Source organism: Takifugu rubripes, chromosome 4 (assembly GCF_901000725.2).
Source record: "Takifugu rubripes chromosome 4, fTakRub1.2, whole genome shotgun sequence".
Lineage (NCBI taxonomy): Eukaryota > Metazoa > Chordata > Actinopteri > Tetraodontiformes > Tetraodontidae > Takifugu > Takifugu rubripes.
The window spans coordinates 9,249,016-9,371,515 of record NC_042288.1 but is presented as its reverse complement, the minus strand read 5'-3'; the positions used below and the strand labels follow the sequence as shown (position 1 = coordinate 9,371,515).

Genomic DNA, 122,500 nt, shown 5'->3' with positions numbered 1-122,500 from the left:
ATAAAAGATGATTATTAACTGCAAAAAATTAGGTGTGCTTTAAGAATCATGTATAGTATTTGAAAAATGAGAATATTTTCAGGAGTCGCTTGTCAGGGTTATGACAGTTTACTGTTTGTCAGTTATTATTGGGGCATAAAGGTGCTGGCGCTTTGAAATAGTCAGTGGGAACGTCATTAAATGTTAACCTGAGGCGCTGATGGCTAATTGGATCTTGGAGAAAACTGAAGTCATGGACACAGAACATCCATGTATACACACACACACACACACACACACACACACACACAGAACCACGCACACGCACAAACAGATTTGTGAGGCGGTCAGGACAGCAAAGGCAGAGTTCAGTTAATGCTGGCAGCTCGTCTGTGTGTATATGTATTGGGAGGGTGTGTGTGTGTGTGTGTGTGTGTGTGTGTGAGAGTGTGTGTTGTGTGTGTGTGTGAGAGAGAAAGAGCAAAAGATCAGAGACCCTGAGTTTAGGACAGGACTGCTAACTAGGCCAACAGCTGCTCCTCTGGCAATTCATCTTTGAAGCTTTTTTCCTCTATTGTTGAAACAATTGAGCACACTGGTGCAATACAGGCCATCATCATCATCATCATCATCATCATCATCATCATCATCGTCAACATACACCTGGGCTTATTCTTTTCTTCCTCCATCACTTCCTCTGCCCATCAATCTGTGACACAAACTGAGATGCATCAAACCAAAGCAGAGAACACAGCTGTGAACCAGCCCAGAGGCCGGCTGTTCTGTGTGTGTGTGTGTGTGTGTGTGTGTGTGTGTGTGGAGAACATGAGAATGAAACCAGTGAAGTGCAGACTTACATGGAGGTTGATGCAAGGGGACCGTCTGTGTGTATTTTTTAAAATATTCACCCTCTATACACACACGCGCGTGCACGCTCTGGCTGGTTAATCTGCGTTTGAGGGTTGATAAATGACCATGCGATGGTCAGCGTCTTTCCCTCACACCAGCTGCTCGGCCACATGCTCAGGCAGCCGTCCTCGGTGCAGTTCCGGGGCTGCTGCGGCCCTGCAGGCCTCTTGTCTGCTCCGCCACACACTCACACACACTCTGTTCATTTTGAAAAAAGACACCGTGAAACCTCAGTCATCAGAATTAATTTGAGTGTTCGCCTCCGGGGATCATACACGGTAACTTCCTTGTGATTGTGGGACAAAACTTTACAAAATAACACACAAAAGCGCCAGAACACAGCGAAGACTCGAGGTGAGGTTGAAATGCAGGTGAAATTTCCTGTTACAGAAGTAGCGTAATATTTATATTTTTGGCTTCTTTCGGAGTGACGTGTTCCTGTGGATCCTGTGGAAACCTTTGAATCATTTTTAAATCCAGGGACAGCAGTTTGGGTCAGTTTAAATCGGATAATCAGTGCGGAGAGAGAGAGCAGACATCCCTCGCAGAAGGCCCGTGGTTGGTGCAGATGGTTGGATGAACGGAGCTCAGACCAACAACAGTGACAGCAGCAATCAGGCGGGTCGGATCACATCTGTGGATCGATTCTCAATGTTCAATACTGAACATTTTTACTACGTTCAAACAAGTTGCTTTGTCCAAAACAGTTCTCAAAGTTGTCTTGACTAAGATCTGTTGGACAATAACTGGACTGAACTTACCAAGACGATGGTACAGCGTTGACAATCCAAATCCAGGTGTTCCATTGTCCGCATACAGTTGACGGCAACTTCCTTTGATCTGATGAGTAATTACTCTGTTTCCTTTCTTTTACAGCTTTGATCTCAGCTGGTTGCTGCAGCAACACTTGCAGGAGTGTAAACCTTTGGGACAGGTGAGGATTCTGAACCGTCCAGATTAAAAACAAAACGCAAATAGATTAAAGTCTCTTTGACACTATGATGAATTATCTGCAAGAAAAGTTGAAAAGGAAACTATATTAAGATCTAATCATACTCAGGTCATTAAAGTTTCTAGGAAGTAAAAGGTCAGTTCAGTGTGTGTGCGCATGTGTGTGTGTAAAGGTCACCCTGGTGTGATGCTTAAATGCAATGGCTTTGTTAATATTTAATGATGCAACGGTACTTAATAAATCAGTCTCTTTACCTGGAGAGGCAGCGTCCTTACATTCTGCTGACACACACACACACACACACACACACACACACACACACACACACACACACACATGGTAATTGTACTCTTCCCTTCTTGTCTTTCAGCTTTGATTCCTCTTGACCCTGACATGCCTCTCAATCAGATGCTGCTTTGACAAGCCACGCCCCCAGAGAGAAGAAGGGACATTGAGGAAACACCAGAGGACTGATAGAAAATGGTCACACACGGAGCCGTGAAGGGTGAGAGAGCAGATGAATGACAGAGAGGCCAAAACACTGGAAACACTTGAAACGCTCTGTCTGCTGCTGCTATGCATTTCCCATGGATCCCAGGGAAGGACTGGATGAGCAGAGGCTAATTCAAATGTTGCCAAATGGAGAGTGGAAGACAAATGTGATACCTGAAAATTCCTTGTTGCCAATAAAATAGTCCTACCTCTTTGGAAAGCCAGAAACTTTGAGGACCAAGAACGAATATCTTCTCATGCTAACCCTGGACAATCACACCATGGTGGTACCTCCAGCCACGTCCCCCCACAGGATGGGGAGGACAAATACATATTGTTGCTCCAAATGTTGCATTCAAGTAAGAATAGACAAATTCTGATGATTTCCACCACAAACCCACAACTCAAAAGCAACATGACTATAAATGGCTTAGCTCACTCCTAACGTTATGAAGGTATCATGGTTTTGACCTCACATTTAAAGGATTTGTGAGCCCTCATTTAGCTCCTCGTGGTTCCTCGTGCTAGTTGCATTAGGCCATGGTGAGCTCCCAAGCACACTTAACTTATTTTCATGCTAATTCTGCCGGCTATTTCAATACAATAGAAGCTTTGGGCATATCAACAGTGTATTTTAATGTTTTTAAAACGAAATCAGCCGGAGCTCACAAATCGCCCTTCAAGACCTTATTTTGATTAGAAAAGTTGCCATATTCATGACTGCACATAGCTTGTCAGTGTTTGTAGTAATGAGGCTTCTTTCCCAGATTCACATGTATTTTCCCCCCCAGAAACGTCCTAAATGGTGTTTGTGTGGTTTAATGGTGACTTTAACCAGAAAATCTAGTCAATTTATTGTTGGATCGATATTGAATTAATTACCTTTGTGAAGGAGCGCTGCCCTCGCCTGCACATCATCGACTGGCTTTTTAGGGTTTTTATCATCTTCGTGCTGCAGAAACAGGAGTCAGTCCACGTTATTGAAATATTTAAATCATAGAAAAAGTGCACTGTTTAATTTATGCCACAGTGTTTCTTTGCTCTTTAAAACAGCAGAGGAAGAAATGAGCCAAACATGTCCTGAGGAAAGTGGCTGTGGGGCTGCAGAAACCCCAGAATCTGATGGCGTCCCCTCACCGGCGGACAATAAACCACACAAACAAGCATACGCACATGTACCCTGAATCCTGATTATATAACCTCTTTACTCTGTTTCTTTTTGGTGATTAATAAAGCATCACAATAATATTATCAAAGATTACGTAGGTTTTTAAATATATCTGCTTACTTTTATAAATGCATAATATAACTATTATTTTTGACTTCTTGGTATTATGAAACTATTATAACCAGAAATGTATGTATAAGCCAATAAAGATCCTTTAAAATTGCTTGCTTCGCTAAGAATTTGCTCTGTTTCCAAAACTGTTTTCAACGTGTTAAATATAGACTCAGGGATGAATGATGCTGCTTAGTTTAGCTTAGGAAATAATCCATAGATTCTTGTTCCTCCTGGCTGACCTGATGGCTGAGAACTAATCAGATGCAGAGGACACAAGCAGAAGTTGGGCTGTGCGGGGAAGGAGAAATCACATTACAATGACCCCACAAAAAGAAGTTATTTAAAGCCAAGATGATTCTAATCCCCCAGGTAGACGTGATCCACACAATAATTAGATACAACTGTGGCTGAGGGTTCTGTATTTCTCCTGCCCAGTCTCCTGTTACTACTCCTTCACCCAGCCAGCCAGTAAAGCTGAACATTTTAGAGAAAGCTGGAAAACAGAAACAGCTACATATATGTATGTAAATCACAAAAGGTAATAGATGAACAGAAGTACAGTTACACTCTGGCAATATGTCTTCACTTTAACAGCAAAGTAAATCTAAATTTGCATAATGAATGAGAGATTTAAGGAAATGGGGGATGGCCAATGTTATTAGCTGCTATTTACCTCTTTTTATCCACGTCACATTGCTGTGATGCTGCTCCAGACATGGCGTTAATGCAGCTGTCACCTTCGGTTGTTCACACATCCACACTAGAAATGTTCCTGTGGGTTGAAGAGAAGAGGAACGATTACTTAAACTTTATATATCAGTTCTGTTCTGCCTGTGTCTGCTGACTCCTTCAGGAGTCGTTTCCAACTACTGATAGGAGGGTCGTGCATCATCTGACCTTGTTGATGTAACAAATTAGAGCGCTGATCTTTAAGTCATGGCCACCTCGGACCTACAACTCCCAGAGCTCGTTATTTGATTTGGTTCTGCAGGAACAGGCTGTTTAATGTAACCTGAAATGCTGTTTTTGTGCCTATTTGTTCTAAATGGGCAGTCATAAGTGAACAATGAGCGGTGAGGCAGACACTCAAGACGAATGTAGCCATAAACACACACAGGCTTCCTTCTGCCTCATTGACTGAGCTTGTTGTTACATAAATGTTTTTAGAGATATGAACAACTGCACAACTGCTAGCTAACGTGGACCCGTCACCATGGCAACAGGCCGAAACTCTGTCCAGGTCATGCCATGATTATCACTTTCATTTGCTGGGCATCACTAATCCTGGATTTGGAAGAATGGTTTGTTTTTGTTTTTTTACCCAGGAGTCTTTGCAGGCACTCAACAAACAAATATGATTAATTTTTATTATTATTTTTTTAAACCAGGAAACATCACGATGCTGTGAGATCATTCAGAGACAGTGTCCTCCCACACAGGCGTGTGCTAGCTGTGTACCAGTAGCATCAGAACAGACTGTAGTTCTGGGGGCCATTTCTGAGGCTTTTAACTACATTTTTTAATTTGAATACGACAATAGTATAATATTAAATGTGATGATGAAAAATTCACTTGCCATTTCGCTTCTGCCGTGCCTCCTCACCCGGGTATTCGCCACCGTGTTCGGTTCGTGTTGGCTTTGAATATTAAAGAGAAAATTCACACTGCAGGATCCTCGCCTGGGTTTTGTGTATTCATCTGCTCGAGGAGGTTCATGAGCACGGATATATTTGGATACAGAACATTTGGAAATGTTGAAATATTTGATTTTAATGATTCATGGTGGGAGAATGAAGAAGGGCAAGATACTCATTAAAGTTTCAAGAAGAAGGAGGCAGTTCGAGGAAATTTAGGAGCCTTTGTGGTTGTGTTTGTTGTATTTTTTGAATAATGTCTGCAGATTTAATCTGTTGGGAACATTTTTTTATGAAACTTGCTCTAAAAGGTGAAGATGAATTTTTGTTGAGGTCCAGTTCTTGCCTGCAGGCTCATCCTTGCTTTGCCAATCCAATATGACAAATGAATATTTTCAATATTGTTGATCATCTGTAGAGACATATGATCAATGTGTGAGGAAGCTGAGACAAAATAAAACACAATAGATTCTCTCTCTCTTTCTCGCTCGCTCCGTTCTGTTTCATCTTCTGTTTTCTTTAGCAGAGAACAGAGGATGAGAAAGTGGTCCGGTATCTTTATTGCTTTCTCATCCATCAATGTCAGCTGGGCCGTCGCCGTGTGGCAATTTTCTGGTCTACATTCCTCAGCAGCGTGCTTTAACCCCTGAGTGAGGATATGCGAGAAACGCACGGTTTGAGAAGATCTCAAAGCTACGACCAACAGATCTGCTGCGAGGTAAAATCCCAGACTGGTTAGAATATCTTTACGCAGCTATATTTAGCAGCTTTCCTCAATGTGAGGAAGAACGATCCCACCTGCTTCTCTGCCTTTATTGGCAAAACAACAGGTTCCTGATTGCAAAACCTCATTTGCATTGGACGCATGGAGAAAATGAGATTTTGCCAATGATGGATGAGCTCAGTCTCATTGCGGGTTAAACACAGTTGATTCAAACATTCCGAGGTTCTCCAGCAACCCTCACCCCGCAATAGCATCTTGAGCCACCTGACTCTGGGTGGTAGTTTGGTCCCACAGATCCAGTTTGGTCCCAGAGTTGGCCCATCCTTCTTGCTGGTTTAACACAGCCTCACTACTTTAAACTCAGTTCCGTCTTACCTGTAGCATCAACACATATTGTGCACGGTCAGAGCCTCACTGAAGGCGCTGGAATTAGCATGCTAACATGCTGCAACACGGAGAAGAAATGACAGAACAACCGGTTTTCTTGCCACAGAAGAGCAATATTGAACCAATTGATCATGTACAGCACTCTCTCCTTCCACATCGATCCCCTGGGTGCTGATATTATCAGGTTTTGTGCTGACCGCATATCTCACTACCTGATACGCTTACACTCATTTATCCCCCCTCGCCTCCTTCTGTTGCAGCTGCGGCATTAGTTTCATTTAAACAGACAGAAATTGCTGTCAATGGTCCTGTAATGAGGAAATCCATTTAACTCAAGCTGTAATCAATAGATGTCAGCAGAATGGCTGCAGGCCACGTGCATAAATACTCTCTGCCAGCGCGTTGTTGTCAGAGTGAGGAGTGCACATCGGTTTTACAGTTTTAGCATGTGTGCTTTGTTAACTGACACGTATTCTTGGTGAGGGTGGTGGGTGGCAGGAATAGACCCCACCCACAACCACAACATTTGTTAAGTTTGCATCACTTTATACCAAATGTCAGAACAGACTAGGAAGACAAGGTAAGATAGTTTCATATAATCGCCAGTTAAAGCTGTTTTTGAGCCAGGAAGTCCCAGTAAAGCCAGCATTTGGATCAGTAACTGTCTGAGTCAGTCACACTCATATAAATGATGAAGCAAAGTGGCGCTGTGACACCACCAGTGTGTAGCTCAGCATGACTCTGCAGTTTCAGGCCTGATTGGTAGTCTTGTGAGAGACCCGTCTGAGCTGAGGGAGACACCCCAAACAGACAGTTAGGTCTGTTTTATTGCTGCAGGGAGCTGCTTAAATGGGCTTTGGAGGGTTTGAGAGAATATGACAGAAGAATCTGGAGAATTCTACAGTATGGAGATCTCGAACAGACTGCCTTAAGGGTTCCAGTTTATTATGTGAGAGCAAGTCAGTCGAAAATGTCAGAGTTGGTGAACTTTTTAATGAACATCAGAAGGTTCCATAATACTCATATGAATCATAAAGGTGGAAAAAAGCCTGAAGGAAATAAGAGCTCCGCTGAAGAACTCACAGTAAATGACCACAGCGTCGTGCATGAGTGTGGACCGTAGTCCCTTCAGAGGGGGACATACAGCGGGGTCCCCACCCAGGTCACAGTCGTGCCGTATTGGTGGTATTGATTTGACAACAGTGGAAATAAAGCCGTTATTTTGTGCAGCTTATAAACTGCTGTGTGTGTCCCCATCCACCACACATGCTAGCTGGACATTTCTGATGCTAGTTCTTGTCCAGACCGCACTGATTGGCCTGGATGCACGTTGACCTTGAGTTTTTGTCAATCATCAGATCAAATCACCAATCCATCCGACAAGGATGACATCACCTCCAAAGGATTCTGAACATCAAACTAGATTTAAGGTTGGGTCCACACGATGGACGGTATTTCACCCGTCACGGGGCACTCTGCAGCGGTGGAGCCTTATTGACACGCAGCCAGCAGGGTCATGGATCCCAAATCATTCATTCTCTGAAATTTCTGTTTAAGATGTAAGTGACGACCTTGTGTGACTCAGAGAGCCCCATACTGAATTCAAATTCCATATTAGGACTCTCCAAATGACACCGCTCCAGCAGAACCTGACAGCGAGTCCCGGGCGGAACATATCTCAGCTCCTCTAACGTAATTTGACTTGAGCGTTTTTGTAGTCCACAGTTTCCGGTGTGAGAGAGAGAAATCTTTCTTGTGCTTCATGCCGGCAGAGCTGTTCACACCTCTGCGGAAAAAGGGGAGGGGGTAACACATAAGGTGAGACATGATGCAGAAGCCAACAGACTGAATTTAAGACACAAAGGAGCAGGAGAACTTCCCCATCACTGAGGTGTTGCTGTAAATCCGGGTTTGTCCTGATAAGGTCTGACTTAAATATATCATGAAAGGGTCTATTCTGAAATAAATGTTTAATAGTTTTGTCTCACACCGGGGGAACAACTCCAATGTTCCCACATCAATTGTGCCAGAAGTTGACGCCATTAAAAGCAGGAAGTGTCTTGTCACCAAACCTTTCACGCTCACGGCTTCTTAAAGGTGGCTAACACAGATTCACAGCTCCTCCATAAGCAGAATGGGTCAGAATGGGTCCTCCAACCTGCCAGAAAAAAAAGACAACCTCATAACTGAGAACAATAAAAACACATTCAGACAGTCTCGGAGGAAACATCCCAGCCACCATTGAAGGAATCACACCAACAGTATAACAGCATCAAGTTCTGCAGGCGCTTCTCTGTCTGTATTTAGAGAGGACAAACATAATAAAGTCCATATTTTAAGGTTCTGTAAAGATGCTCTCATTGCAACATTTGCTCATTTATAGTAGAATGGAGATACACCTGTGTCGATGACAATATGTCTGATTGATTTCCCTCCTTCTGAAAGGACACCAGGAGATTTATTGCCTTTGCTTTGGTAATGAAAGGGCGAATCTCTGAGGAATGCACCCATACATCTTTCTTTCACCGGTGTCCACCTAAAGACTGGCTGGATGAGGCGGGGGGGCAGTGCTTGCTGGCTGGTTGGTTTCCATGACAACCAAATCTCCATACCTTCCCAAAGCACAGTGGAGGTGAGTGGTCCTGTCTGGATTAGGTTTTGTTGTTTTTTTTATTCTTGTTGATTCTTCTTCTCTGACTATCTGGCATCTGCTTTGTCTTCCCCCCTGTTTTGGTCTTCACCCATAGTTCCTTTCTTCCCTCCTATAGGCCGTTTCCATCCTCACTCTGACTTTGTCACCTCCGGCAAGCGTAGCGAGGTGCTAACAGCTACTGCCTTCGACCTGTTAGTGTCAGAGAAGACTGTCACAACAACCGTGTAATTACTGAGGTGACTGCAGGGAAGAACCACCCCTAATAGAAGCTTAAAACATTTTTATCTCAAATATTATTCAGATTCATTTCATGTTGTGTTTTTATCACATTTGGGTTTCTTTTTGTTTTTGACCTGTCCAAAATGTGATCTAAACCGGACCAAGTCCCACATCTAGACGTGTTCGTGCACGACTTTACGCCGGCATCACAGAGGCTGTCGTGAGATCTGGGTGATCTGGTGTTTTATTCACGGATAAAGCTTAAGGATTCTTTAAAAGGCAGAGCAGAGCTCCAGATACATCATCATCACCCTGGAAACAAACAGCATGTCAACAACAACTCGATTACAAAGCAAACACCATCGAGTCGCTCCTGTCTCGCCAGTTGTTCTGCAATATTTGAGGGACCCATAGCTCCAACCGAGTACCGACACACCTCAGGGGAGACTTTCTGCTCCTGAACGCCTCCTTTTCTCTGAGATTCTTCGGACATCATCACTGCTATTGATCTGTTGCTCTTTAACCTCTGCCCTCATTGTTCGGTATTGATCATTTTCAAGACAATTTAAAGCATTGCCAATATATACTGAGATTAACTCTGGTGATTCATAAAAGTGCTGTAACGAGCCTCTGGTTGCTAATCAACTGTCAATACTGATGCCAAAACCTCTCTCTTTGATTTCCTCACAGAGGAAATTGATTTAATTCTTTTAAAGGAGCAGCCATGCTGCTGATAGTAGCAGGAAGTCACCTTTAAGAGTCCACACGACGATCTACAGTTATGGTCAGAACCAAAGTGCTGACATGAATTTCCTTATTTAGAGACATAAGAAATAGTTCTGTGTAGTTCTGATGTCTTCCGCTCTCAGCCTGATAATTCCTGAATGCCATTGCAGCTCGTCAGCTGAGTCGTCTTCTCGGAGCAAAGGCCACCACAGTGGATTGTCCGATATTGATGTTTGCTGTTTTTTCAAGACTTTCTTCCTCTTATTCGCCTCCGACGTGGCAGAACTGTTGTGTTCTGAGGTCAAATGCTTCGGTACATCTTTGTGTTAATAAAACTGGATTGTTGATCGGAGATTTGGATTTCAGAGAGTGAAAGATTTGATGAGTTTATTCTAATGAATAACTAATGCTGATTAACTATTTCAAAGTCAATATATGATCACATCTTGTTAAAGAATTTTAAATGACATAAATCCATATTTGACTGATGTGACGGTCAAATATGGATCTTTGAATTCCAAACTGTTTTAGGCTCATTAAACAGGATTAAATATGAAAGAGTTTATTTATGAATACAGAGGCAGACAGATTAGGGAGAAACCCACATAAATCCAAGTAAACAATTCAAGCAAACCAGCAATGACAACAGTTGTAAGTTAAAGATAAACTGACAAACACAAATGTTAAGCCAGCTAAGATTTTTGTTCTGTGTTTCATTAAAATCCCATTTAAAACTGCAATAGCAACATGCATCGTACCTGCCGGCTCTTCAGGGGTAACGCTGGGGGGGTGAGAAAGGGGTAACGCTGAGGGGGTGAGAAAGGGGTAACGCTGAAGGGGTGAGAAAGGGGTAATGCTGGGGGGGTGAGAAAGGGGTAACGCTGAGGGGGTGAGAAAGGGGAGGAGCCAGTGTTGTAGTTCACATCAGGAAATTTACTGCAAAATGGGTTTTGTTGGTCTAAGGAAAATGTCGTGTTCCATGTGTTTTTTCAACCAAAAAATTGTAAATTTATCCCTTAAAAAGTGAAATATGACAGTCAGTAATAAAGGAGATTCACAGGGGAAGATAATGTGTTTTATATGCTGACTGAGGGAGACCACATCTCCTCCATCCTTGCGGAACACGTCTGCTGAAAGGTCACCGCCTCCCAAATGTTTCACGGCACATTACTCGTCCAAACATGGATTCATAAACAAGTCACTAACTCATAAACAAGACACCACAAGAACAAGTAATAGGCTTGGTTAAAAAAAGTCAAACCCAAAACCGTTTCTTTGAATTTTTCTGTCTGTTTTCTGACTTTCAGGATTTCAGAACCGGAATGTCACCGATGTTTTCCTGAACCTACCGAGTCTGAACACATGCAGCACACAGAAGCCTTTAAAGGTTGCTCATGTTAAAAGGATCTCGCACCTGTGATATGACACCAGGAACTCTGGTGAGAAGCTTGAGGTATACCAGGAGCAAGACACGTTTAACACGAATCGGCAAAATAATCTGTAAAGTTATTTACAAATAGCAGATCCAGTTATTTCTCTGTTAACATCTGGTCTTCACGCCACCAAGTTGATTCAAAGGGACGTTTGTTGGATACATGATGGAAATGTGGTGTCATGTGATGTTGATCTTCAACATTTTCATCCATCCATCACTGTGGAAGTCACAGCATTCCTTCTCCATCAATAAAACAACACGAGGCCATAAAAGATAATCCGATTACATCATGTAGTAAACAAAACAATGAGATCACGCGTGTAAAAGCCAGATGAGCTTGGCGCTGTGAGTGCAGTCACCCAAACGTTGTTGCCATGGAGGTCAGAGAACACGCAGAGGTGATGCTCCTCTCCTCTGATTCCCTGGAACGATGCTGCCCTGAAGAATGCTTTTGCTTCTTGCATCTGCTGCAACAATCAAATTAAATATGATCTGCAGTCAGCGCGGTCACGTGTGACCTTTAGAAAATACCACACCCGCTGCACCTTCCCCACTTTACGAGCATCGACACTGATTAGTGATTGGAGCTCATTACTGGAGGTAGATAGATGATTGATAAGTGGGCCAGATCAGAATGAAACCAGCTCAAAGCTGCACAGGATTGTGGGTGAAATGAGAGCCAGTGATGCTTGTGAAAGGTTACCAGCGATGTAAGCTTCGACAGCACATCTGAAGGTTAAAGTGCGTGTGTGGGAGTGTGTGTGTGTGTCTGGGTACGTGTGTGTGCAGGCACGTGCCTGTTCCGGGATGACTGTGTAATAGACTTGTAAGTAAGCCGATGCCATTCAGCCAATTTATGCTAACAGAAAATGACTTTGGTGACAAGGTCCAATCCACTGAAGGGTCCCATTATTGATCTGGGCTCGTGGACGGCGCCGGTTGTCAACGCGTCAGTGCGCTCAGAATTAACAGGATGACACCAAGAAGGCATCTCACATGGAAGGAAGTGAAGGGAGAGGGAGGGTTAAAGAATTAATGCTGCATGCACATCAAGTTGTCTTTCACTTCCCGAGTACATTAAAAACCTATTTCACTTTCAGGGGGATTGAGATAAACCAACTTCCTCATAAATATAAACATGCTGCTTTTTTAAACTCAATTTATAATCATCATATTCAGTCAAGCTTTATGGTTTTATATATAATCTCTGTGGAAACCTGTAGAATAACCAAACCAGACTAATGGACCTCAGTTTAATACCGAAACACGACTTCACCACTCCACCCTCACTTCCTGGTTGATTTAAAGTGTAATTAAAGTGTCATTAAATGGTCATCAAGGCCGATAATGAACAGATTGTTTTCATCTGAAACATGTCTGCACACGGCTGTGGTGGGAGTTGATCAACTCGATTGATCAAAACCTGATTTTGCTCTTTTCCTGTTATCGGCAGCATGTGTTACGTCCTGATAGAAACTGTTCACGTTTGTTCGGGTTGCTAAAAGGCCAGGCATGAATAATTCAGAAAAGTGCTAGTTTCAGCCATACCCAACCGCCACATCTGGACCAGCTCCATGCGACATGAAGAGAAACTGTCAGTCCATCAGCTGCTCTCTGACTTTGATAGTGACGCACTGAAGTTCTGAGTTTCCCCATCACACGCCCTCGCTGTCACGCCAGGATGCCTCCCTTTGATGAAAAATGAAGTCATGCCGCCTGATGAAGGCAGCCTTGAGGGTCCGGGAAAGCAAGAGAGATGAGGGAGAATTCTGGGAGTATTTTCCTTCAGCAGTGTCGTCCAAACAAATTGAGATTAATTTTTAACATTGGGGAGAAAATGGGGCTGAGCAACATTTCAAAGGCTTGACTTCCACATCTCATCTCTTCTTTCCTTCGCCACCTCTTTTTATTACTTCAACTCTTATTTGCTTTCATGTCTTCTGTCTGATATCTCAGTCTGTTCCATGTCATCTGTCCCGCATTCGGATTGGTGCATGTTTTTATCAGTTGGGAACACAGAGACCAATGACGCAGGAGGACAACCTCCCGGTCCAATTATCATATCAGAGTGTTTCTACACACACACACACACACACACACACGCAGAGAACACCAAGTTCCTCTCATGCAGAAATCTACTGCCTGTCACACGGAACAGTTCAGATCTAACTTTAGAACACGCAAAGATCCCTGAGGTCAGCGCAGAATGAGGAAGCCCCAGATGGTAAAAACATTCCGGAGCCTCAAGATTTCTTCTCCACTGAAACTAAAACAGCTGTGGCGTAACATCTCCCATTTTTACATCTCTCATGTTCCTAAATGTTCCCATTTGTCTCTTTCCAACTTTGTTTCCCGCCTGTTTTCTATGTGAGAACGGCTGATTCACAGTATGGAACAGAGGTATGGACCATCAGGGTCTAAAGGCAGGAAGTGTTGAACCTTAACTCCTCCCACATTTCTCTATTTTATAGGAAGTCTCCTCCCCCCTCCTGGGAAATCATTATAATGTTACTGCAGCATCTTCTGCAGGTTCAGACCAATTAGGCTTGATGGATGTGGCTGGAATTAGCACCCAAACTACAGAGAATGAGACCTCAACCCCCTCCACTGTCTTTGGACCTGTCTGTCTGTCTGTCTGTCTGTCTGTCTGTCTGTCTGTCTGTCTGTCTGTCTGTCTGTCTGTCTGTCTGTCTGTCCGTCTGTCCGTCTGTCCGTCCGTCTGTCTGTATTAGGGACTCCTACGGTGGCTACATCACTGGTATTTTACCTTTAAAAAGCAACATTTACAGTGGTGATAACAGACACAGACTAATATTACGACTAATATAACACGTTGATTCCAATCAAACTGAATTGAGAACTTGACTCTGTGACTGTAACTGCAGATGTGTTTGAGTGGCCTTTCAGCATCTAACACTATTTCTTAACACTTTTCCTTCAATTCTTTTTAAAATTTTACCCACATTTTCTATTTTTTGATGATTCTGATAATCAGAAAGATGTCAAATTCTAGATCTGATAACCGTGGGAGTGAAATTCTAAATGCTGGTTTTGCTTTCACAATCCATTTTCACACTTTTTCTGCAGAAACTTTTGATTCTATAGAAAGTAGTTTGGGCCAATCACTGTCTCATCCGGCAGGTCAAAAGGTGTTGAGGAACACGCTGTCTTGTCATGACCTCCAGGTAGCCTCAGATACTTTAGAGATGATTCTTCAAAGCATTTCTGCCTCACTTCACAGCAGCGACACTCAGGAATAAGACAGTGTGGAGATGACATGTGACAAACGCCAGTGTTCTTTTTCTATACTTTGTGATGGAACAGAAGTGGCAGCATGGACTGAAGGAAGGTATAGTTAGCAGATGGGTGTCCAGACGGAGGGAAAAAAGGTATTTCATTCCTTAAAGTTTCATCAAAACAACAGAAAATGTTAAACGTGTCAATAAGACGTGGGCGGTGCCACAATCTTGCACCCTGACCCTCAGAATACGGAGGGTCAAGGACAGCGCAGAGTTGCATAACCACGAACACACCAATATTTTGACTAAATCACGTACTGTACGCCATCCTGCTGCCCCAAATACGCAGCAGAGCATCAGTGCGGAAACAGAAACGTGCTTGCAGGGCTGCAGCTCCACAGCGGTGGCTGACAGGAGCTGACCCGCTGGAGCTCGTCCACGCGTCGGCGAACCGCTCAGCTTTAAACTCGTGTTTGTTAAATATATGCGAATATTTCCGCTGTTGTTGAGAAACAAACATCTTAAATCCTCTGACATGTTGGCAGAAATGTTCAGGATGGATTTAAGTTCTAGTTCCTGTGATGGATCATCCTAGAGGCTTCCTCTCACCTGACGTTGGTGTCTCAGAACGACTGCCTGCAGCTCCTGGTGTTATTTGGCATTGGGTCAACTCAGGTTTTCACAGATCAGGATGAACTCTTCTCACGGATGTACAGGACATGAAGCGGATTTGACCAGATAATTGAATAAAACCTGGAATCAAATTGGCTTAACAAAGATAATTGAAGAGGACGACTAATCAGCTCTCCTTTCTTCTCTCGGTTCTCTGCGGTTCAGTCAGCATGGCCTCCGCTCCACACACACACGGAGGAAATAATTGGCCTGTTGACCATGTAAAGGAGGATGAAACATCTCAAATGTTACAGAAATTCGTTTTTAATGGAGTTCCATTGTTGTGCGACGGTCTGGGTGTTATTAACGTGCGCCACCTCTTTAACCTTTAATTCAGGTGCTGGATGAGGTGGCGAGGAGGCCCTGACAGAGTGATGTAGTGGACACTGAGGAGCCAGAGGAGCTGTGTTAATTAGCAAGGAAGTGGCGTCCTCACTGTTTGCTCGGCTTAAAGCGATGGCCATATCACACATTCAGCTCTTAGCTGAGCATTTGTGATTTGCATTCTCATCACTAGATGCTGACAAAAATAATCTGCATAAGACCTTCAGTCTCATATTGTTGCTTCTGGTTTTTATGAAATCTTTTTAAAGGATTTCACTTGGTTCAGCCTAACAACAATGACTCCACGAAGCAAAAGAATCAGTTTTATAAGAAGTTATTACAAAGGGTTGTTGATATGTAAAGAGATGCCACAGGTATGAAGTTCAAGCTCCACTGCTGGTTTTTTAGGATCATGCTCCAACGTTTTCATCCTGTAGGGAAACGGGCCGACGCGTCACCTCTGTTGGCATCCAAGCACATGATCCCAGCAGCTGTCTGCCAAAGGAAAACTGTGTCTGGGTAGGGAGTTTCCATGGTGACCAGGCTCAACTTCTGATTTCACACACACACACACACACACACACACACACACACACACACACACACACACACACACCACACACACACACACACACACACACACACACACACACACACACACACACAAATTAGTCATCCAAGATTTGCAACATACTTAAATGCAATTGCAACATGAAAACAATAAAGACAAACCACGTTAGAAGTGGCGTTTTCCACACATCACCTTCCCATCACTGCCTTCTCCACTGGGATACTGGGATTATGTCATCAGCAGAATGGAAACAATTCTGAAGTCAAGGTGTATTTAACCTTTGCGCGTTTGCCGCCATCTAGCGGTAAACTCTGGGAAATACAAGAGCTGCACGGTCCTGGGATGGACGCTGTTCTTTTATTCATTTTCAGCGGATCCGTATCAAGAACACATGTTTAGGTCGAGAAAACCAACGCACAGCAGCATGTGAGCTTTGATCATGTTACTGACCTCAGATAGAGGAGTCTGGTTCGGCACAAGTGATACACAGGTAAGGAGGCACTGTGGTCATGCACATGCACTACTCAAGTTTCCATATCAGGACATTGTGATATCAAAGGACGATTGTTTTTCAGTCAACCAACTTTGGTTTCAAAATACTTCAAGAAATTAGAATAAACTAATTTGAATAAACCTATTTGGGGAACACAAATAAAGTGCACAACAATGATTCTTGTGACTATATTTCTAAAACACAACATTAATACTGTAGTCATTAACAATGCCACTCCCTCACGAACACAGGTGCGTTTCTGTGCGGTGACAGTGAAGGTAACAAAATGGCGGCGGCCATCGCTCGAATTAACGCTAGAATTAATCACACGAACGCATTAAATCTACTCAAAACATCATTAAACATTCACACATCGTCCATATTAGTTATAAACCACATTCAGAGAGTTGGAGTAATGTTATAATGGTTATATGCCACGTTACTTCTGCCAGCACTGCGTTAATATTGAGCTGCGCATGCGTGAAGCTGAGTAACGTGTTCCTTGATCAACCACAGCAGCGCCATCTAGTGACGAGCACGTTAAAAAAAATCCTGGTCAGACGAAACATTTTAGGCAAACACCATTGAAAGAAGAGCCCCAACTGGTCAATGCTGACCTTCGGCCACCCTTATGGGTACAAAATCCAAACGTTTTGTGTCTCCACCCGCAGACACGCACGTTTCTCCTGATCAATAACTCTTTTCCCCGGATCTGGTCATCCAGCAGTGGTTTGTCTCCCTCTGGTGGCGATCAATGTAACTACATACGCCTGGAACGTCACGCGCATCTCCACATCTTGATGGAGAACATGTGTCTGCCAGAACAGGAAGGTTATTGAAACGTGCTACTCTGTGACATCATGTAATTTACTCTGCATTAAGAGTCTAAACCATTTTTAAGTTTGTAATTTCGTTGGTCTAATGTTTCTGAGAACACGCCTGCTAAATTTTACAGGCTTTTCTTCTTAGTGGGAATCATTTTATCACCTTTATTGCATTCAAATTTTAACCAGAGACTCCCTTACAGACTAAAAAATAAAGTCAGTATAAACTGTTAACAGTTGAGTGCTGTTTCATACTTTGAACTCAGATGAAGTCCGACGAGGCGGATTTACTCAGAACAACCTTTTTGATGGTTGAAATATACTGTTTTCACCTCTCCTCTATTATCCACTCTCCATTTCTGTCCATCCAGTTGTTCCTCTGTCCCTGCCTTGATTGATGTTGATGAGCGCCAGACTCCAGTTATTACACCGTAACTATACAACGAAGCTAATTTATGTAGCCAATCTTGTGTTCATTTGTCAAGCATCAGTCATCGTTTGCGGCGCCTGTGCGTCGCGTTGCTGTGGCGTCCGACAGGCTGACATATGTTGTTTTGTTTGCAATTAAGGGATGTGTCTGCATATTAAAGAGGTGTTTGAACATTATGGCTGCAGCAGGGAGAAGAAACAGTGCATGAGGACGTTTGTCCTCCAGGATTTCCTAATTATCATCTTTATAACTGCGTCTTCTACAGCCGTGTATGAGTTCGTGTGTTGTGGTATAGAGTTAGTATGTAGAAAAACACAGGGACCTAGATGGGGTTGGGGGTCCTGGGTCTTCCATTTGAAGCTAATGTAAAGATCAGCATGCTAAAGTGCTCAGAATTTTATGTGTTAACACGCTGGCATGAGCTAATTTATGCAAAGCATTAAATAGTGATGATTTCATCAATTTTGTTTTAGAACGAGCAATAAACTTTAGAGGTGGGCTCCGAGGAGCATGTTCGAGTTAGCAGACCACCTGTCTCAGAATGGTTTTGTTCATCTTTATTCATCAATTCCTTGGTTTTACTCGCAACATTTTGGGGGCTTTGTTTGCTTGTGAGACGAATTGAAATGAAAATCCAAACTATGTTGTTGAACAAACCCCATTCTTCTTAAATGTCTTTGAATATAGCATTCAGGATACTAATTCCTGATTATCTCTTAAGTATTATAAAACAATGTATTTATCTGGCAATGAAAAATTCAGTTATTTTTTTATATGAATGAATTCTTAACTAGTTCAAAGACAAAATAATTCAGACTCCCATAGATTCCACTGGCAGCCATCACTGACAGCCCCCCCCCCATGACTCTGTGGTTCACCTGTGCAGCTGCCACATCCAGCACTGGAAATGAATCCATCAGGACTCCGGACAGATTGGCCATCCTGCAGGACCCCCCCCCCCCCCCCCCCAAAGGAGACTCATTGTGATTAAAACATGATTGGCAGCGATGGTTATTAATTCTAATCTTGGGCACATGTGTGAGGTGGCGTCCAGAGGGCAGGCAGCAGTGTGTGCCAGGCGGACGCCGCACAGAGGCTAATTCACTGTGACACACCATCAGAACCCCCCAACACACACACACACACACACACACACACACACACACACTCCTTTTAATGCACAGCACAGCAGCGAGGGCTACCCTTAAAGAGAGTTCACTCCTCTGCAGATTCCACAGCACTCTAACACAAAAGTGGCATTTCTTGCAACCCATTAAGCAGGTCTGTACCTTCAAGAGTGTCCTTTTAAAAGCAGAAGCGTCGTGCATTAAGCAAATCAAAGGTCCTATGTTTCCCACTTAAAAGCAGAAACCTAAAGTGATGTGTTATTTGGAAGGTATGTTGTATATTTGTTCCTCCGGATAAAAGCCTTGAACTAAACGGTGCCTTGTCTCTCCTGCAGCTGAGAAAGCCTGGAGCAGAACAAAGATGTGGAAGTCTACATCTCTTCTACTAATTTGTGCTGAATAATTCCAGGTCATGTGATGTTGGGAGCCTAGACTGCTCCTGGACCTGCAGGCTGGGATGCCGAGATGGTTGCCGGAAGCCTGAAGTACCCCGCTTTGGCCTCTAGGGGGCATTGCAATATCATGCAAATGAGCTCAATATTCTTTAAGACCGGAGTGAGAGTGCAAACATGGTGGACTAAAAGGACAGGAGGACTGGACACTGGAACGTCCCTGAAACGTCCTTATCTACCCGAATCTTCACTTTTGTGAAACAAAATGGCAAACAGGGCCTTGAAGTTGCTGCGTCAGGGTTGCTCACAGACCTGGACTTCCCTGGAAACGTCTGTGCTGGGGGCTGTGCTGGCTGAGAATCTATAGGGGACGGTGATTCTAATTAATGCCTGACAGTTGACTCTGGCTGCTCATGAGCAGCGTGGAGTCGCGGAGTGGTGAGAGCGCTTTAACAGGCCTCCACCATCTGCACATCAACTTTAATGACAGTAACCCCATTAAAGCCACACACACACACACACACACAGGCTGATTTCATTAACTCAGATATCATTTACATAACCGATCATCTTTCTCTTCCCGGGGGGCTTCAATTAGAAAAAAGAGCAATTTTCATCATCATTTCCTGTTCTTTTATTGCTCATACCTCCATTTGGTCATTTTCTTTCCTCCTCCCTCTCTCCTCTCCTCCTCACTCCCTTTAATCCTTCACTTTCTCCTCCACTCTGTCCATCATCGCACCTGGAGGCGCCGTGGAAACGGTTATTGCTTTAAGATTCGACACCTAATCGCACACATCGCCGTGCACGCCGGGCGCCGCCACTCTAATGTTGTTTCAGTGAACGTGTGAGGAAGCTGATGATAGAAAGGAACATTGGGAAGAATAAACTCAAAGCCAGAAGGATGCACGAAGCCCAAGGAGCTGAAAGCAATCTTTCATTTATTCAATTAGCTAACGAGGCGAGGGAGCCAGACACCAACGGAGGATTGATGGAGGGGAAAAACCTCCCCCAGCAGGCGATGCTTACTCAGGGCTTCCCCTTGCACCGCTCCCGTCCCCCCTTTATTCTGGAGGAAGCTTCTCCTCCAGAGACGGCCAAGAGACCTTGATCTTGACCTTGAGCGACATCCTCAGCAGGAGAGGACGGAGTGAGACGAGCTGGACCGACAGCTTCGTTTTTAGATACAAGATTCTATAGACTTTGAGTGGAGATGGGCTATGCTAACATAAGCTATGCTAATCGTTTCTTGACCTGCAGCTGGCAAACAGAAATATGTCAAACTGGTTCCATATTTACCAGTCAGCAGGCAGAGGTAGTGGCGGTGGTGGCGGTGGCACCGGCGGACTGTCTGACGGAGGCGTGGACGTCTCCCTGGCTGACAAATGTCACAATCCAGCGCTGGAGGGTGAAGTGACGACCCGATAGCCTGAGGTGAAGCTTTGACATTTGAGAGAAACGTCACCAGTAAAGGTCATTGTTGCTGTCCTGTCAGCAGGGGGTCGTGACCCCTGACCTCGAGGTGACAGGAAATTACAAAAAGTCTCAGCAGCGTCGCAGCAACAGCAGCGGGGAGATTTTGACGTGAAACAGAGATCATAAGAAGAAAGGAAACCTTCGATGGATCTAATCGGTGCTACGCAGTCACGCTAAAACGTGCTAACTTCCTGTTTCAGCTTTAACGCTCAACACATTTCTGCTTGTTGTATTTTTCCTGTTTCATTTCCAGTTTCCCAAACTTTCAACCATCTCACATCCTCCTCCCACGTCTGCCTCCGTATCCTCCCTCCGTCGTCCTATTCATTTCGTATTCCTCCTGCGACTGGCTCCACTTTCCCCCCTTCTCTGCCTCCTGCCGCGCGCTCGTCTTTATTTACCACTGGAGCCGCTGTGTTTTCCAGCAGGCCCCGACACTCCGGGCTCTGATGGATCGGCCTGTCAGCGGACGAGTGTGATAAACAGCGATGTGATGGATCGATGTGGTGCCGCAGCCGAGACATCGCGGAGCCGTTCTGCACTTCCCTGCCAGACAGCGGGAGGGCCTGAGGGTGGCCATTTTGTGCCAAGCTGCAGGCCCCTAACAGAGGGGTCCACGACTAATGAGGCCAGATGATTAGACAGCAGAAAGATGAAGGGTGTGTGTGTGTGTGTGTGTGTGTGTGTGTACGTGAGACTTCAGTGCGAATATACAGGTCCATCATCAATATTGTCCATCTCTGTGTGGAAATACACAACTTATGCAACATTACTGATTATTACATATCTGTGATCGTTCAGTTTTCTGTTTTTGGCTGCGTCAGACATTTTCCTGTCTCATCCTCCATCATCTCTCTGGATCAGGATTATCAGGATTTGATGAGTCATCCGGTCATTGATCGTCCAGATCCAGAGAGTCAGATCCAGAGAGTTGGATCCAGATCCAGGTGTGGACGGGATGTTGTGGGTCTCTGTCGGCTGTAATGACCGTGTTCGTCCAGAAGAGTTCTCTCTTGTCCTGCGTGTTCCTGCTGAGGTTCCGCAGCGTCCTTCAGCTCCGTTTTGGTATTTTATGGAAAACAGATGAGTTTGATGATTCTTTGTCCAGCTGCTGCCCGATCCAGACGATTAAAACCGGACTCCCACTGTTTGTAAATCATGTTACGACAAGATGACATCACACTCAACGAAACAATCAAATTATATTTCAACCTTTATGATGATCTGTAAAGGTCCATCTGTGAGGCATCACCAGTGTCCTCAAATCATTGGATATGACCAAAACGCTGATAATGACACTGAAATGAGGGGCGTTTCCATTCAAAAGTCATGCTAGGAGTAAGCTAATGCTCATCAAATCTGTGCTCTTGACTGTGGTGCTGAGACATGAACATTTTTATGAACTCTGAGGACCCGAGAGCCCAGATTCTATAAAAGTCACTCCTCCAAACAGGAAGCTGAGCTCATCCCTGCCTCTGTGGATCACTTATGGGATTGAATGTTGCTAATATCTAACGGCATTATCACGCGGCGGGCGTAAACCCGCCCATCTCTGGACGGTTCCCGCTGCGATAGACCTTCAGCCCGACAACCACTCCTGACACAATGTCTTGGGTTCCCGGAGTCTGAGGAGGTCAGAAGGTCGAGCCTGGCCTCCATCTCCAAATCTTTCCCCCCCTCTGAAAGCTTTGATGAGGCGCTAACTTTTTTTGCGGCTGCTGGCTGAGAAGAAAGCCACCTAATTAAAAGAGCGTCATGAATATTCATCAGACTCCTGCTGTTAATTACATGTTGGGTGAGGTTGCTCACAGCGCCGGAGTGAGCGGTCAACTTTAACATCAGCGGCTGGGTACGAAGGTGATTATCTGGTTCCGTGGCCATGAACACTAATGCCTGCATGGATGCACGAGAGACGGCGCGAGAAAGCAAAAACACACACGGGCAAAGATGACAGAGCGAACTGGTCCGACTCCATTTTCCCGATCCGCGTATTTATACTCAGTATCACCACACAAGGCAGAATTAGCAGAACTGTGAAATAATAAAGTGGTGATGGGAATTACAGCGCGCAGGCTGACGGGTCGGCTAATCACCGCTTTGGCCTGCCTAATGTGGAGCCCCCGTGGCAACAGAACATGTTTTATTCAGCAATTTATTACAACCCAGTCCGCGCTGGATGATCGTTAGCGGTTAGCAGTTAGCGGCAGACAGCACTGCTGCCGGGCAGCGATGGCTTTACAGGCTGATGGCGGAGTACAAAACGGATGAACTTTTGATAATATGACAATTATTGCACCCAAAACTGGCATCTTTCTTGTTTCACGTTCTACTGACAAAGTTTCCCATTAATAATGAAGAAGCAGAGACTTCTGGGTAAACGGTTTTTGTGCAGAGCAATAGATGCTTTTTTAAGCTAACGCTTCACCACGAGGAAGGGGGCACAGCTGCTGATGTGGGTGGGGGGCAGACCAGACGAGGCAAAGGTGTGCTGTCGCAGCCCGGCCCATTTTCATCAAACACAAAATAACTTATTTGACAAATTAGCTTTTAAGAGATGAATCAATCAACGCGGATCAGGTTTAATTAATCGCCGCGCTGGCTGATCAGCTCTGCTCAGCTCGTCGTTCCAAGTTTTCACGCTCAAACTTCAACAGATTCTTATTTTGTTTTGGGATTTTCACACAAACGACAGAGAAAATACGACAGGAGCAGATTTCAGCGTGCGAAGCCTAATTATTTTAGCCGTTAGTGCTGATGTGTCGGTGAGTCGCCTGTGTGCTCACTGGGCATTTGGTGGGTGGGGGTGGGGGGGGGGGTCCACGCTGGCCATATGGAAAAGACAATGAAGCAGAGTAATTAAAACAGAACAAAGAAGAGAAGCGCCGGCGCCATAATTAGAACACTGATTAATCAGCTGATAATTTTATCTTGATTAATGTGACTGATTTTCTCTCCATTTTGACCCCAGCCAGTCAGGCCCGGTCCAATTAAATTTAAATTATGCGTCGGAATCTGTCCAGTAAACCCCCCCCCCCTCCTGACTACACCGCAAACACACATGCAACACACACCGCCCGAGCAACAGCACACACACACACACACACACACACACACACACACACACAAGCATCTACCAGTTTTTTTTCTACTGTATTCACTAAAATTTTAGACATTCTCACTTTTCCTGAACCCAAAGAACTACCAGTCCAGAACTACCAGACCAGAACTACCAGACCAGAACTACCAGACCAGAACTACCAGTAGGCATGAAGGTATCCAGTAATATAACCAGTAAAGTGAGCAACTGCTGCTGGATTTCCAATAACAGGAAGTGTGTTAGCATCTTAGCTGGAACAGGTGATATGATTGGCTGGATCCTGGAGGTGAACATGAAGCGTGACCTTTGACCCCCTCTCCCCTCCAGCTCTGTGTGTAGGTGCCAGGACTCATTTCTGCGATGCCCCACAGTGGCGGCTGCATTTAGTCTGTCAATTAGAAGAAGAGGGGCAAAACAGTTGGATGGCTGGATGAACAGAGAAAAAGCCCGTCTCCTCTTCCCTCTCTTCCTCCGTCCCTCCCCTCCTCTCTAGCTGTCTTTTTTATTTCTGGCCTTGGCTCAACTGTCTGGCTCCATTCCAGGGCCGACTGAGTGACTTTGGGCACGGTTGCCAACCCGTGATGAGCCAGAGCTGAGCGCTGCCTCACCACCTCGGCCGCTGGGTGCCAGCGGGGAGGGTGTGGCGCGTTGGAGGGCATTGATGTCGCCGTTCCTTGGGTCCCAGAAGAGAGGGGCTGAGGGTGGAGGGGCATTAAGGCTTTCAGATCTGGTTATGAGTGGGGTGACAGCTTTGTTACCTGAGCGGGAGGTGGGGCGGGGGAGAAGAGGGGCATCTGCTTCTGACATTTATGATAACAGGCCAGGAGACCATATTAATCGCTCCTCAACTGATAGAAAATAGGGTAATATTCTTGTCCCTTTGATCCAAAGCTTGTGTATTTTGTATTGTTTGCTTCGCCTTCTGCAAATGCTCCCGTCAAACATCCAATAATGAGCGGTCTTAGTGCCACCGAATCAAATTAGCATCACGATATCAGAGAATTTTTGCGTTTGCTAAAATAAGAAACTGCGTAGATATCATTGCTGGCGATGCCTTCACGGCCCGTGGGATTTTCCTGCGCCGCCGCGCTGCTCTTGTCCGAGGTCCCGATGTTGCGGCGCCGCCGATGAATAAGTGATGAAATGTGAAATGGATGAAAACGCGGAGGACTGTGGCGATGACACCGTGTGACAGCCCGGAGATGGGAATTAGGAGCCAAAGCAGCGCTAAAGCTGGGTTATTGGGCAGGAGCCCCCCGCTAACGAGCCGTGAGATTGAGTTTGACGTGTCGAAGAACAGGTGCTCGTTTATTTCCCCCCAAATAAAAGTACTGCGCCACGACTCGCCTGTCCAAAATAACAAAGCAGAGCCTCCCACCGCCGCGTAGATTACCGAGCAAGCTAATTAAAACGTTTTTCTTGAGGAGCGTTCGCATCTCTGGACGGACTAATCCAGCTTGGTGCTGTACTTGACACCCTTCAGATGTTGTCGGACGCCTTCCGGCGCTGCGCAGGCATTTTGGCGGGCGCAGGTGTGGCGGCATGGGCAATAACAAGCGCTGAGTAATTACCACGGCCATATCCGTAACAGCCCTAAAGCCCCAAAGTGTGCTCTGGGTACCCTTCTAGCCCCATCCCTCCATCCTACCCTCTCTCCATCACGCTCGTTCTCCAGCTAAATCATAGAACTGGGCTCTGGTCCAGGGGCCTCGCCGCCGCTGCCCGCTAGCTGGCGGGGAGGGAAATAAAGCTGGACGGCCTCTCGGGACGCTCTAATGTCAGCGTTAATTGTGAGTTATGGCGAAACACGGAGCGGGGGCACAGGTCAGGCCTGTCAGCAATCACACTCTTCAGGCGGAATTTAGCGCAACGCTTCCTGTTTATCTCCCCATCAGTGAGAAAGAATGCGCGGAAATTAGCATTAGCATAGCGATCGGTATCAACCCCCCTCCCGTCCTTTTTTTTTTTTACAGCGATCATCTCAATTCATGCTTCAGCCTCTTGGTTGTAGAATGATCTTGGGTGGACCAAAATTTGATACGCTTTTATTTCAGCAGCTTTGGGAAATATAAGACTTCATAATTCCTCTGAACGGAGCGATGCTGCGATGCCGTTCATTTAATGAGATCATCTAAACTCTGGCTCAAAGGTGGAATCAGAGCTGTAACGACATTCACGATAGCCCGTTTTCCTCTACGAGTCACCGCGCGACGTGAACCCAGCGTCGATGTCCCAAACACTCATTAGTGGGAGAGTTAAATTAGCTAAAACAGACGGCGTCAAAACGGAGACGGATCCAGCTACCGATGTGGCTGAAAAGATCTGCACTGCTTGATGTTAATTCTGACACATGCATAGTCCTTGTAATTTGTTTGCAGGACTGGTACAAAAATACCTTATATATCTTAAATTATGTATCGTCAGTAAAGACGTACCGGATCCGAGTCTGTGTTAGCATGCTAATGTCCTGCCCTTTCCTGCCATATTTGTCCAGGCAGGGCAAAGCTAACCCCATTCAAGGCTCCTAGAACTGAAGAGAGGGGGCAGTTTTTGATTGGTTGCGGAGATCTAACATGCTAACACTGACTAGCTAGCTGAGCATCATCAACAACTAGCGTATAAATGTAGACGCTGGTCCAGCAGATCCAGCAGCAGCACTGGGTGAAGCCAAAGCTTTGAGGTTCTGTATGTTAATCATTCATGAATAATACACAAAGGACATCTCCGCCCCCCCCCCCCCCACACACACACACACACACCCGCTCCCCCCTCCACCTCTCTTGTCCTGTTGTCCATAAATAATGCATTAAAAGGTGGAAGAGCCTGTTTACTTGCAGGTTAGCTGAGCCTTCCTGTGTGTGCGGACAAACGGGGAGGAGATGCTTCGTTTCCAGCCTCGCTCCACTCTTCTGGGCCCGTCCGGCTACGAGCACGTCGACGCTCGCCCTGGTCCCTCCGCCACCGTTCTGACGTGTGACATTGCTGAAGGTTCAGAATGTGCTAACGCCACCACATTGGACTAGCCGTGTAACCACCAGCAGGCTGCCAATTGTTCGTTCTAAAGAGGAGCTCCCGCGGTTTGTTTACCTCAGCAGATGCCGCGCCGGCGAGCGAGAAAAGTCCTTGGCGGTGCAGAAGACTTTTTCAAATGAATTCCTCCGTTTTGTTGTGTCAACGCAAAGCAAAACACGACTCCGCCAGAAATGCAATATGTGTAACGCGCGCGGCGACAATTAAAACCTCCATCTATAATGAAGGAAATAGTGGGCTAATGAAGAGGCTCAGACAGAGCTTCGCCGACCCCCCCGACCCCCACATGAAAAGACGAGCGGTCGACAGAATGCCTACAAAGCGCCGTCCCCGATCCTTTGAAGTGACGCGAAAAAACTCGCCATCTGCTGCGCTCGTCACGTTTTCACTTTGACAATCCTCGAATTCGCGCGGCTGCGGCGACGCCTCGGTGGCTGAGAGACGCGGGGGCCCGCCGGCAGGTTCCAGCCTGCTTCACGCAAGCACTCGAGGAAAATATGCGAGGAGCGATTTTCTTGGGACGCCGCGGACAGCTGTTCTCTGAAAACCCGTCCAGGTACTAAATAAACCAGCCAGAACTTTCTCATTGTAGCAGACAGAGACGCTAACTGGGGTGGGCTAAATCAACATTAGCTCTTCAGGGTAAACTCTGAGGGGAAGGACTGTTTGGGGGGGTGACGGGGAGCTCTACGAAGGTCCCTTATGTAGAAGATACAGGACAACGGGGAAGGGGGGGGGGGTGGGGTGTTTCTGCCATTTTCCTGCAAAAATGATGATAGCAGCTCATTTCAGGTGGGCGCGATGCTGCACCTTTGAGCGTCTAAATCTGGCCTGAAGTGGTGTTAAATATGCACAGAGAATCACAACATTCACCTGCAAAAAAACCTGCAAAGAGGGCTGTGATGCTTGTTTTGGGCTCTGATAATGATTCACACCACACCATGAGAAACATGCCAAACCTCTGTGGCCGGTGTATTCTGGGTGATTCTAACACACACACACACACACACACACACACACACACACACACACACACACACACACACACACACACACACACACACACAGAGGGAGGAGAGGTAGCCCCCTTGACTTTATCTTCCTCTCTTTTTTCTTTTTGGGCCAACTTCTTCCATCCTCAGTTTCCCAGTTTCCTCCGTCCACCCCTCCCTCTCCTGCTGCACCCCTCCCTCTCCTGCTGCACCCCTCCCTCTCCCGCTGCACCCCTCCCTCTCTCATTACCTTAATTAGATCCAGCAGATGAACATCGTCTTGTCTGCTGGGGGGGGGCTCGGCCTCGGTGATGCAATAAGGCTCATTTGCATTTGCCAAGTTAATTGCAGGAGCGGAGCAGGTGTATGGCAATAATGATCATCACACATGACACTCACCTGTGACCAGCGGCGTACGTCACACACACACGTGCGCGCACGCGTTGAGCCACGTGCACCCATGTGCACGGTGGAACATCATCTGATGTCACCTCCTTTTTTAAAATACTTCCTGTCTCTGGTCAGCGAGTTCCTTCTGCCAACATCTGCTGGAAGCTGGTCTGCGTGTTGTGTGTGTGTGTGTGTGTGTGTGTGAGAGGTGTTTGGTAAAGGCGGGTGTGCACTCAGAGGGTCTAACCCGACGTTAAAACAAACGTTCCGTCTCGTCTTTTGCCGACTTTTGTGTTTTGTCACTTTTGTTTCAGATAAAAACTGGAATCTGTTGCAGCTTTTCAAAGTTGACTGTTGCTTATGCAACATTTCTCTGTCAGTGCGGAGAGAACGCAGCCGCCGTTTGTTCTATTTTTAATGGAACATCAAAGGTAACCTTATTAAAAGGCTCACCTATTCAAAATCTGCACGGAGAAGAGAAAACAACGGGAAAGTCTGTGACATTGAGCAGAAAACGTGAACATGTAAACAAAAGACAGGTCAGAAAATCCGACTGACAGTGAACGAGTGATACAGCTAAAAGAGGGAGCTCACTGAAAAGGTTCTCAGAAGAAACGGATTCCTTCAGTCATTTTGTAGCACTTATGAGAACAAAAGGCCCAGAAGAACCTCCAGAGCCGCAGATCAAATGTAAACAGTCTGTTGTTGTTTACCAGAGAACAATAGTTGCCCGTTACTAAGAAAAAGGTCCTTTTCTTTCATCTATAAAACATATTTATAAAACATGTAAAGTCGGGAGACATTTAGGTCGGATTCATTACAGGAAGTCCTGGTTGATGCGTGTGTTAGCTAACGTTTGTGTGTTAGCTAACGTTTGTGTGTTAGCTAACATCAGCCCATGTTGCTCCTGTTGTTTTGCTAGTTCCCTCACCAGCATCAGGGCTGAGCGAGAGTTCTGGTCTGAGACACGTTCGGCTAAATTTGGACCGAGGGCGAATAAAGAGGTCCGACAAAGGTTGGACACGGAGCGCCTAACACGCCGCAGGGGCCCGCGGCGGAACCTCAGCCTTGTGATGAGGGAGCGTCACGTCCTGCCTCCTCCTGGCACAGCGGATAACAGTGGGTTGTTTCCACACAAACATCTGAGAGCGTTCAGGACGGTTCACAAACACGGCACCGTAACACATTTAAATTTCTTGATGTGAAAGAGTCTGATTTTCCAGGTGCTCCCATCTCACACGTTGGGTTTTATTGTCTTTGTTTTCTTCGCTACTGCTCTCCTCTGAACATCTTCCCCCTCCGGTTTTCCTTCTTTCCGCCAGCTTCTGCTGAGTTTAATCTGACTAGCCGCTGTGGTGACTGATTGACCAGTGAATGAGCTGTTTATTGGATGCAAGGGAAACAAATTGCAGCTTGACGTGTTTCCTGAGTTGTCTAATGAGAGCCAGGATGAAGTATATTGCTCTCTGCTTCTGTGCTCCTCACTCAGCATGAGCTAAACCCGAAACAAGGTTTGGACCTCTGCCAAGCTAATCTCAATCATCCGGATGCACCAACGATAGGCTGAAACAGACTGGGGCGCGCCAGTGCGTGTGTGCGTGTGTGTCTGTGCGTGTGTGTGTGTGTGTCTGTGCGTGTGTGTGTGTGTGTGTGGAGTTAGCGTTATAACCCGCACTAGAGTTTTTATTTATCTGCTACAATAACTCAGTGCATCAAGCATCTTCCCAGAGTAACTTCATGAAAGCTAACTAGCTAACTAACCTAATTATCATCGCATCCTTCTAGATGTTACGTCTCGGACACCACCTGGTAGTACAGGTGTAGCCTACGGCAGGGCTACGGTTCTAATAAAAGCCCAAACTCAACTCAAATAGCTGTAGCATAAATAGTACCTTATAGGACTCGTTAGCATGTATATCTGCTCTTAAGTGCCTGTAAGGAAAGGAGAGCACACTTACCCAGCAAGCTAAAAGCTAATGTTTAGTCAGTTTAACGCCAATGTTTAGTCAGCTCTGAAACACTGTGATGCAGATAACAGAAACAAAGTGAGTCAGGTTCCGCGCATCCATTTTGGTCACCACGACCACATCCAGATATTTGTGATGGCGGCGTGTAAAATGATTGGACTCTTGTCTTCTCCGCCGTCCTCTTAATCTTTCTTTATTGTCTCTTCCCTCCTTCTCCTTCGGTGTAACAGTGTGTGTGCGTGTGTGTGTGTGTGTGTGTGCGCTCTCCACGTCCCCCAACCCAAACATGACAAGTGAGCGCGTGTGCGAGCGTGCCACATAACGCCCTTAATGACAATCTGTCTGCAATCTCGCATTTCTCCCCTTTAGCTTCTCCTGTTGATCAAGCGTGATGCTTTTCTTTTGTTGCTCTTAATGGAGGCTCAACGTCTCCGCGCACAGATCAATATGACTTTATGAAGCATTTGCTGGGCGGCGCTTTCTTCTATTTTTACAGTTTCTCATTAGCATGCTGTCTTTATTAGCCAGGGCCACCCATGTCTCCTTGTGTGTGTGTGCGTGAGTGTGTGTGTGAGTGTGTGTGTGTGCGTGTGTGTGTGAGTGTGTGTGTGTCCGTGTGTGTGTGTGTGTGCGGTATAATTAATCTGCTTGTCCTCAGCTCTGATTAAGCTCAGATTCTTCCACACAGCTGAACACTCTCCACCTCTGCACTTCTTTGGCTTCTGCTCATCACCGCCATCAAAAAGGATGATTTGGGTTGTTGTTCTAGCCCAAACCCACAAAATAGGAAACAAACAGATTTCAGAGCAACTCTTGTTGTTTCCTGTTGAAATTGAGTCATTTTTGTTTGTTTACAATTACAACAACTGAACATACATCTAATCTCCCTTTTTCTTGTGTGTTGCCCTTTAGAGAATATGAAAGGAGGAGAGGAGAGAAGAGGAGAGGAGAGGAGAGGAGAGAAGGAGGTAGAGGAGAGGAGAGGAAAGGAGAGGAGAGGAGAGGAGAGGAGAGGAGAGGAGAGGAGAAGAGGAGAGGAGAGGAGGAGAGGAGGGGGAGGAGAGGAGAGGAGAGGAGAGGAGAGGAGAGGAGAGGAGAGGAGAGGAGAGGAGAGGAGAGGAGAGGAGAGGAGGGGAGTGGAGAGCAGAGGAGAGCAGAGGAGAGGAGAGGAGAGGAGAGGAGGGGAGAGGAGAGGAGGAGAGGAGAGGAGGAGAGGAGGGGGAGGAGAGGAGAGGAGAGGAGAGGAGAGGAGGGGAGAGGAGAGGAGAGGAGGGAAGGAAAGGAGGGAGAGGAGAGGAGAGGAGAGGAGGGAAGGAAAGGAGGGAGAGGAGAGGAGAGGAGAGGAGGGAAGGAAAGGAGGGAGAGGAGAGGAGAGGAGAGGAGAGGAGAGGAGAGGAGAGGAGAGGAGGGAAGGAAAGGAGGGAGAGGAGAGGAGAGGAGAGGAGAGCAGCTCTTCCCCTCCGCCACCACTAGTCTTTGCTGTTGCATCATGGATGAGTGACGTGCATCAGCTCTCCCGATTCACACGGACGTTTTCCAGGATTTTCCAGGCATCCTTGAACCCTCCGTTCCACATACATTATCTGCTGTTACGTAACGTTTATATTGTCGTTAAACTCGCCATCGGTGTATGCTTGCAAAGACTTATGGGTATTTTATAGAAGGTATTGCAATGAACAGAACTCTTTATTGTTGATTTGTATTGACGTGTGCCCCCCTCCTCCCCCTGATTATTGATTATTGATCAAAGGAATGTGATAAATCACCTGGTTAAAAGAGAGGGGGCGCTGTTTTCAAGGGTTGTATTAAATGTCAGATAACAAGCAAATAAAAACCTTTATCTTCCACAATTTTGACTCTCATCCTGTGCAGAGTTGAAGGTAAAATAACTGGAATCAACAGATTTGTTATTATACGATATGAATCCGACCTGGTCACGCTGTGTCCCCCCCCATACAGTCAAACACTTTCTCCTTTAGTTTCCCCGAAACGTCCAACGTTTAAAGTTTCTTCCAAAGTTCCTCATGAAAAGTGCAGGAGGAGGCAGCGGCGGCAGGCCCGTCTCACACGGCGCCGATTCACCGTGTGACCAAACGAGCTGTGCTGCCACGAAACTAATGAAGTCTTTAATTTGGTTATAGTTTATTAATGTCAGAGACACCCCATCATTAATCATATTATAACACCCCTGAGTGTGCGTGCGCTCTGCATGTTTGCACATACGTGTTTCTATGGGTGTTGCTCTGTGTGTGTGTGTGTGTGCATGACTGACAGACAGAAAAGTGCACATATTTCCAGAAGCAATAATATCTCATATATTTTAAAGGACTGTCATTATCGCCGCGGGTTACCCCACGGCCCCCCATCACCAACCTCACAAACCATTTTCATTCCAAACTCATTAATATGCAAACGTATTCAAATGAGATTGTAATTAAGCATCTACTGAGTGGGAACCCTTTTCATGATAATTTATGATAAACTCCTCGGCACCTTTGATTGAGATTGATTTTTGGCGCCGGCGAGACGACCTGAATACAAAGCTACACCTGAGAGACTCGCGGGCAGAATAACACTTTAAAAACAGCAAACTTATTTCATGGCTGATTGTGCCACAATCATCTTGGAGGAGTAACAAAGATCTATTTGAATAATGCATTCCCACTGTGCTGCTGATATGCTCGGCCTAAAAAAACAACTGGAGCTCTCAGGATGTCTGTTGGAGGCACCGGGGTGACGGAGTGAGCTGTGTGATTTATAATGGAGGGGAAACCGAGCATAACTCACTTTACTCAGCATTTTATTGGAAGGCAAATGGATAACATTTCTTTAAAAGCACCTGCCTTCCCTCCTTATTCTCTACAAAGTTTAAAGAGCGTGGCAGGCGGCGCCGATCTCATTAATAAAGACGGATGATGCGTTGGTGTTTATCGGTGTTGCTGCAGCTCGCCACCAGGGGGCAGACAGGAGCAACGTGGGCTCTTGTCCAGCGGGCGTAGAAGTTGACCAGAATCTGGTTTCAGCTCCATTTGTTGTGTTTCTCCAGTATTCAGGACCAATGACGTGGGTTTGGACACGGCCGCTGCTGGGACGGAGGGGGAGTCCAGACTGGACGTGTCAGCGTGGTGCCGGATCAGAGGGCAAAGGTCAGAATCTAACAGTTATCAGTCATTGATAATCGAAGGATCGCTCCATTTCCTGTCATACCTTGTCTCCAATACGTTCATCATCTGCTTCCACCGTGACGCCCGCCTCAGAAACCTGTTTGTCATAGGTCACATGACTCAGGCTGGCAACACGCCGGCGTTTGAAAACACAAGGCGTCAAATATGACGGATGTCTTCAGAGGCTACGGTCTAATTTTTCTGAAATGGGCTGTTTTTTTTGGGCCATTAAGAACCGTGTGGTCCACATCTGGATCCTCCAGCCTGCTGGAGCGGTTTGGACGGTAATCGTCTTTGTAATTAAGTCTGCGCCGCCACCGGAGGAAAGGCATTGTTGTTTTGAAGAGCAACATCAAAGACGAAGGTAGTCTGGCAAAAGATAGCGGCGCAGCAGCCCTGCAGTACCCGCGAGCCGTATGACCGCACTCCCCGAGCTGGGGAGGAGTCCCACGGAGAGAACGGTGGGCCCCCCCCCCCATCTAAACACACACCTGCATCACTTGGACCCAAAGTTTGGAATGAACATCACAGGTATTGTTTATTAAGGTCAAAGTGATTTAGAGGCGGGACTTGGGTGGCAACAAAAGAGAAGCAAGGTGCTGTTTATTTAGCATCTCGTTAGCATGCGGACTAAATCAATACGCCTGAGTCTGCCAGCGGCGCCGCTTTGTTGTTGCTGTGTTGGATGATCGGACCGTGATGCTTGAATCTGGTCAGCGGGACCAACTTCTGCTTGTTTTTGTGCCGGCTGAACTAGAGCAGATGTCAAAATAGGTAGAAAAACAAACCAAGAAATGTTTTTTTCCCCCCAGTTTTGTGTTGTTTTTACAGTGATCTATAAAAGGTTCTGCTTTCAGAAACAGAACTATTTGATGGTGCCAACGCTTCTGTGTCCTGGACTCGCTGGATTTTCCAGCTGCAGCCTGGATTTAAACACAAGCTCCTGGAATGTGGAGCTGCAGGTGACGGTTGGCCCATCAGCAATGCTCAGAAAGTCCATAGAACTCAATAATAATTTGGGATTAGATCCACTCCCATAAAAATAAAATGAAGGAAACGAGATCACAAATTCCTCAACCAGTGAGGAAACACAGGGAACTACAGCTCCAGTGGCAGCCTCTTCAGTGCTGTGGGTGTTTGCACAAAACAGCACAAATTACAGTTAAACCATTGGTCTCTCCCATTTCCAGTTGCTGGGCACCATCAGGAAATGTAAAGCACTGAATGATGTTTGGTTTGGGATTTTACATTTCAATTTAGCCTCAGGTCTGGAAGCCATTAAGGCCTAATCTGAATCCTGGTCAGTGCTTGCTTCCTGGAGCAGAAAGTATGGTTTTATTAGCATCAAATCATACACAGCAGTGAGAAATCACGCCACACACACACACACACACACACACACACACACACACACACACACACACACACACACACACACACACACACACACACACACAGGCGCATGCTGGCAGCCCACGTCCAATAATGGTGAAACAGCATCTCATTATTGGCCATTAGATTTGTATTATGTTCATTTGAACTGGCAATACATCTCGTATTCATAAATGGAACAAAGTCGCAGCATGAATGTGACACAGCTGCATGATGGGAGCTGAGAGACAGGGCCGGGAACAAATGACACGTAAAATGAAACACTTGAAGAATGCCACTGGTGATATGTGGGCAGAACGTTTCAGAAGAAACCCGCTAACACGCCGACAGGTACGACTACTGTACGCAATTAAGCATATTTAGGCACATGGGGGCTTTGAGCAAATCTATTATTATTATGATTGGAGTTAAAATGAAAATGTGTGTGAGTGTAAAGAGGTTAAAAGGTGGAACCCCCCCCTGCATCTCTCTGGCACAGCATCTGTATTGAGTATCTTTTACTGATGGACACAGCATATTAACCGAGTCATTATCAGCCTCCCACCATATGGACTCGGGTCACAGCGGGTCAGAGCCACGGCCATCCGGTCCGCACCCCTCTAATTAGGCCAATTATGGCATCTCCATCACAAGGGCCAGTTACACAAAATGGTGTCACGCCCTCGCTGAGATTGGTGTCGCCAAACCCAAAGTGAATGGCGAGAGAACGGGGGTAACTGCAGAGCTCAGGCAGGCAATTACCCCGGGTGAGAGGGGGCAGCGGGGAGGAGCGGCCGAGTGGGGCAGAGGGCAAGTGAGGGGAGGGAAGGACGGCAGAGAGAGCGGCGCGGTGGAGAGGTGAGGGTTGAAACCCGGTCCGCGGAGAGAGCGACAGTGGAGTGGACACGGCTGACTTGAAGAGGATGAAGAGGAACAACGGTGCCCTGTTCAAGAAAATGACACAGTTTATTAATCAGGCGCTTCCCTCAGTTGCAACGTTTGGGAACCACAGCTGAGGGACAGTTAATAAAAGCCCTAGAGGTGCTGAGAGGGCGTTGTGTCCCCTGCCTGTCAAGGCCACACTGGGCCGGTGTTGTGGCTAATCTCCGGACAAACATGACAGGTGACTCAGAACGCAGCCTTAATCCTCACACACAATGTTCTCGTGGCTGCTTGATGCTTCACCAAAGGATGCTTTAACGTCTTTAACAGTGGAATCCTTCAGCCTTCAAATTGGAACTCAAGGATGACTGCAGATCGATGCGACCACTGCAGGACCACTCTGGAACAGAACAGCAGGAGGGCGTGTGTGTGTGTGTGTGTGTGTGTGGGGGGGGGGGGGGGGGGGGGTTCTGCCTCCTTTTATCAGAATAAAATAAGTCTGGGTGGAAAGAAACATGGGAATTTCCATCCAATGTGCCGCGTTACATATGTTCCAGCGGCCTGCGTTCATTTGCCACACAGCCGGGGTATCGACCACGGTGTTGGAAAAACTGGGGCTCAAGCTGGGACACAACAAGGAGGAATGAATTAGTGAAAACAAACTGTTATTGATCTGTGATTGGTTGGAATAAGCCACATGCCAGAAATCCAGTTTCAACTCATTCACCACCGACCAAATAAAAATGCAAGGAAAAATTGCATTTCACTTGGATTTACTTTTACATACCATAGTTTGTCTCGTGGAATGTGTGTTCTACGTATTGATCTTTGATCATCAGGCGTGCATCACTGTGCTGATGTTCTCAACGTTGTCTCAGAGGCATTTTTGTCATGCAAAAGTGGTTTTTCTCAGTAGGACTGAAGGTTGGTCTGTTAAATTTCACACACACACACACACACACACACACACACACACACACACACACACACACACACACACACACACACACACACACACACACACATCCTTTACCGTACTATACCAGCGTCTCTCTATATGCAGAGGAATTTTTGGTGACTGACAGCTATTTAATAAGAGACACACATGCAATCTGTTAATTTAAATTCAATTCCAAGCAATACTGAATGCTTAAATGAATGAATCAAATAATAACATGTTCTTTTATATCGCATTATATTACAAGTGAAGGACGCAGGGTAACTGTAAACAGTTTCTTGAATTGAGAGAACAAGATGTCATTGATCTATAGAGGTGCACAGCCTCGGTGTAAGTCACTTTATTTTATGTCTGGGTGAAATCATCAGTGAATTTTTTTTTGGCATCAACATAATTTATCATAACTATTCAGAGATGCATTTTCAGGGTGATAATAGATATGTCATGATGTGTTTCTCTGATAACAATTTTTTCTTTTCTTTAACTCTGTGCTGACACTGGCCACATGCAATTTATGTCCAATTTGAATCCATTTTACAGTGTCTCCCATCCTGAATTTTTCTTTCATTGAGTAAGTTAACATGGGTTTTTTGAGGAAATTAGCAGTGACCCTGATGAGAAATAAATGGTGTGTTTAAGACTCGGTTCTTTCAATAACTACTGCTATTGGGTTCCATAGAAACAGTAGAGGCTCTAATTTGTTAAGGACCTTTGTGCGAAAGACATTTTGAAAAATAAATGAGTGAAGTTAATTAATGAAGGTATTGATTAGTGATACTACGTAGCCCCACCTCTTCTTGCTCTCTATTGGACACTTGGTATCGGTGTATATGAATCCTCTCTTCCTATTGGCTGAGAAGCCGGAACTGAAACTTTTCCGGAAGTGTTTCTGTTTAGTTTTCAGTGCTGTGAGTGAGAGGCAAGAGGAGTGTTTGTGGTCAAAAATGTTTAAATGCTGAGCTTTGATTGTATGTATCCTACTGTATTTATGTAAAAAAAAAAAACATCGGACGTTTCGTTTTCGATTCCTTTATTATTCGAATATTTCTGCCCGTAAGTATTTTTAAGACCAGTATCTAAATTATCTTGCAGATGTGTCCTAACTGGCTCAATTAAGTTAGTTTTTCGATCGTTTGTTTTTGAGTTCGGCGTTGATTTCACCTTTGTTCTAAGCATTTCCCCCCATTTTAACCGTTCTAATTTTTATAACTATTAGTCTTTCACAATATTGCCTGAGAAATACTGATGGATTTGAAATATTTGAAATGGGCTGTTGTAACATACGTTAACGATCAATCCAAGTAAGACTTAATTCACTTTAAAAAAAAAAGAAAGTATTTTAGCAACAGTCAAAATCCCCGTTTGAATACAATATCCTAATTTATCTACTAAATCTAAAATAACCTTTAAAATAATGTTAAAATATTTGAAAATAAAATGACTCAAAGAACCTCGAAGCAGTAAGTTTTGAACTGTAATTTGCTTTATTTACATCTGCTGACACGGAGGCCCTAAACTGCTCCTGTGTCAATGTGAGTCGATAACGTGGCCTGTGATGATGGTTGCATGTCCAGGTCGTATTCCTCCCTGGTGCACGCTGACCACAGATAGGCTCCAAAACAGTCATTTGTCCTCAAGTTACTGTTTTCTTCCACACAGTTGGAATGGCTCCCCCAAAGAAAGGGTCGCTTCCCAAACCGCTGCCAGAGGGCTTCATTTTGAGCGACAGCCAGAAGAAGAAATGGCGTCTGGGGAAGGTCATCGGCCAAGGAGGGTTTGGCCTGATCTATCTGGGTACTGGCTTGTTTTTAGACTACCGGTGACCAGTATTCCATCCTGGGATTACAGTGTTCACCGTCTCTCATTGTGTTACAGCCTCCGAGGACGTGGGCAGACCCGTCGCATCAGATACTGCCTTTGTCATAAAAATGGTATACACGGACCCCATTCTGCCACAGATCGTGTGTTATCCTTTAAGATATTGTGTTAGGTTAATCAAAGCCAGATAACTTGAAAGGTATTCCAGGTGTTTTGAGCAGCTCTTTTGAAACCGTCGGCTTCACTTCTGCTTTTTTGACTTGTTAGACCCTGTGGTTGTCGTTGTCTGCTGTACACTGGCTGGTGAGGAGCCGTGGATGATTTATGCATGATTTCATACATGAATAACCATGAGATCAGAGTCATGAGCTGCAGACTGAATCACGCTTTGCTTGTCACGTTAGTTCAGATTTCAGTTTTGATTAGATTTTAATTAATTGTTCAGCCCTACTTAATGTATTAAAATCCCTGAGATGTTTATCTGGGAGTGGTGACCTGTTTAATTTTTTTTGGATCTCCCACCCTTTTTGCTCCTCTGGAATTTTTGATCCTGCATCCTTGTACATGCAGGAGTACCTGGAGAATGGACCCCTGTTTACAGAGCTCAAGTTCTACCAGAGGGCAGCCAAACCAGACAAGAGTGAGTACCTCCGCCTTCCAGTTGTCCTGGCAGTGTTTCGCCTAAAGCGGCCGCAGACGCAGGTGCTTTGCCACACAGTAATTAATAATAAGCCAAAGCAAAGAAGCACCTCTGTGGCTGTTAGCATTCCCAGCTCTCTGTGCTCATCTGAAGCCTCTGATGCCTTCGTTTTTATACCAGAGTGAGACAGGAAGCACTTAATGATGCCTGGGCCTCTGCTGAGCCCCTGAAGTCGTGCCAGTCAGGCCAGTCGCCGTCAAGCCCCGAGCCAGGGCCGCCACTTTGTGTTGGCCCTGCGTGCGCTCTGCAGGATGGATGTTTGAACAGCTGCATGTTTCAAGGATAAGCTGGAGACGTGACTTGAACATTTTTATGTAGATGTGGAGGCTGTGGATCAATAGTTTTTGGACCTATGAGCCTCTCTGACTGCCGTCAGTCCAACCAACTGCCTGAGATTCTGCATATTCTGGTCTCACTAGGTGGTCTCCAAGGAACCCCAGAAATTTGACGACCTCATATTTTGCAGAAGTGATCTCTTACATCAAGTAGGCTCAACATCGGACACTTACCCAGATTTACGTGATGCTTTTCTAAACTTGTTGCAGTTAAATCATGGAAGAGAAGCAGGAGACTGGACTTCCTGGGCATCCCAACATACTGGGGAGCTGGGCTGGCTGAATACGATAATGGGAGGTTGTACTGATCAAATCAGATCTTTTTAGGTGTTAATGACACAATTTTGATTGTAAAAGACGCTATATAAATAAAGATTGATTTGATTAATCCAGATAATTTTTATATTTCCTATAAACATTGTTCATTTTCCATTTCTTTAGTTGAGACAAAAATAATTTGACCTTTAATTCAGTTATCGTTTTATGGTCATCGACCGTCTGGGAAGTGACCTCCAGAAAGTCTGTGAGCGCAGCGGAGGTCGAATGAAAAAGGCCACTGTGCTCCAGCTCGGACAAAGATTGGTGAGATGAGACTTTCACGTTCACTCACGTCATGTAAAGATGCAAGCTCAGCGTTTTTGTTGACCCTTTGGTCGAGGTCACTGACACGGTGCTTTATGTGTGACCCATAGGTGAGCGTGCTGGAGTACATCCATGAGAACGAGTACGTCCACGCCGACATCAAAGCTGCCAACCTTCTGCTGGGCTACAGAAACCCTGAACAGGTCAAACTGGACCCTGCAATGAACATGATGTGCTATATATATCTATTAGAAGGGGAATTAAGATGATTATTAATGATCTGTGTGCTGCAGGTTTACCTGGCTGATTATGGGCTGTCATACAGATACTGTCCTGCTGGGGTCCACAAAGAATATAAGGAATGCCCAAAGAAGGGCCACAATGGAACCATTGAATACACCAGCCTTGATGCTCACAGAGGCCTTGGTAAGAACCCTACGAGTTCATAGAGTTTTATTATTCATCAGTTCATCAGTAGAAATGTGGTGCGCGTCAGTGCATGAGTCCAGGCTGCACCTGGTTTGACTGTGGGCCAGACCGGGCCAGGGTGAGGCTCCCCACCCAAAGCGCTTTAGCCCGTCAACTCAGGTGAGTCATTAGAGAGGCCAAAAGGTTTTGTGGGTGTAGGAAAGAATTCCAGCTGCTGCCAATATGAGAATGGGCTTCTACGCTGGAACAGTTACAGCTTCTCCTCCCAACTGTGCCTCTGTTGTGTGGCGCTGGAGCAGTGCTCTCACGGGTCAGGCCCACCGACGGATGGTGGATAACATTCCAGGGAGATCTCTGCCATGTCAGGAAGATGCTGGGGAACACGCGCTGAAGACCTCAGTTCAATTAACATGTGAAAATTAATTCCTGATCTCTTTTTCATGAGTCAGAGCACTTAAGCAACTTTTATCCTTCTTCACGTTCGCACCTTCAGTCAGGATTATTGTGATTATGCGCTGATTTAAATACAAAGTGAACAGCAGCAGAGAATGAAGTCTCTGGATAATGCTGGTGTATTTCTACAGTACAAGGGCAAGAAGAAGGCGACAGTTTCCTTAAGATCTGTCAGACATGATGGCTGCAGGCTTTTAGCTGCAACAAATGGCTTTTTAATACTTCTGTTTACTGGTTCAAAACTGTTTCCTCTAAAATCCCCTTTCTGTCTCTCTCTCTCACACACTCACACACGCCTTTTCCTGTTCCTATTTTGGGATTTCTGAATGTGGAAACGTGTGCTGGTTCTGTAACGAACCTCAGAATTGCACCATTGTGTGTTTGAGAGACTCTTACTTTACTTTTGCCTGATTAATATAATTGCAGTTGTGAAGTTGCTGAGTTTGTCATCAGCCCGACCTGAATCTCTCTCCCATCATGTTTACGTGATGGGGGGTGAACCTGAGCAGGTGGGCTCTGCAGGTTATCTTAGCCACCAGCGTCTGATGTGTGTGACTGAAAGGTCAAAGGTGACTATAAGGCTATAAATACAGGCCATTTGAATGACCTGGGAACGAACAGCCTGTGTGTGAAGCTTTGTGGCCTCTTCCTCCGCGTTTTCCACCCACCAAACCCAGCATTTCTGATAACATCTGTACATCTTCGTTTGCTCTTCTCACCAATCATTTTCAGAGATTTACCAATGTTTAAATAGTCTGTATTGTAAATGAGGCCAAATCGCCCAAAAGCCACATGGCAGAAGCACAGGTCTCTAAACTCCCCCCAGCTAATATTGGAAACGCATCAACTGGTGGTTATCTATGCGCTCCCTCTCTTCAGTGACCATTGATGTGGCATCCTTGGGCCCTGCTGCAGCTTCTGTTTCACCAGTTCCAGTTTCCATCCCACGGTAGTGTGGAAAGTCTGATGTTTGGCAAAAGTGAGGCCTGGACTGCAGATAAGCTCCATTTCAACAAGATCCTTGTTGCCTCCAGTCTGGTGTTCAGAGTCTTTTATGGCAGAAGGGTAAAGTTAGATGGAAAAGATCCTATCAGGACTGTTTTAGTCTTCCTGGGGTCCTGGGCCCTATGTGACCATTTGTGAGGTTGGTGCTTTGCTCAGGTATCTGAGGGTGTTGTGGAATGTTTTGTCTGCACTGGGTCTTGAACCCAGGACCCTCTGCTTCCCAGCCCAGTCATTAACAGACTGAGCTACCCTCCCAACCACCCCCCAATGTTATGTTTTACTTCAGTTGTACTTCTGTAAGTAACCAGACGTTCTCCTGCGCGGCATCAAAGATGAAACCAATGTTAAAAGGTGCGTGCATGGAGATGATCATTGTTTTAAAGGCAAATACATACTGATATACCTCTGATTTAAAGACCTGAACACCCTCAAACATGCAAACTTTCCCCTTCAGCACCTGCTTACAAACACACAAGTGTTGGATAATTCTGGACAATTACCTCCCCTTCCTTGACCCACGGCACAAATTGTGGCAAAAATGTGGATGGGTTGCCATGGTGAGCTTTGGTGAACGCAGCAGCCTTTGAACCTACAACCAGACGATGTAATTACCAGCATTCAGTGGGCGTGTGGCGGACAGAAGACCGTCTCCAGATGACAAGGCTGTGAATCGGGAGGGTTAAGAGCGCCACTGCGGCACGCTGTAGGGAATATGAATGACAATGGGAGATAATTAACATGGCCACCACCTCACCCCTGTCTAAACCATGTAGACAACATGGGAGTGATGTGTGTCCTGTATTCACGTGTGCAGTTTTCAAGCATCCTCGTCCCCCCTCACGCCTGTGTCCCTCTGCGCCGTCCCCGTGCGTGTCACAAAAACCCCACATCTGTCATTGAAAGGTGCCCAGAGCACGTCCAGAGGGCAGTGATGCTGAATACAGCTGAGAGGCACCGAGGGAATTGCTGCTCTTTTGGTGTCTCTAAGTAGCCGGTGGAGCAACCGAGTGTTGCGTAATAACAGGATGTTGATGCCAAACAGACCTAAATGTAACAGTGTGGGGCTGTTGGGTTAAAAACAATGAAAAGGTGCCATCACTTCATCCAGGTCCTTCTGTTTTTTTATAGATGGATATTAAAGCCTCAGGCTCAGGCTGATAAAATGTTGTTGTTGATGATGTTGTGAAACATCATGAAGCAGACTGTGAATGAGGGCGTCTACATAAAAGTTACAGGAGATGATGTCATGGCATCGCCTGACGACCCCTTTATTGGAAGTGTCTTCGTGGAACTGATTAAGCCCACGGCTCCATAAAATGGATCGACAGTGAGGAGGTCATTTCTTAAGGCATGTCTCCTTGTGTTGGACCGAGTTTCTAGAAGTCCTGTGTGGAATATTTCAGATCGGTTTGGGAATATTGTTCCACTGTCTGGTTGCATGGTTTGACCTGCAACAGGGATCTCTCACGGCCTTTCTTGTCCCTCTTCAGCTCCATCCAGACGTGGAGACCTACAAATTTTGGGCTTTTGTCTTCTTCACTGGTTGTGTGGCACTCTCCCCTGGGACAATGTCCTCAAAGACCCGATTCAGGTCCAGAAGGCCAAGGAGAGGTGAGGTTCTCCAGTTGGCCTGTGATGGACCTGAATTGTTTATGTCAGTATTGACAGACGAGTGTGTGCTCCGATGAAGCCCCTCCCCTCCCCTCCTCTGCCCTCCCCTCCCCTCCCCTCCCCTCCCCTCCTCTGCCCTCCCTCCCCTCCCCTCCCTCCCCTCCCCTCCCCTCCTCTGGCCCCTCCCTCTCCCCTCCCTCCCTCCCCTCCCCTAACTCCTCCCTACCTCCCCTCCCCTCCCCTCCTCTACCCTCCCCTCCCTGCCCTCCCTCCCCTGCCCTCCCCTCCCCTCCCCTGCCCTCCTCTCCTCTCCTCCCCTCACCCTCCTCTCCTGCTCCTACCTCCCCTCCCCTCCCCTGCCCTCCCCCCTGCCCTCCCCTCCCCTGCCCTGCCCTCCCCTCCCCTCCCCTCCCCTCCCCTCCCCTGCCCTCCCCTCCCCTGCCCTGCCCTCCCCTCCCTGCCCTCCCCTCCCCTCCCCTCCCTCCCCTCCCCTCCTCTCCTCTCTTCTCTTCTCTTCTCCCCTCCCCCTCTTCTCTTCTCTTCTCTTCTCTTCTCTTCTCTTCTCTTCTCTTCTCTTCTCTTCTCTTCTCTTCTCTTCTCTTCTCTTCTCTTCTCTTCTCTTCTCCCCTCCCCTCCCCTCCTCCCCGTATGTCTTCATTGCTTTTTTCCTCTTTCAGTCTGATGGATCATCTGCCACACTCGGTAAAGCACTTGTCTGCAAACACAGGTAAGATAAGCCCCCGCTCACCCGCTGTGTCCATTACTATCGAAACTACGAGACTTGGAGCTCACTTTCCTTCTGTCTTTCAGAGGAGGTGGCCAAATTCCTCCTTCATGTGAAAACGCTGGCCTACCAAGAAAAGCCAGACTACCAGCATCTACAAGACCTGCTGTCCAGTGGTGCCAGTGAGGGACTTGATTTCTCCCTGTCCACGGGGCCCACAGCTGGGCCCCTAAACGAGTCCCCAGAGATGTCCAGCAGCGATGAGGTTGGAACGCCAGAGCATCGGAGCTGATAAATAATGTTCACATTTCTATTGTGGCCTCAACATTCTCCAGCGGCGGTTGCACAGATTCTAGTCTCAACTGTTGCGTCCCTCCCACCACAGCCCTCAGCAGCGAGGGCTCGGCAGGTCTGCAGCTGAAGGAGAAATGCAATTCTCCACCAATTCACCACAATCACTTCTTGACCCCCCTCTGGCCTGGCGAGTGCCCTCTCGATGGCCCAATTTGAAGAAATTGATGCCAATGGCACGTGGCCGATGTCTCCAATTATGCTCTGATTTCATCTCCTCCTGATATTTAATTTCCATGCTAAAGTGCTGGCCAGTTTAATAAACACAAGTGGCCATTTACTGGCAGTTTAGTGGAGAGAGTAAATGTCAGCAGAGATAAAGGCCACTCGGTGGACATATTCACCCCATCATTTGCCACTAGTGATGGTTTTATGGGTTATTACAGTTATGGAGTGGGGAGTTTTATTGAGGAGAAAGTAAATGTAAAGTTGCAATGTTCACTTTAGTGCAAACACAGTCAGCTGAACTCTGTGTTTGGGTCTAGATGGTCCAGCAAAGACCCAAATATTTAGTCCACACTCAACAATGATCTCAAGGTGTATACACAAACCATCCAAGAACCTACACAGTTTATCAATTTCAAGGCATGACCCCCCCCCAAAAACTAGCTTGTGCTTAAGATCTTTTTCATTTTAGCACTGGAACAACAGAACCGGCTTTAGCTGCGATATTATCAGCAGGAAAGCAAAAACAAGTGAGAACCTCCAATTGTGTGAACAGGGACCAGAACAACCCACCACCTCCCCTAAAGCTGAGCCCGTGGACACAGAGGAGAAAGACGAGATGAGGACTCGACCAGTGCCAGCGCGTTACATCAGAGGACCTCCCCTCAGTAAACCTCAGGGGGCAAAGGTGAGTTGTGAAGCCACACCCACCAACTCTTACAGTAGCGTCCTGTTAGCATAATGCTAGTATCCTAACGTGGCAACAGGAATATAACCACATAATGAAGATCAGCTTCAAAACGAGCTTATATTACATGAAACGTAAGATGTTATAATAATTTAGGATGAATACGGCTGAGAATACACAAGGATGTTTAGCCTACGAGAAGAAATGTAAAATGGAATAATGGTATTTAGAAAGATCAACTTGCCGATGATGGAACTGATAGATTCCTATTGATGAGCAATTATTGAAGAACTGTCCCTGTTTGTTCAGAGAGCAGATTCAGCTTTACCTACAAGCAGCAGATCACTGAGGCCACGAGCTAGGATCACTTATAAAGAGCATACCAGTGAGGAGGCGGAGGCGGAGGAGGAGGAGGAGGAGGCGGAGGAGGAGGAGGAGAGCGAGGATGAAGCCAGGCCACAGCCCATCTCTGCTCGTTATTTGAGGGGTCCTCCGATAGGACCCAGGCCCGAACAGGTGTGACTCCACCTGTCACACATTTACCTTTTAAGGTAAAAATTGTGTTGATGCTTTTTTATAAGAGATTCATGCTAGAGATAAACTGAAGAGTTTTATTGATGCGGCGCTTTAGAAAAATCCAGAATGTCTGGAAATTTGAACCTTGTGCATGAGACTTAAGTACTGAAATAATAAAGATATAAATCCAACCTAACATTGATCAAACCCACAGATCAGCAGGATGAAGAGTGCAGTCATGTGACCAGAGTGGGACCTTGACAACATGAGGCAGATGGTCAGGGAAACGGACTCTTCCTGGTTGTGTTGCTCTTGTCATGACTTTTGAGGCGCCATTTTCACAGTGATTGGCTGTAAAACATAAAGAATCCTCGCGTTATTCGGAACGATAGGGAAGCAACCTGCTTCCTCAGGTGAAATGAGTGGAAAACCACTCCTGGACACGGACACACCGACCTTGCTGCAGTAAGGACAATCTCCAAAAATGACACTGAAGCTCTGCCTGCTGGAGGGGAGCCCTCGAAGCCACTGCGGGAAGAAGACAAGAAGTTCCTTTCAAAATGATGTCAAGGACATCTGAGGAACTTTTTAAATTATAAAAGCTTCATACAAACAAAAGTGGAAAGTTCCCTTTATTCAAAATAAAATAAAAGATCAGACTGGTGATAAAAAGAGAACTTTTTGTTAATCTCCCTTAAATGATTCCTACTTAAACCTTTTTAAATGTTCCCTTCAAAAATAAACCACCAAAAAAAAGGGATAACAACTCTTCTCTTAAAACCAGATCTTTATCAGATATGAGTAATTCCACTATCACACTAAAACTGAGCCTGCTCCTGTGTGTGTGTGTCCGTACCTCGTACAGGCAGGCCTGGTGAAAAGGCTGGCCACAGCGGGGGTCATTACACACCTGGTCAGGGATGGAATCTTCCAGACGATACGAGTAACAGATCCCACACTCAGTGCTGAAGCTCTGCGCAAACACACGTGTACAGATGTGGAAGGTCAGCGCTTCTGAGCAAAAACCTGTTGACTTACGGCAGCTCTGTCCTCACTCTTCCTGTCCCACGAGAGGACGGGAAGAACTTTCCGGCTCCCCAAATGATCAGAGCGAGGAAACTCTGTTAGAACTTTCAACTCAACAACACAGTAGTCGATGCAGCCAAACCATGCAGGCCAGTATCGCCACGACCACCTGTGTGTGTGTGTGTGTGTGTGTGTGTGAAAAACACGCCAACACGTCTGAAGTTGACTGTTTTCAAGCGTCACCGTAGTAACAACAAAAGTACTGCTCAAAAAAACTGCCACAAAACAAAGCTCAATACATCAAAGCTTTAATGCTTCCACATGCACGCACATGTAACAGCACTTAGTCACAAAAATTGAAATGACATCTCAACAAATGGCAAAGACCATGAGACCTGAGAAAGTTTTAGAATACCTTGTGCAAGAAAATGACATTCACTATCAGCACTATTGTGCCATGAGAGAGCTCCTATTGAGCTACAAGCTGCCAGTTTCCATGCTGAAGACCACAGATGAGCCACAGGCTTTCTTCAATAAACTGTATCTCTCTTACACGAACCCACCTTCCACAGTGGGCAGCAGAATCGTCGAGGACACCTCTGAGCTCATCGAGGAGGTTATCAAAAACAACCAAGAGATCCGAGGTTTTAATGCTCGAATGTCTAAGGAAGTGGTTGGCTTTGTAAACATTTACAATGACTGGATAATGGACAAGCTGTGTAAAGATGAAAGCAGCTCTCCAGCATGCTGGAACAGCATGAACCAGACAATGAAGCGTCTCGTGCAAGAGGAGGAGGAGCGGAAAGCTGAGAATGCTAATCTGGAGGGCGAACTGTTCATACTCAATGAAAAGCGTGAGACCAGAGAGAGGGAGTTATCTGCTCTACGGACTAAAGTCAAGCTGCAGAAAGACCTGCGGAGTGCAAATGAAATGATTAGTAATCATGGAAAAATACATAGCTGTTGTGAGGAGAAGCTAAAGAAGAGAAAGGAAAAGTCTCTGCCAAAGAAGATCCTCGAGTTCTTCTATAAACAACTCCGGAGAAAGAGGCAGAGCTGGGAGGAGAATGTCCGAAAGAAGAAGGTCACTCGAGACATGGCTCAAGATGTGGAGAACAGTGATGACGATACAGAGAACAGTGATGAAGATGTGGAGAACAGTGATGACGATACAGAGAACAGTGATGAAGATGTGGAGAACAGTGATGACGATACAGAGAACAGTGATGACGATGTGGGGAACAGTGATGACGATGTGGGGAACAGTGATGAAGAGGTGGAGAACAGTGATGACGATGTGGAGAACAGCTACAAGCTGATGGAGAACAGTGATGAAGATGTGGGGAACAGCTGATGAAGATGTGGGAGAACAGTGATGAAGATGTGGGGAACAGTGAAGATGACACAGACCAGACTGAAGACATGTCTGAGCTCAGCTTTCTCCAGAAACAGAAGTCTGACATAAACCAGTGGTATAAAGAGGTGGAGAAGCAGCTGGAAGAGGCTCGAGACTTCGAAAGAAGCTATAAACACTGCATTAAGGTTCTTAGAAAGGAGGCCAAAGCCATTAAAAAGCATCCGTGAGACCAGAAAAAGCACCTTAAACTTAAAAAATAAAAGCCTTTTGGAGGAAATTTCTCCCCCAAAATCTCGTCCAAATTTGTGTTCAGTTTAAGATCCTTGTGACGGGGGCAGACAAGCGAGCCGAAAGGACACACTAGCAATTCATAAAAACTCCCATCAAGTGGGAAAAGGTTTCGTTCTTCACGTTCTTCTACTGTTTCATTCTTAATCGAAGCACTTTCATGCAACATCGTGATTCCAGTAAAACAGGCGAATCATAAACACCAAGAAAAGTGGGTCTCCTTTGATACATTTATTGACTAATTTGATACTTTGTTAGCTCATAGCTCTTAAGTTATCAACTAAAGAAGAATTTTTTGAGCTGGCTGCTTCTCTTGGTGTTGTTAACATAAAGCTAAAGATGAATAGTAGCATTAGCAAACAGCACAGTACAGTCAGGGATTTCTTGGATATTTAATTCCATTTCCCCCAGAGGAGCAGGGTCTTTGGGTGTGGCCTCACTTATTCGCTGCTTGTTGCACAAGTCACCTTTTTTCTGAGGGTACCAACGTACAGGATGGGAGGATAAACTCAATATCTGGCCATCTCGGTTTTTTGCTACTTTCTACAGAATGTTAATGAAGCTGCAGCATTAATCACCACGGCGATGGTGAATAAACACATTGGCCTCCTGACCCAAGCATGGAGTAAAGAGGGGGAAGGAATGAGCAATTTTTGTGTGATTAAAGCAATTTGATAGTGCAGAGAATTTTACCATCTTTGTAATTCTAATGATCTTTTCTGTAAACAACCCAATTAAAGGAGAATTTGTGCCCACGTTGTGGAAAAAACCAAACGGAGACGCAGAAAAATAAGGAAAAATGGACAGAAGCGTATGTCCGCCCCCTTATAACTTCAAGCTCAAAAACGCATTTAGTGTGAATGCACGGCTCACACACACACACACACACACACACACACACACACACACACACACACACACACACGCGCGCGCGCGCGCCCGCGGAGCTCCTGAGGTAATAAGGATGTTAGAGATGGAAACGGGAAACAAAAAACAGTGACATACAGATTTTTCGTGGGAGGCAGGTGATGGGAATTCGATCTCCAAAACATCCTGGAGGTTGTGCAAGACGTCGGACTCCGGGTTCCTGCCAGCAGACCACAGACAGCTCCTTCACTCACACTAATTAACCACATGCAAATGAGCCTGCGAAAACACTAGGGGACGATTAGGAGACTTTCACCAGTGGTGTTTAAAAACATCTACGCTGCTCCACATGGAACTGAGATTCATCTGAAGTCCAACATTCATTTTCAAACGAGGCTAGTGTGTTGGGAACACTGTAGTGTGATGGGAATATTGATAAGATTTTTATTATATGTTTCAAATAAGGAGACACAAAGATAATTATGCTACAGTTGTCATTGTTTACTCTTTAGAGAGGCTTTCTAGAGTTCATCTGAGTTATCTGCAGATGACAAATTCTGTTGCAATTATGCACAGATATTATTTAGTTAGCTGGTTTTAGCTGGTGAGGACTAATCTATTCGTTAGGCTAGTCTTAAGAAATGACCAGGAACCCACCTACCCCTGAGTAAAAAGGGTACTGTAAAGGAAATGATGGAGAACATATGAATAAAATGTACAGATACAAAACAAATTGAACGGCAAAATGACATTTACTACATTTACTAACAGCAGAAGTAGGAGGAAAGAAATTTGATGCCAAAGTTGTTGTATATGCTAATTTATAATTATGCCAAAACTGAAAGTGTGGTTGGTGAATTTGTTAATATGGGATTTTATAATGAAATAAAGTATAATTGTCTATTGCTAAATACACATTCACTGCCCCCTGCTGGAGGTAGTAGATAACTACAAGCCACACCTGTATGGACCTTCTATTGCAAATATTCATACTTCTGTGCTGAATATTTCACTCGTAACTGTGCCAACATCTTTTAGTTGAGAAGCTTATTTACTGTAGCAGCATTGTTGGTTTATGCAATGTTGACGATATTGTCAAAATGAAGTTAAAACAGTGCAGAGTGATCAATCTAACACACTGAATTACAGCTTCAGTTAAGAACCAACATGAGTCTTACCACAAGTGCATATTGGTGTTGAGCTTATTCCTTAAAGGCGTCACCACTGCAACAGCAGAAGAGATGTGGTTATTATACCGAGGAACACTAATAAAAAACCTCCAATCTGATTCTTGCATCTGAAAAGATCGGCAGGGACATCATTGTACATAAGCCCCAAATAAAAAAACCCAAAACAGTCTGCATATGAGCTAATTAGCTGTGGTGTTATTCTGTCCACCACAGAAACGCAGAGAGAAGCCGTCACATCCTCTGTTCCACAGGAGACTTCATTCACTATTTATTAGACTTGCATGCAAAAAAAGCAATATCACTGAGCAACCCATCATGTCTGGAGGTGTGCTGCCCATCTGGGTGACTGAAGTGTGCGCGTGTTTAATATCTTACAAGTTGTATTGCTAGGCAACAAGCTAGGAGTTGCCGACCTTGCATATACAAAAACGATGGCTGACAACTGTAATAGTGAGCTGATGAGGGAAAATGTCATTCTGGAAGTCCTCAGAACAGATGTTGTCATCTGGGCTGATCTGGCTCAGCTTGACAGTCTACCCACCGTGCTCGGCCCCCAGCAGGCAACAGTCCGGCAGCATCTCCGGATGTCTGGGATCCACCTCAACTTTGATGGACACGTTGTTTCCTGGAAATAGACATGGTGGTTTCATCAAAAACAGGCTTCACGCCTCAAATCACTTGGGCCATTTTCATATGCGCCAAAAACAAAAGTAGGGTACCAATGGCAATGCGCCTCATGGTGTCGGACCTGCAGGGCTTCTCCGGCTCCAAAATCCAGGTGTTTCTGTCAATTTCATCCAGAACATCCCAGAACCTGGTCAAAGACTCCAGAACCAGCAGGAACTGGCCATAAAGCTGGTCCAGAGTAGTCTGAGGAACAAATCAAGTCCAGTTTGAGGAACACCACAGACTTGCAGGCATACATGTGTTTGCCTTTGACCTGACACAGTACAGAGCGGTGCAAGGTGCAGCAATGCATTATGGGTACAGTTAAAAAGGTTCAGTGAGGTATGATGTTGGTTGAGGGGTGGAAAAACATGTGAAAATTGTTTTGACTCATTTCTGCTTCCCCTATTTTCCCACAATCCTCTCTTGATGCTAAAAAAAAATCTTCAAATCATCCAAACCTGCAGATCTAAAAAAAAAAAAAAAAACCAGCCCAAGTTAGGGCACCTACACAGCATGTTGGTGAAAGGGAGGCTGATAGAGGTGTTGGAGTGCAATACGGATGGAATGAGAGGGGAAAAAAATTACGGGTCATTGTGCCAGCACAGTGCACACAATTAAGCATCGTCCAGGTGCTGAGAGCCTCAGCAATTACAGCCCAATTAATGCCAGTGGCATGATTACGGTTACAGCTCAGGATAACGACGCTCGGCCCAGAACAGGGAGGGGAAAAGAAAAAAAGAGCTGATAATTGAATTCCAGCTGTATCTGTGAGAACATGAAGATGGAAAGAAGAACACTGCAGGAAAGCATAAAAGAGACCACACAGTATCTATTTATGCCATCAGCCGACGGCCCCGATTTAGTCCTTAAAAGCGGCGGGCAGCGAGTGGCCCCTCCCCTGACTGACAGCTGCTAACAGAGCTGGTGTGCGTCTCCTGTGTCGGACAGTAACGCGCTTCATCTCGCGCCTCTGACTGTGCCGGATGTTGATTTTCATTTTTGGCTCCGCAGGCTCCCATCGGATTTTTTCCCCCCGTCCATCCGTTTTCTGTAAACCGCCATTTATTTCTAATCAGGGTGGGGGGGGGGTCTGTGCTGGAGTCTATCCCAACAGTCACTGGGTGAGAGAGGGGATTAACCCTGGGGGCCAGATCATCACAGGACACAAATGCTCGCGCACACACACACACACGCACGCACACACACACACACACACACACACACACACACACACACACACACACACACACACACACACACACACACACACACACACACACACAGAGAATTCTTCCACTGTGTTTGACCCTTGAGTTTGTTGCTCTGACCACTCAGGTGATACTTGTCTGTACTGCTGCCCACCAATAGGGGCAGTGGGGGCAACTTGGTTTTCAACTTGATTTTATAAGTTGTTTGATTTGGTGCTGGCAAATTATTAAGAAATATAGCTTAAAATAGCTTTTTTCATGACTGAACTTAATACATGACAAAGCCTTTATAATGAAAATGTCTACTCTGAAGGATAAACATTAATGTTAATATGTTCTAAATTAAATAACACAATAGAATTTATTGGCGTGACCTAAACCAATGGGAAAACAGGGTTTGGTGACCGCTGCATCTATGCCAACCTTTACGTTTTTAATTCAGACGGAGAAAGCTCCTCCCTCTTTAAATCGTGCAGGGTTAGATTGTTAAAATTCACCTCTGCGTTGTCTACGAGTACAAAGGACAGCAATGACACACACACACACACACACACACACACACACACACACACACACACACACACACACGCGCACACACTTGTTTCTCTTCCCATTCCAGTTCCACACCAGTGCGCAGACTGGCATGTCTTGGCCCTGCAACAGAGCAGGCAATAATTACTCATTCAAATGAACATGTCAGTACGGCCGACAGACAGGCTCTCACCCACCTCCAGACACACACGCACATACACAGACTCGCATACACACACTTCATGTTGCAGCGTACTGGAGATCCATCAGCGACCCAGCAGGTCGACAGGCTCCATACGGCAGCGCTGTTCTAGGCGGGTCCTCACTGTACACCTGCCATGTATCAGCTCGCCAGTGCTCGCGTATACACACATATATGCACTGGCACATCTATCTCTGTGAGGACTTGACCAGACATAATACACTCCACAACCCCTTACCCTTGTCCTAACAGCTAAATGCCTAACCTTTACCCTCCACTCAACCTAAACCTTAAAACCAGCTCTTAAGCCTCAAACAGACCTGTGACACTGTGACCATACAGAACACCCTCTCTTCCAAAATGATCTCACACACTCTGTGGTGGATACAGTGAACGAGCGGTCGAATCAGCATATTTGTGTGTTAGCTGAAGTGGACAAGATGAATGTCCTTCAAAGAGTGTGCCCGGAGGAACGTCTGGGGACCGAAAAAGCAGACAAGCTGAGTTTCTGGTAGAGGACTCAGTGTCACCGAGGCTGTTAAGGTCAGTCAGTCAAACTAAGTAACTAAGTAAGTAACTAACTAAGTAACTCCTCTAAGATTAAAAAACAGTACAGCAAATGTGTCCCTGAGCTGTCCTGTAGGCGTCCATCCACAATGACCTTTCAAACAACGGTGACTTTATGTTCGTTAACACAAGACACGGAGCACGCGGATGATAAAGGTCAAAGAGGGAGATCATCAGCAAGTCAATCACTAAGCAGATTACAGTTATGGCTTATGACACTGGTGCAAGGGCATCATGCACGGCCTTCTTCTATGTAGGGATGATAGTGGTGGTGTGTGTGTGTGTGTGTGTGTGTGTTTGGGAGGGTCAGGTGCTGATGGCTGTGTTAAAGCTCACAGAGGATGTGATGCAGAGGACAAAGCAACTCCTATCACCAGCCTCAGGTTCACCATATTTATCACTTCTAAATAATCAATGAGTGCAAATAAACTGAGCAGTATTGATCCTTTCAGCTGTAGAAGGCGTGGCAGTGCTAGTCGTTACTGACCCCAGCATATTATGGAATGGCTTTCCACACTTTCAAACTTCTCAAAATGTGCAGTTCTTCCCGGGTCTTTACCTACCTGTGGTGTCCAGTTTATGAGCAGAGGCAGAGGCAGGTCAGCGGAGCAGTCAGGCGCTTCGGCAGGATGCTGCAGATGTAAGAACAGGATCATTAGATTACATCATTTCAAAGAAATCTTGACAACGACCTTCACAGCGACCACACTGTGGCGGTACACCTTCAACGCCAACATTTTGAGGCTGTCCAGCTTTACAACAATCTTCTTCACTCCTCGTGCGAGTGTTTTCCGGCGTGACAGTGACAATGACCTTCAGAAAGTTGCTTTTCAGATTCCCTCCTCTCTCCTCCAACACCCAGCTAGCTTTGCATCATTTCCCTCGCGCTCTGTCTCGCTCCATTGCGTTCCCGGCGATGCCTTCTGACTGCGCCTGGCAGCGGATGACCCCGTGGTTGGATCGGGTGGAGGCAGCTGGAAGGTGAGGAAGACTCCCAGCTTTTTTTTTGTGTGCCAAAGGTGTGAACAGGGCCAGGTGGGCAGGTGGGCACCGAGTGGGGTCCTACCACCCACCCTCGTCCCCTGATGGATGTCATCTGGATTTACGGAAGAACCCACAAATGATTTCTGGAACGCGCCACCTCACTGTGAGATTTATTGCTCAAGTAAAATATTAAATATATATTTCCTCTTGTAGCATTTAGCTAAACACCTAAAATATCAGCAGAAATGAAAGCACTATAAATGTAATCGATAGCCTGAAGGTTAACACTGAGCCCTAACGTCCTGCTGGACGGTAATTTCAGATTAGAGGTTTACTCTAATGGAAGATTTGCTTTAATGTCGCAACATTTAAATACAAATCGAGCATTTTGAGACAGAGGATGCAAAAGTGCGGTGTGTTCTGCCACGCTCCGCATCGAAAGAGCGCCGCCTGACTGTATCCACAATTCAAGAGTGAAATCAGCCCAAATTGTGGTGCGCTCCTGGAACATCTCATCAAACACAGTCCTCACCTCTCATCTGACAATTTGGAGAAGTGTGACACGCAAACATTTCCAACTCTGTGTGTGGTGCCAACATTCCCCCAGCCTGCGTTTACCTTTACCTCAGCAGTTAAAGGTTCCACGGCTGCACTCGGCGGCAGCTATGCAGATGAACGTGGGCGTACCGGCTTCCTCCTAACGCGCGGAGGTCTGTGTGGAGAAGTTTTATCTGTGCTGCATCTCAGTCACAGTGGGTTATCATGTCTCTCCACACCCTCTCCAGTCTGACCCAGATTTGAGGGCGCAGATGCAAATCACTGATTTGCTATCGGCAAATTGAACATTCCGCTTGCGTTTGGGGAAAGTCGGCCTGTTTGGATTGAGACTGGTGACGGGTCAACATCGAGCTGCAGCGTACTCCACTCGGCGATGCTCAATTTTTGCGGTGACAATGAGCTGCGCGTGGGTTCCTTTGTGTGTGTGTGTGTGTGTGTGTGTGTGTGAGTGTGTGTGTCTCACCTTTGGCTTGAGTTTAACGGTGAGGAGGTGCTGCCGTCCTGAGGAGTCCTCTGCGTTCAGTTGTAACGTTTGGAACGCCGTGTCGATAAAAAGCAGCCTGAAAATGCACACATGCACCCACACACACACACACACACACACCCACACACACACACACAGAGCAGTAAATCAACATCTATTCACAGAGAAGGGAAAGCATAACTCTGTAAAGCGACAACAGCCATCAGTCGTTGTTAATCACGCCTGCACGCAGCAATATTGAGACATCGGCTCTGCATTCAGATTTATCACTGCAGGTACAAGCGTGGTGACATTATATCAGGCTGCAGCTTCACAATCACGCCCCAAAACATACAACGCATAACTCCACGCCATTCTCCTCGCCTTGTCTAATTAGCATTCTTCTTCAGCAGTGCTTTTTATTTAAATGTCCAAACAGAAATACGAACAAATTGCACTCAACTAATCCAGCCGTGCACTGGCTGCAAAACTGGAGAAGCATTCAGGACTTCACACTCTCTATTGAAAGAGTGCATTTGCATCCCTGATTTTGACACTTACTAATCTACCATTTCAAACAATATTAAGATTTTCTCTGGGCAGGCTCATTTTGTTAAACCTGATGTATTTGAGTGAGTTCACACTGCAGCATCAATGCCAAAATTAATCATTATGAAGCAAGGACTGGAAAATAATGCAGGTTTTAGATTAGCCTTAGATTAACCTCAAATTAAGTTTGGTGAAAAATATGGAGAATTCATGGATTTAGCCTAAATTAGAACACCGTCATATCATTTTCCTGTGGGAGCCTTATGTTTACAGGTTGAAACGGCACCCTCCCTCTTCCATGAGGTGGGCAAAAAAGCAAAGAACGGAGCACCACAAGGACTGCAGCGGCTGCAGGAGTTGGATTCAAGCCCTCATAAAGTGATGCGTCTCCCTGTGACCTTAGGATAGGCCCATATTTCCACGCTTGAGTCAACCCGTAAATCAGAACCACTCCGCCCTGATCTAATTATAACCCATTGAAACTGAGGACAAAAAGCTGTCAGATTTACGGCTGCTCCAGCACACAATGAGGAAGCGTCACCACCTCCTCCTCCTCCTCCCGTGGTCTACTGAGACCCGAGGAGTGACGACCGATCCAAGACAAAGGATTCGGACGGTCCTCTTCTGGATTTATAGTGTTCTGATGGACACTCTGTACTGAGGCTGACATGGCTGTATATCTGCAGAGGATTTATGGAGCGTGTTAGCAAGGACTGATGTGCGCGCTGCGCTCAGGGAAGTGATAGAATGATGAAAGAGACGTGTCGGATGTGCCCAATTCATAAAAGTGTCTGCTCGCTCAAACGCTTGCAATCAAACACGGGCGAAGGGCACCTGTGCTGCAGAGCTGTGTGCATACTAACACACACATACACGCACGCCAACTCAATACTGTCTTTTGTGCTGATTAATGTGGGCTTTCACTCTTCTCTCACTCCTCAGTTGACCATCTCTAAACCACATCTGCATATTAAAATCTCCATCTGCTTACATGACTTCATCACATGACTTCATAAGCAACTCAAATCAACATCAGCACAGGAAGTAAAGAGCCTGGATGGCTCCATTACACTGACTTAATTTAATTCGGTATCGCTGCAGGGACTCAAATCAGGACTTTGATTCGGACACCCCAGATCCTCCAAACCCTTGGAAAGGAGACGTCGGTATTCGCCCGTGATGGAAAGAGTGTGACGTCCTGCTGGGAGGGCTGATGAGAGCATCCCATTTGCAACTCTGCAACTGAATGAGCTGCTCTCAGACGTGCGGATATGCACGGTATGTGTGCGCATCTCTGATATCTTTTCCACACACGTCTGTAGAGTGATTAATGAACAGTCAGATAAACACATATGCAGCGCTCACATTTGCTGCAGAAAAAAATCCTTTTGAAAACAAAAACATGAAGAGGACAATGTGGATGACGTGCGCAGATGAGATGGATGGTTTTCCACGATGATTCTAAAAGATTTTGCTTTTTTTGGATATTATAAATGTAAAAATGTATAAATTAAAACACTTAATATTCATGGGCAGAGGCCTCAGCTATTCAATATAACCGCCGTCAGGGAGCAGGAATACTGTGTGACAGGCTGATAATGCTGTGAGGAGATGATGATGATTTGTGCGTACACAAAGAAGGCGGGAACGTGCATGGCCAGCTGTGGCCCGATGAGCCTTCCAGGGCATTTTGAGGCGCCAGAGTGACAGCAGATGACCTTCTTGACTTCATTTTCCATTCATTACTGCACAGTATGCCAGCTCCAGCCAATTAAGATGACCATACACCGAAATGCAGAAATGGAGACAAACTGGGGGTAGTGGTCGCACAAGCGCACTTACCTGGCCCAATCTGCAGCTGAAAACCCCTGGTGGCTATTAGCATGGCCCATCCCAATTAAGACGCTAAGCAAATCTCGAGTGCTTTGGAGATTGAGGTCCACTGTGTATAATGCTTTCTAACCGTAACACGACACTGGAAATTATGTGGTCCCACTTCCGACGTACGGCATATGCCCCCCCCTCCCTTTTCTTTCTCCTATTACAACCTGAGAGTCTTCAATTAGATCCATTTGCATTTTGCTAATATCATAATTGTAGCCACGGTCATTAATAGGAAAGTGGAAAATGAGTGTGGTAGTCAAGGCTTAATCCGAGCTGGGGGAGAAGAGATATCTCCACCCTCCCCCTCCCTCAGAAAAGACTTGCGTGTGCTGCACACAGGGCTGAACATTATTAACTGTGACCTAAATTTAGCCATAACTTAATAACTAAAAATAAGGCCGTCATTAAGAAGCATCCCTAAAGGTGGAGCTGTGACGTCGCCGCCTCTTAAATCACTTCACAAACAAAAACAAGGCAGATAAATATCACCTCTAGGTAAAAGCAGTCATGTACGTATATCATGAACCGCTTCACTGCTTTCTCCTCTCTCTGGTCGCTTACAAGTGTCTACTCATGTTTACGATAGAGCAAAATCTAACGCTGCCCAACTTTCTGAGACAAAGAAGCAGAAACAAGGCCGATCCCTGGCACATCACTGTCCGAGTCCCCTGGGACTGCGTAGGCGGGGGCGGATTCACTACTGTGTCATTCATTAGGAGTTAATTGTCGTCTGATTACCACCTGACTCGCACCGTAAGGCAACTAAAAAGAAGCAAGGATACTCGCACTTGTCCTCATCAGGAGAGGACAGGTGTGACGTTTAGACTGACCACAAATGGAATTATACGTTGTAAATACTGGCCATTCAGGGATAACAAGCGTCAGACTAATCATTTATAAGGCGCACAAAGAAGACGGATGCGTCAGGTGACTGCTGAGGGTGGGCCGTAATGAAAACAAACAGGTATATCATTTTTGTGACATTAAGTCACCACCTGCGGCGAGAGCATCACATCTCTAAGTCATCACTTACTTGGACCACCCGAGGGTCTCCATCTCAGAGATGAGCTGAGAGTAATACTGCGGAGGCGGGATGGACTGGTGCTCGGGGAAGCTCTTCAGACCCACTTCCTGCATTGACAGATTGAATGCTTCTTAGCTACTGTTTTCATGGTGCCACATTGTCTTTCTGGTAAAAATAAACACTATCCAGGAAAAAGTGAATCGGGTCCAACAACAGACACGATCAGACGCTGATGCGCTTGACATCAATCAAAGTTTAATATGCACGTGTGCTTCACAGCCGGGGTTATTGATAATGCTTGGAGGCTCTCATTGACTTCCTGTAAATGAAGCAACAGTGTCAAAGTGACCGTGCTAACAACCTGCTCACCAGGATGGTCTTCAGCTCCAGAATAAAAGTGACAAGATTGTCCGACTGCTGCAGCCTCTGTGAGGAGTCAAATGAGAGAGAAAAGACATCTTTGAATTGGAGGATAATGAAGTGACACTGTCTATTTTTTCTTCTAGTCAGCCATTCAAATCAAACACAGAGTTTGTGATTAATGGAGGCTGCCACAAGCTTTAATAATTAATGATAGCTTAGAGGCTGTGAAAATAATGAACTTTGCAGCCGGAGGTGAAATATCAATCTCATCCAAATAACCCTGAGGGGCCACATAACAAATAGGGACATTTTCCAGGCGATGTTAATTAAACAGTGTAAAATATTTTTTTTTCTCAGCTTGAGTGAGCCGAGCCTGATGGCTTACAGAGGGCACGGGAAGGATGCCACATTACCCACAAAGGGAAAATGACATGGCAAAAAAGGTAAAATATCTGGAAGAGCCAGAGGTGGCAGACGCGATGCAGCATATACTGGTGCCCTGCCTAACAGAACCATGGTTCTGAGTCTTTATCTGCCTAACAGAACCATGGTTCTGAGTCTTTATCTGCCTAACAGAACCATGGTTCTGAGTCTTTACCTGCATAACAGAACCATGAGTCTTTACCTGCCTAACAGAACTATGGGTCTGAGTCTTTACCTGCCTAACAGAACTATGGGTCTGAGTCTTTACCTGCCTAACAGAACTATGAGTCTGAGTCTTTACCTGCCTAACAGAACTATGGGTCTGAGTCTTTACCTGCCTAACAGAACTATGGGTCTGAGTCTTTACCTGCCTAACAGAACTATGGGTCTGAGTCTTTACCTGCTTCACTGTTTGCTCGTAGCCCCGCAACAGGTGTTTTAACTGCCAGCAGCAGTGCAGCCTGTAAAATCATGTTATGCAGTTAAAAAAAAGACAAATTACAGATTTACTGATGTCATAACCACCTGTTTCTTCTCAAGAAAGGAGGGAATCGAGTCCTACCTGCCACCAGTAATCTTGCGGTCTGGCGGAAGCGTGATTCTGACCCTGAAGTCTCGTTCCTGTAGGAATTTAAATACAAGTATGTAACTAGCATTGAAATCACTAGGTGTGCAGAACAAAAAAATTCCCGTTAAAGCAACTAATTCAATTAGTAATGTAGTTGTTCAACTATAAGTATAGTTGTTTACTTTAGCCATTCTACTAGCGTGCTAAATGCTAAGGAAACGAAACACGAATATGACACATCTAACTGTCGGCAGAATTTCACGACAGTACATATTTTGATGTAGTTTGTCAAAGTGACGTCTAGAATACAAGTGCATCCCCGACATGATAACTCGCCTGGACTGTGATGAAGCCGCCATAGATAGTTTTCTCCTTGTTCAGAGGTAAAAGTACAGGATTGTCGTTTATCATCGACGCCTCCATCGCTTTAACATCCATGTTTTTCTCGGTTGATCTGGCAAATGAACGTTGGAAAGAAGATAGAAGTCTGTCTGTTCGAGGGCTTTTCAAGCTATAAAAAAATACATTTTAGTAAAGCAGTTAAGTCGCAGAATCGATCAGAAACTCTGTTAAAGGAGACACGAAGAAAACAAACGGAACTTTCCCGCGCTGTGAAAACCAAAACAACGACGTCATCCCGCTGCCTTCACTGACTTGCCAGAAACGTCGGAAATCCCTAACTCGACGTTATTGTTTAAACACAACATAACAAACCTAAATGTTTATACATAAACAATATAAATGGTTAAATCTAAGCCGTTGCCGATCTCAATAATAATCAATGAAGAACACAGGATGCAATTACCTTTCATTTATGATAAATGACAATATGTACATGTCAAAAGTACATGGAATTATTATCAGTAGTGCAAAATGGTGCAAAGTAAAATTCAAGATAAGCTTTGCTGCTGCTGCTGCGGATACTACTATTAATAATAATATACATTGATCAATAGATGCCCAGTTGCTATGTGTAATTATTTTACACTGGTAAAATGATGCCAAAGCAGCCAGGAAACGGTAGCTATAATACAGTCAGCATTTAGGCACCCTTGAGCTCAGCTCCACTGTCAATTCTTTGCTTAATAAGTTTTACCTGTGAAACCTTGAGCTTGCTCAGTGTCATTTTGAGCTAACAGCACTCTTCGGTGAATAGAGACAGGTTTGACAAAGTAGATTTTTAAATAAAAATGTGTTGTGAGGACAGGGATTAGGCCGAGTAAGAAAAGGAAGGCCTTGTTATCTGTTCACTGTATTCTCAAAAATTATCCCTTAACTGTACTACACTTAAAAAAAAGAATAAAAAGCTTCCAGGTCTGATGCAACAATGTGCAGAGGTCACCTAACCATTATTGGGAGTCTGTCCTGTTCTTTTTGAGTTTTGTCAGTTGCATAAAACTCTGGTGTGTCTGTTTGTAGTTCAGACGCTCTGCAAAAACAACCAGGTAAAGAATGGGCTAAGAAAGGGATTACATATAGGTACAGAGCCAAGAATTTAGGGTTGTGGGTTGACATGGACACATTTTACATGGTAGCATAAGCAAATTATAACGACAACAGTAGAAATGCTTGACGTGTGATTTTGATCTTGACTCACACATCCATATTGTATTATTATTATTTAAAGCTGTGATTATGGCTCACACTTAATGCTAATATGCCTCATCCTTCTTTTAACTACTGTTCCTAAAATTGGCTCAACGTGCAGGAAAAGCAACTCAAGGGAAACAGCAAAATTTCCCCCCATTCTAATCCAATCAAAACATGATTACAACAAAAGCGCACAGCAACAATGCGCACTTGTCCTTCAGCTCCCTTTTGAGCCTGTATTCATTCGTGCAGCATCAGGGAGAGAATAGGAATGTGTGATTATACTGTATAGAGCCTGCGAGGGGAGTGTGTCAAAGTATGCATGCCACACAATGAGCCTGGAGAGATTGATGTTTTTGTCATCCACCTGCTTCAAAGCTGTGAAAAAAAGAAAAAGCAGCCGGCTGATGCAAGTAGAGAAACCTAGCCAGGCAGGCTCACAAACAAAAGAGGGAGAACCTCACTGCTCCTCGTTTTGCTCATTTTTTTTTATTTAAAAAAAACATATTTTAATCTGAGGTTTGTCTTGTGGTTCACACTGGGCTCAAATCATCTCTGAGTCTTGTGTCCGGACTGGGTAAGTGTTTTCTCTTTTCTTAAAAAGAAGAAACGGTAACAATTTAATTTATGCTTCTTTTTTTTTTTGCTGCTCTATTGCGAAAGAAGCAGCAGCAGCCTCCCTTCCCTCCCTTGTCTTCCTTTCTCTTTCTTTGCATTCTCCCTCTTGTGCATGGCGAGCAAATGTGTGGGGCGTTTAATGACATTCCAGGTTATAAAAGAAAAGAAAAGAAAGGGATAAGGGCGTCAAAATGTAGCGTGAGAGGATAGTGGAGGGGTATGCAGTCGGCTCTGTCGTCTCCTGTCTTCCGCTGCCTCCAGCGCCGAGCCTCCGTCTGGGAGAGGAATGATCTATGGTGCTTTGTTTATCACTGGCCATGGTCACTTCTCTGGAATGCAATTGGCTGGAACTCCACCGTGTGGGTCCTGCACCCCACGTCTCTCTCTCCCCCTCTCTCTCCTTCTCTCTCTTCCTCTCTGTGAAACAAGACAGGAGCAGGGTTGCCTTGTCCGACATGCCTTTCTATCGCTTTTTTTTTTCCTGGTGTTTTGCATGTATCTGAATGATAATGGCACATATTGTTCCTGCGCGAGTGACTGATTGAACAGCTTGACAGTGCAAATGCATTCAGGATTCAGTGTGTTGCAGATTACTTTATGTTTTGTCCCCGTTTGAGCACAATTTTGGACGCATTTGTGTGCGTTTATTTTCTGAAGTGAAGGAAGGTGTTGTTGAATTTCTAACCTCAGCGCGAATTGGCTGCTTTTATCCTGATTTGATGGGAATTGAGTCAGATTTTTGTTTTGATTTATGGGGAAATCTGTAGGTTGTTTCCGTCCTAGAAATGTTTTAGCTGCTTCTTTTTCTGACGTATGAAGACAATAGAACGGTTTTCTTCTTTTGTCTCACAGCTGCCAGAGTGTAAATTATCCACATTAGCAGTTAATATTTTTAGGCTTCATCAGTGTCTTTGTGTGTTTCACTTGAGCTGACACCATAAACCATGTCCTATTACCACGCACACGCACACACACGCACACACACACACACACACACACACACACACACACACACACACACACACACTCACACACACACCAAGCATGGCTACCGACCATCACTTTTCTCTTCAAGTATATTTTGGAACGTATACGTGTGCGAGAGAGTGTGTGTGTCCAGATAAGTGGGAGCAGAGTGTGTGAAGTCTTAGCTGTGGATTACACGCCTCACACACGGGCTTGTATCCAGGCCGCTGTCTGACATGACTTGATGGGATTACAGTAGCAGGGTTCTGTGTGTCGCCATTCTCACCCTATCCCGTCACAGAGGTGCAGCTGGAGGTCACTTCAAACTCACATGTGTGTGTTTGCGGCTTATAATTTAACACCACAAGTTTATTTTTTCCCATATTCAGGTTGTAAATGTTTCAACATTTGCCAAATTTTGCTAAAATTCAAACACAAAACAAACTAAAATTTGTGGCATTTTAAGTTCAATTTGGTTTAGTCTAAGTTTTAAAAGCTACTATATACAATTCTTAAAGAGGTTCATTTGAATTCTTGACAAAAGTGACATTTGTTCTGCAGTTCCCAGCTGTCTTGATTATAGAACGTTAAATTCATTATTTAGGACAAAATGTCTAATGTGACCTCTTTGACCTCTTTTTGCAGCCTCTTATTTCAGAGACTGACCTGAAATCAACTACTGACAGGAGACAGGTTTTTTTTTTACACTTGCCTGAACATAATCTGTGTTTTTCAGGGTTTTTACAGCAAAGCGTTCAGAGGAAGATTAGAGGAAAGAACACACAGTCTGCCGTTTGTGTTGGAGGAATTTTGCTTTATTACTAAACACCAAAGGAAGCGTTCCGGCACCTAATCACAGCTAACCTTATCTATTGATACGTCCAGATAAATTTCAATAATCTGATCGAGGGCCAGTGTCTCTGAGCCAAAGACATGGACGTGATGTAAAGTCCACTCGAAGTGATTAGTCTGTGAAGTGCGCTTGTTACACATTCAGCCATCACGCTCGATTACTGATGGCGTTTTCCTTCTAATGCTGCCACCAGGGTAGCGTGGAGGGACACGGCAAGACCGCGACGTGTTTGGTGACTGATGGAAATCCAGTTGGAAAATTAGAGATCCTTTTATTGCCTTAACAAATCCGGCGGCAGTGATTTATTATTGTCCTGCAGTAACAGTGGAGTGTTAAAGTTATTCTTTTTCTTACACACCTCCTGGTTCTTTTCACACCCCTTTGTACTTGGCAGAGCTTAAGTAGTGCCAATTAAATATGTTATTCCATATGCTGCATTATTGGACATGTTCTTCCGTAATACACTCATTTCCATCTGAATCCCTCGGTAATGAGTCTAATACAGGAATCAAATCTAATGTGAATATTTGAGGCGTGTGTGTGAGTGTGTGTGTGTGACTGTACGTGTGTATGTGTGTGCATGTGTGTGAGTGTGTGTTTGTGTGAGAGTGAAATATCCTGCTGTGATTCTCCATCTGGACCATGCAGTATTGGAATGGACCGTCCTCCTTTACCATGCCATCCCAGAATAAGCTTCACTTTAAAGGATCAATGCTTTTATTATTGAAGTCGGTCTCAGTAGTGCAGGCTAATACATTCTGCATTGATCCCCCCTTTCTTTTTCACCGTCTACCCCCCCCCAAAAAGCTTTATTGCCATTCCTTCCAGCGAGGCTCGCCTTTAAAATAAAAAAGAAGATATCTTCAGCTGAATAAAGATTTTACAAAGTGACTGCAGGACAAATAAGCCTATAAACTGGGGTATTCACTTCTTGGTGGGGAGGAAAGACGGGGGAGAAAAAGAAGCCGGAGTTTGCCAGCAGGCATTTTGAATATCATTACCAGCTTTGCAGGGAGAAATTGAAATCCTAAGCATAAGGAAAGTACCTGGTAATTAAAACTGTCTTGCTGCGCCGAGGCTTTGATACCTGCTCGGGGAAGCAAAGGCGAGGGTGTTTCTGTCTGGATGTGGCTTTTTGCAGCTGCACAAATTTGCAGCGAGGCTCAACACCAAGCTCTCTGTGGCGAGGAAGGTGTGCGTGGATGTACGGCGAGACTGGCCGGGCGGGCGGGAGCAACATTTAGCTCCATTAATCATTTTTGGGAGTGAGACACGCCACTGTCGCGTTCATGTGGGTCTGCGGCCTGCATCAAAATTAAACCCCTGAAAGCATGCGTGCCCAAGCCTTATTGAACATATTTGCACCAGTGAAGCCAGCGGTTGAGGACATTAATGATTTGGACCCACTGGGGTCTGCTGCTCCGCGCCTACAGGCTAGCAGCTCGATCCCCAATCAATAGCTTTTTATTAAAATTGTTTGCAAGGCAACACAAATCCATAATGTTTTGGCTCGGGACGGGAGGGGGGAGGAGAGGGTCTGTGTGAAATATGTCAGAACATATTTATATAGTTTTTCCAGATGAATGCAGAAAATGAATGGCTGATATGCATGAGGAAAAAAAGAGAGGGTCAGTGGTTTGGCTTTATTGGAATATCCATTTCAGCATTGATTTTCATAAGAGATGCATTTGTGATGATCTTATTTTCTCCCCTCTCAACAGGGTTGAATTACATATCATGTTATCCCTGGTATTAGGGCAAAATTAATAACACAAGTAATTATAATACTTACATCTAATGATATGCTGCGAGGGCCCTATTGATTCAGGCAAAATGCAGCTTGGAGCCTTGCCTGACGACAGGCGATGATCCAGCTCTCCGCAAAATAAGATCAGCAGGGGAAAAAAAAGCAAATCTCCAATCTGCATCGTTTCACGCTGCAAATCTAATCTGCGGCCGATGATTGGGCTATCTGCTTTCACCTGCTCCAGACGTGGACCGCCTGATGCTGGTTAGTCAGGCCGCTGATTGGTTTTGAAGTTTGGGTTTGTTCAACGGCATCTTTATGTTATTGTTCCTGTCATAAGATGCGTTGGAAGGCAGGACATGTGTTTATTTTGGGATGCTGCAGACAGAAGACTCACAATAAATCCTGTGTCATGCACACGCCTCTTAAATGATCTGAGTTCTCTGGAAAGTGTTTGAAGACCTGAGTTTCAGTGTGTTCTGCAGACCCAGAAAACGGCAGCAGCTGTAAAGACACGCATGCAGAGGATCCTTTAAATGCAGATTATCTTTAGCGCTCTGAAAAATTAAAACATTTGCCTCAATTTTCATCTGCAGCATATAGTGTGTATTTTCTTCTCTCATCACATTTGTCTTTTTATCTGTTCACAGGAATCTAAAAATAAAATATGAGTTCATTTTTTTTATTCATGCATTAGTTTGACCATGTTTATTCATGTTTATAGAACATCTATTTACCAAAGAAATCTGAGAAAATTAAATCAAATGGTGCAACTTATTCACAACATTAAATTAATCATAACTGCTTTAGATACGTTAGTTAAAATAACTGGACCTGTTTATCTTTATTGGAAAGTCCAAATGATTTTTTACCTCTCAGGTGGGTGAACGGTGGGGCGCAGTTACAAATATCCACCAAAAGAGGGCAACATGATGTCAGATTTCTGCCCCCCCCTTAAAACCCGAGCACACTTCCACAGCCGAACGCGAGCCAGCGAGCGGGGAAGAGGGTGGGGGTGAGGCGTGTGCACGTGGTGGAGTTGTAGGCGCTGGGTTAAACGTGTAAGTAATAGTAATTTACATTTATGCCTGGAACAACTTCCCCTTCGCTGTCAGTCTGCAGTTCAAAGCTGTCTTCCACTCCCCTGGAAACAAAGTCGGCCGTCTTGCTGCTGGCCCTGGACGGTGGCGGCATCAGCGGAGGGGATGGAGATCTTCACAAACGCGGAGGGCCCTCCTCAGCTGAGAGGCTGGCATCATCGGAAAAGTGACAGAAGTGCAGCAGGTGTAGGTGGAGGGGGGTAACTCAAAGTGGCTTTTCCCTCCAGATCCACCCCCCCCCCCCCTTTTTTACTCCCACTCTCAAAATAAAAAACAAAACAAAACAAAAACCAGTGGAGTCCAAACCATCCAGTTAATCTTGATGCTCGGTTTGAATTTCTCAGCTTTGACGACTGACCTGTTGACCTCTCGGAGACCTGAGGGGCGGCGGACAGCATTGAAAAGGGGACGCGTCACATGCTTACGTGGGGTGAATTCTTTTGTATATTTGCACTCATGTACCTGGACATTGCTTTATCTTTATGTCAGCGTCTGACAGCAGACAGGGATGAGAGGATGACAGCAAAGCTTCTCGGTTCCAACAACCACCCAAATCCAACCGCAAGTCCCAGCACACACAGACACAAAACGTTTGCCTCCGTTTATCTGGGAGGTGACTGCAGAGCGTAGCTGCTTTGGCCCCTTCCCCGCTGAGCTCTCCTCTCTGCATTTTCTTTAGCAGAAGGAGTGGTAGGCCCCTTTGGCACAGCACGACCTCTTTGTTTCCCACCAGGTCGCCCGCAGGAGGCAGGGTCAGCCGTAATTCTCCCCATGACCAGTAGAGGGGGCAAACCCTACAAGGCAAAGACCTGCAGGAGAAGCAGGAGGGCCTCAGAGCTGACATTCATTATTAACACCAGCTGCTTATATCTAACACCATAGCTGTTATTAATAGGCGCGGGGCCTAATTAAATGTATTGTAATGAGTTTCACATGCTTTCATAACAGCAGTTACAACTGCAGTTCTTAATGCTGCAGCGGCGCCTGCGGAACAATTCAATTACCGCGGACATGCAGCACGTCTGTGGACTCCAGCAGGAAATGATGTCTGCAGAGGTCCAGAGCCGAAGCAATCAGCTGAATAATCGATTGATGGAAAGTCAATCAGCAGCTATTACAGGCTTGTTTTATGCTCCTCACATGTGCGGCTCCACATGTTTCAAGTCATTATAAATTGAATATCGTTGCGTTTTTCTGTGCTCAGCCCACATAAAACATGCGCTTTGAAGATGCCACTTTGGGATTTTGGGGAAAACAAGAACACTACAGGCATTATTCATTCAACTTAAACGCAACCTTGAATCCTCAGGCATCAATATGTACCCTGAAAAGTTACATCATATTAATTATATGAAAATAGGGACATTTTAGGCAAATGGTTTTGTTGTAGATTTGTCTCAAAGCCGTCGACAACCATCTGCCCAGTGCAAATGGTTGTGTGTTTGTGTCCCCTGCTTGCAGTTTCTGCTGGTATTGAGATCACGTGCAGATGTTTTCTCTTTATCATACAAGATTTTGCTGGTTTTGCTGTGCTGGAGTTTCTGCCGGTTGGCTCACATCAGTTCGGTGTATCTGCTCCGGCAGACAGATGGTAAAAACATCGACATGGCCTTTGTTTCAGTTTTTATGATTTCACTCTAACACATTTGTGATAAACCGTCTGTTTTGTCTACACTTGGAAAGGCCTTGCCTCTGTTGGCCGTAGCAAAAAAAGACCATTCTGTGGAACATAAATATGCCATCAGGATCAGGAACATGCCAGACATTTAGGGAATTCCATCTCTGTAATGAATCCTCCAGACTAAAGCTCTTGAACATGTTAAACCTCCGATGAGACGAGGTGACGGAATACAAAAGGGAACCATTTTAGGCCGTTCTGCTGTGTGTGATATATGTTTGAGTCCTTTTGGAGTTCCAACATGTATCAACCTGGAAAAACATTCAGCTTCAATTTGGGTCCTAGAAAAGCAACTGGACTCAGCACAAGACACAAGCACCCTCCTGACAGGCTGCCCTTCCAGCGGACACACACCCACACACCCTTGGACTTCTAGCTTTGTGAGGACTTTTGTAGACATAATGCATTCCCCACTACCCTACCCTTAACCATCACAACTGGATCAGTACCTAACCCTAACCTAAACCCAATACTAACCTCAACCAGGTCTTAAACACTTCTTTGAAGTTTTGAGGACCAGTCAAAATGTCCTCACTTTGCCGGTGGAATCTGTAATATGTACCAAGAACCCACATACGCACACACACACGCGCGCGCACACAGGTGTCTACAGCTTCTGCTGGAACGTTCTTAATTCCAAACATTGGTGGAACACTTGAGAAGAACTTATCCTTCATGATATTTTGTTGAACACAGCCGAGGATTTTTCCTCTTCACACATATTTATTATCATCAGGGTTTTGTAGAACGTTTAACTAATTGATTATCACATACCTCTGCCTTATCTGCAAAACACTTATTTTGTAAAATGAATATTCAAGAGGGGCCTCGCCTCTCATTTGCCTTTGTGGTTACATTATTTGTGGAGAAAATATGCAAACGCAGGAGAAAGGCGGCTGGTTCCTCTGCTCTCTCTGCCTAATTACATTTTGCACATGCACCTATACGGAGCTGTGGCGCGTATTTATAGCGGAGGAGAATGAATTCACACACTCCCCCGGCTGCAGTCTGATGCCAGGCATCTGCTTATGAAGTGGCTCTTTCTCTTTCAATGCCTACGCCACCACCTCAACAGGAAGAGAGATGTGGAACAGGAAAGAAAGGAAGGAGCTTAATCACTCCTGTCCGTCCCCAGTCCATCCCCTCCTCAAACTGGTTCTTCCTCTGTGGGATCGTTTTGACTTGTTTATGTTTACGCACCGTCGTTCCTGTCGTCGACGCCATCTTTGTGAGGCGCCTCGGCGTGATGGAGGGAGGGGAGGAACAGGATGGCAGCGGCAGAGAGCGAGAGGAGAAAGAGGGAAGGGCTGGGATGACAGGTGGAGAAGTGTGTGGAGTGGATTTGACAAAGGGACGGAGCTGTGCGGTTTATCTGCCACATCCCTTGTCATCATATATGTAGATTTTTTTTTTTAAGTTTGCCGTCTGCACCCTGTATGAGATTGACAAAAAGCCCCGAGCACCTCGCTGTGCCCGGTTAGGCTGCAGCAGCTAATCGTTCCTGGCAGAACACAGTCTGCTTTAATTTTAGCCGTAATGACGATGAGAGGGGCGAGATGATACTTTAAGGAGCAGGAGAGGCAGAGGCAAAAAGACAGAAAGAGAGGGGGATAAAGAGAGAGGGAGAAAGGGACGAGGAGAGTCGTCAGAGAAGAAGCTGTGAAGGTGATTAGTTGTTCTGGCGGATCTTGGCGGTGGAGGAGGTTGGAACACTAATCCTCGCTTTGGTTGGAGACATTTTCACGCAGTAGGTCCCTTCTTCCCGCCCCCTCTCAATTTTAAGCCCCGTGTCAAGCTCAAGCCCTTCTTCTCCAGCACTCACTTGCTCTCATTTCCTCTGCCTTCTGGCAAGCCCTGCTATTTATAAGGGAGAAAAAAAAATCATTTTTCTTTCTCTCTTTTCTGCTTAATTCTTTCCTGGTGTGTTTGATTTTCTGCCCTGCTTAGAGGAAGGTGCCCAGATGAGTGGCAGCCTGCCAGGGATCCTTTCCCCTCCTCTTCCTCCTCCACACTGCAGCTTTGTAACGGGAGTCGCCACAAGCGCCACTGCTGTACGTGGACGACTCGCCTGTGTTCCTGTCGGCGTAGTGATATGAGCTGGCGCTGTGCCCAGACAGTAGGCATAGATTTTTAAGGATGACATCATTTATCCAGGGTGTTATTTCGAAATCGATGGGTCTCTTAAAATCTACAGCGGGGTCACAGATTTGATGTAAACTCCCTCAGAAATAGGAAGGTGCATAAAAAGGAGCCCAGGCCAGAGAGGCTGCAAAATAAAAATGAATGACTGACCGAATATGCAGAATGTGCAATAATACTTTTAATGTGTCAGAAAGATAATAGTTTACCTGCAGAAAAGGGGGAAGTAAAAAACACCTAACTGGTCATTGAGCAGGGAGGAGAGCTACTTAAAACTAAAGGAGCTCATGAGTTAGGAAGTAAAATTCAGAATAGGGAATGGAGCTGGAGCTATATGGGTCTAAGTAGAAAGATAAATAATTCAAATTGAACAAAAAGCATTTTAATTACTAAAACCTCTTAATGACCTCCATTCTCACAGGTGCATTTATATTCGTAGTATGCGCTCTGTCAGGTTTGACAACCACTGAACTAAACTGCTATAAATCCTCCATGAAAGGAACTGCCGGGCCACGGGAAAGGCCTTTAGAAAGATGAAATGCATCTGATTATTTACTTAAAGCAATATGAATATAAATGCCCATGACAATGATTATCGTGAGTGTGATAGATATCCTGCTGTTGGTTTTCTCTGATGTTGCAGATGAAAACAGAAACGTCCTGGTGGCTAATGCAGCCTGCTTTGACAAGAAAATATTTAGCAACACTTCCTGTCATTGGTTTGGAACTCCTCTGTCTGCAAAATCTGGAGCGTTTTAATGATACATTGCAAACAATACACGAGAAAACTCTCTAACACAGTGATTACTTGAAACAGTCTCATAGTGATTTTACTGATTAACACAGTTAGCCGCTAACGGAATGTGCTTTGCAGTTCCTGACTCTGGCCACTGGGGGCAGAAATAGGTCCAATTGCTCTTAGTAGAACAAATTCCTTATGATCAAACCTGTTTTTTTTGCAGTGTCTCTCTAGTTGTTTCTTGATCAAATGCTGCGGCCTACCCACATCTAGTTAATGCTTCTGCAGTAGAAGAACATGCTTCAGATGCAAACGCAGCAGTTGCACTTTTCATATTTTCTTTAATGTTTGACACCTGGGGGCCAGTCAATGCTTACAGCCGGATATCGTCCAAACTGCCATTGATTTGTTTGTCCTTTGGCCCTTCTTTCATGGTTTGGGAAATGATTCATGCCTTCTCCTCCTTTTTCTTGTCTTGGCATCATCTCTTTAATCCATACACTCCTCGGTTTTCCATAAATAACGGTGAAACTGGACCAGCTTGTAATGCAGACTGTTTCTGCTCTTAAAAGGATGGCAGAAGCGCTCAGGGTGCTTCGCCTCCACGCATGCATGCACGCACACTATAGGAGGTAATCTGAATTAAACAATAGACTTCTTTTTGTGATGCTGCATTCAAATGTCAAAGTGAACACATGAAAATAAGGATTCGATTCTTAAAATCAGGTCATCAGCTGTCGAATAATTCTACTTCCTGTACCATTGTCCTCTTTGTGTCCTCTATGTGAGCGGATGAAATTAATTTGAGTGACCTTTGCATGGCAAGAGGTCAAATTCCATATATATATATTTTAAACTAAAACATTATGTGAAACATGATAATGAAGGCTCCAGGAAGCCAAGTTTAAATCATTTTTCCACACTAGATTGGATAGATTTTGGACAATAAACAATTCACAAGATGGAGGGAAGGGCGAGAGGAAGGGAAAAAAGTCTGCGTAAATACATTTTTTTTCTTTAATGTGAGTGGGTGGATATGAGAGATGTAACATATGGGTTTGTGTGATGGCGGTTGTCATTAAATGTGTTTTTTCTGCGTACATGCTTGAATATAAATGTGGAGTCATGCATTTTTCTTTTTAAATCGTATTACCTGCAGGCTTTGAGGCTGTTTCAGCAGTGGGATTTAAATGTTCCTACTGTAATCTCTTTTTAATTTGGAGCTAGCTGCAGCGTACACGTGAATTGTTCCTTTGCATTTTCCAGTCAGACGGGGTTGGGGCCCTTAATGCTTTTTCTTGTGGTTTGTTTTAGACGCTAATGTGCACCAAGGCAATCGTGCCAGGTGTGTGCCACAGAGGTAAACAGTGTGTAAGTGTGGTAATTGTGCCACTTAGCGAGCGAGGCTGTGTGGATTTACCTCAAAATAACCTTCCCCCGACCGAGGAACCCGCGGCCAACAGCTGCATCGTTGGAGAGTCGGGAGTCCGAAGGTCAGGAAATGACATCCCTTATTGCTTTCAGACTCTGATCCATTTTTTCCAAGGAAATGTTCAAGCAGATCTTTAAATTCTGCTGTAATAACGCTAACATCAACCGGCCAGACTCACATGGGCAAATAGGTAGTTCACAGCAGAGATGAACATCAGATAAAATGGTGGTTCTCTTTCTAAAAGGAAAGAGTTCTTAAGTCATCCTGAGGAAACCTGATCTGTTCCTGTTTGAAGGCCAAACTGATCAGCTGAACTGAGCTAAAAATGCTACAATTGAAGATCAGAGCGGTTTAAAGCAACAGGACAATCGTCTTTCTGGTGGAAATTCCGCTATGATTGCTTTCCTGGTGTCATTTTGTGGTCACAATCTTCAGTTTTGTGGGTTCAAGGAGAAGAATTTGGCTGGATTAACTGATGAATGCCACCTCATTTCATTACATTCTGGTTGTTTGAGCTTATGGGGGGGGGGGGGGGGGGGGGGGGGGGGGGGCATTCCACTCTTGGTTGTAGTTAATACAGCATTGAGTTTAAATTCAAATTTAAACCAAGCCTGCAACTCCAGGGCGTGTGACCACAATTCAAGCTCACAAAGACCAGAACTATTAAATAAAAATTCCAGCTTTCAGTCAACCTTTGAAATGATAATTTTTTAGTTTTTATAAAGTCTGCTGCAATATCAAGGGCATTATAGAATCAAGTCATTATTGACAGAGCACAAACCTGGTCGTTTTCACTCAGGAAAATATGCGGCAAGTTTATAGAAGTGCCATTCAAGTCCTAATGATGATTTAGTTTCTTTACAAATCACAAACCTTGCACTAAATCGGTGTTTAAAAGACCCGAATAAGGACAGCTATTCAGATTTGTCAGTGTCAGCCTTGCCAGCTGGTAATGAACTCTGCTCTCGGGAGGCGCTTGGGTTGATGAACCCAACTTCACCTGAAAAGCCTAAAAAAAGAGGAGCAAATCTCCTTTAATCCTCTCAGCTTCGCATGTGTGGTAATGGCCAGAAGAGAAAAAAAGCCCACCCTGCCACCCCAGAGCAGGATCGATTTTCCCTGCTTTCTGTTTTTCTTTTGGGAGTGACCACTGGACCTCTTAAAGCTGGCGTCCTCAGTGGGACAGCCTCGGACACCTGAGTCCAGTGTCACAAGGTGCAGGGAGAGGAGGGGAGGGAGACTAAGGGGGGAGTCGGTCTTCATCTTTTAATGGCAGCAAGCGAGTGAGGAGCGAAAGAGGGGGAGCGGTTAGTTCTGATAGATATTGATAGAGATTGTAATGAATGTGGTGAGGGCACGGCACCCTAAAGCGCTGCAGTGGTAATGCAGGGTGACAGTGTATTTGTACTAATAACCCTTAAAAGTGGTGATAAAATACTCCCCTCCCCTCCTGGAGTCCCTGATGGATGTGCTGGGAGTGATTAAACTGCATTAGGCTGTGGGTCCACTTACCCTGCGTCTATATGTGTGCGAATGCCTTAAAACACTTTTCTCCTCAGGGATCAGACTGTTCGAGGTTCAGGGCCAAGTGTCTGTGTGTGTGTGTGTGGCTAGCATGTGTTAATATGGCTGCAGACCGACACATACTGTACCCCACGTGTCTGTCTGATGCCGTATTCCCGAAGGTCGTGGGAGCGGTGTCAGTGTCAGTGTCAGTGTCATCCAGCACGCTGTTGTGTTTTGCCGTTGACAGCGATGTGCACCTCTTTTTGCCACAGGAGATGTTTTGCCTCAACATTGAGGGGGGAAGCCTGCGGCGAGACCAGCGCACGAGGCTCACTGGGAATAACATCGTTCCCGCCGTCATGTTTTTGTTGCCTGGCACTCACAGACACACGGAGGAGCTGGTTGTTGCGCAACTGTGGAAGAAGATTAGGTGAAAAGATACACTGCAGCTCATTATGCTGTATGTTTGATATACAAACGCAGGCGGACGCACTCTTCCATCTTTACCATGACATCTCAGCCATTTCACCAGAGTGGCCGCAAAGGCTAACGTAGATCACGGCAAACTACCAACCAGGGACGGAACTGCAAGTTGGAAGAAACTGCTAATTTTGGTGTCAACTTGCAGATTGACTCCAAAACGATGTGGAGATCAGACGGGAACTGAATTGTAATGGGGGAGTGTAGACATGTAGGGGATTTCAGACGCGTCTAAGTGGGCACTGGTGACCTCTAGTGGACGGATCTGTCTGATCAACTTGTGAAATAGTAGCTAAGTGTGTGGTGTAGTGAATGATTAGCACACGGCCGTGATACAACAAAACCAGTTCTGGTTCTCTCTCTTCACATTTTTCAGGCGCTGTGCATATTCGTGCAAAAGTTGGAATATTTATGATAAACATATGATATACATTACACACACACACACACACACACACACACACACACAGATACTTTTTTTTCTCTCATAAAAATGTTTCTTAAAAAAAATCCCACGATGCATTAGAAATAGAAAAATCATTCTAATATTCACAGAATCGTATGCAGAATATCTTTTTTGGTGACCTCATGTCTACATCTGAAATTAATACAAGGATTAAGAAGAAATCTGTTAAAAAAAATCTTTGAAAATCCCATGTGTTAGTTTAAAAGTTTGGAAAAAAAAAATCCAAAAAGCCAGATCCTTTAAAAATATAAAAATTCTACTGGATTTAGTCGGGAATAAAAAAAAAGAAAAAAAAGAAACCCTTCCTCCTCTTCTTCCTTCTCCAGAAATTTTAAATGCTGCATCACTAATAACACCAAATCAATTTGATTTTCAAAATCCGCCCGAACGTTCTCGTTCCGTTCTGGTAGCCATCTTTTGATCCTGGAGGCCTCCTCTCCGTGGCTGGCACTCAGGCAGACTCGAGCCGCGTGTTTAATGACCCTCCTGGGATCCTGTACCTGATGGGCCGAGCTCAGCCAAGGCGTCCAGGTGCAGCAACATAAGCATTTCATTAAAAATTGAAGCCAACGTTTTGTAGCGAGGCCCTTTAAAAAAAAAAGACGGTCTGGCACCGATCCAGAACTAGATGTATGCGAGCTTTTCATTCTTCTCATCTGTCTTGTTTTTTTCCTTCCCCTCCACATCCCACCTTCCCTCCACACCCTCCCTTCTTTCTCTAATCATACGCTGACTTTACGTGACCTTTCTGCTGCTAATTAGTGCGCTTGTGGAGGGAAGATTGTGTAGTTTACGTCCACAGACGACGACGGTGACGGCGATGATGCAAATGTGGCGCTGATGAATTGTGGGCTGCCATTTTTTAAACACTAAACCAAGGAGGAGTGATGGTTTTCTCTCAGAAATGTTTTTAAGAGCACCCAGGATGGTCAGATATTTGCCTAAATGGGATTTTTTTGGGGTTGTGATCGCTCTCTGTTGAGTAATTCCAGTAATTTGGTGTCAGTTCGGCAGCTCTGTTAAAACTGTTGTTTAGACTCAGAAATAATCAAACTAATGTCGCTTATTAGTCTCATGGGGGAAATCACAGTTGTAGTTAGTAATGAGTGGGAGGTATGTGTGTGTGTGTGTGTGTGTGTGTGTGTGTGATCAGCTGAATATGACTCAAGTTCTGAGATGAGGTGTTTATATTGTTCCCAATTTTACGCTTAAACGATAAGAGTTGTCTCTCTCTCTCTCTCTTTCTCTCTCTCTCTCTCTCTCTCTCTCTCTCACACACACACACACACACACATGTTTGTTGCTCAGAGTTAGTCCTGTACGTGTGTTTTGCTGTCAGTGTTGCAACTGTGTCGCTTTAGCAAATAGATTAATTGTTGTTTCTGATAATCAGCTCAGGTGATCAGAGCTGATCCAGTTAATAGCAACGTTAATAACAACACTGTTAAAGATGGCAGTTGGGGCAGTCAGGGTTCGCTTTGATGCGTCAGGAACGGCACGAAACAGTCGTTTTCATTTTCAACTCTGGAGGTTTCAGCAGCCTCGGGGGAAAGTTACACGCTACAATTAAAAACATACATAATAAAATGCCAGTCCAGTTGGTGGATTCCATAAATATCTAAATTACTCCCAGATACATTTTTCTTTTCACATTTTTTTTAAAACATTAATAATCTTTCCAGCAGTTGGACTGAGAATGTCTGCTAAACAAAAGCATCGGCATGTATATTTAATGTTTGCAGGGCAAAGCTGATAATCATGTTAATTTATGAAGGTTTTCTTTTATTCCCAGAAAGAAATTCTAGTTACAAAAATCAAGCACAAAAAACCCAAACCTTTCATTTCTTTTTTTTCCCCAAGCGTTATTTCCCCCTTTGGTATTTCTGAGAAGTGAAAGCTGAGTGATTACAGGGAGGTCAAAAACAATGCAGATAATTCAGAATAATTTTATCAATGTGCTTTTAAACCCCCCCCCCCCCCCCATCCCTCAGGGCAGCGCGTTGAGCTGTGTCGATGTTTCAGCTGCAGCGTCTGAAACTGCCAACCTGATCACTCACACTCGTGCAAACACTCTGCTCAATCAAATCCCAATTCATCCCCGCCACAAAGAAAAGCACTCTCTTGCATTTTCATCCTGCCACTGCAGGAAATACCTGCGCCCTTCTCCATCAAACATGCATCAATTAAGTCTCGGCGTGAGGAGGAGGAAGGCCATTTCTATAGTTTAGAGGATTTATTCAATTTGCATCTGTAATTGCGTGCAATTTACAAACTCATTATTTTACAATTTGGGGTGTTTAACAGCAGCTGGAGGGCAGATAACAGTGGGGGCTGAAGGGGTCTAACACAGGGGCCTCGCAGATGGACCCCGAACATGATGCAAAATGATGCTTCTCATTTCTCAGACTGGAACATTTGAATTCAGGTTGAATAAAAATAAAAGTCTGAAAGGTGGAAATGACGTGCAGCAAGGATGCAGGCAGGTGGGGGCATCGTACAGATTCTCTTGAGATCATTTTATTCATCTCAAATGATTTTAGCTGATAGATTTCCTGTTCTTATTTCACAACAGTAAGTGTAATTTAGTTAGCTTACATGCTTCTCCAGCTACGTGTCATCGAGAAGGTTTTTATTTAAATGTAAACCTAAAATGTAACAGTCTTCTCTTCCTCCTCACATTTATCTTGCAACATCGACCTCCTGGCTGCACCTCACCCTCCTCTGCATCTGCTAAACACCCGAAGTGCAGCGCCAGGCATGGCCATGTGCGGCTTTTTTGGCGGCTGTTTCCCGCCTGGGTCGTAGGAACGTTCCTGCTGGTTGGAACTTCTATCGTTTGTGTGGAGCTGCTCGACTCGCCGATACCTCTGAAGGTGACATGGATGCGCGGCGCTTGTGCTTTAATTATCTCTGTGTGTCCACAGAGCTTTTTTTCTCTCTCCTTTGGAACCGAGGTAGGTGGCTCGCCTACCTTTTGGGTGTTTGATCTGCGGGCGCGGTGGCCTTGTTAGGCTCTATTAGAGTCCACCGATTGTCAATGCGTGATGCCGTACTTAAAAATTGGATCGCCTGAGTGTGTCACACCGTGCGATGGCCTCTCCCTTCCCCTCCTCTCACAAACTGATGTCTACTGAGAGGCTTTCCACCTTTTTTTCTCGCCTCCCTCCCTTCCGTGAGCCTTTAAGTATAAAATTTTAATTAGGAACACTGACAGGTCTGGCGCATGATCCACAGCCTTGCATCCATCACAGGGAAAAGTAAGAAAGGAGAAGAGCGAGAGACACTTTCTTTCTCATCTCTCTGCTCTGCGCATCTCCGCCTCCCCCCTTTTCTCTCTGAGCGCCGGACTTGAGCAGCAGGTGCCATATTACTGTGTACAGAAAAGCAATTAGGCAGCATATTGGATGAATGAGGAGTGCATTAATATTAGCAAGTGCATTTGTCAGCGGCGTTTGATGCGAGTCCTTTTCTTTTCTTTCTGCAACATTAAGATTGTGGCGCTCATAAATTCACTGCTTAAACCACCATCTGCTGCACTGTCAGCCCACACTGAGGCGAGAGCAGAGGAGAGGGGAGCCATTTATTCCCGTCTGTCGCTCTCTGGGGGGAAAAGAGAGTGAAAGACAGATAGATAAGCAGAAAATGCATTCCTCCCTTTGCTTTTTTTCTTTTTAAGTTCCACAGGGAATGACTGTGTATTAGGATTTATGGAGATGCTCGACAGGCGACGAGCTCCTAAATCTGGCTCAAATAATTGTTCACAATTCCTTTTTACTATGGAACACAAAGAAAAATTCCCTTTGATTTTAAATTTTTTAAACAATGCAAGCAAAAGTTATTGTCACCTCCACGGAAACATGTAAACAGGAGTATTGGTCTCCATGACTGAAATGGTTCCCATGGAAACCTTTTGCCCTGTTTTTGTTAAAGTTTCCTCGTGTGTCCTCATTGGTTTTCCCACATTTGTCGCCTCTAACCCATTAAGTCTGTTGCATGATGAGTGCGTCCCGTGATGGCTGGTGACGGTGGCGTGGACGCGCCGCCAAACATGGTTGCTAGGAACATAACGCTAAAAGATAGAAAAGAATCCATGTTCTCCAGCATGCCCTCTGGGACACAACTGTCCCCTCCGTTGTTAGAGTGTTGTGCGTGGACAGGTGGGAGGGTGGGCGTTTGAATGGGTGTTGACAATGCCCCAAAACAGTCGTTCCACCCCCCCCATTAAAAGCTAGAAAAAGAAAGGAAAAACAGAAAAGTGTCACTGGAAGATTACTGTCACTGTGATGGTGCCCCGCAGGCAGAACAGGGGGAGGGATTGGTGGGGGTCGGGTGGCTGGGAGCGGAGGCAGGGAGGGGACGCTTACCTCCCTCTTTCCTTTCTTTTCTTGGTGATTAGCTAAGCCTGCAGTGAACGCTAAGCAGCCTAACCTGCAACAGACAGACAGACAGACAGACAGACAGGCAGGCAGGCAGACAGGCAGGCAGGCAGGCAGACAGGCAGGCAGGCAGGCAGGCAGGCAGGCAGACAGACAGACAGACAGACAGGCAGGCAGGCAGGCAGGCAGACAGGCAGGCAGGCAGGCAGGCAGACAGACAGACAGACAGGCAGGCAGGCAGACAGGCAGGCAGGCAGGCAGGCAGGCAGGCAGACAGACAGACAGACAGACAGACAGGCAGGCAGGCAGGCAGGCAGACAGGCAGGCAGGCAGGCAGGCAGACAGACAGACAGACAGACAGACAGGCAGGCAGGCAGGCAGACTGACTCCTACTGTACACAAGCTGATTCATATGACATTTAGTCTAAATTTTACCGATGTGGTTGATGATTGTATAACCTTTATTATTTTGCGTGTGCTGGCTATTTTGGAACTCTGCCCTCGGCAGCTCTGTGTGGGGTTGTTGCTCCAGTGAGATGATGAACGGGGACAAATCAAATCCATCTGTGTCGTGGATCTTTCTGTATCATTAATAGCCCAACGATACACCCCGAATTTCATGCCGTGAACTCCAAAAACTGCACATTCTTTTATTACGCAGTCACACAGACTGAAGCAAACCCTAAAAAAATCAGATCTGACATCAAACTGGTGATTTTAAACCCAACTCAGCCCGGTGGGTGCCCTTTTAACCTAAACTTGGGCCAGATTGCAATTTTATGTCAATAAAAACCACATGGAGCGCCCTCTGCTGGTAGGCTACAGCATGTCTGTACACACACACACACACACACACACACACACACACACACACACACACACACACACATTTCCATTTCCCGACCCAGCTCCTCATCTGTTATTATTCAAAGCTCTTTGCTGTCTTTCTCTCCCTCTCTTTTTGAAAGTCCATCCTTGCTCAGTAGCACTGCCAGGTTCATCAGTAGATTTAGCCGCCTCGTCGGCAGCGCTGCTTGTCCTAATCTCTATCACAGCCTCAACTGTGGCCTCGAGGAAGGATCAGACCGAGAATGAGAGAGGGAGAGAAAAAGAGGGTAAAAACAGATTCTGTGCCAGATTAGTTTTTTCTCACCCCTCCAATAAGTGAATGTGTAACATGGCAAAGACTCAACGCAGACCTACCCACGAGTGTTGAGGGGAGTGGGCGGGAGGAGAGGCAGATTTGGCACAGCGCTAACCCTCACCCCCGCTCCCATCCTTCCTCCTAATAGCTGGAAGATTGTCATAAAGTAGGTTAATTTATGAAAGCTCCACTCTTCTGGCCTGTGATTTCAACCATTACACACGGTGTCTTTTTGATGTGGATGTGTTCATGACTTTACTTCCACAGCTTCAGGTTTCTCGCTTTGAATCCTTTCCATTCGGTTGCCCCCCCCATATGAACGTGAATGCCCTTTATGAACCTGGTTATGCTCGATGATTCTTTCTGTTAAATAGGAGCTTTTTTTCCTCGCCACTGTTGCTCAGGGCTCTGGGTTCCTGCAAAGTGCCTCGAGGCATTCTTTTCTTCTCCTGCAGGACTCCTCCAACTTCCCCCCAAACTCACGAGGAGTGACCCTGAATAATGAAATTACTTCTGCCACATTTTCCCATCCTAATTAAAACAAACATGAGATTTTGGATTCATGCAATTCAGTTGGATCCAACAGCATCAGCCACAAAGTGGTGGAAATCTGGTGGCTGCTGAGCAGGGATCAGGGATCCAGTCCTCCTCAGGTCGGGGATACAACACCAGCACCGGTCCAACTCTGGGCCGTCTCTTCTTGTGTCAGCTGTCCGGTGCTTTCTACCATCACATCAGTCCAATCTTACATTATTCCTGAGTCATGTTTGCTGCTCTTGGACTGTAGGAAATTTCAGGAACACTCTGTGTCAGATTTTCATTTCAATCCGTGATAGAAAGAGTGCAGATCACCAGTGGGACATCAGGCTGGACCTCAAAGAGACTGTGCAAATACTGCAGTGATGTTCCAGGAGCAGAGAGCAGCGCTGTCTTTCGAGTGTGTTGGATGTGGGTCATCTTCCAGGTTTCAACGAGGACTGCTGCGCAGGACAGCTCAGTTTAGGTCAGTCGAATTAATTCAGGTAGCCTACTGCTTGTATCCACCTCTCAAAGTCTCCTTGTGGGTGCCCGTGACGGGGCGCGCACGATGCAAATCCTCGCCGTCCGCCATGCAGCAAGGTCATTGCTAAAAACACATCTCAAATATCTCTAATCTCACTCAGACACAGTAGTCGTGCGTAAGAGCAGCTCATCCACACCTCAGTGGCCTGTGAGCCCTGAGATATATAATTTTCTCTAAATTCACCTTTTTTTTCCCTAAGCTTGCCTCCATCCCTGCTGCCCTTTTTCAGTCAACCTCTTCCCGTCGCGTCTTTTTCAAAAATCATGGCGTTGTCCCTCTCCCTGATCGGAGGGGGACAATTTGTCAGCTGTATGCATGAGCGAGCAACAACAGATTCACCATCCATTACACTGACCAGAGCAGAGAAAGACAGATTGTGTGTGTGTGTGTGTGTGAGAGAGTGTGTGAGAGACAATATTTTGGTTGCACATATTTCAGGTAGAAACTTAGATTCAAATTTTTGAGAATAATTTGTCAACATCCTTCATCCATCCATTAAATGATAGGCTGTTGCATATCTGAGCGGAGGAATTCTTGCTTTGTCTTGCAGGAGGGCTGCACACTTTAATATGACAATATAAAAGGACACCTTGCCAGTGGGCCACATGCGCAGAATTCAACCTTCAGATCTTTTGTCTCTTTATGCCTGAACATTCCTTCTACTGCCTCCAACTGTTGCTCCAGAAAAGGATGAAATATGCTCTCTTCATATCAAAAATTGGACATTTTGTCCACCCAAAGGTGCAGTTGTTCCATGCTGTAGCTGACAGGACAACTCTGTCTTTGCGACCAAAGTAACTTCATTTGTAGCAAATGTGAGGAAATGATGCCGCCAACAGTTGACGTACAATGAAATTATTGGGTGCCAAACAAGCAAAATGTGCATCTACCCTCTGCTTTTGAAAAAGGAAAAGAGGAGACGTGTGGCATCAACCGTTCAGGTGCTACATTGTTAGCGCCGTTGTGAAAACACATTACAGCGAAAGCTTTTCAACCACTACTGAGATAACTGCAGTCTTGTTCTAAAGAATGTGCATGTTGGAAGAGGAAGTTGACCTCACAGAGAACTTTAGGTCACTCTGGTAAACAGAGGTCAAACTGACTAGAGAGCTGTTTTGTAACAAATGGGATCAGTTTGACCTTTAAGCTCGAGGTCAACATCACTTCTGTACTTTTATTTAATCACTTTTAAGCATTTATCCACACTGCCCACCCCCAAGATCAACATCTTAACTGAATTTTTATATAGAGGCTAGTTATTCCTTTTAAATCCACTCAAAGTGGCCAGAGTAGAAAAGATGCTGCTTTTTGTGTATAATATGCTTATGCATTAAAATGCATGTAAACACTTGGGCAGCGGCGTGTAAGAAAGACAAAGAAAAGATAAAGTGCAGGAAGAGGGCACAGCTTCATGCGCTTTGACATCTCTCCGCTGGTTTCTGAATAAAATCCGCCTGCATACATACATACATACATACATGCATCCATACATGCTGCTGGCTTCCCTCTGAAGGAGGTGCATGCGTATGTATGAGGCTGTCTGTTCACCCTCTATACGCATGCAGCCGGTTTTGAACGCTATCATTCCAAAACTTCGGCTCCAGTGTGGCACATGCACATGTATCAAGGCGTGAGTTGGTGTGGAACCCCTGCATATAGTGCTTTTGATGGAAGGACTGGGAGAGGTACCGTAAACATCTACCGTACGTGTGTGTGTACTCACACTGAGCACACAGCGGCCTCACACTCGTGCTGCAGCGGCCGCTGCGAGCGAGCAGTCGAGGACAAGTGCGTCAACTTCGCCCTGCGGACACAAATGTCCGCAGCTGAGTTTGTGATGGCTGAGCAGGTCTGTGTTTAGTTGCATTTTGTCAGTTAATAGACAGGAGTTGTGGTTTATAGTCTGGTTTGGGGTCGGCAGTAGCTCAGGCTGTAGGGGACAAAAGTTGAAAGGTCTCTTGGTAGCAGGAGAGGTGCCAGGACAGCGTTATATCACTGCTGAGGTACCCTTGAGCAAGGTACTGAACCCCCAAATGCTGAGATAGGGCCCCACGATGACTCGTCCAGGATTGTCCCGCCTCTACCCATATGCAGCTGGGATAGGTTTCAGCACCCTATCCATGCTGCTGTGAGGGACATGGAAATGAAGCTGGTTTTATGCAGACTATCGCTTCAGGAATCACCAATAACATCTCTGAGAAGATGAGGAAGTTTTCTGAAAGCTTTATTTTGACAGCGACGGGTGAAACGTAAATTGATGATCTAATCAGTAGCAAGACAAAAAGTGCCTGGTAGGACCAGGGGCAGCCTGCCTGGCACTGGTGGACGGGAATATGTACGTTTTTGTGCACTGATGAACTTCCCAGTCTCATATCGGTTGTCATGTTCATGTGTATTGATTATTCTGAAAAATCCTGCATAAACTCAGTCATGAGAAAAAGAAAAGTACTGTTTAAAAATAGAAGACACACACACACACACACACACACACACACACACACACACACACACACACACACACACCCTTGGCCACAGGCAGAGTTTTCACAGTAAACTAACCTTGATCAATAACCTGCTACGGACCTCAGCAAAACCCACTGTTCTCCTGACTGCTGGATTTCAATATCATGCCTGTTTGAACACTGTAGCCACAGGCCAACACTATGAGTGTGTCTGTGTGTGTGTGTGTGTGTGTTAGTGTGAGTGAGTGTGTATGAACCTATAACTGCTGCCGCTGCATGTGTGTGAGAGAGCCCCTGAGCGTCAGCGCGAATGTGTTTTTGGCCTTGTGTATCTGCACTCAAAGACGTCTTCCTGCATGAATTTTAGTGTGTGTGTGAGTGTGTGTGTGAGGAAGAGAGAGAGAAAGAGAGAGAGTGTCTGTGAGTGAGCGAGAGAGAGAGAGAAGCCTCGGGGTCTGCTGTGAACGGTGCTAACTGGCCCTCTGAACTCTTCCCTGTGAAGAGAAAGAGAGAGCCACCGGGCATGTGAAAAGGACAGCATGCCATTTACCTGGGCTACGGATGGTTTTTAAAACTGGCATCAGGGAGCCTCTCTCTCTCTCTCTTCCCCTCACACACACTAGACACTCCTGCCATTCGCCTCAAACTCTAAAGCACACCTTTGCTCTACTCGCCTAAAACACAAACACACTTCAAAAGTTTTTATTTCAGCATTTTTTTTACTTTTTATTTTTGGAAGTGGTACAGCCAGTGCTAGCCCTGCATTTAAAGAGCCTAACCGCTCCCTTCATGTGCCCTTTTCCTGCTTCCTGCCTCTGCAAAGAGGCCCCACCGCCTTGAAAGAGACAAAAAACTCGTCCACAGATTTCGTCCACTAATAAAGCTGCTGAGACAACCTTTTGGCTCTCTGAAGTGTGTGTGTGTGTGTTTGTACGTGTGCATGTAAGAGTAAGAGCTTTTAAAGGTATCTCAGTGAGGATAAATTCTCACTGCTGAACTTGTGATCACAGAAGAACCTGAAGCTACACTTGTGTGTGTGTGTGTTTGTGCGTGCGTGCGTGTGTGTGTGTGTGTGTGTCTGTGTGTGTGTGTGCGCGCATGCATTAAAGCACCTGCTTGTGTTTGAGTTGATGGTTGCATACAGCTGACCCAGATGTGTTAAGTGGGTCATGGGAACACCACCGCCCACACACAGGGGGTTATGGGTAGGCAGAAGGGTGTGTGTGTGTGTGTGTGTGTGTGTGTGCGTGCGTGTAGATGGGGTTAGGACACTGGGGCAGTGCCCTGATTATACTCAGATTAGTTTTGGGAATTCATTGCTCCTCCTCTTGAGCTTTTACCCCCCTTCCTCCTGTTCCTCTTCGTCCTCCTCTTCCTCCCTCAATCCCTCCTTCTAAGCTCATTATCATTCATGTGTAAAATGATTTGATCACAATAAAGTTTAGCACTTTAATAAGATGATTTAATCCCACTCACTTATATCACGGATGAGCAGCTCAGGATGTAGCTGCAGATTTTCAGGTATATTATTACTTCTTGTCCTGCAGGTTTTCAATACGTCTTTAAGCATTTTAAATGATGAAAAAAATGCTGAATACCCGTTTCCATAATGATTAAGTACTTGTTTTGCTCAGCATTTAGCTACATCTGTTTTTTTTTTTGTTGGTCAGTTTACGTTAGAATGATTCTTTCTGATTCATCTGCATAATTTAACAGTGTTGGCAAAATGTGTTTGTCTGTTCTGAAATGATGATTTTTTTTCTTTACCTATTAATAATTTACCACTGTTATAGTGTGTATGAAGTCATGTCAGCACACTCTCCATCTTCCTCTTTTATTAATACAGTAAACGCTGATAAAAGCGCCACCAGCACACAGGAAGTGACTATGATGCGTCATTTTCAGCCGCCTTGAAATGCATTGTTCCTGCAACACTGTTCAGGTTCTGTCTTATAATGGTGGACGTGCTTGTTGTCTTTTTACTTCCAGCAGTCCTACAAATCATCTTAATACCGTTTGTTCTCCAAGCTGCATCACTCGCGTCACATGTTTGGGTAGGAAAGAGGCGAGGCCATTTTTAAATCACCAGAAGTCGCCGCTCCCGATGGCATTTTTGCTGAAGTGGAAACACGACACATCAGACATTGTGCGGGAAGCATAAATAACCTTCTGACTGGTCCCCCTCGCAGCTCCCTCGTGTCTCCGGCACATTTGGAAGTGGGGCACGGTGCCTGGGCGGGACAGCTGGGAGGCGAGGCGGCAGCCAGGGTGGCGCGGTGGCTGGAGGAACGCCAACTGCTCTCAAACAGGTAGGGAGCCACGCCAACTCCTCTGTCTGTGTCTGTGAGGCAGTGGCCGTCACGCTCGCTGACATTCAGAAGTTTGTTACCTGCAGATGAAGAAACTTTCTGCTCAAGGGCCTCTGATGCGCCTGTTTGGACCAGAAGCGCTCCTGCCCATCCTTTCTGACCTTTCTTTAGCCTATATAACCTTGACCTTCTCATCACAGAGCCATGTGAACTTCCACTAATATTGTTGTTTCAGCTCTCTTCAGTCACTTGAACTGAGATTTCGGTCTAAACTTTGGCGTAATTGCGTTCGTTTCCTCTTCTGGTCAGAGGCAGAATTCTTCCTACTGTCATCTTAATCATCCTCCCATGGAAATGGGATGTTTGTGGAACTTCCACAATGTAGGCTGCGGAGAAAAAAACTGCAGCTGACATTTCACTGGCTGAACGGCTGTCGTTTTTCATTCTCCTTGATGCTTCAATCAGCTACAAATCCTTCTGCAGGAGACGTCTTCATTCTCCTGAGACCTCCATCACAGTCAGCCACAGACACACAGATGACATTTCCCACTCCGAAGAAAGTCCAGTGCCGTTTTTCTATCAAAAGAATGTAAAACTCAGTGATTAACTAAATATATCATGCCATCAAAGGTGCTAAAGAGTCCTCATGTACCCAACGTTAAAACACACTGGGGATACTAAAAATAACTTTGTGGTCAGATAATCGAAAGTATCATTTTCCCGTTTTCCTAGATGGGCTCTCTGTGTGGCCAGACGGCCACCGTGGTTGTATGTGGCTCTGAAGCAGATTGAGAACATCAGGTGCTTTAATTCAGCCGTGGCTCGCCGGCAGGACAGCGGCCAAACTGGCCCTCGGCTACACGCTCACATAATGTTTATGTGGAAGGTACGAGCCAAACTCATCGGCTCAACATGCAGGTCAAAAGCTATGATCTCAGAGATGGAATGAGCCAGACATGTGGCGTCTCTGCCAACTGCTACAAGCCCGTGGCCAGACGGCGAGTAGGCAGAGGTCAGAAGCAGCCAAGTGGAGTCCGGTGAGGGATGCCCCGGTTTACTGTTGGCCAAACAACGGCCCCAGGCTGGCTGGACGGATCCAACATGGCTGCCATGTCTGCGGAGACAGACAGCAAAGGCTGGCCTCTGTTGGTCTGATTCACTGTCTACTGGCCAGACTGGGAAATGGGGGTCTCAGATCATATCTGCTGTTTGGTTCTGGTCCGTTTCATTTTGGCGATGAACCTGGAGATAATGGATTTTGCACTGGTCGTCCAACTCGCTTGAACATCTCTGTTTGAGAGTCAGAATCTTATAAGAGCTTTTAGGTGTTTGATTTTGATCCTGTGATACTAAGAACATAATAAGGGACTGAAGGCCAAAATGACCTCAACCTTTGACCTCATAAATTAAAATTCTAAACTGTGAGATTTAGGCAGTCAGTATGGTGTGAAACAATGTAAAGTTTAAAATCTAATTTAGGTAATTTAGGATCTAAGTAAATGACATTCACAATCAGATTGCATCTACAGCTACCTCACATATTTTGAACTAGATACATCTTTATTTGTTAGCCTGCACTTGTGACGTCAGCTCGCCTTCACCCAGCATGCTCGGAGGCATCCTCGGTTAAGATAGATCCGTTCTGAAAAAGTTTTAGCGCGCTACACAGTGCTGGAAACAACGACCCCGATATTTTACATAATCACAAACAAACATGAGTAAGCGCTCTTCTTTTCGAGACAATATATCCTTTTCCTAAAGACAGCCTCTACCCCCTTCTGGGTGGTCAGAGCTTCCATTTGGCACAGCACGGCTTGGTTTAAGTCCAGAGTCCTTGAGGTGCGATGGCACAGGCGGCTTCTTGGCACACTGGCAGCTAGCATCTACATTAGCCTTTGTACGAGGTACAGGTGCTACAATGCATAAATACACAGGCACAGGACGGCCAAAGCCCAATCCACCGCCAAGTCCACTTGCAGACCATGGGAGGACAAACATGCACACAGTCATGCACGTGCGCGCACACGCACGCAGCCAAAACCAACCTCGACCACTCTGTGGCCAAAGGCATTTGCAGCATGCTCAGCGGGGAATCACAACGTTTGGCTTGCCGCCTCTTTCTCTCTTGTTCTCTCTCTCTCTCTCTCCCGGGGAAAATCCATCTCACAGTGAAGAAATGAAGGGAAGGAGGGGGAACGCGGTTTGTGGTAAGAAAAGCTGGACAGTCAGACATTACACAGTGTTTAACACTTCATTTTCAGTCCCAGCCGAGTCCACTCCCCGCCACTGTTAATTGCCGCTGTGCTACCTGCCACCAGTGGTCCTTTATGAAATGACTTCTGAATTGAAGCATATGGACGAGGAACCACAACGGGAGGCAGGATGACTTGAGGAAGGGTCCCATTAAATAAGAGCTAGCTAATTACTTTGTCCTCCCTTTTGTCCTGCGCTATCTGTGCTCTCGCCGCAGTTCATATATCTCTCTGTAATGAGAAAAACCAGCACCTGCGCACAGTAATTAAACATATAAATTCTCTCCACATAGAAATATGTGCGCTCACCAGGATGGATTCCTAAGGCTTCCTAAACTGCGCCTTTGAGCATTCCTAATCCAGTCAGGGGCATTTTTTAACTTTTGTCATCACACAGTCAATCCTGCTGTTTTATTTTGACCGCTTGCCTGATGCTAGGGGGCGCTATAGAACACACTGCTCAAATAAAAACACTTTCTCTCTGGAGTAAATAATGAAGAGGGGTTCTTCCTGTGTTTGGTTTGGACCATTTCTATTTCAATGAAATACATTTTTAAAAAAAAAAGAAAAGTCAGAGAGGAAGCACAGGGAGTGTTCTTCCGCCGTGCCAATGTGGCGTTTCTCTGATTTTTAAATTCTGCAGGGGAGGCAGGATGTAAAAGTGTATGAGCCTCATTCTCTTCCATGGCTGATGGAATTCCCTATTAGCCGACCGGAGAATGTTTCCCAGCTGGGAGTCTCGATTTGAATGTGCTGTGTTAAAACCTAATGAATGTCATAATTAACTGGATATACTTTACATGTGGAATGGGATCAGCTGTTATAAAACTGTCTACCTTTATCACACCCCCCCAACTCCCCCACCCTCCCTCTTAGTGGCTGTTTGAAGGTGACATTTCTATATTTGAGTTGCATTTTTTTCTGTTTCTTGTTCAATTTCTTTTTTTTTCTACTTTTGGCAGAGGGCCTGCAGCTTTCATAACATTCCAGACATTTTTGTTAATAAATCATTGTGGAGTTAATGAAAATGGCATTCAGGCATATCCAAAATGATTGTGTTCTTTGTCATGCTAATAAAGTGAAAGATGTTCGTCCAATGGGTGAATGCCTGCACATTACCGGCAACTTCTGATTATGTGTGCGCCTGTTGCACCTCCTTCCTCTTCTCTCGCCCTCTCTCTACCTCACAGACGGATGTTTTAGCATATTTATCTCATAGGTTATCAACATAAGTCCAATAGGTTTGCGAAGCAGACATTTATGTCACCCCAAATTGCTTGGAGGGAAATAAAAGGAGATGGTCGCCTTGACTTGCTGATGACCTCTTCTTTCTCTCCTCTACGCCTCCCCTCCACCAGCTCAGGTCTCTATTTACCCCCCCATGTCTGGCCTTTACATACACAACTTAATTTACCTCTCAAAGTGGAAATGGATCCAGAGTTGGTGGCCTGTGCCAACAGATCTGAAGGGCAGTGGCACATGGGAGGTGGTCAGGTTAAACACAGATTCAGAGTATATGCTAGAGCATTATGGGGGGAATTTCAATAATATTAATCTCTTAATAAAGAAACAAAGCCTTAATCTGAAGAGTATAAATCACTCTTGGAATAAACATTTGAAAATGAACAATAAAATCAGTCTTTTATTGCTTTACTTTAATGGTCTTTCGCCCCCTGACAGTCAGAAAAATACATCTGAAATGAAGTGATTTGCAGTAATTGTCTCCTGCAGCATGAATATACATAATGGCGTATGCATTTAAGCAGGGGTGAAATTAGTTTTTAATTCTTCAATCTAATGTTTCAGATGGAAGTTTTAACAGACTTATACTCTAATAACTCTAAAATCGCTCAATTAAACACCTGAACGAATCAAATATACCACAGAACGATTAGCATTTCAAAAAATACCACATTGTTTGGATGACTTCAAGATTACTTTGTTCTAACAAGCATGAAAAAAGACCTGTAGGTTTGTTGTGGAAGAACTTCTCATCACAAATTAAGTGCATCCCGGCCATCGGATGGAATATCGTTCACCTCTGGTTCTTCCCCAAACATCTGGCTACCGGAACTCCACGACAGAGATCAGCCAGCTGTAGTAACTAGCTCTGTCCAGCAGGGCAGCTTAACAGCCAATCACAAAGAATCTCCAAACTGACTCCCTAAGGTACCTTTGGACTGCCGGAGTTCCTGGTTAATACTGTGCACAGGAACTTTATAGGAACTGTTCCTCTCACTTGGCCCTCTCAAAGGTCGCGTTTACCGAAGGACGTCAGGAGTTCCGACCTGTAATCATTGTACGATGGTTTTGAAAGAAAACAACAAATAGGTAGGGGGTGAACATGGAAGCAGCTGAGGTGGTAGCCAAGTTTCTGGTTCGTGTGTTCAGGCACGTGGATGCTATGACCAAGAGGAGGAGGCATCATAAAGAAGAATTTGAGAAAGCGTGATTGGTTTTTTTTGGCGTCACGTTGTGCTCCCAATCTGAGTAAACCCAAAGTCCTGCCCAGGAGTTTTTTGGGGCCGATCTATGAAACTACCATGGAGCAGGGACTCGGTTGGGCCCCATAAAAGATCCCCTTAATGGATCTTTGGGGGAGGATCCTGCAGTGAAGACACACACCAATGGCCGCGGTCTCATAAAATTAAGTTCCTACAGTGGAAACACCCCTTTTATTTTTATTAAAGGAATGAATCCAGACATTTGACTTGATTATCTTGATTTAGGATAAAGGGTAAAAAAGCTAGCATTCCAACATGCAGAAGTCATAAACAGCATCTCATGTAGCATGCTAATGAAACATCTGTATCTAATTAGGCATGCTTGCATCAAGTAATTGGCTAATGCATCAAGTTTATCAGAGCATTTGAACATATACGTGATAATCATTAAATTGTGATTATTAGTGCATCTTGAGAGAATCGGGTCATTGTCAAAACACGAGACGGCGTCTGATTTCCTAAAAATAAGAGTTTATTCAGGAAGTCATCCATCCATTTGCATTCTTCTCCCTGGCTAAAGTTTAACTTAAAAACAAAAACATTCTACTGGAAATATCTTTAAAAAACGACTTAGTTCAATTAAAAAGCTAAAAAAAAGAAAATAATTTTGTGAGTATTTTCTGATATTTACGAAGGCTTCGCTTCACATGGCAGCTCCGGGTACATCACCGACTATTCTTTCCAAAACCCTGAAAAAGGTAGTGGAATATTTGATGGGGACGGGTTCCCATCAGGGCTGGAACGTCTGTCATTATCCCGTATCAGCCGGTCCCTTTTAAAAACGCAGCTCCGCTTTACGCTGTTTTACATGAATTTTGGGGCTCGACCGTGTTGCTGGGAGCCGAATACATTTGTCAGGTCGAGCTTTAATCACACACACACACACACACACACACACACACACACACACACACACACACACACACACACACACACACACACACACACACACACACACACACACACACACACTTCCATTATGGCAAACTGGGAATGAAAAAAGGTGAGCTGAACAAGGCTGATTCCCTCTTTGAATATAAAAATATACACGTTGCAATCAACAAATAAATGTGTTGGCAAAACAGTCAAGCTCATTTCAGCAAACATATTCCATAAAATTAGTTTCCAAACTCTAAAAAGGATTGGTTTCATCTTTATTTATGCATTTATGTATTTCAGTCTTTCATATTTCACCTGTAATTCTAATCACGCTCTTTAATTTATCCTTTTATTTTGGACCAATTTTTTTTAAATAAAAACTATCCACCTGCATTTTGGTTTTTCTTAAGTTTACGTGAAACATTTAAGGTTCGTCTAATGAAAAAAACCAAAACAGTCCCTCTTGGTTTGGAATTTGACTGCGCAGAGTTGTTCAAGGTGGTGATCTTCCCATCAGAAGCTGTCAGGGATGGAGAATTATTGCAAATTGCTTCTGCAGGTGCCAATAGTTTTAACCCTTTCCTCACAGGCAGACTTTGGGAAGCTGTAGATTCTTACCTGTAGCAAAAACAAAGAGGTGCTTTGAAGATGGATCCCAGGCTGCAGCAGGCAAATCAAGGGAAGAAACATAAACAGCATCAAACACAAGTCACGTGAGCAGAGGCTGCGCTCTTGTCCTGGGGCGTGATTTCCTGTGTGCACCTTGGACCACACTCTGAAAGTTGTGTGCCAAGATCTCCCCCCCCCCCTCCTGCACATACTCCTCCAGCCTGCCTTGACCACCCCGCTGCCTGAGAGGTGAGGTCAAGGCGGCTGAGATGGAGGTTGGGGTTGCCCCTGAGCGCTGCGGTTCAGGCCAGTGTTCTTCAGCTTCTTCGCCCTGCATCGCTTCAAAGTTCAAGCCGAGGGTGGGTAAAGTGGTGAAGGGGGGGGGGTTGATGTCACTCCCCAGGCAGTTCGAGCATCCCGAGACACCTCCACATAGTCAGACGCCAGGGCAAGGCTGTAGCCGGCCAACCTTTAGCTTCCTGCTGTGGTGAAAGAAGTGGGAAAAGGTCCGAGAAAAGTTCCAGCAGAGGAGGCTGACGTCGCCCCGAACAACTTGGAGGAGGTCAGCTATTCTCTTTTTCTTCCTCCTCCTTTTGGTTGCAGTGTGGAAAAGGTGAGGCTGGGGAGGGCAGCCCTCACCTCGAGCATCAGGCTACATCCCAGAGTGCAGCTGCGATGAAAGGCGTTCGGAGGGGAGCGAACTGCACAGAGCGCCGCGGTATTGATGTCGTAGAAAATGAACCCATCGATCTGCGGAGGGAAAATGTAGAAATAGAAACTGTAAATCTGACTGTCTTGACTAACAGCTTAACGGCAGCCAACCTCCACAACATCATCTCCATCCTCTCTTTTGTTCTTTTCCCCCATTGCCTTCAATGCAAACCAGGCGCGCATTGATGTTTTCTAGAGGGCAGTAAAGCATTGGAAAAGTGATATCGGCTTGTTTTGTTCTCCTTGATGACGGATGCTGTGTTTCCATGATCAATAGTGCGGGGCCTGTCTGACTGCAGCTCCAGTCGTTGTTGTCCAGGCCTGCAGCAGTCACACAGGTCCTCCATGTGTAACTGTCAGCTGATCAACCATCTGAGGAGAAGAAGCTGACGGTCCAGCAGCAGGCCCTATACGGAAACATATGGCGAGTAGAGATAATTCAAAGTGATGTGATGCCTCCATATGCTTGCCGCTGTATATCATTGACGTGGTAGGACACAAAAAGTAAAACTAGGGTAAAACTTCGACCTCAGTTTGTCAGTTTGTAGATGCACAATACAATCTGGAAGTACAGGAGTAGCACAAACGTCTGGCTCCAACCCTCTCCTGAGGGGTGTCCCTGAAGTTGAGCACTTTAACATCAGGATTGGCCGCTACCTTATCTCCAATCTACATCACATGAGCCCATCGGGGGATCCTTTTAAGGCGACACCCTGATGTTTGCATGGGTAAAATACGTTAAATCCAAGAGTTAATGTTGCTGCAACAAAAACTACACCTACTTTCCCCCCCTCTGTAACATAGATCACACTCAGTATTTTCATCTCACACATCAGGTTTTAATTATGGGGACATATTGCGCAGCGTGTCCAATGCACAATACTAATGCTGGAATATTCATGTCCAAAGTTGGAGGAAAGTGGAAAGGGGAGGGAAGTGAGATGTAATTGTAATTAGCGAAGAACCTGGTGCTCCCAACTCTCAAAGGGATTTCTGAGTCACCTGCTGTGTGTGCGTGCAAGTGTGTGTATCCGTGTGTGCGCGCATGCATCTGTCCTGCTGGCTGAGTGTACCTGGACACACTGGGGAGTGTGATGAGCTCTTCTGGCTTAACTAGGAGATGTACCTGTCTGTCTCCTCGCTCCGGGCTGAAGTGGCTAGTTAGCATATGTGCCACCATGCGTGCGTGTTTACCCTTTACCATGTGTGTGTGGGCACACGGTGTGCAAAAGTACCCATGCGTCAGGCCTCATCTCGAGTCTCACCGGAGTCTTGTTGTCTAAGATTAATGAAGGTCACCAGAATCCTCCAAAGTATTCCGATAATTAAGGCTTTGTTTATCAAAAACAAGTTATATTAAGAGCAAAAAAGATTCATGGTAATTATTCATAATCTTAACAATTCAAGTGTAGCCACCTCATTTGTGCCTTTAATTCTTCTTGTTAATGTTTTGCATAAATCTGCATAATTACTTGAGATGCCTGTTGTATTTTTGACAGCTACTCAGTTCGTGTGCACTAAAGGGTATCGAGCACGCCGCACACTGAATGCTTAAAAGCTCCTGCCCGAGCATATTTGAGCCATCGAACCAGCTGTGCGGGGCAGCGACGCGCGCAGAGAGCGACCTGTTTTCGATCAAATGCTCAGAATGAATGCTTGTGGTAGAGCCGACGTAGCCTAAATGCTACCTGAGTGTTGCTACCTGTTAATTTATATGAATAAGTCACAGTTTAACCCACACGAAGTATTTAGGGGACTTATGCTCTTTAGCATAAAGGGTTCTTGCTTTGAATCCAGCTGGAGGACGGGGGTACTGCCTGACTGCGTGTGTGTCCTGTGATGGACTGATTGGATAAATTGGAAACCCCGAGAACAAAAGAAAAGAAGTCTTTGTGTATTTTAATAAATAATTTGGTGTGATATCATGGAATTTATCATGAATTATTATAAAGTAGTGAAAATTGAGGTAAAATACCTAAAATCTGCCCTCAAGTAGGACTTCCATGTAATGCATAATTCAGTGTGGGAGTGCCCGCCACGCCATGTATGATACAGTAATCATATGTAAATGACCACTGCGGGGAAATGTTCTCTCTTGGTTTACATGATCTTGTAATGACCTCTTAACACACTGTGATATCGGCTCTAATAGATTGTTTCTACTTTTTTTTTTTAAACCCAACTCGTTTCTGCTGCGTCGGTCTGTGGAAGAACACGCTGACTGAGGCTGGCCTGTTATCACCAGTAAATGACTGAATCCATTTACCTTCCCTCTCTCCCTCCCTCCATCTCTCTCTTATTTAGCATGCGACTGGCGTGGACAGTGATGTGTTTGTGATCAGGCTGCGCTGGCTGATGATTTTAATAAACACACGTGTCAAAGAAGTGGGGCCACAGGTCAACGTAGCTCTCTGCCCCACTGGTAGGACACAGCTGCCTCTTGCACGTGCGCACACACACGTTCTGCATGTATCCAAGTACTTTTATTCCGGCACTTTTTGGCCAGTTTCACCAGCTCCTGCAGCCCCCGTCGTCCCTCCCCTGCAGCTCTGGTGTCATCAAGGAAACAGGAGGAGAGACGGGGAGGAAGACTTAGAACTTAGAGAAGAAAAACAACAAAGAAGAGAGCCTCAACTTTCTTTAATTACGTTTACCCAACAGGCTTTGCTTCCTCATTTAAATAGCATAAACATCTGGCCGTGGCGCGCCACTAGCTTGACGGCAGTAGTCAAGCAAATCTTGTGGAAAATAATGAAATTAGATCCCTGGTGCTGTGACAGTGGAAGGGCAGAAGACATCCGCTCCATGTTAATAAAATTGCCATGAATGAGTGAATACAATTAGGAAATTGTCAGTGGTGGCGCTGAACTTTTGTAACTCGCCGGTGTTTGCATCATTCGATTAAGGCGGCAATTTGGAGTTATTATTTGTGGCTGTTGTGGCTTTTATTAATCGTGACCCGGCAGAGATTGGCCCGCGATTAAAGCAGTCAGATGTGATGTGGCAGAGCGCGGGGGATGGATCGGTGGGCAGGCCCATGGAAGACATTTTATTGTTGTTTATCTTGTCAGCGCACGCGTGTTTGTGTGTGGATGCGTGTTCAGTCGCTCGCTCTTGAAGATTTAATTATTGATTTTGACTGTATTTTTCCCCCAGTTAAGACAGATTTAGATGACATATTTGGAACCTAAAATTAATGTTTTCGGTTGGGAGCAAAACAATGTGAAAAACACGCGACTCTCCGTCATTATTGCTCGTTTTGTAGAACGATCTGAGGCTTTTGGTGACGCTCGCAGCTTCTCTTTCTCTCTTTCTGAAGTTTAGGATGATTCCTTTAATTTTTTTTTTGCTGTATTGATGATGGATATTTAATCAATTTCATGTTAACCACTGGAGTCAAATCTCTCAATGATTATTTCATTTCAAACAGTGTATTTTCTGAATTTATTGTTGTAGTTTCAGTTTTTGATATAAAACCTTCATTAGGTACTTGTTTATTTAAATTATTGAATCCATTATTGAGGATAAATGTAGCAGTTAAAAATGCCAAGAAAGGACAACGTAACAGTAAAACTAGCAGAGATTTACTTTAACGTATGTGGGAGATGATAAAGGTAAAGCTGTGACTTTATCAAGGGCCACATGTTTGACATGGCTAGTTTAGACTGGTTTTAGCCCAAATACCCAGTTATCCTGCCAACTTAATGCACAGTTCCATTAAGCTGGTGCAGGATCAGGATGGATTCGAGAGCTCTGATGACATCTATTCCTGACGAAGTCTTTGACCGTGAGAGGCAGATACGCTCCCAAACTAAGTCAATATTTACAACTATTGCTGTTATTGACAACCATTATCAGTCTCAGACTCTGGAGCATTTGTGCATTCCAAATATTTCCCAGAAACGTCGTTACTGACTCTGGTGCTTCTGAATAAATCCCTTCAAATGCTCTCCAGCTTTATCATCTTTACTCCTCGGGTCTGACGTTCACCACTCCGAACTCCCTTTGCAAATTTGAAGTAGTCCCTTCCCTCGGTGCCGTGTGCTTCTTCAAGAGACGAGACTGTGTTTACTTTAGAGCCTCACGCAGGCAAAAAGGAAGGGATTACATTTGTGGAAATGAGTTGTCATTTCAGGAGGTAATAATGGATTTAGGACTGAGAGCTCGACAAACAACATGGGGAGAGCAGAGAGGAGGAAACACGGGCGCTGAGGTGCAGAATGTGTGTACACAATGGATCGGCGCACACACACACACACACACACACACACACACATACACACACACACACACGGTTTGGCTGGACATCTGTACATTTCAGAGCACTGGTGGGCTGCTGGGATGGGAGGTGCGTATCCCACCACAAGATTCCTCCAATCTTCAAAGCCCCAGTCCTGTTGGAAGTAATGGTTTCCATCCCGCGCTGCCAGATTGGGTCCGTCCTGTCATCACCGCTGTATTTGCTGTCAACCACGTTTTATCTTTTGTCTTGGCTGCCCTCAGAATTGCCTCTGTAGCGTTTTAGGCTGCCTTGAAATGTCTTGGCTGTCTTTGGCCACAGTTCTGGAGCTTCCATCCTCTCCTGCCAGTGAAAATGGGAGCTCTTGATTATTAAACTGCCGGCTCAAATGCTGACCTGTTACCTGAAGTCCATCATCATCATCATCATGCAACATTCCTTCAGGTGGACCTCGTGCAGCCAGGCCCATCACTCTCTGCTGCCAGGACTCCAACGCTGATCATGTGCCAATTATTTATGTATTAATCAGAATCATTGGGGGAGGAGCTAAAGTTCAGGCTCCACCTTTTAGGAGTGGGTCCATATTACATCTGCCCCATCAGAGTGCTGTGTTGCATTTATGTACCCTTCAAGATACGGCCGCTGAAGGGTTGGCCTGCCACCATGGTGATGCTAGGGACTTGTTAAAGATGGAACCTTTTGCAATTGGGAACTGAGTTAGTTATGACACCAGGTAATACTGAATTCAGAGAAGAGAACTCGGTTATTTCCATTTTTATGTTATCTAAACATGCCAACAGTAAATGCTAACATTCTTCCTAATGCATTCATGTCATATTTCATATTTCTACACTCAAATACTCATATGGGGGCCTCTATAGGTCAGGTGATATTTACTTATTTATGTACATTTTGAATGCATATTTGCATCTGGAAGGAAAATGAATTTGTGTACAAGCAGCAACGTGTGTGCATGTGCGCGCTTGTCTGTGTGTGTCATGAGACAGATGGGTAATAGCCCCTGTGCTGAAAGCAGGGCCCTGTGTAACGTGCAGCCCTGATTGCAGCCCTGATTACCTGCCATATGCTAGCTGAAGGGTTGAGGGCCGCACCAAATGAGAACAGTATGCAAACGTTAAGGCACCGTTTTTATAGCGCAGTCATTATGCCCCCTTGCTGGCAAATGAAAACGAGCATGGCGGGGAGGGAAAATAATGAAGTCGTAAAAAAAAAAAAAAAAAAAAAAACCGGACGGGTCATGGTGCGTGATCACCTGCTCTCGCCACCTTTCAGCTGTAATCCCATTGGCTGGATGAGCTGGGGGTGGAGAGGTGCCCCCAGATGAGGGTAAAGCTTAAGTCCAGCTGCAGGGTGGCCCTTTTCAGAGCCTTCCAGAGAGGGAAGGTGGCAGTTAAAGTTGCAACAGTGTCTTTATTCCTGGGTGCAACCCGTTTAGCCTGACATCGAAGCACAACTTTGAGTGTGTGTGATGTGATTATGTTCCCATTAGCCTTTGCATTCCCCATTATGCATGCAGGGTACAGGGCCAAACTGACCTTGTAAGATGAACATTGACTCTCCTCAGAAAACACTTGTTATCCCAGGATTAACACATGCACACCAATTACTGCCTACTTGCCACATGAGTTCAGGAAATAAAATGTTTCCTGCTTGTGCCTTTGACAGACTGGCTTTTGGTGAATACACACCTGTGTTCAGGCATCTGTACTCATCCCTATTTTAATGTGAATCTTTTTTCTCTCTGAAAGGGCTTCAGTTCTGAAAGGATTTTTAAAATGCTTCTTAAATGCTTCATGCTTCTTTTTAGGTTTTGAACAAAACCCAGACACAGAGAAAGTGGCTTAGCAACATGCAAAATACCAAAGTAAAAATCAACGTTAGACCAGGAGCTAGTGTTCCACCCATCATTGTGTCGATGCATGCTGTGTGTACATACACACACACACACACACACACACATGCATGGCTAACAGGCTAGTCTGGCTAAATAGTCCATCCACTGATTTGCAGGTGGATTCAGGTGTTGAAGGGGTGGACAGAACACACCTATGGATTTGGAGAGCATACAGGTGCCATTCATTTTCCAAATGAAGGTTGAAAGCCTTCACCGTGTGTTTCTCTTTTTATAAATGGGTCCGTAGCACTGCTTTTGTTTTAGCACACTCATGCATTGTTTGATTTAAGGTACTTGAAAAAAGGAAATGTAAATTAATAGTAATAAATAGTAATAAAAGACAAAACATGGCTTTCTATTACAGGCCTTTTTAGTTTTACTTCGTTGAGTTTTATAGGAAGAAAAATTTCTTAAAATATGACAATTTGCCTACAGTTGTAGTTTTTGACATTGACAGAGCTAATTTGTGATATTTAACCCTGCTTATTTGTATATTTATTCATAATATTAAACGACAAATGGAAACTAAGCAAGCACCGAGCTCCATTATCATCAGATTTTTCCCAGTGCAAGATGGCTGTCTGAGCCATCCTCTGTGCCTGTGCCCTTTTGACTTTGACATTTGCTTTCTTATGAAACTGCGTTTATCTTTTCTTGCTCTGATTCACGGATGCTGAACAGCCAATCTGAATAATCTCGTAATCACCCTCTTCGTGAGCGGTTTATTGATGAACAAACAAAATTTGGCTCTGCGGAACCAAAGTAATATAATGTGTCAACCTTCAGAGGAGTTAAGGCAGGCACGCAAACTGCCACAGGAAGTCCTACTTTAGCCCCGACGGTCTGTTCTTTGACCATTAAAAGTGGGCGGGACCCCGGCCTGGGAATGGAAACATACTCAGGCAGAATTTTTTAAAGTTTTGACAGCATTAGATTGCAAAGATCTCACAGAACAACTGCTAAATGTTGAAAGATGTTCACATAGAAATGCTAATGTCATTAGCGTCCGTCTATTCCCTTTGATGTTGCTACACGAGGAGGCTCTTCTCCTCTAATAACATTCCTGGAACATTAGCCTGCCTGTAACATTGTGACATCTCGTGTTGTCCACGTCTTTCCTGCTCTGCTGAAGAGAGCTCATTCCCATTTAACAAGCTGTGACTGTCGCCTTGCTACAAACCTGTTAACTTTGTGTAAGGAATGACTCCTGTTGCCAGGGGCTCCCCATCACTTTCCCCATTTCCATCCATCGGGAGAAAAGGAGGAACTTGTGCATAATCCTGAAGCCCATTGTGGCCTACTTAGTAGGAAGGGAACATGTCTTTCCGACTGGTTGTGCCTTTGTATGTGGGTCAGCTTCATTCAAATTCTCTTTCATTCCAGCTCTTCTTCCGACACTGTGGCCCATCATTAGCTGTAATATAGGTCACCCCAGGCTTTGTGAGGCTCCAGCCCCATTTGCATTCTTAATTCAGATAGAGCACTCGTGGAGGGACCGTAGGTACGGAGGTGGGAAGCCAGGAGAAGGCGGGGGGAGGTGGCATCAGAAGTAAAGGCGAAGCTTTTATCACTTTTGATGAAAGGACGGGGTCAGTCTGGATACATGCTTAAAAGGATCGGGGTCTTTTCCCAACGGTAGGACGATGAAACTACTATGGATTCAGGTTGAAAAGTACAGTAGGTCCCTGCTTCTCTGCATGGCTGACAAAAAGGGAGAAGTTTAATAACTGCATTTATACTTACCGTTCCAAGTCAAATTCCCTGAAATAATTATAATGTCAAGGTGAATATCATGAGATTATTTAATGAATTCTAAGGCTATTTAACACAAAAGGATCAGCCCTTGCCTGTCCAATTCTATTACGAGAAGATGTCGCACTCCACTCATCTCCTGCATTCACATCTTAAAAGCCTTTGTTTTAATTGAGGATTGGAAGGATGTTCCTACCTTACCGGCCTGTGCAGACCAGCACAGGTGAGCCAGCAGTTTAACTTTTAAGTGCTTTTCAAATAAAGACAATTTAGCACTGAGGAAATGAGAAATTGAAGGTGGTGTTTTAATGTGTACAGGACCAAAGAAGACTACTCACTGTACGTTCCTCTGGGGACAACAGAGTTTAGGTCTTTGCTGTTTAATCATTGCAGCTCCAAACTGTATTTAGTACGCAAAAGCAACAGAGACTATTGACTGATTCCTCTTTTTTCTCCTTGGCAAATTACACGTTTCCAATCTAATTGTTATTGGAGATGTTATCAACAAGCGGAAGCAGCCTCTGAACCCTCAGCGGCATGAAGGGGGGCAGAGGAGAGACGTTATGCAAAATATGGCCTGAGTATAATTAATTACCCCACGCCAATGCACACATCCTCGCACACCTTTTTGGTCTGCTATACGATGGACAGCTGGTGCCAGGAAGTGTTTGTGACCTCTGAGGGCTGAGGATGGAATGAGAATAGGTAAAAGGGTGAGGACAAGAGAGGTAAATGGGGAAATGCAGGAACAAAGTGTACAACTCTTGGTGTCCTGAAGGGGTCTTGTTTATCAAAAACAACACAGCTGCCTTTTGGTCACATAGTGCAGCCTTGTTCAAAGGGAGACGCTGTTAGCTTTGGCTCAGCACAAGGGTGACTGCTGACCGAGCATTTAAAGATTTGGGGAATGATAAATATGGGCTGCTGCCTTTCTAAAATATACTTTCCTGGTGAGAATTGAGTGCTGAGACTTCAAACGAGTGGATTTTCATTTATTTTCTTGACCAATGGAAAGTTTCCTATATATATATTTAAAAATTGTAGTGGGAAGGATTCTGACACCTAATGGTCAGCTCCCAGAATGCAACAATGTGAGCAGCAGTTGTTGACGGCTGGATTTGGGTTATAAAAGAGAAAAAAAAAACACTTGTCTGGAGCAAAGGTCACCGAACTGATGATCTACATGACGAGACAAGCATGATACAAATACATTTAATATATGAATGTGAAAAAATAAACCAAAACCTTGAAGGAACTAATAAATATATCTTATTTATTCTTCGCCTTTTCTTTTTAACACACACACACACACACACACACACACACACACACGCACACACACACACACACACACACCCATCGTTGAGCCAAAGATACAATTTGAATTTTGCGACTCTCATCTTTGCGAGGACGTTTGTTTAGAACAGAAATAGCAGGTTCACCCTCGCCACACTCCCATAAACACCCATCTGACTTGTGCGCGCTCCTGTCACTTCGCTTGCGCTCACTATCTCCTCGTTAATTGATCTAAACAGGCTCAGATTATCTCTGCTCTTATGCAAAAAAGCCAGAGTCACTGGCAGCTCTTTAAAGATAGCGCAAGGCGAGACGAAGGCAAAACTTTGTCTGAAACTCCTCCTGCGTCTTAATTCCTGATGGGAAACACGTTAAAGCCCCCCTCCCTCCCCTCCCCTCCCCGGCGCCACCGTCACCCCTCACCCCACAACCCCTCCTTGTCTTATCTCTACCCTGAGCTTCTTTTGATGTCCCAACTCTAATCAACTCGTCCGGGAGCCGGCGGATGCGCGGCTGACACGGGACAATCATCGGGATCTAAATCGTTACATCTCTCCTGACATTACCGTGGCATTTTTGTCGTGGCAGAGGTAAGGGGAGCGAGGATCGGTTCACGGTGGACCAGAATTCTTTCAGCAGGAGGGAGGGGCCACTGGCATATTCATGTTAGCGTGGAATTAGGCTGACTTTTTTGTAGCTGTGTGGGAAATCCAGTGTTGAGTACGAGTCTGTGCGCGTCCTTATCGGGGACGGCGTAGGCCCCTATTCATAGCGACTGCTATCAGCATAATTCTCTTTGACATTTCAGATAAGCATCTTAAATGGAAAACACGGCAGATGGGGGAGTTGTCAAATAATGAAGGAATCCTACATATTTACTACTAAAATATCAACCTTTTAAATAGGTGTCTGGATTTGACTGTTATCTATGGACCTACTGCTTCCTGTATCTCTGCCAGGTTCAGGGGTGAGTGTGTGCGCGCGTGCACACGTGTGTGTGTTGATGATTTACATCATTCCGCACAGCCCGTGAGCTCCTCTGTATCAGAGCATGCCGAAACGCCCTACATTAATCCTATCAGCTCCTAATCTGCTAATATTTCCTGGAGAATTATCTGAGGACACTGTTTCATATGCAAATACACCAGAGCAGTGGGGTAAACACGCCGCCCCGGCGCCTGCTGGTCCCGCACAACCCCGTGTGCGGGTGGACAGATTAGGGATCTGCCGCCCGGCTTGTTTGTGTTAGGTTGTGACTGCAAGTAAACACAAATTATCCCTGGATTAAGGATAAAACCCGATCGTTGGTCAGCAAGGACGCAAACTCAAACTTTGGGTTAGCCGACTGCTGGCGCCGTCCACGCCTGCCAGCTCCTGCGAGATTATTAGAAATGGACTCTCTCATCGTGATCTTATGAGAGAGCTGCGGGATCCAGCAGCCTTCCCGTCCCTTTGATTTCCATGTGGACAGAAGACGTCTCATACGTTGTGTTTACACCGTCTTTGCATTATCCCCTTCTACAAGTTTTGCAAACTAGATTTTCCAGCCTGCCTGGGAGGGCAGGAAAGCAGTGCTAATCACATTCATCACAGTGAACAGGTTCTGTTCCGAAGACTTTTTCCATCATCTTGAGCGTCGCACGGCGACTTGTTTCCTGTGACCATGTGAAATGTGACACTTGCAATTTGCAAACAAACCGTTATTTTTTTCGCCTGGTGTGAATAAAGCTGATTTTGGCCCGTTCACCGTACCTTTTCCAGGGCTCAGGTGTGTATGTGTAATTATCCCCAAAGATAATTGTTCTGAATTTTTATTCCGGATCTGTTCAAGCAAAAGAGTGAATGAGAAGTGAGAGAAGAAGAAAAATCACATCAGAAAACAAAAACTCCTGATCGCAACAGCCACAAAACAAAGTCATGGTATGAAATTAAGACAGTGACAAAACGAGTAATAATAGAATCAGATGAAACGCAGTCAGAATGGCACGTTGAGGAAGTGTCAGGCGTATTTCTGTTTTTTCATTCCTCATGAAACAATGAGATGTGTGAAGAAAGACAATGTTGTGTCAAGTAAAAGTGTGTTTTTGCTGCGAGAAAGAATGACTGAAGGAGAATGTCACTTAATCAAACAGAAATAATCAACAGCAGCCCGAGAAGAAAGCTGCCACATGTGCACGCTCACGTGTTAGAGGGCTGTGACCAGTCATCCACATAATAGAACAATCACTCCGTCAGTCATCCTCTGCTTCTCCGGTGGCCGTTTCTCTATTTAAAATTGACAAAAAAAATTCCTGTGTTTTATCCTCTTTTGTCCCTTTTCTCCTGCTGTCAATTTCGTCTTCCTCCTCTGTCCCGCTCTTTGTTTGTTCTTTTCCTCCTCAAAGATCTGTCCTTGGTCACCGTCTGCCATTAGTCCTTCATCGTGATGCATTGTGCATCAATGGCAACCAAATATTCAAATGCGTCTTCCTCGCTGATGAGCACATTTTTGTACCGCGAACACTTAATAAAAAGACTCCTTTGACATGTCAAGATGAATCCTGCATCCGAGAAAAAGAAAAATCCACTATTGTGTCTTTGTGGAATTATTTCTGTAGCTATGAAAGAGGCTTTTTTAATGTTTGAGGACATAACACTTCCAAGCGTGTCAAGAAATGTCAGATTTCAGTGTTTCAGACAAAAGTAAGAATAATTAAATGGGTAAAAGCAGATGTACTGCTGCACATCTGGTCTCGGAGGTAACGTTGCCACAGAGACAGGGTTTTATAGAGGGTTTATACATACAGGGTTTTCCCTCTGATCATCTTTGCTCCACACTGGCTGGAACCACGCCCCGACTCCAGGTCTGGTTCAGGATGCGGGGCGGCTTTGACTCATACACGGCGGTGACAGAAGATGTCTCGCTTTAACGATTTCTGTTGATTTTTAATTCTTCAGCTTGTGCTGCATTTCGGTGAGCTGGGGAGAAACCACCTCATAGCTGTAATACCGAAAACATTGACCTTTATTTGTAGGGTCACAACTGCATCAAAAAACAGGATGAGTGCGACTATTAGGAGACAGCGCCATGATGTAGATGCCCACTTTCATCCTTCTGAAGAGAAGGACCAGTCGATTAACCTCTGCCTACAGCCACAGAAAAGCAAATTCTGAAATTCATCATTTCTAAAACTTTGATATAAAAAACGAAAAATACTGCAAAGGTCCTGACAAGTATGGGATGGCGCTTTTTTCCTGGCTCTCATTATGAGGAAAATGTAACTGACAAGAGGAACCGTCAGTTTTTATTAACGAAAACAAACATCCGAATGTCACTTGAAAATAAATGAAACATGCAAACATTCCCCCACAGATCAGACAACCCCCCAAATTAAAAAAAGCCACCCCTCCTCTCTTCCTTTATTCATACCTTTCCCACTCTGATGGCATATTTTCAATCATTATTAGAATACCAGCGGCTCGAGGCTCACAGACTTTAACCTCTGGCATGTTTGGTGCGCGATAAAAGGCGAGAGCACTATCAATCTTTATTGTCTGGCCTGTGCACTGTAATTGCATTCAATCGTCCACTGATTCTCTTGTCTGCACTAGTGTTGGGGAGGAGAGAGGAGCCAGAGGACGCCGCACACGCACACACACACACACACGCACGCACACACACAGGGTTCAGTTCAGGCTTTCATTATTAAAAATGAAAATAAAAGACGCAGGAAAAGTCAAAAACACCAACGGGACCAGTTGGCAGCCGCGAGAGGTTCCCTGTGAGGACGCGTGGACTCATGTGGGTGATGTCACTGCTCGGCCGAGTTATGTATTATTCAAATTGAAGCAGAGCAGCAGAGGGGTGGGGTGGGGTGGGGTGGGGGAATGGGGGAGTGCCAACACTCAATTGGATCTCAATGAATAGTAAAAAGGCTGACTGAGGGACGGAGAGAGCGAAAGAGAAAAGAATATAAGATATAGTGGAAAGACTTCTGTGGATGGCCTCTTGTAATACTTCAGCCACTCTGATGAAATCCAGCCGCCGCCTCCTGCTTTTGTTATTGTCGGTGAGCCGGCGGCGTTTACCTGATGCCGCGCCTGCGAGAGGTCTGATGGGATATCACAGGTGCCGTCACAGAGACTCTCCCGACAGGGCGGCCTCCGCAAGGAGGACGTGGCGAGCTCCAGGTAATGAATTCAGGCTTGTAGTCATATCCACGCTGAGTGCACGGAGCAACCCCCACGTGCACGGTCCCACCCTGGACATCAAACCAGATTTAACGCCAGCCTTTGATATCAGTCTGAACATGATTTCTGTTAAAATCAGGAGGAGGTGCCAACACGTGTTGATTTATTGAACATTTCTCTTTCACCATTATTGTTGTTTTTTTATGGACACCCCCCTCACCACACGCTCCACCACCACACCACCACCACCACCCTGTACCCCCAGCAGTGGTGGGGGGAGCATTTTTTGTGAACTTGGTATCATTGCGCACTTACAATGCACTCCCGGGTTATATTTATGTGGCGCTAATTAATGCGTCAGTGGAACTGTTTTTGTTGCACTTTTAAGTGGGCCAAGGCTAACAGGCTAACTAACGTCAAATCCCGGCGGGAGCGGATAGAACGGATCCTCCGGTCTCTCCTCCCAAGCTGCAACGATGCAAACACACTTGGCACAGATTTTAACCACGTGAACATGACCGCTGCGGCTCTCCGTCCACTCTCCATGATGTTGTTTACTGCTCCTCCTCTGTGCGCGCATACATTTGCATATTACACACGCGGGTACATCTCCACACATGCACCGGGAGAGCCAGCGGGGCATGCTGCATGCACACTACATACAGTAATGCATTGCTGAATATCAAAGGAAATTACCCTTCACCTTGGTGCACGGATCTTAGCGAGTTCCTTAACCAGAGGAATGGGCTTTGAACCAGGCAGATTCCCTCAGGGCTCGTATCTCGGCCCCTCCCCGGAACAGTGCGCCGGATAAGGGCCGTAATTCCCACTTTTAGGTTTCCATTAATCTGATCCTGACACAGGGGAGACGGGCTACTTTGCATATCGCCTTCCCAAGATGGAGGGCTATTTACATGATCGCCTCCAGATTGAATATGATCAGTAGCCCACCTCCTCTGCCGTCCTCCACAGCCGAGACAGAAAAATGCAGATTTTTTTCCCTTTCACTGGGTACATGCTGCATTATCACGGGTGAAATATTATTCACTGAGGTATGTTCACGACGGTGTTCCGATATGTCTCAAGTTAGACTTGATGGATACATGTTGCGGATATTACGGCGTCTTGCTTGATTCCCCTGACGAAGGCCAAATTTCTTTTATGAATGTGACAGTGGAGATGGATAGATCGGCCCATTTATCATCGCTCACTGATAGCACTAATGTGACGACGACTACCCCGACCCGCTGCACCCCGTCTCGGCAGATGTGAGAAATGCCGGCAAACAGCGCTCCATTTGAAACCGCGGCGGCAAACCCCCCATGTAAATGTATCTGTAATGAACGGCGCGTACGGGAGGTGCATTATTCTCTTTCTGCTACATTTATTTCTGAATATCAAATGAATGTGATAAATGTGGAGCGAGGGGGCGGCGGGGGAAGCAAAGTAAGCCGAGGATATGAGATGAGTGATATTGTTATTACACCGCCGACGATGAGCAGCAGAAGTTGAGATGGTGTGAGACTGCAGCAGGGGGAACACACACACACACACACACACACACACGCACACACACACACACACATATCCGTTCTTCTTCCACCGGTGTGCAGCCCTCTTTGTCTGTCCGTCACCATCGGAACTACCTCTATTTGCACTGTTTCCCCACCTTATTTCAAACCGAGACACAATCCCACACCAGTTGTGAGCTTATGCGCTGCGAGGTGACAACAACAGGCGCAGGTGAGGACGGAAAAGAATAGAATCGCTGTGCAAACAGCACCGCTGTTTAGTGTGATGAAAGCGCGGAGCCGAACTCACATGGCGCCGCTGACGAGACGTTCACGCTCCTGTGTCACTTCAAAGTGTTCCGCTGTTGGCGGGAAGCTCGGCAGCTGCGTTCAATGTTCAGATCTTCAGTGGGAGTTTTAATAAACCACATCATCCCCTGCATCACCACGCCAACGAGCACTAGGCACTGATTATAGCAGGACAGGGAAGACATTGGTTTTACTGGGACAGACACAAGAAATGGATTGGTTTTACTGGGATGGGGAGAAAAAAATGGATATACTTGGACAGAGATGACAAATGGATTGGTTAGACTGGGACAGAATGTAGAAATGGTTAAACTGGGATAGAAAAGAGAAATGGGCTGGTTTAACTGGTAAACAGTTGGATAAATCAGGGGTTAATTCAGGTAGGTCATACTTAAAGAGAGGAGAAAAGGACTGGGCATACTGGGAAAGAGAGGGTAAACTGACTATTTTTAGTAGGAAAGACTTACTGGGATAGGAGGGAGAAGCAGACTGGTTATACTGGGAGAAAGTGGATAAAGATACTGGTTAATGGATAAACAGAATGATTATCCTGGCAGGGTAAAATAAAAGTATCAGGGCTTTCACTCCCATTTCAGACGTCCATCCAGAATTATTCCCTCTAGGCCTTTTGCACGTATGCTCATTACGTAGCTCAGGTATGTCCGTCCACACTTATTTTATCCCAGGCTGGTTTGGGGCTCGGGCTTCGTCCTGTAAGTGCATTTCACGCTTTTAATTGACGCGGCTGCATGATAATTTGAAGCATGTCACGGATGTGTCACACCAGTCAGCTGCCAGTGTCTGACCTCATGTAATGTCGAATTACATTCCTGCAGCTCATTGCTGTGACGATAGATAAGCTTCTCCTAGGCAACACCAAACAGTTCAAAGCGTCGTGTGGCTGAGGTGTTCCTCTTTAAAAAAATCTTATTTCTCTATTAGCGGTGAGACAGTGTCCATCGGTTGTGAGAGGTATTTTTCATGGCTTCATGTGTCACATATGTGTATCCTTGTTTTTACGTGGAGTTTAAACCATAAAGACAGTAAATCAGCTTTATAGTGACCTGCGGCTATTTTTAGAATTTATTTCGAAATTAATTTACAGTACTGTATGCAATAATGGTACTGTGTAATTTGAACGGACAACAAACAGGAATAAATCCAGTTTCCTGATATCCAGGGATCAGTCAGTACTCGTCATTACTCTTCACTCTCTATTTAGGCATTGAAAGGCTGACTCAAGCACCAGCACCAGCGCGCCTCTTTCAACAGAAAGTCTTTAAAGGGGATATTCAAAATGGAAGCAGCAGTAGGGAAGATATCCTGACTCCGAGCAGTGTGATTGAAGCATATTTCCCATAATGCTCTGTGTCTTTCTGTAAAATTCCATGATTCACAACTCCTGTTCCTGTTTGTAACCCAAACAGGAACCACATCAGCACGGATGGTTTAGCTGTCAAGCATACATTATGTGTTATAAGACAGTTTAGTTTAATATTAATAAACTGACATAACCCCTAAACTGTCTCTTTGGTTTGGACCATTTAACACCTTCTGGAGTCAAAGCCAGTCGGGCTGTATGGATATGAAACTGTAAAAGGAGGTGGCGAAACCACCTCCTGGACCATGTGTCTTCACACTTCTGTATTCTGGTCAAAGAGCGATGGCACCGGCCCCAAGAATAGCTCCAAATTATTCACAGCGAGGACTGACGAGTTCTGGTGAGAAATACCACTGTCTCTGAGTCCGCTGCTGCAGGTCATATGGGGGGTGGATTAAATATACAGTGTGAACGCCCACGTTTAAGACAGGAACAGGTCGGAGCACTGAAGCAGAAGACACAGATCATCACGCACCTTTAAAGCGCACCAGTCTTCTGAGATTCTACTTTAAAAACCTCTGGCCCTACCACCACAGAGCATGACTACCCAAACATAAGCTCGCTATTTCAAGAAAACGGAGGTTCCGGAGACAATTTGGTTAAGAACAGTGCATCTGACCCATGATGTCATCCTTTCCATCAGGAAGTTCTCCTACCACCGACGGGGTGCTACTGCTACCCGCCACCAGGGGGCGGTGGACACCTCTCCCATGTTTTAATGTTGTCATTGCTCTTGAGCGGTACCAGAACAACACAACCCTCACAGAGGAGGGTAATGAAACAGATTATCAACATGTCAGGAGTGCGCAGGATGATGGTCAGGATTATAATCATGTTTTCCCCTCTGAAACATGAATTGATGTCTCCTCCCCGCACTATAAAAACAGTGTAGCTCTGCTCTTCAGCATGTAAAGACGTTTATATTCGATTTAGTTTATTTATAAAGTGTCTGTTACAGTCCAGACTGCCTCTATTGTGTGTGTCGGAATTAATATTACACCGTCACACTAATCTAAATAAAACTATTCTATACTGCAACAGACATTCAAGGATATAAATTCCTCTGTATTTTTGTTGATGGTTATAAAAGATATCTGTTCTCTTTCTGGTTTATATGCACTCAGTGTTTAAACATAAAATCTTGATTAAATCATCTTCAGATTCAACAACAAAATATAATCTAAATGATCAATAATGCAACACAATATAAAATCAGATAAGTTCACAAACACATTTATATAAAACACACACACACACACACACACACACACACACACACACACACACACACACACACACACACACACACACACACAGACAGACATAGACACACACACACACACACGTCTCACTTTTAGCCCTCAGGCAGCACATTTGAGAGTTCATTTACTTGATTAAATCATATTTGCATATGGAAATTGTTTGAAAATGATATTAATTTGTTGTATTCAAAGGAGAATTGCCCTTCCACATTAAAGCCGGATCTCTGTTAGAGCGGCAGGTGATGATACCGGACTTGGTGTGCGTCTCCACCACCCTTTCTAACTGTTTGTGTCTTGGATATAAATCAGCCTCGGCTGCCTGTGTGAGAACTGAAATCCTCCTTTTTCTCTTCTCTTTAAGGTCATTTTCTCCGTGAGCCAAGAGATTCTCCTCAACCTTGTGTATTGTGTCCAGGTGTCTGTGACGGATGTAGATCCACGAGACGCCACAGAGGGACAGATCTCCTCCTGAGCCAACTTAACTTATCAGGAACACGGACCAAAAAAATCAGGCTAATTAATTAAGAACAGTATTAGAAGTAATGGGATATTATAATATAAATTGCTACATTCTGGAACCAATTTAATCCAATTACTGGAACCCCTCATGAATATAATACCTCCAAAATCACCCCGTCAGAGTCCAAAGGGAGAGACGTGTCTGGCTACCAAGACAGAAAAGAAAAAGAAAAAACAGCCCCCTTTTTAACGGTGGAAACCAGTGAAGATTTAAATGGTTGAAGGGAGCTGTTAATTTGAGTAATAAACCTAATGATGATTTTTTTCCCTTCTAATTGACATTTTGACCATTTAAACCTGAGTAGGTTTTTGTTTGAGCTCCCTCATGTTTGATAAAGACGGACGACTGGAAAGGCTGATTGGTTCTTCTTCTCTTAATGGTTTCTACCCAATTTGGAAAAATAAGAAAATCCTTAGGAGACAAAGGAACGCTAATCTCTGCCAGCTGAAGTGGAGTACATTTGGGAACGGTGGACAGGATGAATCGACAGAAAGCATTTGATGGAGGACAATTACATCATATACTATTATTCTGCTTTGACGTGGCTTTGCTGTTGAATCTTTCCCACATATGACTGTTTTTATAGAAGCACAAATGCAGTCTGCTAATCCTAAATTCTAAGATCTTTTGACAGCCCCTAACCTCTCTGAAAGAGCTGGTTGTATCAAGATTTCTTCATTTTAAAAGAAGGGATTCATACCAAAATCTGCCAGGAGGAGAAGCCCTGAAAATGGAGCACTCTCATCTGAACTTTAACCTCCGGTTTTGATGGTCAAGCTCATCAAGTTAAACCCAAAAGTCCACCAAAGCCAGTTATAAAAGAGAAATCTGATATAACTGCTCTTTTATTATGTAAAGCAGTTGTTATTTAACTCCATTTTTCTTGTCAATCTGTTACAATAAACTTTTCTCTTTCGTCAGCCTCCTATGACCTCACTTCCTGTTTTGCCTTTGCACTTCCTCTTTGAACAGATCACTGAAGTCCTCCAGACATCCACCAAACTGTGTCCAGATGGTTGCTTTTGATTTTTTTCAGAAAGTGATTCTCAAAGTTTCTATAATTAAGATTATTTCACATGGAGGAATAAAACAAAACTTGCTCTTTTAATCAGAGACAAATTTGACTGCATCGCAATGCATATTTAATTAAGTTAACTTTCTTTTTTTCGTCACAGTGAGAGCGTAGATCTAGTTAAAAAGGAACGTTGGTGTGAAATATTGAGAAAAATATGAAAGAGGAGCCCCGATTCCCTGGTGTCTGTCAGAAATTCAGGCCAGAAAAAAACAACCGAGGCACCGTCGTCGATTCAGAAAATCCTTGGATAAGCAGAAAAACCATTGTCCCGCCGGCCAAATCTACACGATTACAGCCAGTCCGGTTTTATCGACACCCTCTTCAACATTTTAACAGGTGGAGTTAGGAATCGAACACCCGCGCTGCTCACTTGCTTCCAATTTCTCCATCCAGAATTTACAACAGCACCACTACCCATATACGCTGCTGTTAGCGTGCTAATTGACTAGCTGCAGCCCTTGAGAATTGACAGTGAAAACCTTCATCACCAACAGCCACTCCAGAGAATGGGTCACGCCAGAAGAAGACAAACAGAAATAAATGACATCCCTCCATTTTCTCAGATGTGGTTTGTCATTACAAGTGACACCTCTTCCAAAAAAACAAAACAAGCCAGTAAACTGAAAATTAACTAGAGTTCCTGCTCAATTTTGGAGACCACATTGGACTGACGATGTGCTGCAAAGCCCGTAAGACTGTTCTGCCTGAACATCTGAAGATGTACTAGCACAGAAGGACAGATCTCAATTTCCCGAGTGGGTGATGACGACAGGTCCGAGTAGAGGAGAAGCAGTCAGTGGAGATCCTACTGTTCCCAGCTTGGAGGACCACAGGGTGTGGAGGCGGCCTAAGCAGGTCTGTGGCCTTCTCAGCTCTCCTCCAGAGTCGCCATCTTCATATGTGGAGATCAGACTTTATTAGCAGCCCAATCTAAGCAAAATCGGGACTTTGAGGGCTTCTTGTTCTTCCTGATTTAACTGACGCTCCATCTGTGCTCGTAACAAAAGCCAGTTTTAGTTCACGTCGCCGCTTCATCCTCTGAGCCACATTTTTAGCCATTAATCGCGTTAGTGCATGAATTTGGTTGGTGTGCGCAGTTTGTCCAACGATTACGCATCTTCATCTGCGAGCTGCTTCTATATGCAGCTTCACCGACACCAGCGAGTGCGTCTAATGGTTTTTTGTACATGTGGGAGCGGATTGGGCCCCCGTCTCTTTTGTGCCTGTGACTTTATTAAAGGTGTTTGTTTTCATGGCATGGCTGAGACACAGAAGAAACTAAAAAGGAAAGCACATAATCTGCCCATTATACCCATCATATGTCAAAATATAGAGGAGTGATTTATGTGACAATCCCCATGCATGACAATCTGCTGCTTTATGGCATCCGAGTGTCGTGATAAATATAATTTCTTATGAAAACGGCATAAAATTACCAAGAGCTGGTGGCCAAACACAGCTGAAAGGGGGATTTGGTTTATCTTTCAGTTCTTTCATCCCCGGGAACATCATAAAATTAATATTACAAAAATATCAAGTGAGACGTGAGGTAATGGTAAGACTTTTTTTTTTAAATAAAAAGAGGGACAGTTTTTAAAGTTCAGTATACTCGTAATGTTGTTGAAGTTTGCTCTGAAGAAGATTTTATATTTTGGAGAACAACAAGTTGGCTGAGGTGTTTTTCTCAATATAGTGAAATCACAGCTCCTTGAAACAGGATGTGGATTTTTCTTCTTCTGGCAGCTCACATCAGCAGTTGTTTTTGTCAATGTGCTGCCAACAATAGCAGCAACATGTAAAAGCTGGTTGCTGTTATGAGGAAGTCAAACTGGGCCTACTTTTGGCTGATGATCCTCCAGGTTTCTACAAATATGTTGAATTTGTGGTTACATCTGAATTGGCAGCGTCGCGTTCCAGTTATGGAGCATAATCAGAACCCTCCTTGCCAAATATTTCTTTTTGTCCATCCCAAATGTGGCCTAGACAGAAGCTAAGGTACGTACTTTTGACAACTTCACTTCTCACGTGCAGATCTTTATCGACTGTGAAACACATTCCTAAAGCCTTGGGTCCCACAGAGTCAGGATGGAGCTAGATTACTGAAGATAGGGATGATGTCATGAGAAACAAAGGTAACCGGTTTGAGCTCTGAGGAAAAAGTCTAAATTTTGGAGGGATGATCTTCATCCAACAGTGAATCGCATCACAAGAGGTCCTCCTGGATGCACTGGAGGTCAAGATGATGACCCTGTTTATAGGAGGAGGCCCAACAACTATTGACCAGCGCCTGTGTGACAGAGAGGGCTGCTTTGTTACTGTCTGACCGGTCATTCAACACAATGTGGATACAGCTCATTAATAAAGTAAGAACATTCCAGCTAAACTCTGAGACCAACCAACCCCCTGCTGTACTTCAAAGGCATTCATGCTCAGTGGAAGACCACAGCCTTCCCTTAGTTGGCGCTTCCTCATAAACCCTCGTTGCAGCGGCCCGATCGACACCTCGCACGCCGGACACGCAAATGACGGCGTGAAACTGAGTCCCTGTAATTTGCAGTGATTGACCTGCAGGGCTGCATATTAGCAGTTGTCAGCTGTAATGATAGAGCCCTTTAGCATTCCAGAGGCTCGGCCCTCCCGCCTGCAAGCAGCCGTTTACCTTGTTATTTATAGATCAGGGCTGTGATAAACATAAAACTGAGGCTCATGTGCTGCTATGGACAGAAGCAACTTCCGGAAATGAAGTGATTAAAGAGTGTTCTGGTGGCGGGAGCTCAGGCACCGGGGCTGGATCCATAAAAATGTGCTCCAAATTTCATCCTGGGTCCTGCCTGAAAGTGAACACGATCATGATGGTTAAGAAAAGCTGGTGAGGCCCAGTTCAGGCTGCACCGGTGACCCAGCGAAGCATAAAACCATTGCAAGAGGATGCAAATGCTAACAGATGATTTATCTGTAGCCTCTTGACCCCTGAGTGAACCTTGTTGCTAGCAAGACAGAAGCTGCGGTGCTAAACTGCTGTATTAGAATTCGACGCAGAACAGACGTATTTAGCCTTAATTTCTTCACCCTTTTTAAATCTCGTAACATATTTGCTTCAGATAAAAAAGCACCTTTTACATGTTTGAAAGCAAATTATGACACGATCGCAGATTTATCCGTGTCTCTGACAGGGAGGATAAAATCTAGCGGAATGTAAGGGAGGGCAGCTCGTTTGCATCCATGCTGGTGTGTATTTACTCCCCATGTTTATGCGCACACTCATACAATTGTGTACCGATGCATGCATACGTGTGTGCATGTATAAATCTCCCGCTGCCTCCCCCCACCCAGACTTATTGCTTTCTTGAAATCCTCTTGATTCGCCCGGTCCCCGAGGCTACAGCCCCATACGCAGCAGATGTTCCACTGAAAAGGCCATGAATGTTTAATCATTTGTGTTATTGATGCTGCCTTTTTATTTGTTAGCATGTGTGAGTGACTGTTCAGATCCGATGTGGGTTTTTTCTTCCTCTTTTTTGCGATATGCGTATATATATATATATATTTTTTACCTTACATGCTATGAAATGAACAATGAAGCCTATTAAAAATGTTATTCTGGATCATTATTGAGTGATATGTCAACTATCACCACTGCACTCTGGCTAAATATCCTTTTTGTCAAACAAAGCTAAAGCGCACCAATCGGGGATGAACAAGCCGAGTTCCAGCTCTAAACTGTGATTTGTTGGACTTAAAGCTGCTGTTTTAGTGTTTGAGCTGACAGCCAGATTTGATCATAATTAGACGGCATGCCGTGGGCTTTGATTGGCACGGTAATTGGATTGTCATTGGGGCTGAAAAGCTATTATCTTAGGATCATGCCCCATGAAATTTGTTGGAAAAACTTCTGTGGCCGTCATTAAGTCGGCCATCTTGGGGGGCTTCGGAAATGAGCTTTTCTTTCAGCGAGGGAAAAGAGAAAAAGGGAGGGGGGGGGGGACTGTACCTGTGCACCACTGGGACCCTTAGATCCTCTGAAACGGAGCAAAGACAATCTGGGCTCTATTGATTAACGATATTAGCATAGCAGGTAGCGCCAAGTCGAAAGGCGGCATGCTGGGTTATAGCCCATTGCAGTCACCCACTCGCCAGTAACGGGGGCGAAGGAGGCAGCGTAGCACGTAGAATAATGGGATAAGAGGTGAGTCAGGTGGGGAGTGAGGGAAGGGAAATGGAAATGGGAGAGCTTTTATTGGCTGTCGTTTATGTAAAATATCAGGACCACGTAATGAAAAAAAGGACATTAAAAGTAGAAATAGTGAAAGTTGTGGAATGAAGTCAGCTTGGAGACCTCTGAAACAGGTTCTTAGGCTTCCTCAGTCTAATTAGTGATGAAATTAGTTAAAACACTGTTGAACAGCAACAGAAACAGCCGCAACTTTTAATCCATATAACGGATTGGACCAAATTCCTTGATACAACACTGAAGAATCTATCAGTGATGTAAAGATTAATGAGAATCCTCACGCAGGTGACATCAACAGGCAGCAAAGACATCTGACTGCTTGTCAACTGTCCAGGTTTTAAGCTCAGGACAAGAAGTCCCATTTTGACTCCTCAGCCAGAACAAAGAAAACAAAGATCAAAGCAAACAGGCAAACTGCTTTGTCTTGTTTTTGCAAAAGTCATATAAGAGGAGGAATCGAGGATTTAATGACACACTTTAAGGAATGAAAATAAAGCATTAAACCCTCAGAGACCACCAGTAAAACAAGCAAACCAAAAGAAAATGAGCTTCATGGTGAAGCCGAAGCTGCTAAAGTGCTTCTGCTCTTATAAAGTCACTGTGACAATTGAGTACAGGTGTGTGTGTGTGTGTGTGTCTGTGTAATCATTGATTACAGGTGCGTGTTTCCGGAGAAATGTCAAACCTGTTTCTGAAAACTCAAAAACAACAAATGTAAAAACTCGGGTATTTGGGGATTATTTGAAAATGATTTCAAATCTTGCTATGACTATAAGTCTCCCTTTTATGACCAGAAATGAGCTTTTCATGGCTAAAAAAAACCCCTCTGTGTCCAACTAAGCTATAGCTAATTCAATAAAGTGGATCTGCATTAAACCAAATAAGAGTAAACCAGGACCTAAAGCAGCAGCAACGAGCTTTTGTGAACATGTAAAGTATTTTAAAAACATAAAGTAAATATACAATCTACATCATTTGTCTTTTTGGGATGCTTCCTGAGGATTTGATGGAGTCTGTGTGTGTGTGTGTGTGTGTGTGTGTGTGTGTGTGTCGCTGACACACTGGAAATGATGACGTTAATAAACTTGAGGATGACACGGCATCGTGCATCAGGGAGCGTTGGGTTACAGAACCCTCAGGAGGAGTAAATGTTGCAATAACGGCCGCATGCAAAATCATGCGTCACACAAGCGTGAGGCGGCCGGGCTTTGTTGTGGACGCTCTGTTATTCGCAACTTTTGATGGCCACAAAAACACATTAGTCCTCCTTTTCTGCAGCGAGTGTCCGCGAAGGCATCGCCATCATTGTGCACGCCAACAGTCCGAATGTATATGATATGTAAGAAAATGCCCCATTAACTTTTTCATTAATGGTTATAATGCAGTCTGAGTGTCATCCGCAGGGCGGTGCGCTTCCCTGAGGCGGGACACAGGGCATTTCACATTTAGAAATTACTACACACACACACACACACACACACACACACACACACAGAATTTTCTCTACCATCTTCCGTCTCAGACGTCTCCACTCGAGCCGTGAGTTGCCCTCGCCACCGCACTGTCCCACATTTGCTGCCGGGGTTCATTCAGCTATTGTAAAAGAGCGGAGCCGCTGCTCAGGAGCCTGTGCTAATATTTGCACTTTCCTCATCTTCATTATAATCTCCTCTTCATCATTCTGCCCTCTTTGAGTTTACATTTGCAGTATAGATGGAAGTGAGCGCACTACAGTGGAGCGGGGGTTGTGTCTGCGAGCAGGAGACGAGCCTCTATGTCTTTATTTCTTGAGTACTTTGTAACGCTGCAAGGATCAGGGTGTCATCCTTTGGCGTGATGACAGATGCTGCTTCCTCAACACGTTCACCCGACAACGTTGTTAGCAGAAATGGATACACAAGGACACGGTGTGATAAGGATACGTGACTGAAAGGGCGGTAGCGAGCATGCCAGGCCAGTAGATGGCGATGTAAGCGATTGACTCAGTCCCTGGTGACTATAACTCTGCTGGTCAGAGTATTGAAGCAGAAAATCCACCTTTTTTTTGGAAGAGCAAAAACACATGTAGCACAGTCAGCAGCACCTGTTTTCAAAGGTTTGCAGATTCAGGCAGCGTTCTCATGTCCATGAAAGGTAAAGTTGAACAAACCCTAAACTTTTACGGCTGTTTTTGTAGTCGTGTAAACGGGCCCTCAATCACCTGTGAACAGAGATTACTCCTAACAATACCCACTGCTAACAGTCAATAAGATTATATAACACCTTAGAAACTTAATTATTGTTCAAGTCAAAATTAACCAGGACTTTAAAAGTCTGAACATCTTTAGAACCAGAATAATCTAGAGGACATTTTGAATGAATGGGTGAAGTATTTTAGACAAAGGTAGAGCAGAAAGAAGATGCAGTTTGAAAAGAGAAACTAACTTTGAGGGTTTGAATTGAACTACAATCAGCTACCAGTTATATGAACTTGAGTTTAAAAATAAAAAAAACTTTTCTTCAACCTTGAGTGCCTCATCTTCTTTATACAATTATCTGTACACACACACACACACACGCACACGCACGCACGCACACACACACACACACACACACACACACTGAGGTAGGTTAGCAGGTTGCAAAACCATGGCAATATTTACAGGATCAAGCGTGAGTGGCAACGGTGAGAGTTCACCTCGCTATGCTGTGTGTTTTTGAGCACATCGAAGCATGAAGACGGGAGATAAGTTGGCACGATAACCGCGTTGGCCACGGAGCAGAGACAGGGGAAAAGTGAGGATAACCTAGGAGCCTCTGGATGCTTGTGATTCATGCATGATTCACATGTTACACACAGCTATTATCTGATCAGTAATGGTGCGTTCCATGAGGAATGAACCGTGTGGCTCCGAATAAAAATCAGCCAGCTGAAGTCAGGGAAACTTTGGAAACACACTCCGACTGCGCCGACGCCACCCTGTCAACCTTCAGTGCTGAGGATAAGTTTGACCCCAAAGCTGACAAAGGGCAGCGCCCGCCCAGGTGCACCACACATGCACAGCTCTCTCAAACTCTCACAGACCCTTGACAGTTCCACTCGTGTCCAAAGCAGTTATTGTAAATACAGAAGCCCTGAGCGTGTGAGAAAAGAGAGGGAACGTTACAGATTCAGCGTATATGAACCTCAGCAGGTGTGGCGACTGTTAGAGGAACAGCTGGATTCGGCTGTGATCATTTCTCCGCTTCCTCCCGCGACACGCACTCAGAATAGATGAATGGAAAATGAGACAGCTTCAGTCGTTTCTTCCCGGCGATGCTCGCCCACTCCCCTCCGCAGCCCCATTAAAGCCACCGGCGAAGAGAGAAGATGTTTGGGGGGGAAAAAAAAGAATGCAACAGATCGCGTGAGATTTTCATGTGTGAGCTGCAAAATAAGCAATGTATTAACGGGGGGAGATTATTGTGCGATCAATTATGGTACAATGCCTTGTAGAGATGTTTTGCGATTTGGCCGCAGCCCGCCGCGGTCGGGGGTCCCTTCCTGACTGATGGGCGCACTAATCTGCTAATCTCACCCACCATCGCAGAGGCTGGCTGGATGAGGGGGGTGGGGGTGTGTTTGGTGGTTTATATGAGAAACCAAATAGCTCGACTCGATGCCCGCTAACGGTGGCCAATAAAATTAAAGAGCCGGTGCGTGCCCGGGTTCCGAGGAAGATGAGAGGAAATCAGAGATAGATAAACAAATAGAATCATAAAAAGGCACGGCACTGCTGAAGTGGTAATTCAGTGGGAGTTCATTAGGGGGGAGATAGAGGAATGAGAAGTGCAGGGCTAAACTGTGGATGACATTACCTCTAATGTGGCTCCCCTGCAGAGTTTGTGATAGGGTGGCCGTTCCGAGCGAAAAATAGGGTTTTTAGCATGACGCCATGCTCAGGAAGACAAACTCCCACTAAATAGGATTTTTTTTTTCTTAAGCATTGTACGACTTTAATGCAGAAAATGTCTCCAAATGAGGTTCTCAAATGTGCAGGCATACAGCCAAGCTGAGACAACACGGACAAATGAGTTTTGTGGCGTGGCAAATTTGCATGGCGCGACAATATTTTGAGCAGTAAGCCTAAAGCAAGCTTTCTCTGTCACACGGACCTGACCAAACATCAGCTATTTTCCATCAACTACGCTGTCTTTTCCGGAACAGACTGTTTTTATTCCCCAGGCTAGCTGCTCTCTCTCTCTTTAACATGATTCTAGATTGAGAAATCTCACCTCAGACCAGAACACCTTCAAACAGATTGAATTCAGGAGTTGAGCTAAGCTATGCTAACATTAGCGAGTCCC

At 45.1% G+C, this 122,500-nt stretch overlaps 4 protein-coding genes and 2 long non-coding RNA genes across 9 annotated transcripts in view; 4 read left to right on the top strand and 2 right to left on the bottom strand.

Moving 5' to 3' along the window:
• The window catches only part of ccdc85a (coiled-coil domain containing 85A), a 9,621-nt gene extending 5,906 nt beyond the window's left edge, over positions 1-3,715 (top strand). For both annotated transcript variants that reach the window (XR_003888297.1, XM_011603181.2), the window contains exons 3-4: positions 1,765-1,822; positions 2,211-3,715. Coding sequence is in view for 1 of the 2 variants with exons in the window: in XM_011603181.2 (XP_011601483.2) it covers positions 1,765-1,822; positions 2,211-2,226 (74 nt within the window). In the remaining variant the exon portion in view is untranslated. The remainder of the gene's footprint in view (positions 1-1,764; positions 1,823-2,210) is intronic.
• Positions 1-4,400, bottom strand: part of LOC115249621 (uncharacterized) — a 6,677-nt gene extending 2,277 nt beyond the window's left edge. Inside the window, exons 1-3 of the long non-coding RNA XR_003888298.1 lie at positions 4,288-4,400; positions 3,215-3,284; positions 1-1,831 (exon numbers count right to left, since the gene is read on the bottom strand). The exon at positions 1-1,831 is cut by the window's left edge and continues 2,277 nt beyond it. This is a non-coding gene — a long non-coding RNA (uncharacterized lncRNA). The remainder of the gene's footprint in view (positions 1,832-3,214; positions 3,285-4,287) is intronic.
• Positions 4,401-37,688: 33,288 nt separating this feature from the next.
• vrk2 (VRK serine/threonine kinase 2) lies at positions 37,689-46,524 on the top strand. Of its 3 annotated transcripts, none has more exons than XM_029835347.1 (15): positions 37,689-37,844; positions 38,451-38,585; positions 38,667-38,722; positions 38,877-38,912; positions 39,180-39,249; positions 39,855-39,942; positions 40,118-40,226; positions 40,337-40,429; positions 40,520-40,652; positions 43,604-43,724; positions 44,402-44,451; positions 44,535-44,713; positions 45,521-45,652; positions 45,962-46,203; positions 46,383-46,524. In XM_029835347.1, exons 2-14 carry the CDS (start codon positions 38,456-38,458, stop codon positions 46,172-46,174), a joined length of 1,410 nt encoding a protein of 469 aa, XP_029691207.1. In that variant the 5' UTR covers positions 37,689-37,844; positions 38,451-38,455; the 3' UTR covers positions 46,175-46,203; positions 46,383-46,524. The 3 variants fall into 3 exon arrangements, with proteins under 3 accessions (XP_029691207.1, XP_029691206.1, XP_029691208.1); XM_029835346.1 differs by having other exon boundaries at positions 45,962-46,168; positions 46,383-46,520; XM_029835348.1 differs by lacking the exon at positions 38,877-38,912 and having other exon boundaries at positions 45,962-46,168; positions 46,383-46,520.
• fancl (FA complementation group L) lies at positions 46,249-61,529 on the bottom strand. The gene is made up of 14 exons (XM_003963906.3): positions 61,226-61,529; positions 60,884-60,942; positions 60,722-60,782; positions 59,905-59,961; positions 59,545-59,642; positions 56,079-56,175; positions 54,637-54,705; positions 51,616-51,766; positions 51,438-51,521; positions 50,885-50,930; positions 49,845-49,926; positions 47,025-47,141; positions 46,625-46,696; positions 46,249-46,519 (listed from the first exon to the last, which is right to left on the bottom strand). The coding sequence occupies exons 1-14, from the start codon at positions 61,325-61,327 to the stop codon at positions 46,484-46,486; spliced, it is 1,131 nt and encodes a 376-aa protein (XP_003963955.2). The 5' UTR covers positions 61,328-61,529; the 3' UTR covers positions 46,249-46,483.
• LOC115249587 (RNA polymerase II subunit 5-mediating protein homolog) lies at positions 47,494-49,487 on the top strand. Its single transcript, XM_029835349.1, has 2 exons — positions 47,494-48,300; positions 48,343-49,487. Exons 1-2 carry the CDS (start codon positions 47,556-47,558, stop codon positions 48,546-48,548), a joined length of 951 nt encoding a protein of 316 aa, XP_029691209.1. The 5' UTR covers positions 47,494-47,555; the 3' UTR covers positions 48,549-49,487.
• A 1,201-nt stretch (positions 61,530-62,730) lies between the features above and the next one.
• Positions 62,731-113,788, top strand: LOC115249677 (uncharacterized). The gene is made up of 3 exons (XR_003888360.1): positions 62,731-63,056; positions 87,438-87,557; positions 112,710-113,788. It is a non-coding gene; the product is annotated as an uncharacterized lncRNA (long non-coding RNA).
• Positions 113,789-122,500: the final 8,712 nt, after the last annotated feature.

What these genes read in the sequence shown, in the direction of transcription:
- LOC115249587 (XM_029835349.1), top strand. Translation starts at nt 47,556, where the DNA reads ATGACATCTCAACAAATGGCAAAGACCATGAGACCTGAGAAAGTTTTA. An exon ending in CACTCGAGACATGGCTCAAG is followed by an intron (nt 48,301 to 48,342) that starts ATGTGGAGAACA and finishes ACAGTGATGAAG; the next exon opens with ATGTGGAGAACAGTGATGAC.
- vrk2 (XM_029835346.1), top strand. Translation starts at nt 38,456, where the DNA reads ATGGCTCCCCCAAAGAAAGGGTCGCTTCCCAAACCGCTGCCAGAGGGC. An exon ending in GTTTGGCCTGATCTATCTGG is followed by an intron (nt 38,586 to 38,666) that starts GTACTGGCTTGT and finishes ATTGTGTTACAG; the next exon opens with CCTCCGAGGACGTGGGCAGA. An exon ending in TCCAGCTCGGACAAAGATTG is followed by an intron (nt 40,227 to 40,336) that starts GTGAGATGAGAC and finishes TGTGACCCATAG; the next exon opens with GTGAGCGTGCTGGAGTACAT.
- fancl (XM_003963906.3), bottom strand. Translation starts at nt 61,327, where the DNA reads ATGGATGTTAAAGCGATGGAGGCGTCGATGATAAACGACAATCCTGTA. An exon ending in TGGAGCTGAAGACCATCCTG is followed by an intron (nt 59,643 to 59,904) that starts GTGAGCAGGTTG and finishes CTGTCAATGCAG; the next exon opens with GAAGTGGGTCTGAAGAGCTT. An exon ending in ACCAGGCCTGCCTGTACGAG is followed by an intron (nt 46,697 to 47,024) that starts GTACGGACACAC and finishes TTCTTCCCGCAG; the next exon opens with TGGCTTCGAGGGCTCCCCTC.